Below are 144179 nucleotides of genomic sequence, written 5' to 3' on the forward strand. Positions count from 1 at the left end.
CAGCATAGTACTCAATGCTGAGAGACTGAAAGCCTTCCCTCTAAGATCAGGAACAAAACAAGAATGCCCACTGTCACCACTGTTATTCAACATTGTGCTGGAAGTGCTAGCCAGGGCAATCTGGCAAGACAAAGAAATAAAAGGCATCCAAATTGGAAAAGAAGAAGTAAAACTGTCATTGTTTGCAGATGATATGATCTTATATCTGGAAGACCCTGAGAAATCGACGATACAGCTACTAGAGCTAATAAACAAATTTAGCAAAGTAGCAGGATACAAGATTAATGCACATACGTCAGTAATGTTTCTATATGCTAGAAATGAACAAACTGAAGAGACACTCAAGAAAAAGATACCATTTTCAATAGCAACTAAAAAAATCAAGTACCTAGGAATAAAGTTAACCAAAGATGTAAAAGACCTATATGAAGAAAACTGCATAACTCTACTAAAAGAAATAGAAGGGGACCTTAAAAGATGGAAAAATATTCCATGTTCATGGATAGGAAGGCTAAATGCCATTAAGATGTCAATTCTACCCAAACTCATCTACAGATTCAATGCAATCCCAATCAAAATTCCAACAACCTACTTGGCAGACTTGGAAAAGCTAGTTATCAAATTTATTTGGAAAGGGAAGATGCCTTGAATTGCTAAAGACACTCTAAAAAAGAAAAACGAAGTGGGTGGACTTACACTCCCTGATTTTGAAGCTTATTTTAAAGCCACAGTTGTCAAAACAGCATGGTACTGGCACAAAGATAGACATATAGATCAATGGAATCAAATTGAGAATTCATAGATAGACCCCCAGATCTATGGCCGACTGATCTTTGATAAGGCCCCCAAAGTCACTGAACTGGGTCATAATGGTCTTTCCAACAAATGGGGCTGGGAGAGTTGGATATCCATATCCAAAAGAATGAAAGAGAACCCCTACCTCACACCCTACAGAAAAATTAACTCAAAATGGACCAAAGATCTCAATACAAAAGAAAGTACCATAAAATTCCTAGAAGATAATCTAGGAAAACATCTTCAAGACCTTGTATTAGGTGGACACTTCCTAGACTTTACACCCAAAGCACAAGCAACAAAAGAAAAAGTAGATAAATGGGAACTCCTCAAGCTTAGAAGTTTCTATACCTCAAAGGAATTTCTCAAAAAGGTAAAGAGGCAGCCAACTCAATGGGAAAAAGTTTTTGGAAACCATGTATCTGACAAAAGACTGATATCTTGCATATATAAAGAAATCATACAACTCAATGACAATAGTACAGACAGCCCAATTATAAAATGGGCAAAAGATATGAAAAGACAGTTCTCTGAAGAGGAAATACAAATGGCCAAGAAACACATGAAAAAATGTTCAGCTTCACTAGCTATTAGAGATGCAAATTAAGACCACAATGAGATACCATCTCACACTGATTAGAATGGCTGCCATTAAACAAATAGGAAACTACAAATGCTGGAGGGGATGTAGAGAAATTGGAACTCTTATTCATTGTTGGTGGGACTGTATAATGGTTCAGCCACTCTGGAAGTCAGGCTGGCAGTTCCTTAGAAAACTAGATATAGAGTTACCATTCGACCCAGCGATTGCACTTCTCGGTATATACCCGGAAGATCGGAAAGCAGTGACATGATCAGATATCTGCATGCCAATGTTCATGGCAGCATTATTCACAATTGCCAAGAGATGGAAACAACCCATATGTCCTTCAGCAGATGAGTGGATAAATAAAATGTGGTATATACACACGATGGAATACTACATGGCAGTAAGAAGGAATGACCTCGTGAAACATATGACAACATGGATGAACCTTGAAGACATAATGCTGAGCGAAATAAGCCAGGCACAAAAAGACAAATATTATATGCTACCACTAATGTGAACTTTGAAAAATGCAAAACAAATAGTTTATAATGTAGAATGTAAGGGAACTAGCAATAGAGAGCAATTAAGGAAGGGGGAACAATAATCCAAGAAGAACAGATAAGCTATTTAATGTTCTGGGAATGCCCAGGAATGACTATGGTCTGTTAATTTCTGATGGGTACAGTAGGAACAAGTTCACAGACATGTTGCTATATTAGGTAACTTTCTTGGGGTAGAGTAGGAACATGTTGGAAGTAAAGCAGTTATCTTAGGTTAGTTGTCTTTTTTTTAAACCCTTGTTATGGTCTCCTTGAAATGTTCTTTTATTGTATGTTTTTTTTTATTTTTTTAAATTTTTAAATTTTTAAATTTTTCATACAGTTGATTAAAAAAAAAAAAAGTTAAAAAAAAAACAAGGGAAAAAATATGTAGGTCCCCCTTGAGGAGCCTGTGGAAAATGCAGGGGTATTGGCCTACCCCACCTCGATGGTTGCTAACATGACCACAGACATAGGGGACTGGTGGTTTGATGGGTTGAGCCCTCTACCACAGGATTTACCCTTGGGAAGACTGCTGCTGCAAAGGAGAGGCTAGGCCTCCCTATAATTGTGCCTAAGAGCCTCCTCCTGAATGCCTCTTTGTTGCTCAGATGTGGCCCTCTCTCTCTACCTAAGCCAACTTGAAAGGTGAAATCACTGCCCTCCCCCTACATGGGATCAGACACCCAGGGGAGTGAATCTCCCTGGCAACGTGGAATATGACTCCCAGGGAAGAATGTAGACCCGGCATCATGGGATGGAGAACATCTTCTTGACCAAAAGGGGGATGTGAAAGGAAATGAAATAAGCTTCAGTGGCATAGAGATTCCAAAAGGAGCCAAGAGATCACTCTGGTGTGCACTCTTACGCACAATTTAGACAACCCTTTTTAGGTTCCAAAGAATTGGGGTAGCTGGTGGTAGATACCTAAAACTATCAAACCACAACCCAGAACCCATGAATTTCAAAGACAATTGTATAAAAATGTAGTTTATGAGGGGTGACAATGGGATTGGAAAAGCCATAAGGACCACACTCCCCTTGTGTAGTTTATGGATGGATGAGTAGAAAAATAGGGGAAGGAAACAGACAAAGGTACCCAGTGTTCTTTTTTAGTTCAATTGCTCTTTTTCACTTCAATTATTATTCTTGTTATTTTTTTGTGTGTGCTAATGAAGGTGTCAGGGATTGATTTAGGTGATGAATGTACAATTATGTAATGGTACTGTGAACAATCGAATGTACGATTTGTTTTGTATGACTGCGTGGTATGTGAATATATCTCAATAAAATGAAGATTTTAAAACAAACAAACAAACAAAAAGACATAATGCTGAATGAAATGAGGCAGACATAAAGGGATGGATAGTGTTATGTTACCACTAATGTGAATTCCCTGAGGAATGTAAAATCAGGAGACCTAGAGAAGACAAAAGATTGTGAATGGGGAATCGTAACCTCATATATACAGACATGATAATGATGGTGAACTCAAAGGTATGGGAATGGATAGGGTGACTATGGTTCATTAATGAGATTATAAGTATCATTACCACATTGAAGGCAAACATGATCAAAAGTGGTTGGTAATCCATAGGGTAGCACTACAAATATTAATACAAGTTTGCATGATATACTTCTAAGTTATGACACTGGTACAAAGAGTTAACAACAGAGTGGTACATGGAAAAATTACCTGTTACATATTATAGACTATATTTAATACGAATATTATAATTTAATATATAAATATTATATTATAATATTTAATAGGAATATCTTACCAGCACAACACTAATACTAGGGATGAATAATTAGTGGCTGATAAGAGCTCTGTGTTATAATTTTTTTAAATTGAGAGTGATGATGACTGTACCAAAGTGAAGATAATGTGAGACACATATTGTTTATCTTGAACAGACTATATAATATGTGAAATTAGGAACCCCCAACTTAATAACTCAAGCCCTCAATCTTGTTAAACTTAGGGCTGTAAATGGGAGGCTAAGTTTTCCTATAATTATGCCAAAGAGGTACCTCTAGAGAACCTCTTTTGTTGCTCAGATGTAGCCTTTCTCTCTCTAAGCCCAACACAGCAAATAAATTCTTTAGCTTCCCCTCCTCAACATGAGTCCCAGGGGAGTGAATCTCTGCAGTGATGTGGGACATGACTCCCAGGAATGAGCCTGGCTCTGGCATTGAGGGATTAAAAATGTTTACCTGATTAAAAGGGGGAAAGGAATGGTAACAAAATACAGTTATAGCAGCTAAGAGATCTCAAATAGAGCTGAGAAGCAATCCTGGAGTTATCTCTTATGTGAGCTCTGGTTAGATATCCCAAATGGCCACAGTATGCCATGCTCTTACCAACAGTAGTTCCAAAATACCTACGACCCTAGTTAAGATTCTAAAAGATTCACTCGGTAAAAGTTTTATCTCTCAGGAACTAAATCCACCAGAGCATTCCCATGCCAGACAAGTCCCCAAACCCAGAGGCAACAGCCTCTTTAAGAGCAACAATCAGATGCAGCCCCCTTCTCCATAGTGTCAACATCCCTTTCAATATGAACAAGTTAGAGTGGTCAATACATAGACACCCCTAAAGATCAAGAAACTGATTAAACAAGAGGAAGGGGTAGCAACAGATAAGATAGGATTTAACAAAGGATTTCTACAAATACTGAAACTTTATATAAACATATATGTATTTTTTAGATGCTGGGCTATTAGAATAGCTAAACAGAAATAAATGAATTGGTTGAACTGTAACCTATAATATTCCTTGAAATTTTGCTATACAGCTATTCATTGAATTGCGCTTTGAAAGTTAGCACCTTTCTGTGCGTGTGTGTGTGTGTGTGTGTGTGTGTGTGTATTTCACAATAAGGAAAGAACTGAGACTGTGGAACTGTAATTCATAACATTATTGAAATTACTTATGTAACTTCTTGTTGAGCTGTACTTTGAAAGTTAACACCTTTCTGTATATATGTTATATTTTACAATAATGTATATAACTGAAATTGTGGAACCGTAACCCATAGCATTCTTTGTAATTTCCTCTCTAACCACTTGTTGGACAGTACTTTGAAAGTTATCACTGTTTTGTTGTTGTTGTTTTTTCAGAACAAATTTTTATTTGAGAATTAAGGGAAAACAAAAACATTAAAGCATAGGAATACATTGACTGAATGAATACATGTGTCTCATTTGGTCTGAAATCTTGAAAAAGTTACTCTAACTACTTACCTGAGGTAGAGGTTGGCACTGCTTCAAGAGAACCTCCATCCATCCCAGAAGTTACCTTCTAGTTTTGGTTACAGGCTCCCCAAGTGGTCCTCTCCAACCTCAGGTTTTGCTATGTGAATAATACTAACACCTTTTTTTCTCCATGGTTAAAAGACCTCAGATCTGTTTCATATCCTCAAGGTTTTCTCTTTGAGGGATGGTCCTTCCTTAACTTACTTAGAGACTAGAGATGATTACCACTAAGATTAGCTGAAAGAAGGGGCAAGTCATTGCCCTACTAATGATACCAAGATTTGTCCCCTTCTCCAAGTTCCCTATAATGTCTAACAATTAGCCATATGGACTAATTTCCATCACCACCATGCTAGATCCCCAATACTATTTTAAGTATTACAACTGTCATACATACACAAGTGACAGGCAAGATTTTCACCAAAGAGAGACAAATGTACCTTGTGTGTTTTATCACACTGGGCAATTTTTCATGGTACAAGAACTATTTATGAAAATTACCAAAACACATCAGATCAAATAAACTTCCATGATCTGTTTTCTAAAAGAAAACCAAAACATCTTAGTATCAGATTATCACTATGAGCTATAACCACTGGCTCTAAGATCATGATCATCATGGCTCAAGAGTCACAAAAAGAATTAGAACAACCAATCATTAGGATCAAAGCTTAGAGCCATACACAAAGCAGAGTGTAGCAGCTGGCCAATTCCAAGAATCCAAATGCCAAAGCTCTGGGATCTGCTAAGATAAGTAAATTGAAATCAGAGGACTCAGACTAGCAACAAATACTTATTCATCAGTCTACAGAGTACCCAATCTACAGGAATCTGAAGTATTTGTATTAAATGTCTTTCAATCTGAGGGAAGAAAACAACTGAAATATGTCCATTTATAGATTCTTGAATTAACTACAGTATTTCTGGACAATGTTAAATGCAATCATAGTTATCCTGTTAAGTTGGAGATAGGTACATAACCTTCAACCACCAATTAATCTGCCAACTTCTTTTCCCTTCTAGCATTTAGAATCATGTATTCCAAGCCAAATATATGCCCTACATCACGGTGATGGCAATCCTTTCCCTGGGAATAAAGGATATTCTCTTTCCTTGGAAGAACTGAAATAAATGCAAGGCATATCATTATGGGACTAGAATTGCTATAAACAGGATAATGGAGGGGACAGAATACCAGTTTTAAGAGTCAGTATACTCAAAAATCAAAAAGTCTGGCTCTCCATTAATTTGCATCATTGTGTGGCCTTTACTCTGTGACCACTCAGGCTTATGCTTTACTTTCAGTCTTCATCTAATCATTTTGCAAGAAGCTGACTGAAGGTAACTATAATTAAAGTAGACATGATAAGTGAAGTCATAAAAGTATAGACAGCAGCAAAATCATTATTATACTAGAATTTGCATTTCTCAGTTGAAATGACTCTCTTAAGGCTGAAATGTCAAGCACCAGGGATGGTCTGAAAGAAATTTTAGGGAAAAGGAAAGTTTTTGAGGGAAGGCCTCAACTCACACTATGTAAAAGCTGAGTATTCTGTGTCTTAATGAGGTTGGTCCTGCAAAGGGGAAACTATTGGGAGAGTTCTGATCTAGGATGACTACACCCTAGCTTCTCAGGTCTTGCAGTGCCTGCAAAAAATCCCCAAGCTACTATCAACACACTAGTCTCCATAATAGTCAAGAGTTAAAAAAAAAAACAACAGAAGCAAAGTCAATATACTCCTTTGCCCCAACAGTAACACATGCCACACCTTCTATTACATGGTTACAGTCCTTGCCTTTATTGGATTTCTGAATTAAAAAAAAAAAATGAAAGTAAAGCAATCATTAAGTAGTTCAGATAAAAAAAAAGCATCTTTACCTGAGTTACCCATCAGGCCTACTCTGACCTGCCCTAACAACTCCCAGAATGAGCTTCCAGGTACCTAAAAAAGTGTTTCCATAGTGACTCTACTTAAAGTCGTCTCTACCATATGGGTCAACTATGAGAACAGTTCTTCTCATACAGATTGTATGTACACAGATTCTCACCCACAATTAGATCTCTCTTTAGAGCACAATCCTCTGCAGAGTGAGTTCTTTAGGGCCCAATAAGGTAGAAACTTCTAGCAAAATTTTTTTCAGACTCAAGGTATTTATGTTTATAGGGTTTTTCACTTATTTGAGTTCCCTGGCGTACCACAAGAGCTGATCATTGACAGATGCTTTATCCATTCCAATACTTGTAAGGTTTTTTCCTCCGTCTAGATTCTTTTGTGAGTGTGCAAATGCAAGCAGGCTCTCCAACTGACGCTCTGATGCTTTCGCCACACATAAGACACATATAGAATTTTGAAAGTCTGAGTTCTATTAGGTACTTTTATCACACTTGAGGCTTCTCCCCAGTGTGGGTTTTCTGAAGTCCAATGAGAAATGCACACAGCCTGAAGCACTGCTGACATTGAGGGCATTTACATGGTGGTTTTCCTCTGTGAATTCTCTCGAAATGAGGAGAATTGAGCATTGCTAGAAAGCTCTCACACACTCACTACATTTGTAAGGTTTTCCACCTGTGCAAATCCTCTTGTGTGTGATCAGATTTGAGCTTGGATTAAAGGTTTTCCAAAACTTAGGGAATTTGTAGGGTGTCTCAGTAGAAAAACTGATGAGGTCTTGTCAGAGCAGCTCTCTGGGCAAAATGTTTCTCACACTTCTTAAAAGTGCAGGTTCTCTGGTCCCCAGTGAAGTCTGAGCTATGGGGAAAGTCTGAGATTTTCCTAGGGTTTCTCATCTTAGTAAGTCCTCTGACATGTAAATACATTTTCCATGGTATTATAACTTCTCAACTAGTCAAGACATTTCTGAGGATTCTGATGCATGGGGAGGGCTGAGCTCAAGGCCTTTCTCACCCACATTACAGATATATGGTTTTTCACCAATGTGTATTGTCTGGTGGTAAAGAAAGGCTGAGGTCTGGTGAAAGTTTTTATCACACACACCGTATTTATAACATAGCTCCTCTGCTTGAGTTCTCATTTTCTGCTGTGTAACAAAGTCCATGCCTAGGAGGAAGCCATTCTCACATGTAAACCACTGATGTGGCTTCTCTTCCATATGAATTCTCTGGTGCACAATAAGATCTGAGCTACAGTTGAAACTCTTCGAATCCAAGGCATTTAAAAGTGTGAGTATGAGTTGCTTGGTGCCTGATTAAGTTGGCACTCCAGGTAAAACTTCTCATACATTCTAAGCTTTTATATGGCTTCTCACCTGTGTGGACTCTCTGGTGCATGATAAGGTCTGATTTCTGGCCAAAGCATTTCTCACAGGCACCACACTTACAGGGCTTCTCCCCAGTATGAACTCTTTTATGTACAATGAAGGCTGAACAGTGTCGGTAACTCTTCTCACACTTATTACATTTGTAGGGCCTTTCACCAGCATGAGTTCTCTGGTGGCTAGTAAGGTCTGATTTCCCACTAAAACCTTTTTCACATTCTAGACACTTAAATGGTTTCTCCCCTGTGTGAGTTCTTCAGTGCCTTATGAGGTTTGTACTTCGACTGAAGCATTTATCACATTCACTACATAGATAAGGTTTCTTGCCTGTATGGCTTCTCTGGTGGACAAGCAGATCAGAGCTCTGACCAAAATTCTTGTCACAAATGTCACACATATAAAATTTTTTACCTCATGTGTTCTCTGTCCTGATAGGGCTAAGTGGTGCCAAAAGCTCTTCTCACATTTGCTACATTTGTAAGGTCTCTCATAAGTGTGGATCCTCTGGTGTGATATAAGATCTGAGCTTTGGATGAAGGTTTTCTCACACATATCACATCTATAAGGTTTCTCCCCAGTACAGATTCTCTCACACATAATAAGAGCTAAGTTTTCACAGAAGCTTTGCTCACATTCAAGGCACTGGTAAATTTGATCATCTTTTTGAGTGATCGTATGCACATGAATAAAAATCTTTTTAGCCTTCTGAGGGCATACATGATATATTTTTCTTTTCTGAGTTCTCTGATTACATCTCTTGTCTGAAGTGTACATATTCTATGGCTTTCTCCTAGCGAGTTTTCCCACTGGTCTTCTTGACCCATCATTGTCTTACTAGTCATTGTCTTGATACAAACTTGGAAGATACATCTGTTTCAGGCCTTTCGGTCAGGAGCAGTTCACCTCTACAAGTTTCCAGTATCATATACTCTAATTCCTCACTTAGTATTTCCAATCCAAAAAAAAAAAAAAGACTTAAGACTGTTTTCCTTTTGGCTCCAAAAGGTCTCGAGTCTAGAACCATTCACAACACTCAATTTTTCCCTCTCCTGGCAATGTTTACTACTACTGTCTCCAGCAATGACTCTACTAAGCTTATCTTCTTTCAACTTTTCATTGACATCCTCTCAGGCCTCTGTCCACCATTAGGAAGGCTCAGATCTGCTGGGTCGTGAGGACTGGGGCTGCTCCCACCGCTCAGGCCTGGGGTCTCCAGTCCGCTGTGCCCCCACCCCTCCACTGTTTTTTATATACTTTAAAGTTCACAATAAAAAATGCATAGAAACGTATATGTGGTGCAAGAATGGATATAATAGACCAAAGCGATTGAGTTGAAAGGACAGAAATAAACCCACACATCTATGGCCAATTGATTTTTGACAAGGGAGTCAAGTCCACTCAGTAAGGCAAGAACATTCTCTTCAGCAAATGGTGCTGGGAAAACTGGATATCCACATGCAAAAGAATGAAAGTGAATCTCTACCTCATACTATACAAAAAAATTGTTTCAAAATTGATCAAGAACTTCTCTTTACTTCACACCATACACAACAATTCTCTCAAAATGGATCAAGAACAAAATTGTAACATCAAAAACTGTTAAATCTTTTAGAGGAAATGTGTGATACAAATAGCATCTCTTACCTGACTGAGAATTGACTGTGTTCATGTGCACCTACTCAGATATCCCTTCTGATAACACTCTGGAGCTCCACCAAATTTTGGCTGCTATGACCTTGAGTACAGTCCACCCCAAGCATATCTCATCTTATAAAAAGAGCACTTACTGTTGGATGGATGGGCGGTTACACTATCTTTTCAGCCACACTTCCTAATAAGACCATGCCATCAGCTCTATTACCCACAGCCTTAACAGCCACACTACCAGTTCCTTTTGGATTCTGGAGAAAATGGGTTGTGATATCCATCAGTTCCACTGGGTTATATTCCTGGATGGAATATGTTTCACCAAAACTTGCACACAAGCCATAGGCACTTAGGCAACTTTGTTCCTCAACTATATATAACCTGTAAAATTGTTGCTACAGGTGCAGATATACTTGAGTGAAGTTCTTGCCATCTTGCTGCTCATTGCAATGTAGCTGCAGCTCTCCAGACATAACCCTTAATAAATGCTTTTGGCTTAATCAGCCCGTGTTTAGTGCCTCCTTCTATGGAACCTCAACTGGCCCTGTTGTAGGGCAGTTTGGAGCTGTCTGGAATAGGTTTTCCCTTATTTCTTCTTTCAGGTTGGTTCATGGTCCTGGTTCAGAAGGACACAATTGGCATAGTCAGCAGGATTCTGAAAAATTGGGCTGGGGAAAAGAGGAAACAACACAGGAAACCTTAGCTGGCCCCAAGAGTCTATGTGAGGCTTGTTACACATCTCTTAGGCACCCACAACCTGTCCCAGGAGTACAATGATGCTCCAAAAACCCCAGCAGGCAGTGCCTTCCTGCTGGAAAACCTATACTTGCACTCGGCCGGCAAGGAAGCAAAGTGGTTTTTTGCTGGTGTAGGTTGGTCCCTGTTGTGGGCAGTAAGAGTGGATTCTGAAGTGCAGTTAACTACTGGAGGCCAGAGTATATAAATTGGAGGAAGAGGTAGAGTTGTAGCAAAACATGAGATCAATTGCAACTTGCTGGTAATTGGTCAGTGAGAAAGGTGGAAGGAGAATATGTGGGAAAACTTTCTCTAAAGTGAAGACATTTGTTATAGTGAAGGGTCCAGGTTGGGATGCAAAGACATGGAATCCTTTAGAAAATGAGACTGAGTCCAGTGAGTAGGTTGAGGTAATCAGCTCAGAGGATGAGAGAGAAGCAACTTTACAAGCTCATCCCCTTATATAGAAGAAGGTAAAACAGAATAGACCAGAGGGAGCTCAAGGATCCCTCCACCAGGGAATTAAACATATTCCATCTGGGAATATAACCCAGTGGAACTGATTGATATCACAAGACATTTCATTTAAAATCTAAAAGGAACTGGTAGTGTGGCTTTAAAGGCTGTGGGATAATAGAGCTACTGGGATGGTCTTATCAGGAAGTGAGGCTGAAAAGATACTCTCACTGCCCATCCATCCACCAGACAGTGCTGACAGTAGCGAGGGCCGTGCTGGGTTACCTTCCTCTAATTGTTTGGAACATTAATGCCTGTGGGATGCATGCCTCTCAGAGGGAGAAATGCCAGGAGACACAGACACTCTCTAGAAAAGTAGTAAAGAAACACAAGTGCTGCTAGAGAGCTAGCAATGCAAGCAGCCAGTTATGTCCCAGTCTCCTGCCACTTTTACAGCAGGCATGAGAAATAACTTATTAAAAGTTACACTCCTGGTTGGAAGGGGACACTCCTTCCAATTTTAGTCCCTTTTACCAGTATCCCTGTGGATGATGTAGGACAAGCCTTTGGTGAGGTGGGAGAGGTAAAGATGGATACTAGGATTTCAGGAATCTAGAGTGCCAAATAAGGAGAAATATGGGCAAAAGGAAAACCACCTCCTCCAAAATGTAACACAAGGAGGGTTTCCTGTAGCCAGATTTGGGGGGACCTCTGGAAGCTGAGGTGGCATGGACAAAAAATAAAGAAACACAATCCAATGCTTTTTTGATGAAATAACGGAAAGGGCGAAAGCCAGAACCACAATACACTAAAGGGCCCCAAAGATAATGGTTAGAACCAACTGCCCCCACCCACAGAGGAGGAGCCAGTAAAAATGGCAGTGCACACACCGCTCCCTTGAGGGGAAGACCAAGGTTCCCCAGGATATAAGTCATCCTGGGGGGTCAGAGGAAGGTAGTGGATTAGGAGAGCAGGGCAAAAAAACATCTCCGTGAAAAATACTAGATAAAAGCGATGCACCAGCTGGACAAGGTCTGCTAAATCCACAGGGACTGTGCACTTGGTGGAACCAGAAGTCTGATTCTGAAACAAGTGAGTGAGCCTACTGGAGAACTGGTAGCCACACCACGGTCTGGGGAAACTGGAGGTTAGCGTTTGGAGATGAATTAGTTTTAGAAACCCAAAAGCGGCTGCGGATCTGGCAGCAAGAGCCGCACAGTGAAGTGCAACAGGAACTGCTTCCCCACAACCCGTGGGCATGCCTCAATATCTCTCATGGATGATAGTCTTCCGCACATTCACAGCTGATTGTCTTGGAGCTAGGAAGGTGGAGGTCAAGAAAAAGGGGAAAATAACCACGCCCCATTAAGCCATCTTACCAGTGGGCTGGGAACGCTCCTACCTGGCGCTGCAGCCCAGAGCTGCGCTGCACAAGCCAGCGTGGTGCAAAGTGTTTCCAGCAACACGTGTGCAAGCCTCAGTATCTGCTGTGGATGATAGCCTTCTGCACACCCGCAGCTAACGGTCCTGGAGCTAGGAAGGGTTTTGAGGCATAGTGGTCAGGTATTTTTTAAATGTCCCTCAGTTGAGGTTTGTCTGATGTTTTCCTCATGAGTAGGCTGGGACTTGGGATTAAGGGGAGGAAGACTACAGAGGGAAAGTGCCATTCTTAACACATCATATCTAGGGTACATGCTGTCAACTTCACTTACGACATTAATGTTGACCTTGACTACCTGGCTGAGGTCGTGTTTGCCAGTTTTCTCCACTCTGAAGTTTCACCTTTTGCCCTTTTCCATACTGGATATCATACAGAAGTCACTATGTACTTGTCATATAAGAAGAGGGGAGATACTCTCCACCTGCTTGTTGGTCAGATTTCTTCTTGAATTGATATTTCCTGTGGAATTCATTGTAAAAAATAAAAAGGGGCAAGGAAAGTAAAGATATTGAGTGTCTAGGTGAAGAAGCCCATCATGCCATGGAAGGGAAAACGTTATCTATACCTCTACCTACACATAGATGAAATGATTAAATATGTAAACTTAAATATCTGTTAAATAATGTATGTGATAAGTGTCATTACTGTAGACTAAGGAGTTTAGAATAATCTAAACAGTCAAGTTGTGATGTAAAAAAGATCTAACTTTTGAGAACTAAATCCTTTTATTCCTTCTGAATACCAACTCTTTCTGGAATACTGTGTTGAAAAAATATAATTGTCAACATTTTCCTTGACATATTTGGGGATGAGATGGATTTCTCTAGTGTCTAAATGTACAGTTTGGACTCAGGGTGTGACTTTCCCTAGCAATGAGCAAGAATGGACAATAAAAAGAGTAGCATGTAGAAAGAAAGTCAGAAATATTTGACAACTGATGAATTTTCTTCTTTGTATGAATTAAAGGCTGTAACAGGAGTTGCTCAAATAAAAGACAACAAAGCAAATCATGAGGAGTAAAACAGATCTAATGGCTCTGGTTTCATTGCAGGCTGTAGATGAAACGTTTCTGAGAAGACGTTGACTATTTTCCTGGTGTCTGCAAAGGAAAATCACAATGAAACCACTGGCCCAAGTCATGAGAATGATAACAATTAAGTCCCAGAATGTGATAAGACTCATAATAAAGAATGTAATTGTGTTAGCCATGTGCAGTGTAGCCGAACCCATTTTTTACTGAAAGATTTGGTGACACTGACATACTTGATGGTATCAATGAGTGACAAAAGACTGATATAGATGGGACTGTTGATGACATAGAATGTAAGGAGAAATGTCATGGTGTTCTTGTGCATTCTGTCTTTCAGCCATGTCCACCTGGATTTGCTGTGGCTGGTAGTGACGGCCTGGACCATGCTTAGAAGGAGTGTTGTCCAGAGCAGAAGTCCCAAGAACAAAGTCTATTTAAAAATTCAGGAACACCCAGTATATATAAAAATATTTTGATACCAAAAGTTGCTATTACCAAGAAAATGACTTTGTCAAGAAATGTCTTTATATTTGTAACAGACAGTGAAGGAAAATTAAGGCCATGGACTTCTTTTGTTGGAGACATATAAAAAACATGTAAATATGTATCAGGAGTAGCCACCAATTCCAACAATTCCATTGCTTTTATGAAAGAGAAACGAAATCCCCATAGTCATATCACTGGAAAGTATTGTTGTACAAGGTTCATAGAAAGGTACAAACATAGAGATAGATCATCCTAAAAAGACCAAATAAGTCAAATTAAAGTATAAATTGACAAATAATTTAGAGCATAAAGACAACCAAAAAATCTGCAGCCCAATGAAAAGAAAGATTTCCAGGATTTTGTATCTTATGTAGGCCATTCAAAAATACAGTAATAATGGGAGTAGTAGTACATCACTATGCAAAAGTCTGGTGGTCAGTTATTCCTGTTACAATAGCAATAAAACATTCTTAGGAATAAGTTTAACAGGAAATGTGTGAAACCAATAAGGAAAAGCTGTAAAGCAGTCCTGAAAAACCTAACAGTAGACTTGAGCAAATGGAAAGACATTCTTTGTTCCAGGATAGGATGTACCAATATGATCAAACTCTCAGTTCTCCCTAATTTAGATTATAATATTAATGCAATCTCAATTACAATAGCAATAGGATTTGTTGTCTTGGATCTGGAGAAGCTGATGCTAAAATTCACACGAAAAAAGAAACACATTAGGAAATCACAGATAATGAAGACCTATGAGGGGGTATAAACAGTCATAGATTAAGCTGTATTACAAAGGCTGTATAATTGAAACATTATAGTACTGACTCACAGACAGACAAATAAATGAACATAATAGAAACAAAGCAAAGAGTAGAAATATCACCCAAGAACAAATAGGAACCTAGTAAATGATGAAGTTTGCATCTCAAATCAGTGGGACTTTTTTTTTTTTTCATTTTTATTGAGATTGTTCAGATACCATACAATTATCCAAAGATCCAAAGTGTACAATCACTTGCCCCTCATACAGCTGTGCATCCATCACCACACTTAATTTTTGTTCAATTTTTAGAAACTTTTCATTACTCCACACAAGAAATAAAGTGAGAGATGAAAAAAGAAAAAAAGAAAAGGAAACTCAAATCCTCCCCTATCCCTAACCAACCCCCCTCAATTGTTGACTCAGAGTATTGGTACAGTACATTTGTTACTGTTTATGAGAAAATGTTGAAATACTACTAACTGTAGTAAATAGCTTGCAATAGGTATATATTTCTTCCCTATATGCCCCTGTATTATTAACTTCTAATTGTATTGTCATACATTTGTTCTGGTTCATGGAAGCGATTTCTAGTATTTGTACAGTTGATCATGGACATTGCCCACCACAGGATTCAGTTTTAAACATTCCCATCTTTTGACCTCCGACTTTCCTTCTGGTGACATATATGACTCTGAGCTTCCCCTTTCCACCTCATTCACACACCATTCGGCGCTGTTAGCTATTCTCACATCTTGCTACCAACACCCCTGTTCATTCCCAAACATTTAAGTTCATCCTAGTTGAACATTCTGCTCATACTAAGCAACCGCTACCCATTCTTAAGCCTCGCCCTATAGCCTGGTACCTTATATTTCTCTCTATGAGTTTACATATTATAATTAGTTCCTATCAGTAAGACCCTGCAATAATTGTCCTTATGTGTCTGGCTTATTTCACTCAGTATATTGCCCTTGAGGTTTTGTCATCAACCCATTTTTTTTTTTTTTAATATGCTTTTGTTCACTCACCATACATTCCATCCTAAGTAAATAATCGATGGTTCTCTGTATGGTCATATATTTATGTCTTCACCACCTTCTCCACTATCTATATAAGGGCATCTACATTTCTTCCACAAGGCAGGAGGGAGAGTCAAAGAAGGTAGAGAGGCAAAAGAAAGAGGAAAAAAAAAATGACAGCTAGGAAGCAGCAAAAGGAAAAATAACCTTAAATCAAAGTAGAGTAAAGAATCAGACAATACCACCAATGACAAGTGTCTAACATGCCTCCCCTATCCCCCCCTCTTACCTGCATTTACCTTGGTATATCGCCTTTGTTACATTAAAGGAAGCATGATACAATGATTCTATTAGTTACAGTCTCTAGTTTATGTTGATTGCATCCCTCCCCCAATGCCTCCCCATTTTTAACACCTTGCAAGGTTGACATCTGCTTGTTCTCCCTCGTAAAAGAACATATTTGTACATTTTATCACAATTGTTGAATACTCTAGATTTCACCAAGTTACACAGTCCCAGTCGTTATCTTTCCTCCTTTCTTCTGGTGTCTCACATGCTCCCCACCTTCTTCTCTCAACCGTATTCATAGTTATCTTTGTTCAGTGTACTTACATTGTTGTGCTACCATCTCCCGAAATTGTGTTCCAAATCATGCACTCCTGTCTTCTATCACTCTGTAGAGCTCCCTTTAGTGTTTCCTGTAGGGCAGGAGTCTTGTTCACAAAGTCTCTCATTGTCTGTTTGTCAGAAAATATTTTGAGCTCTCCCTCATATTTGAAGGACAGCTTTGCTGGATATAGGATTCTTGGTTGGTGGTTTTTCTCTTTCAGTATCTTAAATATATCACACCACTTCCTTCTTGCCTCCATGGTTTCTGCTGAGAGATCTGCACACAGACTTATTAAGCTTCCTTTGTAGGTAATGGATCGCTTTTCTCTTGCTGCTTTCAGGATTCTCTCTGTCTTTGACATTTGATAATCTGATTATTAAGTGTCTTGGCGTAGGCCTATTCAGATCTCTTCTGTTTGGCGTAAGCTGCGCTTCTTGGATCTGTAATTTTATGTCTTTCATAAGAGATGGGAAATTTTCATTAATTGTTTCCTCTATTATTGCTTCTGCCCCTTTTCCCTTCTCTTCTCCTTCTGGGACACCAATGATACGTACATTATTGTACTTTGTTTCATCCTTGAGTTCCCGGAGACATTGCTCATATTTTTTCATTCTTTTCTCCATCTGCTCCTTTGCGTGTAGGTTTTCAGGTGTTTTGTTCTCCAGTTCCTGAATGTTTTCTTCTGCCTCTTGAGATCTGCTGTTGTATGTTTCCATTGTGTCTTTCATCTCTTGTGTTGTGTCTTTCATTTCCATAGATTCTACTAGTTGTTTTTTTGAAGTTTCGATTTCTGCCTTATATATGCCCAGTGCTTCCTTTACAGCCTCTATCTCTTTCGCAATATCTTCTCTAAACTTTTTGAATTGATTTAGCATTACTTGTTTAAATTCCTGTATCTCAGTTGAAGTGTACATTTGTTCCTTTGACTGGGCCATAACTTTGTTTTTCTTAGTGTAGGTTGTAATTTTCTGTTGTCTAGGCATGGTTTCCTTGGTTATCCAAATCAGGTTTTCCCAGACCAGAACAGGCTCAGGTCCCAGAGGGAAGAAATATTCAGTATCTGGTTTCCCTGAGGGTGTGTCTTAGAAAACTGCTCCACCCTGTGATGCCTCAGGTCACTGTGCTTTTCTGCCCAGCAGGTGATGCCTGTTAGCCTATAATTCTTGACTGGTGTGAGGAGGTATGGCTGTGTTCTCCCAGGCTGTGGGATCTGGTTCTGAATGGAAAGGGCCCCACCCCTTTCCTCTTAGAGAAGACAGACCCCCTAGGGGGAGGTCATTAGCATTTCAGTGGCCTCTCTCTCTGCTTGTGCTGTCTCCACCCTTCTCTGAGTCACAGTTCTGGAAACTGAAAATGACTGGGGCTTTCTCCACTGAGCCAAAAAAGAAACAGATAGTCCCCTTCAAACCTAGTCCAAGGTGACCTTCCGGCTCTCCCAGGTCAGTTGTCACCCAAAGCCTCTGTCTGTTTTTTGGGGATTTGTACCTGTAGTGAGCAGTTCACACTCACTACTTAAAACCCCAGTTGGATCTCAGCTGAGCTATATTCGCTTGCTGGGAGAGAGCTTCTCTGCGGCACCACGAGGCTTTGCAGCTTGGGCTATGGGGGAGGGGGTCTCGTGACTTGGATCCGCAGGTTTTACTCACAGATTTTATGCTGTGTTCTCGGGCATTCCTCCCAACTCAGGTTGGTGTATGATGAGTGGACCATCTCGTTTGTCCCCCCGCAGTTATTCTGGATTATTTACTAGTTGTTTCTGGTTTTTTGTAGTTGTTCCAGGGGGACTACTTAGCTTCCACTCCTCTCTATGCTGCCATCTTGCCCAACTCCCAGTGGGACATTTTAATGAATGGTGTTGAGATGATAAGACAACCATCTGGAAAAGTTAAATTTAGATCTATTTCTCACACCATACTGAAGAATAAACGCCACAAGAATGGGAAATATAAAGAAAGAACCAATCCATGATCTGTCCACTCTCACTCATCAAACTCTAGCATCTCCAGGAGAATGGCAATCTTGAACACTCCATTCTGCTCATAATCACCATATATCTTCTCCTTGGCCTCTCAGGGTCAAACATTTTGCCTGTCAGCTTAGCGTTCACCCAAAGACTCAAGGTGATCGTTATACAGTTTCCTATACCTCTCATTGCTCCTCCTCTCTATAGATCTGTGTGCCGGTTTGAATGTATTATGTCCCCCAAAATGCCAGTATCTTTGATGTAATCTTGTGTCGGCAGATGTGTCCATGTTGATTAGATTGTAATTCTTTGAGTGTTTCCATGGAGATGTGCCCCACCAAACTGTGAATGATAACTCTAATTGGACAGTTTCTATGGAGGTGTGGCCACGCCCATTCAGCATGGGCCTTGATTAGTTTACCTGCACACTATATAAGCTCAGACAGAAGGAGCAAGCTTGCTACAGCCAGTAGGGACACTTCGAAGAATGCACAGGAGCTGAGAGAGCATCTGCAGATGAGAGACAGTTTGAAGATGGCCGTTGAAAGCAGACTTTTGCTCCATTGAAGCTAAGAGAGGTAAAAAGCCCGAAGAGCAACTAAGAGTGACATTTTTGAGGAACTGCAGTTTAGAGAGGAACATCCTGGGAGAAAGCCATTTTGAAACCAGAACTCTGGAACAGACACCAGCCACGTGCCTTCCCAGCTAACAGAGGTTTTCCAGACACCATTGGTCATCCTCCAGTGAAGGTATCCTATTGTTGATGCCTTACCTTGTACACTTTATGGCCTTAAGACTGTAACTTTGTAACCAAATATACCCCCTTTATAAAAGCCAATCCATTTCTAGTGTTTTGCAATCTGGCAGCATTAGCAAACTAGAAAAACTTGCTACGTAAATTTCAGCCACCTAAAAAGACTGATATATTTCCTAAACTCATCTGGACCTCTGCTCTATGTCTGGGCTCCTTTTGAAGGTTGGAAAGTATTCCCAGGCCAGAAGACTGGGTGAATAAGGGACTCACTGGGCGAATAAGGAGCTCACCATCTTGTGTTTCCTCTCTCTTCAGTATCACAGCCCCGTACTGCCTGCTCTCCAAAACCTGAAAACAATTACTTCATATTTATTTTTTTTTTCTTTTGATAGTTGTTTGCTTTGGAAAAATATGCCTGCTACCTATTACTCTTTGATGGCTCGGACCAACCCTACCCCCTTTTTGTTATACCATTTATGTAATGAGAAAAGCATGCCAATTATTCCTGTAGAATTTCTCCGAATCTGGGTCAAACCATTGTTTCCTCATGGTTCCATTTTTTCTTTCTTGACCTTCTATATTACCCAAGAACTTTTAGTTGTATCTACAGTCTGATTATATTTCATTATTTGTCAAAAATATTTGTAAATATACTACTGCATACTTCCATGTACATCACAAGAGGCATATAACATCTGGTTGTCCAAGTCTTAATGATATTTAAATTGATTATTGAGTTCAAGTGCTATCAGCCTGTTACTCATTGTATATATATAGCAATGTTTTATTGGTTGTTTCCATGTACATTTATTGCCTAGATGTATTATTGCAAAATGGTTGCAAAATGGTGCCTTTCTAATGATACCGTTTCTTCTAAATTTATTATCTAGAATGTTCCCTAATGAAATATCTGACTGGAAATATTTTTCTAAATGAAATAACTACAGTGATTCTAAATGAAATAACTACAGTGATAAACTTCAAAAGATAAATGATTAAAGCCAGGTAGAAAATATGCAACTCATACCAGAAAAAGTGGGATAATATAAATATTATATACAGATCAACATACAAAGATCAACAAACCAACAGAAAAAAATGTGAAAAGAATATGAAGTTACAGTTCATAAGAAAAGAAAATACAAGTGGCTCTTACACATCAAAAATATTTCCATATCTTCTTCTTATAAGACAAATGTAAATCTAAACTATAGTATGAATACTTTTACAAATTATTTTATGGCGTTAGATAAAAAAGATTGATTACTCTTTTATATTGAAGAAGTTGTGGGGTAAAGGATACCTTTATACATTTTTATTGAAATAAATTGACACAAACCATTTCATATTTAGAAACTGATTCAAAAGTATGCTTTTCACATGTGAAATACTGTATTTATAAGTTATTCCTTGTAACCGTCTATAGTATCAAAAGACTTGAAATATCCATTAATTGTAGATTGGGCAAATAAGTTAGGACAGCGCAATAAGAATAATACACAACTAATTAAAAATGAAAAGCTCTTTACGTACTTATAGGGAATTATACAAGAGAAATTTCTAAAAGAATATTTGGAGAATTCCTCTTTATGCTGTGTTTATAGTAATGCTTTCTAAGACAAAAAATTCAGAAAAAAAAAGGGAAAAAGATCACTAAGTTCCTTTAAAAATAAGCTTTTGCTTAATTTTGGAAAGTTAAGACAGAGTGTATATGAGAAATTTTTTTAATATTGGAAATATATATTCAAGATAAATGGTTACTATCCAACATACATACTTAAAACAATTCTACTGAGAAAAAAAAATGTGAAGGAAATCTTGCAGGAAAAAAAGCAAAAGACATGAGCAGACATAAATTGAAGAGGCACGATTAGATGGGACAAAGAAAAAACACATGGCCTGGTGAATCAGGTTTGGCTTTAATCTGGATTGTTAGAATCCTTTATAAGCTGAATGAAAGTCAGACACAGAAAAAAGCCAGAGGGGAGCAGCCAGAATCTGAAGGTCAACAGAATCTAGGAGAGAAGAGAGAAGCCAGGAGAGATGGCCATGTAAACTGCTATGTCACAGAAAGCCCAAGGAATAAGGATTACCAGCAGCCAGACCAAGAACATTGGTCTTTTGGGAGAAACCATCACCTTAATGGCACCTTTATTTTGGACTTCTCCTAGCATCAAAACCATGAGTGAAAGAATTCTCATTGTTTAAGACAACTCATTGCATTGTATTTGCTTTGGTAGCCAGAGGAAACAAAAACATGTAATAATTTTTTGCCAAAATCTGGACCTTTGAATATTTAATGTGTTAACTTGGGATATTAGATTCTCCGCATTTCTCAGCACTTGCTGGTTTCATTTTTTTTTTTTTTAATTTTTGAAGATTAGTTTATATCTTTAGTAAATTTTCAAACTATTTTTGCAAACTGTTATTTTCTAATCTTTTGTCCTAGTCTTTATAGTTTGATTGTTCTCTACAGTGATTTCAGAGTCAGACCTGCTGTTTCTCTGTCATGAATGAGTTCTGCACATTAAATTAGTTCTTTAAAAGCAATACACATTTGCCAAAATGTTATAAAACATTTGTTTTACAATATCTTCAAAAACATATATGAATAAATTTAACAAAAACATGCAAGGCTTATACATTGCAAATTACAAACCAGTTCTCAGATAAATTAAACGCAACATAAATAAACAAAGAGAAATACTATGTTTGAAGATTAGTGTTTCAGTTTGCTCAATCTGCTGGGACGTAATATACCAGAAATGCAGTGGCTTTTACAGTGTGGGTTTATTAGTTCACAAGTTTACAGTTCTAAGGCCATGAAAAGGTCCCAATTAAGGCATCAACGGGACACTACCTTCACTAGAGAAAAGACCAATGGCATCCGGAGTTCCTCTGTCATATGGGAAGGCACGTGGCTGGCTCTGCTGATTCCTCTCTCCCAGATTTACCTTCTGGTTTTAGTGGCTTTCTCCAAAATTTCCCTAGCCTTCTGTCTCAGCTTCTCCGAGCTCTCTACAAAATGTCTCTGCCTTTTATGCTGACAGTTGTCTGTTTATGCAATGCAGAGAAATGTAAACAAGGAACAGAAAATAGAGAATACAAAAATAGACCCATGTATATATATTTGGTTGATTTAACTTTACCAAAAAAATTAAAAAACAAACAATAAAAAACAATATTTCAAACAAAACCAAAACAAAGGAATAAGAAAAAACAACCTAAAATATCTACATTGCTTCTAACATGTACCTACGCTACCCCAAGAAAATAACAGACTATAACCCAACAAAGGAATAAGAAAAACAAACAACATAAAATAAGTACATTTCTGCAAATTTCTTCCAACCATACCATCCAGAAATTAAAAAACCATAGTGGTTCCTGAACACTCCCATAACTTATCTGTTCTTATTAGATTATCATTCATCCTTCACTATTTGCTACTGCTAGGTCCCCTATGTTCTACAATATAAACCATTTATTTTACATTTTTCACAGTGTTCACATTAGTGGTAACATACAATATCTCTTTCTGTGCCTGGCTTATTTCGCTCAGCATTATGTCTTCAAGATTCATCCATGTTGTCATATGTTTCACGACACTGTTCTTTCTTACTGCCGTGTAAGTATTCCTTCATGTGTATATACCACATTTTGTTTATCCACGCATCTGTTGAAAAAAATTTGGTTGTTTCCATCTCTTGGCAATTGTGAATATTGCTGGTATGAATGTTTGCATGCAGATATCTGTCCATGTCACTGCTTTCAGATCTTCCAGTTACATACTGAGAAGCACAATTGCTCGATTGAAGGGTAACTGTGTATCTAGTTTTCTAAGGAACTGCCAGACTCTCTTCCACAGTGGCTGTACCATTATACAGTCCCACCAGCAATGAATAAGAGTTCCAATTTCTCCACATCTTCTCCAGCATTTGTTTCCTGTTTATTTAATGGCAGCCATTCTAATTGGTGTGAGATGATACCTCATTGTGGTCTTAAATTACATCTCCCTAATAGCTAGTGAAGCCGAACATTTTTTCATGTGTTTCTTGGCGATTTGTATTTGCTCTTCAGACAACTGTCTTTTCATATCCTTTGCCCATTTTATAATTGGGCTGTCTATACTACTGTCGTCAAGTTGCAGGATTTCTTTATATATGCAAGATACCAGTCTTTTGTCAAATACATGGTTTCCAAATATTTTTTTTCCCATTGAGTTGCCAGCTTCCTCACCCTTTTGACAAATTCCTTTGAGGTACAGAAACTTCTAAGCTTGAGGATTTCCCATTTATCTATTTTTTCTTTTGTTGCTTGTGATTTGGGTGTAAGGTCTAGGAAGTGACCTCCTAATACAAGATCTTGAAGACGTTTCCCTACATTATCTTCTAGTAGTTTTATGGTACTGTCTCTTATATTGAGATCTTTCATCCATTTAGATTTAATTTTTGTGTAGAGTGTGAGGTAGGGGTTGTCTTTCATTGTTTGGATGTGGATATCCAGCATTCCCAGCCCCATTTGTTGAAGAGACTGTTATGTCCCAGTTCAGTGGTTTTGGGGGCCTTATCAAAGATCAATCGACTGTAGATCTGGGGGTCTATCTCTGAATTCTCAATTTGATTCAACTGACTGATGTGTCTGTATGGCCAGTACCATGCTGTTTTGACTACTGTGGCTTTACAATAAGCTTCAAAGTCAGGGAGTGTAAGTCCTGCCTGCTTCGTTTTTCTTTTTTAGAATGTTTTTGGCAGTTCGAGGCATCTTCCCCTTCCAAATAAATTTGATACGTAGCTTTTCCAAGTCTGCAAAATAGGTTGTTGGAATTTTGATAGGAATTGCATTAAATCTGTCAATGAGTTTGGGTAGAATTGACATCTTAATGACATTTAGCCTTCCTATCCATGAACAAGGAATATTTTTTCCATCTTTTCAAATTCCCTTTTATTTCTTTTAGTAAAGTTATGTAAATTTCTATGTATATGTCTTTACATCCGTGATTAAGTTTATTCCTAGGTATTTGATTTTTTTAGTTGCTATTGAGAATGGGATCTTTGTCTTGAATGTCTCTTCAGTTAGGTCATTTCTAGTGTATAGAAAAATTACTGACCTAAGTCCATTAATCTTGTATTCCACTATTTTGCTAAATTGGTTTGTTAGCTCAAGTAGCTGTTCATCAATTCCTCAGGGGTTCCCAGATATAAGATCATGTCATCTGCTAATAATGACAGTTTTATTTCTTCCTTTCCAATTTGGATGCCTTTTATTTCTATGTCTTGCTGGATTGCTTTGGCTGGCACTTCAGGTCCAATGTTGAATAAGAGCAGTGACAGCGGGCATCTATGTCTCATTCCTGATCTTAGAGGGAAGGCTTTCAGTCTCTCACCATTGAGTAGTATGCTGGCTGTGGGTTTTTCATATACGCCCTTTATCATATTGAGGAAGTTTCCTTGAATTCCTCCCTTTTGAAGTGTTTGTCTCAAAAAAGGATGCTGGATTTTGTTGAATGCTTTTTCAGCATCTATTGATATGATCATTTGGTTTTTCCCTTTTGATTTGTTAATGTGTTATATTACATTGATTGATTTTCTTATGCTGAACCATCCTTACATGCTGGGAATGTACCCTACTTGTTCATGGCATATGATTTTTTAAATATGTCTTTGCATTCAATTTGCAAGTATTTTGTTGAGGATTTTTGCATCTATATTCATGAGGGAGATTGGCCTGTAGTTTTCCTTTCTTGTAGCATCTTTACCTGGTTTTGGTAGTACAGTGATGTTAGCTTCATAAAATGAGTCAGGTAGTGTTCCATTTTCTTTAATGCTTTGAGAGAGTTTAAGTATGATTGGTGTCAGTTCTTTTTGAAAAGTTTGGCAGAATTCCCCTGTGAAGCCATCTGGCCCTGGGCATTTATTTGTGGGAAGCTTCTTGATGATCGGTTGGATCGCTTTGCTTGTGATTGGTTGGTTGAGGTCTTCTATTTCTTCTCTGGTCAGTCTAGGTTGTTCATGTGTTTCCAGGAAATTGTCCATTTCCTCTACATTATCTAGTTTGTTGGCAAACAGTTTTTTAATTTTTTAAATTTCTTCAGGACCTGCAGTAATGTTGCCTCTCTCATTCATTATTCTTTTAATTTTGGTCTTCTATCTTTTTTTATTTTGTCAGTTTAGCTAGGTACTTTTCAATTTTGTTGATCTTCTCAAAGAACCAACTTTTGGATGTATTTATTCTCTCTCTCTCTCTCTCTCTCTCTCTCTCTCTCTCTCTCTCTCTCTTTCTCTATGTCATTTATTTCTGCTTTAATCCTTATTATTTCTTTTCTTCTACTTGGTTTAGGATTAGTTTGTAGTTCATTTTCTAGCTTCTTCAGTTGTTCTATTAGTTGATTTCAGCTCTTTCTTCCTTTTTAATGTATGTATTTAGAGCTATAAATTTCCCCCTCAATGTTTGCTGCATCCTGTAAGTTTTCATATGTTGTCTTCTCATTTTCATTCATCTCTATAGATTTAGCAATTTCTCTTGTTATTTCTTCTTTAACCCACGGATTGTTTAGGAGTGTGTTGTTTAACCTCCAGATATTTGTGAATGTTCTAAATCTCTGATGGTTATTGACTTCTAATTGTATTCCATTGTGATCAGAGAATGTGCTTTGAATAATTTCAATCTTTTCAAATTTCTTGAGGCGTGTTTTATGTCCCAGCATATGATCTATTCTGGAGAAAGTCCCGTGAGCACCAGAGAAGAATGTGTATCTTGGTGATCTGGGTTGTAATGTTCTATATGTGTCTGTTAATTCAAATTCATTTGTCTGATTGTTTAGGTTTCTAATTTCCTTATTGTCCTCTGTCTGGCTGATCTATCTATAGGAAAGAGTGATGTATTGCTGTCTCCCACAATAATTATGGAAACATCTATTGCTTTCTTCAGTTGTGCCAATGTTTGTCTCATCTAGTTTGGGACACCATGAATGGGTGCATAGACATTTATGATTGTTGCTTCTTGTAGTTGAACTGTCCTTTTTATTAGTATATAGTGACCTTCTTTGTCTCTTATAACATCCTTGCATTTATAGTCTATTTTATCTGAGATTAAGATTGCTACTCCTGCTTTCTATTGGCTGTAGCCTGCATGGAATACTTTTTCCTATCTTTTAACTTTCAATTTCTTTGTGTCCCGGTGTCTAAGATGAGTCTCTTGTAAGCAACATATTGATGGTTCATATTTTTTAATCCTTTCTGCCAATCTATATCTTTTAATTGGGGAGTTAAATCCATTCACATTGAAGGTTATTCCTGTGAAGGCAGTTCTTGAATCAGCCATCCTATCCTTTGGTTTGTTGGTTTTGTTTTTTTTTTCCCCAAATATATTTTTCCCTCTATTTCCTTTAACATACATTTACTAAATCTCTTTAGCTCTGAACCCTTATCCTTAACTCTCTCTCCTTTCCTTGTTTCTCTGTTGGTAGGGCTCCCTTTAGTATCTCTTGTAGAGCAGGTCTCTTGTTAGCAAATTCTCTGAGCATTTGTTTGTCTGTGAAGAATTTAAGCTCTCCCTTAAATTGGAAGGAGAGCTTTGCTGGAAAAAGAATTCTTCATTGGCAGTTTTTCTCTTTCAGAATATTAAATATGTCATAACACTACCTTCTCTCCTACATGGTGGCTGCTGGGTAGTCACTAATTTCTCTTATGTTGTTTCTCTTTTATGTGGTGAATTGCTTCTCTCTTGCTGCTTTCAGAACTTGTTCCTTCTCTTCAGCATTTGAAAAATCTGATCAGAATATGTCTTGGAGTGGTGTTAATTGGAATTATTCAGCTTCGAGTTCATTGGGCGTCTATGATTTGTGTATTTACGTTGTTTGGAAGGGCTGGGAAGTTTTCCCCAACAATTTGAGTACTCTTTCTAAACCTTTAGCCTTCTTTTCCCCTTCTGGAATACCAGCGATTCTTATATTTGGGCGCTTTATATTGTCCATCATATCCCTGAGATCCATTTCTAATTTTTTTATTTTTTTCTCCATTCTTTCTTTAGTACTTTCACTTTCAAGCCTGCACTCTTCCAGTTTGCTTATTCTTTCCTCAGCTTCCTCTGATCTAGTACTGTGTGTATCCAGTATCTTTTTAATTTGATCAGCCATTTCTTTTTTTTTTTTCAAGTAGGCTTTTTATTTTATTTTATTTTATTTTTTTATCATCATTTTATTGAGATATATTCACATACCATGCAGTCATACAAAACAAATTGTACTTTCGATTGTTTACAGTACCATTACATAGTGGTACATTCATCACCTAAATCAATCCCTGACACCTTCATTAGCACACACACAAAAATAACAAGAATAATAATTAGAGTGAAAAAGAGCAATTGAAGTAAAAAAGAACACTGGGTACCTTTGTCTGTTTGTTTCCTTCCCCTACTTTTCTACACATCCATCCATAAACTAGACAAAGTGGAGTTTGGTCCTATGGCTTTCCCAATCCCATTGTCACCCCTCATAAGCTACATTTTTATACAACTGTCTTCGAGATTCATGGGTTCTGGGTTGTAGTTTGATAGTTTCAGGTATCCACCACCAGCTACCCCAATTCTTTAGAACCTAAAAAGGGTTGTCTAAAGTGTGTGTAAAGGTGCCCACCAGAGTGATCTCTCGGCTCGTTTTGGAATCTCTCTGCCACTGAAGCTTATTTCATTTCCTTTCACATCCCCCTTTTGGTCAAGAAGATGTTCTCCGTCCCACGATGCCGGGTCTACATTCCTCCCCGGGAGTCATATTCCACGTTGCCAGGGAGATTCACTCCCCTGGGTGTCTGATCCCACGTAGGGGGGAGGGCAGTGATTTCACCTTACAAGTTGGTTTAGCCAGAGAGAGAGGGCCACATCTGAGGAACAAAGAGGCATTCAGGAGGAGACTCTTAGGCACAAATATAGGGAGGCCTAGCCTCTCCTTTGCAGCAACCGTCTTCCCAAGGGTAAAACTTATGATAGAGGGCTCAACCCATCAAACCACCAGTCCCCTATGTCTGTGGTCATGTTAGCAACCATGGAGGTGGGGTAGGCGAATACCCCTGCATTCTCCACAGGCTCCTCAAGGGGGCACTACATCTTTTTTTTTTTTCCCTTGTTTTTCTTTTTTTTTTTTTTTTTTAACTTTCCCTTCTTTTTTAAATCAACTGTATGAAAAAAAAAGTTAAAAAGAAAACAAACATACAATAAAAGAACATTTCAAAGAGACCATAACAAGGGAGTAAGAAAAAGACAACTAACCTAAGATAACTGCTTAACTTCCAACATGTTCCTACTTTACCCCAAGAAAGTTACATAATATAGCAACGTTTCTGTGAACTTGTTCCTACTATATCCATCAGAAATTAACAGACCATAGTCATTTCTGGGCATCCCCAGAACGTTAAATAGCTTATCTGTTCTTCTTGGATTATTGTTCCCCCTTCCTTAATTGCTCTCTACTGCTAGTTCCCCTACATTCTACATTATAAACCATTTGTTTTACATTTTTCAAAGTTCACATTAGTGGTAGCATATAATATTTCTCTTTTTGTGCCTGGCTTATTTCGCTCAGCATTATGTCTTCAAGGTTCATCCATGTTGTCATATGTTTCACGAGATCGTTCCTTCTTACTGCCGCATAGTATTCCATCGTGTGTATATACCACATTTTATTTATCCACTCATCTGCTGAAGGACATTTGGGTTGTTTCCATCTCTTGGCAATTGTGAATAATGCTGCTATGAACATTGGCGTGCAGATATCTGTTCGTGTCACTGCTTTCCGATCTTCCGGGTATATACTGAGAAGTGCAATCGCTGGATCGAATGGTAGCTCAATATCTAGTTTTCTAAGGAACTGCCAGACTGACTTCCAGAGTGGCTGAACCATTATACAGTCCCACCAACAATGAAGAAGAGTTCCAATTTCTCCACATCCCCTCCAGCATTTGTAGTTTCCTGTTTGTTTAATGGCAGCCATTCTAACCGGTGTTAGATGGTATCTCATTGTGGTCTTAATTTGCATCTCTCTAATAGCTAGTGAAGCTGAACATTTTTTCATGTGTTTCTTGGCCATTTGTATTTCCTCTTCAGGGAACTGTCTTTTCATATCTTTTGCCCATTTTATAATTGGGCTGTCTGTACTATTGTCATTGAGTTGTAGGATTTGTTTGTATATGCAAGATATCAGTCTTTTGTCAGATACATGGTTTCCAAAAATTTTTTCCCATTGAGTTGGCTGCCTCTTTACCTTTTTGAGAAATTCCGTTGAGGTGCAGAAACTTCTAAGCTTGAGGAGTTCCCATTTATCTATTTTCTCTTTTGTTGCTTGTGCTTTGGGTGTAAAGTCTAGGAAGTGGCCGCCTAATACAAGGTCTTGAAGATGTTTTCCTACATTATCTTCTAGGAGTTTTATGGTACTTTCTTTTATATTGAGATCTTTGGTCCATTTTGAGTTAATTTTTGTGTAGGGGGTGAGGTAGGGGTCCTCTTTCATTCTTTTGGATATGGATATCCAACTCTCCCAGCCCCATTTGTTGAAAAGATCATTATGGCTCAGTTCAGTGACTTTGGGGGCCTTATCAAAGATGAGTCGGCCATAGATCTGAGGGTCTATCTCTGAATTCTCAATTCGATTCCATTGATCTATATGTCTATCTTTGTGCCAGTACCATGCTGTTTTGCCAACTGTGGCTTTATACTAAGCTTCAAAGTCAGGGAGTGTAAGTCCTCCCACTTCGTTTTTCTTTTTTAGATTGTCTTTACCAATTCAAGGCATCTTCCTTTTCCAAATAAATTTGATAACTAGCTTTTCTAAGTCTGCAAAGTAGGTTGTTGGAATTTTGATTGGGATTGCATTGAATCTGTAGATGAGTTTGGGTAGAATTGACATCTTAATGACATTTAGCCTTCCTATCCATGAACATGGAATATTTTTCCATCTTTTAAGGTCCCCTTCTATTTCTTTTAGTAGAGTTATGTAGTTTTCTTTGTATAGGTCTTTTACATCTTTGGTTAAGTTTATTCCTAGGTACTTGATTTTTTTAGTTGCTATTGAAAATGGTATCTTTTTCTTGAGTGTCTCTTCAGTTTGTTCATTTCTAGCATATAGAAACATTACTGACTTATGTGCATTAACCTTGTATCCCGCTACTTTGCTAAATTTGTTTATTAGCTCTAGTAGCTGTATCGTCGATTTCTCAGGGTTTTCTAGATATAAGATCATATCATCTGCAAACAATGACAGTTTTACTTCTTCTTTTCCAATTTGGATGCCTTTTATTTCTTTGTCTTGCCGGATTGCCCTGGCTAGCACTTCCAGCACAATGTTGAATAACAGTGGTGACAGCGGGCATCCTTGTCTTGTTCCTGATCTTAGAGGGAAGGCTTTCAGTCTCTCACCATTGAGTACTAAGCTGGCTGTGGGTTTTTCATATATGCTCTTTATCATGTTGAGGAAGTTTCCTTCAATTCCTACCTTTTGAAGTGTTTTTATCAAAAAGGGATGTTGGATTTTGTCAAATGCTTTTTCAGCATCTATTGAGATGATCAATTGATTTTTCCCTTTTGACTTGTTCATGTGTTGTAATACATTGATTGTTTTTCTTATGTTGAACCATCCTTGCATGCCTGGAATGAACCCCACTTGGTCATGGTGTATGATTTTTTTAATGTGTCTTTGGATTCGATTTGCAAGTATTTTGTTGAGGATTTTTGCATCTATATTCATTAGGGAGATTGGCCGGTAGTTTTCCTTTTTTGTAACATCGTTGCCTGGTTTTGGTATTAGATTGATGTTAGCTTCATAAAATGAGTTAGGTAGTGTTCCATTTTCTTCAATGTTTTGAAAGAGTTTGAGTAAGATTGGTGTCAGTTCTTTCTGGAAAGTTTGGTAGAATTCCCCTGTGAAGCCATCTGGCCCTGGGCATTTATTTGTGGGAAGATTTTTGATGACTGATTGGATCTCTTTGCTTGTGATGGGTTGGTTGAGGTCTTCTATTTCTTCTCTGGTCAGTCTAGGTTGTTCATATGTTTCCAGGAAATTGTCCATTTCCTTTACATTATCCAGTTTGTTGTCATACAGTTGTTCATAGTATCCTCTTATAATTTTTTTAATTTCTTCAGGATCTGCAGTTATGTCACCTTTTTCATTCATTATTTTGTTTATATGGGTCTTCTCTCTTTTTGATTTTGTCAGTCTAGCTAGGGGCTTGTCAATCTTGTTGATCTTCTCAAAGAACCAACTTTTGGTGATATTTATCCTCTCTATTGTTTTTTTGTTCTCTATGTCATTTATTTCTGCTTTAATCCTTGTTATTTCTTTTCTTGTACTTGGTTTAGGATTGGTTTGCTGTTCATTTTCTAGCTTCTTCAGTTGATCCATTAGTTCTTTGATTTTGGCTCTTTCTTCCTTTTTAATATATGCGTTTAGTGCTATAATTTCCCCCTTAGCACTGCTTTTGCTGCATCCCATAGGTTTTGGTATGTTGTGTTCTCATTTTCATTCGTCTCTATATATTTAGCAATTTCTCTTGCTATTTCTTCTTTAACCCACTGATTGTTTAGGACTGTGTTGTTTAACCTCCAGGTATTTGTGAATTTTCTAAGTCTCTGATGGTTATTGACTTCTAATTGTATTCCATTGTGGTCAGAGAATGTGCTTTGAATAATTTCAATCTTTTTAAATTTATTGAGGCTTGTTTTATGTCCCAGCATATGATCTATTCTGGAGAAAGTTCCATGAGCACTAGAAAAGTATGTGTATCCTGGTGATTTGGGATGTAATGTCCTGTATATGTCTGTTAAATCTAATTCATTTATCAGATTGTTTAGGTTTTCAATTTCCTTATTGGTCTTCTGTCTGGTTGATCTATCTATAGGAGAGAGTGATGTGTTGAAGTCTCCCACAATTATTGTGGAAACATCAATTGCTTCCTTTAGTTTTGCCAGTGTTTCTCTCATGTATTTTGTGGCACCTTGATTGGGTGCATAGACATTTACGATTGTTATTTCTTCTTGCTGAATTGCCCCTTTTATTAGTATGTAGTGGCCTTCTTTGTCTCTCAAAACATCCATGCATTTGAAGTCTATTTAATCTGAGATTAATATTGCTACACCTGCTTTCTTTTGGCTGTAGCTTGCATGAAATATTTTTTTCCATCCTTTCACTTTCAGTTGCGTTGTGTCCCTGTGTCTAAGATGAGCCTCTTGTATGCAACATATTGATGGTTCATTTTTTTTGATCCATTCTGCGAATCTATATCTTTTAATTGGGGAGTTTAATCCATTTACATTCAACGTTAAAACCGTGAAGGCATTTCTTGAATCGGCCATCTTATCCTTTGGTTTATGTTTGCCATATTTTTCCCTCTCTCTATTAATATCCTTTATTGCACCCATACCGAATCTCTTTAGTACTGTACCTTTCTCCAAGTCTCTCTGTCCTTTCTTTGTTTCTCTGTCTGTAGGGCTCCCTTTAGTATCTCCAGTAGGGCAGGTCTCTTGTTAGCAAATTCTCTCAGCATTTGTTTGTCTGTGAAAAATTTAAGCTCTTCCTCAAATTTGAAGGAGAGCTTTGCTGGATAAAGTATTCTTGGCTGGAAATTTATCTCACTCAGAATTTTAAATATATCGTGCCACTGCCTTCTCGCCTCCATGGTGGCTGCTGAGTAGTCACTACTTAGTCTTATGCTGTTTCTTTTGTATGTGGTGAATTGCTTTTCTCTTGCTGCTTTCAGAACTTGCTCCTTCTCTTCTGTGTTTGACAGTGTGATCAGTATATGTCTTGGAGTGGGTTTATTTGGATTTATTCTATTTTGAGTTCGCTGAGCATTTATGATTTGTGTATTTATGTTGTTTTGAAGATTTGGGAAGTTTTCCCCAACAATTTCTTTGAATACTCTTCCTAGACCTTTACCCTTTTCTTCCCCTTCTGGGACACCAATGAGTCTTATATTTGGACGTTTCATATTATCTATCATATCCCTGAGGTCCATTTCGATTTTTTCAATTTTTTCCCCATTCTTTCTTTTATGCTTTCATTTTCCATTCTGTCATCTTCCAGGTCACTGATTCGTTGTTCAACTGCCTCTAGTCTTGTACTATGAGTGTCCAGAATCTTTTTAATTTGGTCAACAGTTTCTTTAATTTCCATAAGATCATCCATTTTTTTATTTAGTCTTGCAATGTCTTCTTTATGCTCTTCTAGAGTCTTCTTGATTTCCTTCATATCCCGTACTATGGTCTCATTGTTCATCTTTAGTTCTTTGAGTAGCTGCTCTAGGTGCTGTGTCTCTTCTGGTCTTTTGATTTGGGTGCTTGGGCTTGGGTTATCCATATCGTCTGGTTTTTTCATATGCTTTATAATTTTCTGTTGTTTTTGGCCTCGTGGCATTTGCTGAACTTGATAGGGTACTTTTAGGGTTTGTAGACCTATTGAAGTCCTTATCTCTAATTTATCAGATCTACAGGTTCGTGGAGTACACTTTCTCTAACTAAACAGCAGGTGGCGTCCACGAGCCACCTGTTCTCCACAAGCCAGTTCTCCCCTGCTTAGCCTTTTTGGTGAGTGGGGGAGTGAGTCTTGTGGGGTCCAATTGGTGTACCAAGCTTGCGTGTGCAGTTGGTGTTTCCTGCCCTGTATGTGGGGCGTGTTTCTGGGCAGTCGGGGAGGGGGGGTGGCCCTAACAATCAAATCTCCCTGATGATCCTAGAGTTTTAAAGCTGCTGCAATAGTCTAATCCTTCAGTTCAGTCCTGCCACAGTTTGTCTCTGTCACTGACCCACAAGTCTTTGGTATTGGCGTATGGCTCCTGAGACTTGCAAGTGGGCCCCTCTTCCAGGCTGTGCACCCCGGGTCCTCTGTTGAGGGATGACTGTGCTATGTCACAGGTGAGTGCCGTCCCCCCAGGGCAGTTCTGGGCTGGTGGGCTGTGTGGGGAGGCTCCCAGTCTACTCAAATGATGGCTGAATGGGGCTTTGCTAATTCACACTGCTCCACCTTCCCAGCTCTGGGACAATCAGCTGAGGTTGCAGGGAAGGCTAATGTCCACGCCCAGTTTTGTGGTGTGTGCCTGTTATTTGAAGCACTTCCGTCACACTGGGTTGTCTGGGGCAGCTCTGGGCTATGGGGCTGGCGATGGGCAGGAGTGTTTCCTGTCCACCAGGATGGTGGCTGTGAGCGGACACCCCCCTTTTCTTGGGAAGTTGTGGTGTTTAGTGAATTTTCTCAGCCACTGGATTATTGCCTTTTGTGTCAGAGCTCTCTTAGTTCTGCTCTTGACTTGACGTGCCCAAATTGCAATTCTTTGAAGCTTTCTGTATTGGGCTTCTTAGAGTAATTGTTTTAGAAAAAGAAAAAAGGATTAAAAAAAAAAAAAAAAAGGGTCCTCCTCAGAGATCTAATGGGTTATTGAAATGCTAATAGACAAAGCAACCAGGGCCGTTAAGGAAAGGTCCACAGGGCAGAGAGATCAGCTTTTCTTCGGGATTTGCATATGCGCCTCAAGGCCTGAGCTCCGCCCTTCCTCTTTCTGTGTTCACCAGAACTCCAAAAATCCTCTGCTTTTATTTTGGAGTTTTTCGTGTTATTTTTTTTTTTTCTATGCCTGTCTCCTCTCTGCTGGGCTGGCAGCTCTCAGATTCTCTGGTGTCTGGTCTCAGTCTATCTATGGTTGGAGTATGGATCAATAGAATGAGTTTCCGAGAAGGGCTACCACTGCAGTTCTCCCTTCTCCTTCCCGGAGCTGGCAGCCCCTCCTCCCACGGGACTGAGCCTGGCAGGGAGGGGCGCGGGTCCCCTGGCCGCAAAAACTTACAGATTTCGCTGATCTCAGCAGTTCGACATTTTCATGAGTGTTGTATGAAGTATGCCCAAAGACAGATTGCTCTGTGGTGTCCAGTCCACGCAGTTCCTGGCTTTTTACCTACTTTCCTGGAGGAGTAACTAAAACTTACAGCTCACCAGTCTGCCATCTTGCCCCGCCGCCATTTCTTTTATTTCCTTAAGATCATCCTTTTTTAAATTTACTCTTGCAAATTCTTCTGTATGCTTTTCTAGGGTCTTCTTCATGTCCTTTGTATCCTGTGCCATGATCTTGTTGTTTGGGATTACTTCTTTGATTAATTGCTCCAAGTACTAAATCTCCTCTGATTTTCTGATCTGGGTGTTTGGAATTGGATTATACACATCTTTAGGTTTATTCATATGCTTTAAAATTTTTGGCTTCTTGGCATTTGCTTATCTTGATAGGGTTCTTTTAGGTTATACAGGCTTATTTGAAAAATTATCTATAATTTTTCACAGCTACAGGTTGGTGGAGTGCACTTTCCCTGACTTACCAGCAGATGGTGCACCTGAACCACCTATTACCCTCAAGAGAGTTCTCCCCAATTCTTTCATTGTGGCGAGTGGGGGTCAAAACCTTGTGGGGGTCCAATTAGTGCACCAAATTTCCATGTGCAGTTAGTGCCGCCAGCCCTGAAGGTAGGGCGTGTGCCCTGTGCAGTTAGGGAGGGAAGACGGCTTTAAGAGTCAGATCTCCCAGCCATTTCTGGAGTCTTAAAGCTGTTGTCCAAGTCCAACCCTTCAGCTCAGATTCCCTACAGTCTCTCTCTGCAGGGGGCCCACAAGTCCCTGGGGTTGGTGTAGGGACCTTGGACTTCCATGCAGGACCCTGCCTCCAAGCCATGCACACTGTGGGTCTCTGCAGAGGAAGACTGTGCAACATCACAGGTGAGCAGAATCCCCAAGGGAAGCTGCTGGCCATGGCACCACACAGGGGTGTTCCCAGCCTGCTGAAGAGATGAGTGTATGGGGTGTGGTAACTTCCCACTTCTGTGGTCCTCTGCCTGCTGCAGGAGACCATTCCTAGCTCTGGACAATTATCTGTGGGGATTCAAAAAGCTACCATCCATGCAGATACTGAGGTGGGTGCCCTGGGCATGGTAGGTAGTCCCCATGGCACTCGACTGTGTGGCTCTTGCTGCCAGATCCTCAGTCACTTGTGGGGTGTTTAAACAAACCCACCTCCAAACGCAGACCCTTTTCATCAATAGTAACAAATGTACTACACTAATACTGTGAGTCAATAATGGAGGGGGATAGGTTAGGGGTGTGGGAGGATTTGAGTTTTCTTTTTTGTTTTTATTTTTCTGGAGTAATGAAAATGTTCTAAAAATTGAAAAAATTTAATTGTGGTGATGGATGCACAGCTGTGTGGTGGTACTGTGGGCAACTGACTGTGCACTTTGGATGATTGTATGGTACATAAACAATCTCAATAAAACTTAATTTTTTTAAAAAGAAAAAGATGAACACACACTAACCCTATGATGCAGCAAATCCACTTTCAGGTATTTCCCTGAGCATAATAAAAATCCATACATAAAATGTGTTGAGCTATAATATATATAGTTTCTAATATATAATAAGACAAAACTAGAAATGACTCCTAAATTCATAAAAGGAAACTGAATAAACAGACTCTGGCATATTCATACAATGAAATGCAATAAAAGAATGAATCATTTATATGTGCATCAACATGGATAAATCTGAGAAGTATTATGTTGAGTGAAAGACGCCAGCCCTAAAAAGTACATACTCTTTGATTTGATTTATATAATAAAAGATATTCAAAGGAATATATGGTAATAGAGAGCAGAAAATTAGTTGCCTTTGCATGGGGATTGACTGGAAGGGGCATTAGGGGAACGTTTTTTGGTGGTGGGAGTTTTCTCAATTGTGAAGGGGATGTAAATATTTGCCAAAACAGATTAAACTGTATAACTAAGACCTGTGCATTTCACAGTATGTAAATTTTACTTAAGCTGCCATTTATAAAGGGATGCCAGAAACTGGGAGAGGATATTTGCAATACATATATTCAACAGATATACCTATCCAGAATATATAAAGAATTCCTAGAAGTCAATAAAAAAGGACAGGCCATCAAATTAAAAGTGTGAAAAATTCCTGAATAGCAATTTAACAAAAGAGGTATCAACATAGTTTCTAAACATATAAAAATGCCCCAAGATCTTTAGGCACCACTAAGTGTCTACCCCAGAGAACCTCTTTTGTTCCTCAGATGTGGCTTCTCTCTCTCTTAGCCAACTCCGCAGGTATTCACTGTTTTCTACCGTACGTGGGACATAACTCCCAGGGGTGTAAATCTCCCTGGCAATGTGGAACATGATTCTCAGGCATGAGCCCGGACCCAGCATTGTGGGATTGAGAAAGTTTTCTTGACCAAAAGGGAGAAGAGAAATGAAACAAAATAGTTTCAGTGGCTGAGAAATTTCAAATGGAGTTGAGAGGTCATTCTGAAGGCTATTTTTATGCATTATATAGACATCTCTTTTTAGTTTTTAGTGTATTGTAATATCTAGAGGGAAATACATGAAACTGTTGAACTGCAACCTAGTAGCCTTGATTCTTGAAGACAATTGTATAACTATGTAGTTTACAAAGTGTGGCTGTGTGATTGTGGAAACCTTGTGTCTCACAGTCCCTCTAACCAATGTATGGACAGATGAGTAGAAAAATGAGAATAAAAATTAAGTGAAAAATAGGGGGAATGGGGGGGGGTATGGGATGTTTTGAGTGTTCTTGTATTGTTACTCTTATTTTTACTATTATTTTAACTTTTTTGGAGTAATGAAACTGTTCGAGTATACTATACTGTGAACAACTGATTGTATATTGTGGATAACTAGGGAATGTGGGTATATCTCAATAAAACTGAATTGGAAAAAAAACGCACTCAAGAAGAGAATGCCATATTTTTAATGGGCAAAAATATAAGCCTTCAATTAATAAAGAAAGAAATTTAAATGACTGCTAAGCATGTGAAAAGATGTTAACATTCACCAGAATGTTTTAAACCGCACCTACAATATAAAATAAAATAATTGTATACCATCGGTCTATTAAAAAAAAAATTAGGCACCAGAGAAGTGCAAATGAAAACCACACTAATCCCATTATACAAGTATGATGTGGGTTAACTTTTAAGACTCAAAACACTAAATTTTGGCTTGAATGTAGATCAGTTGGAACTGTCTTATGATGCTGGTCAGTTCAGCACTTATAAAAAGATCTGGTAGTAACTACTAAAGTTAAACACACATATACACACATATATATACATACACACAAATATCTTATGACTAGAAATAATGCTTAGCTATATATCCTTAAAAGAAGTGTTTATGTCCATGAAAAATATATACGAGAATATTTATAGCCGAGTTACTCATAATAGCCCTGAATCCAAAATAATCAAAGGGCATCTTCTGTAGAATTGGTATATAAATTTTGGGATATTCATACAATAGAATACTACAAAACAATAAAAAGAAAGAAATAAAGCTATACACAACAAATGGATTAATTTCACAGATAATATGAGTAAAATGGCAAACACATATGTTCCATACCATCTGGTTTTATTTATTTTAAGCTCAACATCAGGCAAAACTTTGTTGTAATAAAAATCAGAATATTATTTAACCTATATTCACAGGAAAGAGGCCTAAGGAAATTTCTGGGATGCTATAAATGTTTGATGTCTTGATACAAGTGATGGTTACCCAAGTACATTTATTCATAAAGATTCACTGAGCTGTATACCTATTTGTGCCCTTTACTGTACGTTAAGTCATGCCCCAATAAAGACAATATGCATCTGATCGTGTCATAGCCCTTCTCTTGGGCAATGTTAAAAGCTCACTGAGAAACTATCCTCAGTAGCTTTAATGAGTCTACCCTTGCCTTGTCTTTCATGGTTCTGCCACGTTCTCACTATCCTCTGGCTATATTTCTCTTCTTTCTGACAGAACCTAACCACCATCATGCACACTATTCTTTGAAACTGAAATGATCTTCCCATATTCTGAAATTGTGACTCATAGTCATTAGGTTTCATCCAAAATGTTCCCACTTGTAGTGGGAAACTTGTAGATGTTTGAGATCATGTCTCTTGGTTATATACACATTTATTTGTGAAATAATTTTATGAATATTTCTTTCCACTGCAGTTTATTCTCCATGAAAGCAGGAAACAAATTATCTTATTTATCGGTATACTCAGTGCACATCACATGCCTGACTCATGGTATCTACTTTCTATATTGTCATATCTGGATAAATAAAATAAATGCATTATTTACAATCAGAGTAATGAAACATGAAAAAACAGATAAAAATAATTTACCCATTATTGCTGCAGTTCCAGTAAAGAAATTAATTATTCTCCAGTAAATAAATTTTCTCATACATTAGTTTGTTGATTTATACCACTATTTTGAAACATATAATAATAATTTTAAGTGCTCTTAAGCTTTCATCAGGTATTTTCACTTTTGATGAAACAAAGGCAAATTACACAAGAGTTGTATCTATGAAAATATGATATTGCTCACTTAGCTATAATAGAGCACAATTGAAAATAGTCTAAATTTCAAGAAATAGTAACAATTAACCTCACATCTTTTCTCATATCCTGGTTCTTATTTTGCCATCCACAAAGATTTCTTGCCTCTTCCAAACCATTTATACTACCATATCTGCCTTGAAAACCCTCCGCCTTGCTTGAAGCTCATGCTATAAGCCTCTTATTATGCCTCTTCATTGCTGTCAACTACCAAAATTCCAGAATCTAGGCTCTAGATCTTTCTCTCACAGCTTGTGAAGTCCAGATCCTACGTAATTTGTTTCCTTTTCTTGTCCCCCAAATTTATGTTAATATCCACATGGGGAACATATCTAATCCCATGATTTCTAAGGTCCTTGATATCACCTCTAATAACATAAACCCCTTCTCACAAACCCACTTTTTATAAGATATGAGGCTTTTTCATCACTTTTATCTATAAAACCATGAAACCTCATGTCCTGTATTTGGTTTTCTATTATTACCTCTCTTTTTGAAATTGCTTAAGTAGCCCTTTCTCTGACAACATTGTAGCCCACCAAGTCATTTTATGCACTTATTCCAATCTTTTTCATTAATATTTATCTAATTTCACCTTCTGGCTTTTATTTCCTTCCTCAGTCAGCATGAATATCAATGACCATCAACGTAACCATTCCCCTTCAAACACCTGCTACTTATCACCACTTCTAGTCTCTTCTTTGCATTCATCTTTAAATTCCACAACCTTGGTGAAATTCAAAGCTTCTGATCATTTTAATAGAAAATTAATAAAACATACTGATGAGTCTTCATTAAATTCATGACTACAAACATCAAATGGGTACTGTTCGAGTTTGGATATGTTACGTCCCACCAAAAGGCATATTCCTTATTGCAGTCTTGTGAAGGCAGACATTAATCTTTTGATTGAGTGTTTCCATGGAGATGTGACTCAATAAACTGTGGGCGAGAACTTTAAGTTATCTCCATGGAGATATGGAGCCTGCCCATTCAGGGTGGGTCTTAATTAAATCATGGAAGTCCTACAAGAGAGGAAAAAATGCCCCAGAGTAGCTGCAAGACACTTTTGGAGAAGGCCATTGAAAGCTCATGACTGGACATGCTTTGAAATGCTAGCCCAAAGTTTGCCCCAAAGAAGGTTAGAGAGTAAAAAATGCCCCCAAGAAATGCTTGCTGATGCTTAGAAATTCTTGGAAATGCAGACAGAAGGACGTTTGGAGATGATAAGCTAGGAAAACCACTTTCTGCCCCCTTTTCCCTTCTCTTCTCCTTCTGTGACACCTATAACACATATATTCATGCACTTCATATTGTCATTCAGTTCCCTGAGGCCCAGCTCATATTTTTCCATTCTTTTCTCTATTTGTTCTTTTTTATTTCTAGGTTTTAGATGTCCTGTCTTCTACTTCAGTAATCCTTTCTTCTGCCTCTCCAAGTCTGTTGTTGTATGCCTCCATTGGGTTTTTCTTTTATTCTGTTGTGCCATCTATTACCATAAATTCTGCCATTTGTTTCTCCAAGCTTAGAAATTCTTCCTTATGCTCACACAATGTCTTCTTTTAATTCTTCATCTCGTTTGTCGCATTTTCTTTCAACTTGTTGATTTCATTTAGAAGATTTGTTTGAACTGCTTTAATTAGTTTTTTCAACTCTTGAATCTCAGTTGAGGTATAAGTTTGTTCCATTGACTTAGCCATATTTTTGTGTTTCCTGCTGAGGCTCATGATTTTTTGCTGTCTAGGCATCTGATTTTCTTCATTAGTTTATTCTGGAGGTTTTCTTGTTGGTTTTCTTTGATCTCTATATTTGTTTGTTTCTATCACTGGCCAGTTGTCAAATTGGCTCTGCACTCCACTCCTCACCCCAAATTAGGTGCCCACCATGGTGTGCCATAGCGATAGGAGGTAGTCAGTGGGCACCCCCAGCCAGTTCACTTTTTCTGGTAATATTCATCTGTGAGCCTCCAGTGGTGTTCTGTTTTTCAACAGTCAGCAAGAGTTGGGTTTGTTTTAGAGCCCTGCTTTGAAAGTTGGGTTGTCCGTATTTCTCAGCCCAACCCAGGCTAAGTTTCTGTGCAGGGCATGTAGACCAGCTCCTGTTGTCCTTATAAAGGGTCTGAAGCATCTTTCTTTAATCATATTTTTTATTGTTGAATAGATCATATATACATAGAAGTGATAACTTTCCAAGTGCAATTTAACAAGTAGAGAGCAAATTTCAGAATATTATAGGTTACAGTTCCACAATTTCAGTTATAACCTTATTATGAAATATAACATAAACACAAAAAGGTACTATCTTTGAAAGCATGATTTAACAAGTAGACATACAGTAAATATCCAAGGTTGTTATGAATTATAGTACCATAGTTTCAGTTAGTTCCTCATTGTGAAATATAACATCTATACAAAAAGTATAGCTTTCAAATTACAATTTAACAAATAGCTATAGAATAAATTTCAAAGGATGCTGTGTTAAAGTTCCACCATTTTAATTCTTTCCTTCTAGCTGTTCTAATACCCTAGCAACTAAGAAAAAGAAAAATATATAAAGATTCAGGATTCATAATCCTTTGTTAAAATTCCATCTTGTCTGATGCTACCCCTTCCTGTAGTTTAATCACTTTCCCAATATGAAGAATGTCTAGGCAGTGACTACCCTAAGTTGTTCATGTTTAAAAGGGGTGTCACCTCTAAGAAAAGGGGACACATCTGGTTGATGTTCTTGAAGAGACTTTTGCCTCTGGGTTTGCAGACATAACTGGCATAGAAGCTGCTGCACCCCAAGGGGGCTTTGCCAGTCAAAAGACTAAAGAAGATGCCAGGCATTTTCTGAAACATGAACTTTATTCAGGGCTTTCTCACAAGGATCTGGATTTAGCAGAAATCAAACAGCTTTTCTCTTTGCCAGACAGGTACAGCATTCAACAGGGAAGTTGATCATGTACTCAGGCTAACCAGTCAAGCTAGTTTTAAGGGCTTTCTAGACAAAGACATTCCTAAGGGTATGAGAACATGGGAGCAGGAAGGGGGTCTCCTGACATATGAGTGATTATGTTGTGCAGGAAGGGAGTAGAGAATTATAAGTTGCTTTATGAAGATTACAACAAGATTGATAACATCCAAGGGGGTTCAGGAAGCTATAGATTAACTCGATATATGAAGTCTGGTTTCAGTATGTACATAGTCCAGCTGTGCATTCTTTGCAGGACACAGGGATAGTAGATTAAGTGTTAACTGACCTAGATCATGCAGGCTACTGGACTGCCAAGTCTCATGGGCCCCCAAGTTATGACAGTGGCTCTTACACCCACTCCCCGTGCAGCAAATTGCGTTGACCATAGACAGGCATTGCATCCATAATCCACAATACACTAAGCAACACAACACTAATATTCCAGTACAGAGAGACAACAGGCCTATTAGTAAATGGCACCATGGCCAAGTCAGTGATTTCCACCATCTAGATGAAGGATCAGATAAGTGGTCAATACTTTATATATGATTTTGCATGTGATTTAAGGCTTGTGTCACATTTTTTGAATCATCAGGTATATATACACATCCTTGAATATCAGTTAGAGCATAAGGTCTGCCCTGAGTGGTGGTTAAAATGTCTAAAACCATTCTATTTTGCAAGAATACTTTCCTAAGCTATGAGGTCTCATCATTAAGCAGTGATATAGCTAGCTTGGACTCATTTAGCACCTGTGCAGTTTGACTAGCTAAAACAGCCACATGACTTTCAGTTACTATGGCAGTGCCACCTGGGGCTAAGAAAACTAAGGGATAAAACCACCAGGCATTGGTCGGTATATCTATTCTTATGCCAGTACCATGCTCTTTTGAGCACTGTGGTTTTGTAACATGGTTCAAAGGCAGGTAGTGTGAGACCTCCTGTTTCATTCGTTTTTCTCAAGGTATTTTTGGCTATTCGGGGCACCTTGTCTTTCCAAATAAATTTGGTTATTGGTTTTTCTATTTCTGCAAAGTAAGTTGTTGGGATTTTAATGGGTATTGCACTGAATCTATAAATCAGTTTAGGCAGAACTGACATCTTAATTATATTTAGTCTTTCAGTCCATGAACACGTTATGTTCTTTCATTTTTTAGGTCCTGTTTGATTTCTTTCAGCAGTTTCTTGTAGATTTCTATCAGTCTTTTGTGGCCTTTGTTAAGTTTATTCCTAAATACTTGATTCTTTTGGTTGCTATTGTAAATGGAATTTTTTTCTTGATTTCTTCCTCTTGTTGCACATTACTTGTGTATAAGAAAATACAAATTTTTGCATGTTGATCCTGTACCCTGCCACTCTGCTATATTCATTGATTAGTTCTAATAGATTTGCTGTAGATTTTTCTGCATTTTCTACAGATAGAATCATGTCATCTGCAAAATATTAAAAGTTTTACTTCTTCCTCTCAAATTTGGATGCCTTTTATTTCTTTTTCTTACCTAATTGCTCTAGCTATAATAATGGAATCATACTGAGTGTTCAGAAATAGACTGTTGTTTCTATGGACAATTAATCTTTGATAAGGCAGTCAAGCCAAGGCAACTGGGACAGAGCAGCCTCTTCAATAAATGGTGTTTGGAGAACTGGATATCCATTTCAAACAGAATGAAAGAGGACTCCTATCTCACTCCTTGTACAAAAATTAACTAAAAATGGATCAAAGACCTAAACATTAGCACTAAGATAACAAGACTCTTAGAAGAATATGTAGAGGCAATTTCTTAAAGATCTTGTGATAGGAGGTGGTTTCCTAGACCTAAAACCCAAAGCACAAGCAACCAAAGATCACATAAACAAACTGTATCTTCTCAAAATTAAACACTTCTATACGTCAAAGGACTTTGTCAGAAAGGTAAAAAGGCAGCCTACACAATGGATGACAACATTTGGGAACCCCATATGAGATAAGGGTTTAATATCCCTAACATATAAAGTCATGCTACAACTCAACAACAGAAAAACAAACAACCCAATTAACAAATGGGCAAAAGACATGGACAGACACTTTTCTGAAGAGGAAATACAAATGACTCAGAAACATATGAAAAAATGCTCAACTTCACTGGCTATTAGGGAAATGTAAATCAAAACCACAATGAGATATCTCCACTTACCAGAATACCCAATATCCAAAAAACAGAAAATTACAAGTGATGGAGAGGATGTGTAGAAAGAGGCACACTTATTCACTGTTGGTGGGAATGTAGAATGGTGCAACGACTCTGGAAGACAGTGTGGAGGTTCCTCAGGAAGCTAAGTATAGATTTGCCATATGACCCAGCTATTCCATTACTAGGCATATAGTCAGAGGAACTGAAAGTTAAAACATGCATGGACACTTGTAAACCAATGTTTATTGTGGCATTATTCATGACAGCCAAGAGACCTAAACAGCCCAAATGTCCATCAACGGATGAGTGGATAAACAAACTGTGGTACATACACATGATGGAATATTATGCAGCTGTAAGACAGAACAAAGACATGTAACATATAATAACATAAATGAACCTTGAGGACATTATGTTGAGTGAAGTTAGCCACAAACAAAAAGACAAATATTTTATGGTCTCACTAATATGAACTAACTTTAATGAGCAAACTTTGAGAATTAAAAGCTGACAACACAGGCTACCATGATATAGAAAGAGGGCAGAGATTGGGCATTTAATGCTGAAGGTCTACAGAATGTTCAGCAGGATTGACTGTATAGACCCAGCAATAGATAGGATAATACTGTGTGATGGTAGCACCATATTGTAAGTACACTGAACAAAGATGTCTGTGAGTAAAGCCGAAAGAGGGGTAGGGGCATGAATGATACCTGAGGTAAAGATAGAAGACAAAGACTGGGACTATTTAACTTAGGAAAAACTGGAGTGCTCAATGATTGTGACTGAATGTACAAATATAAAACTGTCCCTGCATGTGGGAGAACAAATAAATGTCAGCCATGCAGAGTGTTGGAAAAGGGATGGTACTGAGGAAAAAATATAATCACAGCAAACTGCAGTCTACGGTGAATAGTAACATTGAAATATGCTTCCGTTAAATATAACAAAGGCAAAATACCGAAGCTAAACGTGTATGAGAGGAGAATATAAGGGAGGGATGTGCGATTCTTGGCAGTGGTGTTGTTGCCTGATCCCACTATTATGTTGTATCATATGATATTTTATTTTTCTTTTTATTATTTTTATTAATCATTAAAAAAACTTTTTTCTGAAGTAATCAATATGTTCAAGTGCTGACTGTAGTGATAAATGCATAACTGTATGATGATACCATGACAACTGCTTATACACTGTGGATAATTATATGGTATGTGAATATAGCTCTATAACATTGTATGGAAAAATATAAACAGGGATAAAAGTGCTTGAGAAAACATGGAGAGAGGGATGTACATACTTACTGTTGGTTAGGAGGCAGAATGGTATAGCCTTTCTGGAGGACAGTGTGGTGGTTCCACAAGAAGCTAAGTATGTGGGTGCCATAATGTCCTGCAACCTCTTTAGAGGGCATATACTTGGAGAATCTGAGAGCAAGGACATGAATGGACATTTGCACACTTGTGTTTATGGAGACAGTATGCATGATTTGCAGTAGGTGGAGGTGGCATAAGGATACATCGACTGCAGAACAGAATGGTGAACTGTTGTGAGTGCATATGATGGAAATTGAGCAACTGTGAGAAGGAGTGAAGCTGTGAGACATGCAAGGAGGTGAATGGCTCCTGCAGACATTTTGAGTAAACTACACCGGAAACAAAGGCCTCACCAATAAGGACTAACTACAATGTGTAAACTCAGAATTGAAACTTAGAGCACAGCTTATCAAGAGAATGTTTATTGCAACAGTCCCTAGATCATAAGCTCTTACAGCAGTCACATCTATTCCTGAATTTTAAAGGCTGTCTCCAGATTCTGAGATGCTGATTCCTTTGTGTATAACCTAATTGATCCCTGGAACTGTGTGACACCTGAAACTCAGAGCTAGAACTTGGCAGATACAAATATCAGTATTAGCACATATAGGAACTGTTAAAAAAAAACTGAAAATGAGTCCAGACTTCAAATAGAGATATGAACGAAGCAGATATGGTTAGGACTAGGGCAAATGGGGCCAAAGGATAAAGGACAATACTGACTGCATTTTAAAACTTCAAATATGAATGAAGCAGATATGGTTAGGACTAGGGCAAATGGGGCCAAAGGATAAAGGACAATACTGACTGCATTTTAAAACTTCAAATTCCATGTGAGACCAAGGGAAGAGATGTTTAGTTGGTGCAAGATCTATATTTCCTAAACAATTTTAACTTGTACAGTTTGTTCAAATACCATGATTACATAGAACTTTTAAAAGGAAGTGAGACCTGGTAGGTTTGCATATGTTAGTGTGAAATAGCAAAACATCCCAAAGTAATTTGGACAGAGAATAAAAATATATATGCAAGGCTCCCCTGAGGAGTTGGAGGAAAATGCAGAGTTCTTGGGCTTCCTCACCTGGATTTTTCCTGATGTTGTCACAAATGTTAAGGACTAGTGGTTTGATGTTCCAAGCCCTCTATCACTGGACTTGCCCTTATGAAGCTCACTACTGCAAAGGAGAGGCTAAACCTGCTTATAATTGTGCCAAAGAGTCTCCCCAAGTACCTCTTTGTTCCTCAGATGTGGGCCTCTCTGTCTAGCTAAGCCAATTCAGCAGGTGAACTCACTGTCCTCCCCGCTACATGGGATCGGACTCCCAAGGGTGTAAATCTCCCTGGCAACTCAGGATATGACTCCCGGGGTTGAATCTGGACCCAACATCATGGGGTTGAGAACATCTTCTTGACCAAAAGGGGGGTGTAAAATAAAACAAAAAAAAGTTTCAGTGACTGAGAGATTCCAAACATAGCCAAGAGGTCACTCTGTTAGGCATTCTTATGCATTATATAGATAACCCTTTTTAGGTTATAATGCATTGGAATAGCTAGAAGTAAATACCTGAAACTATCAAACTGCAACCCAGTAGCCTTGACTCTTGAAGATGACTGTATAGCAATGTAGCTTACAAGAGGTGACAGTGTTATTGTGAAAGCCTGTGGATCACACTCGCTTTATCCAGTGTATGGATGGATGAGTAGAAAAATGAGGACAAAAAAACTAAATTAAAAATAGGGTAGGAGGGATGATTTGGGTGATTTTTACTTTTATTTTTTATTCTTGTTTTTACTTTTTCTAGTAGAAGGAAAATGTTCACAAAATAGATTGGGGTGATGAATGCACAACTATATGATGGTACTGTGAACAACTGATCGTACGCTTTGGATGACTGTATGGTATGTGAATATAGTTCAATAAAATTGAATTAAAAAAACTTAATGAACAGATATTCAAGGAGACAGCAGTTCTTTTTGGTAAGGCTTTTCGATATGTATTGAAATACTGGATTTGTCCACTGATATTTACCTGATTCACAGTGAAGGACAATTCTGGGATGGTATGTAGGATTGTCATCAGGGGTTGTCCTGTGGAATTTTCTGATATACATTGAGATTACAGGTCTCACAGATGTCATATTTTCTTAACCTATGGTGAGTATGTTAGTAGCAAGTACATGTAAACCTGCAGAAGTTCATCAGAAACAAGTTTATTTCCTTATCAGGCTAAGTCCACCTGTGTACATGGAGGAGAAAACTCTGTTCCATAATCACTTTCTGACCACGGCTCCTTCCATTTTGTACTTTCCCTTCATAAGTGCATGAGTCCCATGATTTCCTTCCCATAATCTCTTTTCCATTCTGACAAAGGACAGGAGAACACAATGAAATTTTGAGAGCTATCTTTAATGGGTCTGATCACCAATTCCTATATTCCACTAATTAGAGGTTAGTGACATGATCACACTTCGATGGAGAGGTTGGGAAACTTAGACTTGGCGTGCCACAAGGCAAAAGAGGAAATGGTTACTCGTAGACAAATAATAGTCATTCTATGATATCCCTGGGTAAGTCAAATTGAGCATGGATATACTGAAGGATTTTCAATATGCATTACCTTCATAGCGTCTCCTTGTTGTGATACATGCAGAGGTCCACACTCAATGTATCTTCTGCTGTACTGAGAAAGTTGGCTTTTGGTTTAGGGTTACCATCCACTTATTACATTCCAGGTTTTCTCACTGGATGATTTGACTAATCATGAAGTATTTATGAATCCTGGCACAAAGTGTTCACATTATAATTTTCTCAGAAGTTTTCCAACACGTGAGTTTTCTGAAGGTTGAGTTCACACAGAATGTTCCCCACATTAGTTTTACAGGGTTTCATTTGTGGGTGAATTTTCTGCTATCCAATGAGGACTATACTATCACTAAAAGACATTCTATATAAAACATATTTCAAGAAGTTCTCACCCATGTAAGTTCTCTGATATATAAAGAAGGCTGATATTTTGCAGAGGAACTTCCAATGTTCATTTATTCCAAAGGTTTCACTTTCCTGTGCCTCTTCTCTAGTGTTTCATGATGTATGACTTCCAGCTCAGAGATTTCTCACATTATTAGCATTCATATGTTTAAACCCTGGTGTGGGATTTCTGATGTTCTCTAAGGCTTGATTTCTGGCTGAACGTTTTTCCACATTCATCACATTTGTAGGGTTTCTCCCCAGTGTGATTTCTCTCATGTACTCTGAGGCTTGATGTCTGGGCAAAGGATTCTCCACACTGATTACATGTATAAGGTTTCTCTCCTGTGTGAGTCCTCCGATGTTTTCTTAGAACTGAATTCTCACTGAAAGCTTTTCCACATTCATTACATTCATAGGGTTTCTCACCTGTGTGAGTTCTCCGATGTCCTGTGAGATGTGATTTCTGCCTAAATGATTTTCCACATTCATCACATTTATAGGGTTTCTCCCCAGTGTGAGTTCTCTGGTGTATTCTGAGATATGATTTCTGGCTAAAAGATTCTCCACACTGATTACAATTATAGGGTTTTTCTCCTGTATGCGTTCTATGATGTTTTCTTAGGCATGACTTCTGTGTGAAACCTTTTCCACATTCATTACATTCATACGGTTTCTCCCCTGTGTGAGTTTTATGATGATTTCTTAGGCATGACTTCCGTTTGAAAGCTTTTCCACATTCATTACATTCATAGGGTTTTTCCCCTCTGTGAGTTCTACAATGTTTTCTTAGGCATGACTTCTGTATGAACGGTTTTCCACATTCATCACATTTATATGGTCTCGCCTCTGTGTGAGTTCGCTGATGATTCATTAGATCTGATATATGACTAAAAGATTTCTCACATTCATTACATTCAAAGTGTTTCTCCCCTGTGTGAGCTCTCTGATGATTCCTTAGGTCTGATATATAACTGGAAGAATTCTCACATTCATTACTTTCTAAAGGTTTCTCCCCTCTGTGAGTTCTCTGATGTACTATGAGGACTGACTTATATTTGAAAGATTTCCTGCATTCATTGCATTCAAAGAGTCCCTCCCTTTTGTGAGTTCTCTGATGTTTTCTTAGAACTGAATTCTCACTGAAGGCTTTTCCACATTCATTACATTCATAAGGCTTCTCCCCTGTGTGATTTCTATGATGTTTTCCGAGGCATGAATTTTGCCTGAAAGCTTTTCCACAGTAATCACATTTATATGGTCTTTCCCCTGTGTGAGTTCGCTGATGATTCCTTAGGACTGATACATAACTGAAAGATTTCTCACATTCATTACATTCAAAGGGCTTCTCCCCTGTGTGAGATCTCTGATGTATTATGAGGGTTGACTTATATTTGAAAGATTTCCCACATTCCTTGCATTCAAAGAGTCCCTCCCTTACGTGAATTTTCTGATGTTTTCTTAGAACTGAATTCTCACTGATAGCTTTTCCATCATCATAACATTCATCAGGTTTCTCACCTGTGTGAGTTCTCTGATGTCCTGTGAGATGTGATTTCTGCCTAAATGATTTCCCACATTCATCACATTTATAGGGTTTCTCCCCTGTGTGAGTTCTCTGATGTATTCTGAGATAGGATTTCTGGCTAAAAGATTCTCTACACTGATTACAATTATATGGTTTCTCTCCTGTGTGAGTTCTCTGATGTGCTCTTAGAATCGAATTCTCACTGAAAGCTTTTCCACATTCATTACATTCATACGGTTTCTCCCTTGTGTGAGTTCTATGATGTTTTCTTAGGCCTGAATTCCGTTGGAAGGCTTTTCCACATTCATCACATTTATATGGTCTTTCCCCTGTGTGAGTTCGCTGATGATTCCGTAGGTTTGATAAATGACTGAAAGATTTCACGCATTCATTACATTCAAAGGGTTTCTCCCCTGTGTGAGTTCTATGATGTTTTCTTAGGCATGACTTCCGTTTGAAAGCTTTTCCACATTCATCACATTTATATGGTCTTTCCTCTGTGTGCGTTTGCTGATGATTCCTTAGGATTGATACATGACTAAAAGATTTCTCGCACTGATTACATTCAAAGGGTTTTTCACCTGTGTGAATTCTCTGGTGTATTCTGAGACGAGACTTTGCACTAAAAGTTTTCTCACATCCATCACATTTATAGAGTTTCTCTCCTTTATGAGTTCTCTGATGCTTCCTTAGCTGTGATTTCTCACTGAAAGTTTCCCCACATTCATGACATTCATGGGGTTTCTCCCCTGGGTAACTTGTATGAGGCCTAATTGGGCATAAATTCATAGGACAGGATTTTCCAAATTCCTTACATTCATAGGGGTTTTCCCTTATGTGAGTTCTCTGATATACACTGGGTGCTGTCTGGTGACTGAATGTCTCTCTACATGCGGCATACTCAGACAATTTCTTTGTTGTGTGAGTTCTCTGATGCACCAGAAGGGCTGAATCATGGCAGAAAAATTTTCCATATTGAAATGGTTTCACCGCTATAAGAATTCTGTGATGTTCTCTAAAGTGTGAATTTTGGCTGAAAGTTTTCCCTCCTGAATCAATTTTTCGAAGTTGAGCGATCCTACTGAAATTTATCCAATTGTCATTACATTTATATTCATTAAGTTCATTGTGACACTTATGTTCTTTAGCAATTTTCTGAGAGAAAATAAGAGTAGATTTTTCAAACAGGTTTTCCCAATATTCATTGTATGTATAAGATTCCATTTTTGAGTGGGCATTCTTAGATGCAACAAAGGCAGCTTTCTCTAGGAAAGCTTTCCCACACTGAGTGTATTCAAAAGCTTGCCCCAAATTCTGAACTGTCTGATTCTGAATAACTTGCGCCTTATGACTGAAGGCTTTCACATTTTTATTACAATGAAAATATTTCTCTCCAGTTTTAGTTCTGCCATCATTAATACTGAGGATCCACTTCTCACATACATTAAACTCTTCAGCCCTCTCTTTTGAATACCGACAGTGGGAGGCCAATAAGCTTAGATTAAGGTAAGCAGGTCCTGCAATGTCACATTTAGAAAGCATTATTCCTGAAGGAAACGTGTTTATGCCCAGATTACATGGTGTTCCCAAGATGTTCTCTTGCTCTGTAGTCAACATTTTATTGGTAAATAAAACTTGCCACCATTGTTTGCCTTGGTTTTCTGAATTCTTCTCTATGAGTTTCTCATGCTGGTAGTGTTCTAAAAATCAGAAAATTAAAAATACTTTATGATGCTTAACACAATTCTTATGGAACGGGGTTTATATACATACGTCCAATTATGTATTTGACTCCTTGGTTTCTGGCTCAATCTCCCAACAAAAAAAAAATAACACCAAATGTTTATTCCCTATATTCCAGGTTATTTTTAACAATAAAACACAAGTAGGTAGTAAACCTTTATGTAGTGGAAAAAGGGACAGGAAAATGGAAATGAATGTCATATGTATTTGGCATTTTAAAATATACTTCTTAAAATTTGGCATGTATTTGGCATTTTAAAATAAAATTCTCAAAATTAATATATTGACATTTTAAAATGCAATTCTCTAAATTAATCTACATGCTTTGAGTTCCTTGTGTTACACTGTACACATGAACACCAAAACAAATTTATAATTTATAATGGCACCAGCTTCCTCATGTAGTAGGTAATGCTTTAATTCTTCCTGTACTTTTATTCACAGGAACACAAATGTACAGTGGAAGTGTAAAACTGATGTGTAAGTCATTTTTCCATCTGGACTGGATCACTGCTCTAGCCTGGCTGTATTTTATCAGGTACCTGGGTCTACTATTTCAGAGGCATAGAATGAACTGGTCTTGACCATCAAATCTTAACATTCCTTCTTTCAATTTGCTCATTCATTTCCGCAAAACCAGTTTTGCTCCTGTTCAGTCCTTAGTTCAGCTTTCCATCTACTTTACAACATATCTAGTTTTCATGACTGTGAGAACCTTAAGGATCATATGTTTCAACCTGATCCAAGAAACTTTACAAATATCTTCATATTTATTTATCACACATTTCTTGTATATATTTTACTGCAATTACCCTGCTGCAAGCCATATTCCGTGAGACAAAGTGTCAGGCTTATGTTAGAAACATTTTAAGGCCTTGAGTCCACTCCATAGGTACCAATAGATGAAAGACTGAAAAGACTTATTCTCAAAGAGAAGGTTTTACACTAACTGCATGTTGATTATGTGTTCTAATTAACGTCCCACTAGTCCACAGTATTTTCTGCTCTAGTCTCGACAGGTTATTGGTCCCCACTAAGTAATTCATTTTGAACAATTATCTTAAATTCATATTCTTTCTCTAGGTAGCCTGCATTCCCAGTCTGGGCACTACTTAAATCTAGATGCCCTTCAGAGCAAAGTTATTTCCCAAAGGTTCAACAACAATTTTTTAAAAGACTTCTTTTACGTTCCCACTAACTTAAGCAACATTTGTTTTAAAACATAAAAGTAGATATTGTATGTGTTGTTCATTTCTAACAATGGATACAGAAGAGAACTCATGTGTCTGAGACATAAGATTTTTAAGTAAATTACCATCACTGAAATCAACATGCATCTTTAAGCTGATGGCATGTCCACAGTTAAATGGGACAGCACTTTCCCTTGGTTGCACCTCAAACAATGGTTTACCTTTTAATCAACAGCAACTTACAAAATGTGTTCATGCCACTTTGCTCTCCTTTCCAAAATACAACCCTCATTCTGATTTAATTGAATCCGTGTATAAATTAAACCAGTAATGAATAGAAAGCAATGAACCATATAATTGCCCAGAGAGCTCTTTCACACGTAAGGGCTCAGACCTAGTGCAAACCAACAGCTAATGCTTCAAAAGGTCTAGAAATGTGATTTTTGCATTTGCAGGTAGGCACAGTGTTCCTGAATGAATCAATAGGAAATACCTCTCACCACCTCACTATAGGTTAATCTACTTCAGGAACCACTGAAAGATCAACAAGATTATAATAGAGAAGAAAGCCTTAAAAATTTTAAATTACTTCATGGTTATCCATTACTGGAGGAGAAAGATAGTAGAGGAAAATAATTAAAGGGGGAGTAGGAAGGACAGAGGATTTTGATTCATGAGAGAAAAATTAGTTTTGAATTTTGCCATATTGAGAAAAAGGAATGCTAATACTTCAATAGAGATCCTTAAAGGCACAGGAAATGTTCCATTTGAGCAGAAGTAGAGAAAACTATGTGGAAGTAACAATGTAGTGGTCATCAAGATAAAACAAAAAAGCTTAAATCTGAAGATGGATGAAGCAAAGAGAGACACTGTATAAGAAGAGGTGCAGAGCACAGAGAACAGAGCATTCAGACACAGACACTACACAGGAGGAGAAGAGTCTATGGGTATAAATTCACTCCCTCAAGAGATATTCCGTGGAAGCCCATCATGTATGCTATTGTGTTCCAGGCACTGGAGAAAAAACTTCAAACAAGGCTAGCTAGATACAAAGAATAGCTGATGAATACTTGGGAGAAAGCATACAACAGAGGAAGGGGGATAACTTAACAGTCTGAGATGAGGGATGTCCTTTTAAATGGGGTGGCCATGGGAAGCCAGGCTGAGAAGAGGGCACTTATGACAAGGTCAAATTCATTTTATCCATTATAGGAGTAAAACCTTTATCATGCATATTTGTAGCAAATATCATCTCTCTTATTGGTTTATCTCCTTCCAACTTTTAAAAAACAACTGAAAATATAAATGTGCATAAAACTCTTCAATGCATTTCAACCACTGGCAGAGGGTTAACAACTTGTAACCACCATTCAGGTCAAGAAAAAGAAAATGACTGGCTAGAGAAATCCCTAGTATTCCTTCCTGAGCAAAACTTCCTTCATGCTTACAAGATCTTCTGTCATGAAATTTATAATAAGTGTGTCCTCACTTTTCTTTATATTTTTCATCCTATGTATGCAACTCAAAAATAAGTACAATTTACTTTTACCAGTTGCTTTATATAAATGGCATCATAGAGCTTACTATACTCATTGTTGTCTTGCTTCTGTGCTCAACATTGAGAGATTCATCCAGGTATTTTCTTGTAGGTTTAATTTGGTACATTCCCTTGGTTGTATATTTTTCTTTTCAATAAATGCACTACAATTTATTTCTCCATTCATCTATTAATGGGTATTTGTGCTGTTTTCATTTTGGAACAAAATTCTCACATGCTTCCCATAGCACAACAGCACACCATTCTCAAGAGTATATACCGGGACCAGAACTGCCTAATATGGGGTATGCATATCTTTGCCTTTACTCAATAAGGCCTGCTGACTTCAGAAGTGGTTGCACCAGTTTCAGTTCTACAGCAGTGATGAGAGTCTCTGATGCTCCACATTAGAGGATATTTTTTGTATCAACTCCTGATGCTGTCAGACTCTTCATTTTTGCCAATCTTATGAATAAACAACTGTGCTGTCATATATGCTGCAGTTGTATTTTGCAATTATTTCACAATTAATCAGGTTAAATAGCTTTTCCCATGCTTACTGGACACCTGTATTTCCACTGAAAAAGCTCCATTAAGTTTTTTGCATGCATTTATGCTGGGCTGACAATTTTTTCCTTCATAGATTTCCAGAAGTTCTCAGAAGAGATAAAAATTCTAAATTTTAATATACTCTAATTTATGTCCTTTCTCATATAATAAACGATTTTCTGGTCTTTAATTGTTCCCTATCCAATGTAATAAAAATGTTCTCCTATATTTTCTTCTAAAATATTTACAATTTCACCTTATAAGAACTCAGCCTTTAATAACCCCAAATTGATTTTTGTGGTATGGTGTAAAGCAGGGCACAAAATATCATTTTTTTATATTAATGGCTTTGCAGCACATGGCAGTGTCACCTTTTTCATAAATCAAGTGCCATTAAAGCACATGTTTGTTTCTGTGCTTTCTATTTTGTTTCACTTGTCTATTTAATTGTCTCTACACATTACCATTTTGTGCTGGTTGCAAGTGCTTTACAATATACTTCAGTGTCTGGGTGAGAAAATCCTTATACCTTGTTCTTGTTCTTTTTCGAATGTGCTTTAACAATTGTAGTACCATATAAAATTTAGAATCAGCTTTTCAGGTTTCAAGAAACTGATTGGGATTTTGTTTACTATTATATTGAATATATAAACACATCAGAGAGAATTGTGAGTTTTAAAATACAAAATCTCAATCTATGAATGTGCTGTATTCTTCTCTTTTAGTTTAGTTTAATGCTTCTCAAACACTTTTAGAAAAATTATTTAGATATATTACATGTCTTTCATTATATCTATTTCAAAATATTTTGACCACTCTATTGCTAAGTGTATCTTCAGTTTTTTCTAATGTAGTACTTTCCCTTTTCTAGATGAGGATAGTTATTTTACATAATTATTTTGATTCTGAGAACCACTTTGGGTCTTGCAATTTAATAACATCATAGCTTATTTTGATTACTTCTATTACTTTGCTTAGTCTTCTTTTCAAACTTTCTTGCTTTTAATACAAGTATGTGAGCCAAAAATTTTTTTCAAAATTCTCCTACATTTATTATTCAAGGGTCTAATTACCATGATTTCCATTTTTATAACTGTCTGGATATTGTACAATACTAATTTTTATTTATTCTTTGACCAAATAGGTTTTTAAGAGATATATATTCATTATTAGTTTCAAGATAGACATTTGATTTTTTTCATATATATTTTACTGAACAATAATATCTGTACTTTTGGAAACTACTGAAGTTTGACTAAAATACCTTTACTTTTGTGACCATTGAAATGTCATGTAATAGAAGGTTTATTTCTTGTTTTCATAGTACAGAGCTTTGAAAGAGAGATATCAGATTCATTTTAAGAAATATAGTATTCATGACTTTGAAAGCAATGGTCAGCAAACTTCTGTAAAGGTTCAGAGAGTAACTCTAAGGCTTTGCTGTTCATGTGGCTTTTTTTTGGCAAGTATTTAATTATCCCTTATAGTAAATATATACATGCATGGGCATGGCTGGGTTCCAATAAACCTGAGGGCCGTACTTTGCCAAGCATTATTTTAGAGTCTCAGTTTTTATCTACTAACCCTGGTATGATACTAGTGTATATTAAGGTCCACTTGGTCTAATGTGTTTCTATTTCTCCTTATTTCCTGTAGTTTTTTTTGTTGTGTGAATCTTGAGAATTTGTTTGGTGCACAGTTATTCAAAACATTTATCCTCCTTTCAACTTGCCTTCTTTAACATTATCAAAATGCCCTTTTTCTCATCTGTTTTTTGACCCAAATTGAACCTTAAGTAGAAACTTTCCAAATTATGTTTTAGGTGTATCTCTTATATAATCTCATAGCATTTTCTTTTAATAAGTGCCTTTAATCCATTTACCTTAGCTGACAGAGCACATATGTTTGTCTTACTTTATGTTACACTGTATGTTTGTAGAACTTTTGTGCAGAAAACAGTTAACATCGAAGGTTTGAGACTACTATCCTTAGAAAGGCCTGTTTGAAAGGTAGGCTCCTGGCTGGCATCTGGGAACTTAGATTTCAGGTTTCAACATTCCCAGAGCTGACAATAGTGGCTCACTGTGCGAAAACCGAAGAATGTGATTTATGCTAAAGACCTGATTTCCTTCTGGGAGTCTGGAGCTTTGGTAGATGCTAGACACAGGGTGCCTAAGTAAACAGCCCCCATTAAAAACCCTAAGCATTGAGTCTCTAATGAGCTCCCCTGATGGGCAACATGTCACACATATTGTCACAACTTGTTGCTGAGGTAATTAAGCATGTCCTGTGTGACTCCACTGGGAGAGGACTCTTGGAAGCCTGTGACTAGATTCCTCTGGACTACATCTCATGTGTCTTTCCCTTTTGCTGATTTTGCTTTGTATCCTTTCATTTTACTGTATCTTAGCCATAAATATGACTATTTGTTGAGTCCTTAAGTCTCCCTTGTGAATCATAATACCTGGGGGTGGTGCTGGGAACCCTGATACAGCTTTCTAAAAAAATATCTTTAGTAACTTTGCTCTGTATTTCTCTTCTAATAACTAAGAAGGCTGGATTTGGCTCCATTACTTATCTATCCTTATAATTACAATATTTAGCAATTCCTCAACTGCCTATTCATTTAGATGGTATCTAATAATCCCTATTATATAATGATAAGATTGTTTCCTCTCTCTTTCTGATTAACTCCCAATTTAGTTGGTTTAATAACATTATTTTTTATATTTTTTAAAATATACACCCATCACTTACTTTTTTAGCTTTAAATAATAAACTTAATGCCTATATTTTCAAGATTGGAAATTGACATGCTTAAATCCATCCTTTTTGTAAGATTTTCCTTCCACATTTTATTGGATACTTTATTTCTAAAATTCCAATAAAGGCTTCTACAAGAAAAGTACTGAAAAATATTTCAAACTGCCCACCTCTAATTGATCACTTTTGGTCTAATTTCCTTGGATACTTTCTGTCAGTACTAAATAACTCACCTGTATAGCTCCTGTTTAGGAATCCTTCCTCTGATAACCATGAGTCTTCTTCTTTTTCCAATGTGAAGATCAATGCTGGTTTTGTAAAGCAGTACCCTGTAAATTGGAAATGATTTAGAATTTGACTGAGTTGCAAGGGCTTTGAATGTGAAGGAAGGCACAGATCAGAAGTAGCATGCTGAACAGGCTCATTTCACTCATTATGGGGGAAGCGGCAACAGAAAATATTTTCTTCTGCTCAAAAGGACCTATCTCCTTACATCCCTGAATCACAAACCCAAATAATACTAAATTTTAATAAAGGACAACCTGTGGTGTTTCATAAAAGGGATTTCCAGGGAATGTCTATTTCTGGCCATGGTGAAGGACAAGGAACTGATTTAATCCTTTATAACAGACATTTAGAAAACTATGCCAAATATATGCAAGAATAGCTTTTAGACATTGGACAACAGGCAATGCAAAACAGGGATCTTGAAAATAGGGAAACAAATAACATGAGGCCTATGATTATCACAGATAATTGCTAAATTTTCAACACATAGCACATAAAAGGCTACCAAAATAGAGCCTGGCAGACAGTAAGTAAGGAGACAGAATTAGAGGTTTAGGGAATTTGTCAGGTATAATACCAGAGATGAAGAGTTGTACTGAGAGATTGAATCTTAGAGATCTGCTGAAGGTTCTCTTTGAGTCTTTGTGTACTGACTTGTGCAATCTGCCAGCTTGGATATATTATTTTCCCCCAAAAGTCATGTTTTAATCCAATCTTGTGGGATATTTGGATTATGTTGTTTCAGTGGAGATATGACTCACCCAACTGTAGGTGATACTTTTCGCCAGTTTATTTCCATGGAAGTGTGGCCCCACCCATTGTGGGTGGGTCTTGATTAGTTTACTGGAGTCCTTTAAAAAGAGCAGCTGACAGGGACATTTTACAGAGAAGCTAAGAGCTCACGCTGATGCTTAGAGATGCTTGGAGACATTTGCAGATGCTAGACCAGAGTTTGCTCTGGAGAAGCTAAGAGAGACAAGCCCAGAGACATTTTCAAAAAAGCCATTTTGATACCAGACCCTGAAGCAAAGGATCATTAGATGCTAGCCATGTACGTTCCCAGCTAAAAGAGGTTTTCAGGATGCTATCAGCCATTCTTCAATGAAGGGATTCTCTTGCTAATGCCTTAATTTGGACATTTTCATGGCCTTTGGACTGTAAAGTATAACCTAATAAACTCCTTTATAAAAGACAATCCATTTCTGGTATTTTGCATAACAGCAGCATTAGCAAACCAGAACATGTATGCATGTAAGGAAACTACCCAAGGTTGGGGGAAAAATGCTGGAAATGAATAGGCTGAAAAATCACTAAAGCACACACAGAGATGGGATATTTCTCTTCTTGACAGCCAAGGTTGAAAGGCCTCCTAATACCAGAAGGGAACTGCATAATTAGTACTAGACTAAAGTGAACTGTGAATCCAGGAAAGCTTAAAAGCAAACCTTGAAAAGATCAAAGTAATTCCAAGTATTTTAACTACATTGCAGAAATGGCCCCCAAATATTTGAAAGAATACCACATATCCCAGCACTTAACAATAGTAAAAAATGACATCAAGCACAGAATCAAAAACTACCAGGTAGGAATAGAAGCAGGATATATGACTCTTCAAGGAGAAAAATCAACCAATTGCAACAGAATAAGAACTTACATAGCATAAAATCAGCAGTCAGGGTCATTAAAACAGCTATTATACTCCATATATTCAAGAAGATGGAGAAGACCATGAACATGATGAGAAGAGGGAAAAAAAAGTTATATAAAGCTTCAAACTGAAATTCTAGTTATAAAAATAAAATATCTGAAATGAGAAAGCAAACCAACCAACCAACAAACAAACAAGAAAACAGTGGATAGGATTAGGAACAGTAGACACAACAAAAGGAAAGATCAATGGCATCGACAGACTGGTGAATTTATGAACACAGCATGTATGACCTGTGGGATAATATAAGCAGTCCAACATGTGTATGACTGGGTTTCCAGACGAAAAAGAGAAGTGGATAGAAGAAAACCATGTCAGAAATAATAGCCAAAATGTTCCAATTTCAACGATGCATATAAATCCACAGATCTAAGAAGCCAAATGAATGCCCAGCTGAAGAAACATGAAGAAAATCACACTAAAGTATATTACAATCAAATTGCTAAAAAGAGAAAATCTTAAGCACACTGAAAAAAGACATAATATGTACACAGGAATAAAGATAAAGTGAAAGCCAACTACTTCTCAGAAATTAAGCAACTCAAGTGACACTTTTAAAAACTAAAAAAGTCAACCTATTATTTTTCAGAAACTTAAATCTGCCAAAGTGATCCTATGGCACATAAGTCCCAAAATCTAGACACAACAACCTCTTCAAGAACATCAACCAGATGTAGCCCTCTTACACATATTGTCAACACCCTTTTTCAATAAGAGTAAGTTAGGGTTATCATTGCCTAGACATCCCTGAAGATCAAGAAAGTGATTAAATCAGAGGAAGGGGTAGCTACAGACAAGACAGGATTTAACAAAGGATTATGAATACTGAATCTTTATATAAATTTTTTTAAGATGCTAGGGTATTAAAATACCTAGAAGGAAATAACTGAAATGGTGAAACTGTAATCCATAATAGTCTTTGGAATTTGCTCTGTAACTACTTGGTAAATTGTACTTTGAAACTTGTCACCTTTCTGTATATATGTTGTGTCTCACAGTAAGGAAATAGCTGAAACTGTAGAACAGTAATCCATAACATTCTTTGAAATTTGCTAACTACCCGTTAAACCGTACTTTGAAAGCTACCACCATTCTATATAAATGTTATATTTCTCAATAAAAAAATGTAAAAACAAAAAAGAAAGTCAACATAGCAAATATGTTTTCAATCTGAAAAAAGCTGAAAGTATTTCACACCACTTTATGTGTATTACCAAAAAAGTTTAAAGAAATTCTTCACAGAGAAGAAAAATAATAAGAGATGGAAATTTAGATCTACAAAAAGAAAGAACACCATATAATCTAGAAACACGAGAATAATTTTAGAACACTTTTAAAAAGACAATTTAGGAATAAACTTAACCAAGGACATAAAAGACCTCTAAACAGGAAATCACAAAAATTTACAAAAAGACATAAACAGGACCTACATAGGTGGAAAAATATTCCATGCTGATGGATAGAATGACTAAACTTCAATGAAGGGTATGTCTTCTGCAATGAGAGACTTAAATCAGCTGGATATAATCCAATCAGATGAAGACTTTTAAGGGAGAAGAGGGATAACCTTCATTTCTTCTTCAGCTAGCCAGCGTCTCCTCAGGAGTTCATCGAACACCTTCACCGGAGATGGCAGTTTGCTGCCTGCCCTACAGAATTTGGACTCGTACATCCCCACAGTCTGTGAGACACTTTTATAAAATCTTATATTTACAGATGTCTCTTCTTGGTTCTGTTTTCCAAGAGAACCCTAACTAATACAGCTTGGTACCAGGAGTGGGTCATGAGAAACAGAACTTTAAAATGGGCTTTTACAATCGGTTTTGAACTCTGATTACATTCAAAGGCATTAATGACTCCATTTCCAATAATCAAGATGGCACTAGCAGTCCATGGCATGAGGTGGCAATGGAGATACACAAAATACCACCTTTTGATTCTCCTAATCATACTCTTGAACGAGGCAAGACTCTAAGTGACAGTGTTTTTGACACCTTAACAGAGTTTTGTGGAATTAAGAGGTATAATGATATTGGCTGGTTGTTCTGAGGTATGCTGGATAAAGTTATAAGAGAAGGGGACAAGCTGAAGGCCTCAAATTTGAAACTTAAATGCCATATGACAGATGTAAAGGTTTCTATGTGTGCCCTGAAAGAAAATCATATTTCCTGTGGTCACAGACTTGAGGTCTCTGAAAACCAGACTGAGAGTCTCACTGTGGTAGTAGCAGATTTACAACCTAAATGAAAAGCTCAACTTTGCAGGTGTCTGCTGTTAAAATTAGGGCATTGACTGGAAAAGAATGGGATCCTGAAAATTCGGACATCTGGGTTGATAATGGCAGTGGGGACACTGGGACCCTGCATTCTACTGAGTCTTTGCTAGATGTACCTGTGGTGGTTTGCCCCGAGGAAACAGCCTCCCAACCACCTCCAGCCAGCCCTGGGCAGACAACTACCCAACCTCCAGCCTGCCTTGAGGAAAGAGCTTCCCAACCTCCAGTTGTCCCTGAGGAGCCTGCCATCCAACCTCCACCTAAAGAGATTAACCCTTCGGTGCCTGCTAAACCTGTAATCACCTCCCCTGAGGAAACAGCTCTCACTCCTCTGTCTGGAGGGATGAATCCTATCTCACCAGATGAATCTACAATGGAAGGTCCTGAGGTAACTGGCCTGAAGGATTCTTCTAACTCTTTTCACGACCCTCTCCCACAACCACTCTTTTCTTCAAGACCTATAACTAAACTAAAGTCCCCACAAGCCCCAAAGGGTGAGGTACAAAGTGTGACCCATGAGGAAGTATACTATACTCCAAAAGAACTGCACGAGTTTTCCAATTAATATAGACAGAAATCAGAATAATATGTATGAGAATTGTTATTTAGGGTGTGGGATAATGCTGGAAGGAATATAAAGTTAGATGAGGCTGAATTTATTAATATGGGCCCACTAAGCAGAGATTCTGCTCGGGGGACAGAAAGGGCATTAACAATTTGTTTGGGTGGCTGGATGAAACATGGATCAAAAGGTAGCCAACATTACCTGACATCAAAATGGCAGAATTGACTGAGGAAGAGAAAACTTGGGCCTGGTTTACAGACGGTTCAGCATGATATGCATGTAACACCCAAAAGTGCAGCCCCTTTCTGAGATGTCCCTGAAGGACAGTGGTGAGGCGAAATCCTCCTAGTAGGCGGGACTTCGAGCAGTACATATGGTTGTTCATTTTGCTTGGAAGGGGAACTGGCCAGCAGCTGTTGCTAATGGTTTGGCTGGATGGTTCAGGACTTGGAAGGAACATGATTGAAAATTGGTGAAAAAGAAATCTGGGGAAAAGGTATGTAGATAGACCTTTCTGAGTGGGCAAAAAACATGATGATATTTGTGTCCCATGTGAATGCTCACCAGATGATGACTTCAGGAGAGGAAAATTTTAATAACCAAGTGGATAAGATGACCCATTCGGTGGATAACAGTCAGCCTCTTTCCCCAGTCACTCCTGTCATTGCTCAATGGGCTCATGAACAAAGTGGTAATGATGGTAGAGATGGAGGTTATGCATGGGCTCAGCAACATGGACTTCTACTCACCAAGGCTGACCTGGCAATAGCCACTGCTGAGTGTCCAATCTGCCAGCAGTAGAGACCCACCCTCAGTCCCCGATATGGCACCATTCCCCAAGGTGATCAGTCTGCTACCTGGTGGCAGGTTGATTACACTGGACCACTTCCATCATGGAAGGGGCAGCAATTTGTTCTCAGTGGAATAGACACATATTCTAGATATGGGTTTGCCTTCTCTGCACACTATGCTTCTGCAAAAACTACCATCCATGGACTAATGGAATGCCTTATCCACTGTCATGGTATTCCACACAACACTGCCTCTGACCACAGAACCCACTTCACAGCAAATGAAGAGAAGGAATGGGCACATGTTTATGGAATTCTCTGGTCTTACCATGTTCCCCATCATCCACAGACAGCTGGGTTGATGGAAGGGTGGAACAGCCTGTTGGGGATTCAATTATGGCACCAACTAGGTGGCAATACCTTGCAGGGCTGAGGCAGTGTTTTCCAGAAGGCTGCATATGCTCTGAATTGGCATCCACTATATGGTGCTGTTTTTCCCATAGCCAGGATTCATGGGTCCAAGAATCAAGGGGTGGAAACAGGAGTGGCACTCCTAGTGACCCACTGGGAATATTTTTGCTTCTTATCCCTGCAACCTTAAGCTCTGTTGGCCTACAAGTCTTAGTTCAAAAGGAGTTGTGCTTCCACCAGGAGACACAACAATTCCACTGAACTGGAAGTTAAGATTGCCACCTAGCAACTTTGGACTTCTCATACCTCTGAATCAACAGGTAAGGAAGGGGATTACTGTACTTGCTGGAGTGATTGATCCTGACTATCAAGGGGAAATAGCACTGCAACTAAACATGGAGGCAAAGAAAAGTTTTCCTGGAATACAGGAGATCCCCTAGGGTGTCTGTTAGCACTACCATGCCCTGTGATTAAAGTCAATAGAAAACTGCAACAGCCCAATCCAGGCAGGACTACCGATGACCCAGAAATTTCAGGAATAAAAGTTTGGGTCACCCCACCAGGCAAGGAACCACAGTCAGCTAAAGTGCTTGCTGTGGGTAAGGGGAACATGGAATGGGTAATGGAAGAAGGTAGTGATAAATATGAACTACAACCATGCAACCAGTTACAGAAACGAGGACTATGATGGCATGAATACTTCCTCCTTGTTTGTTATTTTCATTTCATACTATTCAAGTTATAGGAAATCAAGTTTAAGAGTCAATGTCCCTAGAGAACCCTAACTAATACACCATATATCTGATAAGAGACTGATATATTGCAAATATAAAGAAATGCTACAACTCAACAACAGTACAAAAAGTCCAATTATAAAATGGGTAAAATACATGAAAAAGTATTTTTCCAAAGAGGAAATACAAATGGCTAAAACACAAACTAAAAATCAGTCATCTTCCCTAGCTATTAGGGAAATTCAAATCAAAACCACAGTGAGACACCATTTCACACCAATTAGAATGGCTACCATTAAACAAACAGGAAAAAATAAATGCTGGAGACGAGGTGGAGAAATTGGAACTCTTATTCATTGCTGGTGGAATGTATAATGGTACAGTCGCTGTGGAAGACAGTTTGGCAGTTCCTCACAAAATTAGATATCAAATTACCCTATGTTCCAGCAATTCCACTTCCTAGTATATACCCAGATTTGAAAGCAGTGACACAAACAGACATTTGTACACCAATGTTAATACCAGCAGTGTTCACAACTGTCAAGAGATGGAAACACTTCAAGTGTCTTACAACAGATGAGTGGATAAACCATAAAATGTGGTATGTATGTACGATGGAATACTATGCAGCAGTAAGAAGGAACAAGGTCCTGAACTGTGGCAACATGGATGGACCTGGAAGATGTAATGCTGAGTAAAATAAGTCAGACATACAAGGAGAGATACTATATGTTAACATTTCTATTAATTCCCTGAACAATGTAAAATCAATGTCTTACCATGTAGAATACTGTGGACCTAGTGACAGACAGAAGCTAGTGGATGGGGAATGATAATCCAATATGTTCAGATATGCTAATGGTGGTGAATTCAAAGGTATGAGAATGGATACAGGTGACAATTGTTTGTTAATGGGATTATAAGTATCAGAGCTTATACTGAAGGCAATAGGATTGAAAGGGGTTATTTAAAGGTGTGTATCCCACAGATCAGCACTACATATATAGATAGGTGCTTGCATGATACAATTCTAAGGTATGACACTAGCACAGAGAGTTGACAACAGAAGGGTATATGGGAAAAATGTATCTATTGCATACTAGGGACTATAATTAATAGGAATACCATACTAGTACCACACAAATACTAGAGATAAATAATTAAGGGCTGAAAAGAGCTACAAAGTTTTTGAGGTCATGAGAAGGGTTTAAAATACAGAGTGATGAGGATTGTACAATTAAATGATAATAATGTGAGATACAGATGGATTATTGTGGACATAACATATGCTATGTGACCTGAGGAACCCCCTACTTTGTAAGTCAAGCCCTCAATATTGAGACTTGCCCTTGTGGAACTTTTGGTTGTAAAGGGGAGGCTAAGCCCACCTATAATTATGCCTAGGAGTCACCTCCAGAGAACCTCTTTTGGTGCTCAAATATGGACTTTCTCTCTAAGCAAAAAAAAAAAAAAAAAAGAAAAAGAAAAAAGAAAAGAAAAAAAGACAATTGAAAATTAAAAACAGTAACAATGTGTTTGGGGTTTATAACATACATAAGTAAAAATATACTATAAAACAGCAGAAAAGATAAAAGACAGAAAATGGAAGAAAAGCATTCTAAGTCTTTGTAACATTTGTGAAGTGATAAAATATTACTTGATGGTATACTATAGTAAGTTAGAAATCAAAAGAAGAAAAAAGGAAGAAACAGTCTGGAAAAATAGTTAGTAAATGCTTATAATTGTGTAAAATAAATTATATTTGGTGCCTCATCATCTTGCCTGGGCTAGTTATAAGTTCCCCATTTGAGCGACCACCCCAATTAATCCCTGCCTTGGGTGTAACAGCAACTAGCAAGGCGAGTGCCTCTGTATGGCTTGAATGATAAAACTGTCCTCAGTGTCCCCAAAAGGCCCTCACCACTTCTGCCCTATGTCCTTCAAAGTTTAAAGCTGCCAATCCTCAGCAGCCAGGGGAAAACCCCTCTACCCCTCCATGGGCCATAATAAAGACAAGGGCTGAGGACACAGAAGCATTCCCCCTCCATCCTCTATTGACCTCGGTGTGAACCTAGGTTGGATAAGCCCCGGCCCCCTACTACCCTCATTCTTCCCTCTCCCTCTCCTGGTCATCTGATCTAATAAAGCCGTCTTTGCTTGCATTCCTGGCTGTCTGACTATCTGTGCTTGAGTCTCTTCACCCAAAGAACTTCCAAATAACATCCAAAAAATTGATGCAGCGAGCAGAATGACTTGGCACTGACTGATAGCAGCCAGGTGGGAATGCATTTAGTCTGCTCTTGGCTTTAAGTGTTTAGCACCATTTAGGAAGGCTTCACCATTTGTTGGTGTTCATTGGCACCACTTTGTGTGGCTCTGTTCTGTGTCTGTCGGTGTTACCCAGGTTACCTGTAGCAAATTGTGGATCTATCAAAGGTCTGCAGAGAGGCATGGGCTGGCTCCCTGGAGACTGCTTAATTCAGCTGCCTGCCTTAGTACGGTAATAAGGAGGACAAGGATCTCTATCACTCCCTGTAAAGGAGCACAGGACTAGGTGAGACCAGTCAAAATTTGGTATAAATTGATTGGCTGTTGTCCTGTGAAGACACAAAGACCCACACAAGATACAGAAAAGGCTGTTACCAGGTCTATGTGCCATAGACCACCCATGGGGTAAGGACTCATGGGCCTCATGTCTGCTGTGTCTGCCAAATCACACAGAGGCCCAAGGATGGCATTATATTGAGATGGGACACTCCATTGGTTAGTCTTCTCTGAACTGTCCCTGACAAACCTTGTCCAAGGGTAGTATAACATTCTCTGGGTTTAGGGAATATTTCCCCTGCCAGAGCACATGGGGAGAGGGTGTACTCTTGACTAGGACAACACTGCACCCCTCTGACCAAGAGGGCAAAAGGGTTTGCAATCCTTATGTTGCTGCTGTTGCTTTTCATCACCAGACCCATGAGTTATATAGAGTCTAATCCTTGGGATGCAATAGGCCAAGAATCTCATGGGCAAATGCAAGGAGCCCATGCACATTGCGATGGCTCCACCTAAGAACCCTGTTTTGATTTGCTAAAGTTGTGGAATGCAATATGCCAGAAATGGGTTGGCTTTTAAAATGGGGATTTATTAACATGAAATTGACAGTTTAGGCATGAAAATGTCCAAATTAAGGCATCAACAGGATGATACTTTGACTCTGAAGACAGGCTGCTAGTATCTGGGACACCTCTGTCACATGGGAAGATGCATGGCTAGTATCTGCTGGTCCTTCGCTCCCAGCTTTTTCACTGCTTTCAGCTTCTGGTTCCAGTGACCTCCTCTCTGAGTTCTCTGTGGGTCCTTTCTCAGCTTCTCTGGGGCTTTTTCTTTCTCTGTGCTTCTCTTGGTTTCATCTCTCTTATCCTCTCATAAAGAACTCCAGTAAAAGGATTAAGACCCACCTTGAATGGGCTGGATCACATCTCAATTGAAATAACCTAACCAAAAGGACCACCTACTAGGTTTGAACACACAGGAATGGATTAAAAGAACATGGCCTTTTCCGGAGTATATAACAGCTCCATACTATGACAGGCCCCAATGAGGTTTACTCCCTACTAAAGAAATGAAAGACAAGCCCAATGTGCTTGGGCTTTGCTGAGCACTGTATCATACCAGCATGCTAAAATGCTAGACTTAGGAGCCCTGGATCTTGGAACCTTGCCCAATGATCTGACCATCCTAGTGTTAATAGCTGCGGCCCCAACCCCTCTGAAATCCATTGGGACACCCTGGAAAGAGAAGCAGCAGTACATGAGACAGAGTAGAGGAACTCCCAGATTTTTCTGGTAACAACCTACAAGGTGAAATGAACCTTGGACGGAGAGGATACTGGAAGTGAAACTAGAAAAACTACCAGACTAGAAATTCAAACCATTCTTAAGGATTTTGTTTAGCAGAAGGGAAAATGGAAGCTGAACGGTTGTAAGAGAATTTCAGTATGGGTCCAAATTATTAGTTAACCCCCCAGGAAATAAGGCAATTGGCTAATGTCACTGAAGACTCTGAGCCCCTCCCCTATTGATTTAAAGAAAAGACACAGCCATCCATAGTGAGTATTACTGCTACAACAGATGCCCATTGGCAAACAATTAATGAGTCCCCATTGTTACTTAAAAAGACTGAGGAGATGCAATGGGCATAACTTTTCTTTGAGAATTCAGACAAAAGAGACCCCAGTTCATCTCCAACCCTGAGAGACCCCAGTTCATCTCCAACCCTGAGGCAAACCCCACTTTGATACCAAGTAGTAGAAAATTTTTGAGATTCCTCCTCTCCCCAAATTACTGGGGAGCATTGCTCAACCTTATCAACCTGGACCATACTGCCTGTGAGGCTGTGGGCAGGGTGGAGTTACTGGCAAAATATGAGGGGGACTCACATCAGAGTCACAGATCCTGGCTTCTCAGGCTCAGGAGACCACCCAACAGGCCACCACCTCTTCCTCCTGCATATCCAAGACCCAGGCTCCTCCCCCCACCCTCAGAGTTGTGACTGTTAGAACAATTCTTATTAAACAGCTACCCCTAGTGGTGGTGCTTCTTGGCTTTTACTTTCCCCACTAGAGGTACTGATGCTTTCATGTGTTGCCTGGAATAAGATCAAAGCTTTGGCTGCCTTGAGGGGCCATACCCAATGGAACCCCAGTGGAACTTCCCCCACAACATATAAACACCACAGTATCGCCTGAAACAAGGTACTGTGGGGCTCTGGCCTATAATCCAAGATCTCCTCAAAGAGAGAGTAATTATACCTACCATCTCCCCATACAATTGCCCTATTCAGCTAGTTCTTAAAGCTTCCACCAATGAAGAGTAACCATCAGTTATACCAACCTTAATGCTCAAATCCTGCCCATTAAATCTCCTATTCCTAATATCATCTAAAAAAATAAAAAAAAAACAACAAAAAAGATATACACAGGAGCATGGGCAGTTGATTCTTGACAACATGTTTTACTCAGTGCCAATAATTAAAAAAACCCTAACTCCTGCTGCCACGACCATCACAAATAGTCTTTTACAAAACCCATAATGGCTGACTTTTGGAAAGATGGCAGATTAGGAGAGGCAGAGCAAAATTTTCCTTCATGGAAAACACTAGATAACGGAAAGAAAGCGCTGCAGAACAGCAGTTTCAAGCTGCCACTGGTCAGGCAGGGACTTCTACACCACATAGAGAGGACCTAGCTAGACAGGTTGAGAGACTGCATTTAGAACAAGTGAGTGTTCGGCCCAGAATGCCACTGGGGATGGATGCAAAATGGGGCAGCTTTCTACGCCCCGCATACCCATCTCAGCAGTTGGCTGGAAGGAAAACTCTTCCAGAGCTCCTATGATGGAACTTGGGATTTGACAGGCTTGTGACCACAATCACTCTTCCTCCACAGAAGCCTCTTGGTGTGCACAGCCAAAAGGCAAGAGCACCACAAAGAAGTGCCAGGAGCTGCAGCCTAACCCCAGGGACTCAGGGGCTCACAGCAGACAAGGACTGTGGTGTATTTAGGCTTGAAGATGAGACATGCAACTCCACAGCCCCAGAGAAGTCTGCCCAGAGCCCTGGGAATTGCTGGAACCACCGTGCCCTGGCGTGGACTACCTGCCAAACTTCACAGGACCCACCCCTCTCCACAGGGTAGGCAGTTCCCAGTGCACACGGAAAATTGGTGCCCTGATTGCATTTCCACCCAGTCTTTGACCCCACTCAGTGCATAGAAGTTGGGGGAGAACTGGCTTGAGGGAAAGAGATGGCTCAAGAGTGATACCTGCTGGTAGGACAGGGAAAATTCACTCCACCAAGCTACAGCTCTACCAAATTGTAGAAAAATGTTCAAATACTCCTGCATATCCTAACATATAATAGCAAATGCCACAAGGGCAACAACAGAAAATTATAAAGCATATGAAGAAGCCAGAAGTAATGAACAACACAAATGACCAAATTAAAAAGCCAGAGGAGACACAGAACATGGAACAATTAATGAAAGAAGTATACAAAAATCTCCCAAACAACTTCAAAGAGATGAATAAGGACATAAAGGACATCAAGAAGACCCTAGAAGAGGTTAAAAAATAATTTGAAAGAGTAAATTAAAAGAATAGCAGATCTTATGGAAATGAAAGACACTATACCAAATTAAAAATACTTTTGACATACACCAGCAGATCTGAAGAGGCAAAGGAAAGAATTAGTGAATTTCAGGACAGGGCAATGGACTGTGAAAGCACAAGAGAACAAATGGTGAAAAAAAATCAAAAAATTTGAAGTGGATCTCAGGGAAATGATGGACAACGTGAAGCACACAAATATAAGAATCATTGGTGTATTAGAAGATGAAGAGAAGAGTAAAGGGCTAGGAAGAGTATTCAAAGACATTGTTGGGGAAAACATCCCAACCCAAATAAATGACATAAATACACAAATCAGACATGACCAATGAACTCCAAATAGGATAAATACAAATAAAACCACTCTGAGACATATTTTGATCAAAATCTCAAATGCTAAAAAAGAGAAAGTTCTTAAAGCAGCAAGAGAGAGAGGGGATTCACCACACACAAGGGAAACAACATAAGACTAAGCACTGACTACTCAGCAGGCACCATGGAGTTGAGAAAGCAGTGGTTTAACATAGTCAAAATTCTGAAAGAGAAAAACTGCCAGCCAAGAAGTCTTTATCCAACAAATCTCTACTTCAAAATTGAGGAAGAGTTTGAAATTTTCACAGACAAACACATGCTGAGAGAATTTGTTAACAAGAATCCTACTCTGCAAGAAATACTACAGGGAGCTCTACCAGATGAGAAATAAAAGAAAGGAGAGGCCTACATAAGGGCACAGAACTTAAAAAAGAGTATTAGTTAGGTTAACTTAAAGGAAATAAAGATAGAGGGGGAAAAATAGATCTGACAACTAAAAACCAAAGGATAAGATGGCTGACTCAAGAACTGCCTTCAGAGTAATAACATTGAGTGTGAATGGATTAAACTCCCCAATTAAAAGATACAGATTGGCAGAATGGATAGTAACAGTATGAATCATCAATATGTCATATCAGGAACAAGAAGATATGGCCCAGTCAAAGTAAGAAACTAACATTTCAACTGAGATTCAGGCATTGAAACAACTAATTATAGATGTTCAAACAAATCTTTTAAATCAAATCAATGAGGTAAGAGAAAATATGACAAAAGAGGTGAAGGATATAAAGACGACAATGGGGGATCATAAGGAAGAATTCGTAAGCTTGAAAAAACAAATGGCAGAACCTCTGGGAATGAAAGGCACAATAGAAGAGATGAAAAACACAATGGAGACATACAACAGCAGACTTGGAGAGGCAGAAGAATGGATTAGTGAGATGGAGAACAGCACATCTGAAATCCTGCACACAAAGCAACAGAGAGGGAAAAGAATGGAAAAATATGAGCAGTCTCAGGGAAATGAACGACAACATAAAGCACACAAAGATACATGTTTTAGCTGTTCCAAAAGGAGAAGAGAAGGGGAAAGCCACAGAAGGAATAATAGATGAAATAATCAATGAAAATTTCTCAACTCTTATGAAAGACATAAAATTACAGATCTAAGAAGTACAGCATATCCCACACAGAATTGATCCAAATAGACCTACTCCAAGACACTTACTAATCAGATTTTCCAATGTCAAAGACAAAGAGAGAATTCTGAAAGCAGCAAGAGAGAAGCAATGCATCACATACAAGGGAAGCTCAATAAGACTAAGTGTGGATCTCTCAGTAGAAACTATGGAGGCAAGAAGGCAGTGGTATGACATATTCAAGATACTGAAAGAGAAAAATGGCCAATCAAGAATCCTACATCTGGCAAAACTGTCCTTCAAAAATCAGGGAGACTTTAAAATATTTACAGATAAAAAGAAACTAAGAGAGTTTGTGAACAGGAGACCTCCTCAACAGGAAATACTAAAGGGAGTGCTACAGACAGATGGGAAAAGACAGGAGAGAGGTTTGGAGAAGAGTGTAGAAATGAAGATATCAGGAGATAGAAAAAGGGTAGAGATTGGGCATTTGATGTTGAAGGAGTATAGAATGTTCTAGACTGTGTAGATCTGAAAAAGGATAGCACAATACTGAGTGATGGCAGCAAAATATTTTAAGTACACTTGAAAAAGATGACTGTAAATGCAGTTGAAAGAGGAAGGTTAGGGGTTTGTATGACACCAGAAGGAAAGGTAGAAGATAAAGACTAGAACTGTATAACTTAGTGAAACCTAGAATGGTCAATGATTGTGATTAAATGCACAAATATAAGAATGTTTTTGCATGAGGGTGCAGCAAGACGGAATGAAGTTGTGAGGTATGCAACATAGTGAATGGACTGTGAGGACAGTAGGTTGAATGAAATAAGCCAGAAACGAAAAGACAAATATTATAATGCCTAACTAACATGGACTAATAATAATGTGTAAACTCTGAGAATTGCATCTGGAAGCATGGGTTATATGGGAAAGGCTTATGTAAATGTTCCTAGATTGTATGCTCCTCTAGCAGTCATATTTATTCATCAGTTTTAACAGTTATTTCCAAATTTTGAGATTCTGAGCTGTTTGTGTGTGATATGGTTGGTACCTGGAGCTTCAGGTGTCTGTGTGGCACCTGGGACTTGGAGCCAGAGTTTGGCAGCTGTAAGTGTCGGCACTGCCCCATGAATCAACTGCTAAAGAGGCTGAAAATGAGATCAGGTTTCGATTAGAGATATGAACAAAATGGACTTGGTTGAGATTCTGGTAGATCAGACTATAAGGTAGAAGATGATATTAACCGTGTTTTAAAATTTTGGCTTCTGTGTGGGACCAAAGGAAGAGATAGTTATATGGTGCAAAATCTTTATTTTCTGTAGCACACTATATAATTTAAACTGTATGGTCAGTTTACTCAAATGCCATGATTATTACATGGAATCTTGACTAGGAGTGAGAACTTGTTGGTTTGTACAAGTCAGCATGAAGCCCTGATACAACCCAGAGTAATCTGGGCAGAGAATAAAAAGTATTTGCAAAGTCCCCTTGAGGGACTGTGGAAAAATGTGGAAATATTAAACTCCAGCTGGGAATTCCCGATATTCTCGCAAGCACTGGGGACCACCAGCTTAGTAGTCTGAGAATTCAATCTTGGCACTTGCCCTTACTGAGCCTGTTACTGCAAAGGAGAGGATATGTGTACTCGTAGTTGTGCCTAAGGGTCACTCCCAGAGGGCCTCTTTTACTCAGAAGTGTCCTATTTCTGTAAGCCAACTCAGCAGGTAAATTCACTGCCCTCATCCCTACATGGGACATGACTCCCTGGGGTATAAATCTCCCTGGATATGTGAACCGTGACTCTCAGGGATGAGGCTGGACCCTGCATCATGTTATTGAGAAAGACTTCTGGACCAAAAGGGGGAAAAGAATTGAAACAAAAGAAAGTTTCAGTGGCTGAGAGATTCCAAATGGAGTCAAGAGGTCATTATGGAGGTAACTCTTATGAGTTATATAATATCCCTTTTTAGTTTTTATTTTAAGATAGTTAGAAGGAAATATCTGAAACTGTTGAATTGTAATCCAGTATCCTTGATTCTTGAAGGCGATCGCATAACTATATAGCTTATATGGAGTGATCGTGTGAATATGAAAACCTTAGGGCTTACACTCCCTTTACCAATCATGTGGACAAATGAGTAGAAAAATGGGGACAAAAAGTAAATGAATATGGAGGAGGGGTGTATGGGGTGTTTTGGGTGTTCTTTTAATTTTTATTTTTGTTCTTATTTTTATTTTTTTGAGTAACGAAAAAGTTCAAAAATTGATTGTGGTAATGAATGCACAACTATATGATGATACTGTGAACAACTGTTTTACACTCTGGATGACTGTATGTACATGAATATATTTCAATTTTTAAAATTTAAAAAAAAGTAAATGAGGTGGGTTGCCAGTTTGTATATATTACGTCCCTCAGAAAAAGCCATATTCTTTGATACAATCTTTTGTGGGCAGACATGTTGGTGTTGATTAGATTGTAATTATTTGATTGAGTCTTTCCATGGAGATGCGACACACCAAAGTGTAGGTGATAACTCTGGCTGGATAATTTCCACAGAGGTGTGGCTCTGCCCATTCAGCGTGGGCCTTGACAAGTTTACTAGAGCACTACATAAGCTCAGACAGGAGTGAGCTTGCTACAGCTAAGAGGGTCACTTTGAAGAACGCACAGGAGCCGAGACAGACATTATAAAGATGGCCGTTGGAAGCTGATGCAGACATTTTGGAGAATGCCATTTTGGAACACAACCTGGGAGCAAGCAGACACCAGCCACATGCCTTCCCAACTAACAGGGGTTTTCCAGACACCATTGGCCATCTTCCACTGAGGGTACCCAATTGTCGATGCATTACCTTGGATACTTTATGGCCTTAAGACTATAACTGCTTAACCAAATAAAAAGCCAATGTATTTCTGGTGTTTTGCATTCTGGCAGCATTAGCAAACCGGAACAGGTGGGTATAAGGGATATGGGATGTTTTGAGTGTTCTCTTTGACTTTTATTTTTATTCTCATTTTCACTTTTATTTTTTGGAGTAATGAAAATGTTCAAAAATGATTGTGGTATTCAATGTACAACTATAAGATGAAACTGTGAACAACTGTTGTACACTTTGGATGACTGTATGGTATGTGAATATATTTCATTAAAATTACATTTTAAAAAAAAGGTGAACAGGCAGCCAGCACAATGAGACAAAATATTTGGAAACCATGTATCTGATAAGACATTGATATCTTGCATGTATCAAGAAATCCTACAACTCAACGACAATAGTACAAACAGCCCAATTATAAAATGGCCAAAAGATATAAAAAACATTTCTCCTAACAGGAAATATAAATGGCTACAAAACACATGAAAAAGTGTTCATCTTCACTATCTGTTAGGGAAATGCAAATCAGGACCACAACGAGATATCACTTCACACCAGTAAGAATGTCTGCCATTAAACAAAGAGGAAACTACAAATGCTGGTGAGGAGATAGAGAAATTGAAATGCTTATTCATTGCTGGTGGGACTGTATAATGGTACAGCTGCTGTGGAAGACACTTTGGAGTGTTTCAGAAAACTAAATATTGATTTACATTGTGAACCAGCAATTTCACTTCTCAATAAATACCCAGAAGATCTGAAAGCAATCACATGAACAGACCTTTGCACACCAATATTCATAGTGGTACTGTTCACAGTTGCCAAGAGTTGTAAACAATCCAAGTGTCCTTCAACAGATGAGTGGGTAAACAAAATGTGATATATACATATGATGGAATACCATGCAGCAGTAAGAAGGAATGAGGTCCTGAAACATATGACAACATGGATGAACCCTGAATACATAATGCTGAGTGAAATAAGCCAGACACAAAAGGAGAGATAGTGCATGTTACCATTAATTTGAACTCCAGGAATAATGCAAAATAAGTGTCTTATAATGTGGAATATAGAGGACCTAGAGATAAACAGAAGCTAGTGAACAGGGAATGATAATCTAATGTGTACAGACATGATAATGAGAATGAACTTAACGGTATGGGAATGGATAGGTGTGACTATGCTTCCTTAATGGGATTAGAAGTATCAGTGCTGCATTGAAAGGGAACAGGTTTGAAAGTGGTTGTTTAAAGGCATGTAACCCACAAAGTAGCACTACAAACATAAATAAGTATTGGCATGATATAATTATATAAGGTATGACACTGGTACAAAGAGGTAACAATAGAGTTGTATCTGGAAAAACTACCCATTACATATTAAAGACTGTATTTACTAGGAATATCTTACTAGCACTACACTAATACTAGGGATGAATAATTAGCAGCTGAAAAGAGCTCTGGAGTGTTTTATGATATGATAATTATATAAAATTGAGAGTGATGATGATTGTACAATTAAGTGAAGATAAAGTGAAAAACTTTATCTTGGGACAGAATATATGTTATGTGAAATTAGGAACCCACTACTTAAAAAATCAGGTCCTCAACTTGAGGCTTGCTCTTGTGACTCTTAGGGCCATAAATGGGAGACTAAGCCTTCATATAGTTATGCCGAAGAGGCACCTAGAGAGAACCTCTTGTGTTGCTCAAATGCGGCCTTTTTCTCTCTAAGCCCAACTTGGCAAATAAATTCATTAACCTCCCCCAGTGTGGGTTATGACTCCCAGGGGAATGAATTTCCCTGGTGATGTGGGATATGAATCCCAGGAATGAACCTGGCCCTGGCATGAAGGGATTTAAAATGACTACTTGACTAAAAGGGGGAAAAGAATGGTAACAGAGAACTCAAATACAGTCAAGAGGCAATTCCTGGAGGTTTCTTTTATGCAAGCTTCAGCTAGATATCCCAAATGGCCACATTATGCCATGCCCTTACCAACAACAGTTCCAAAAATACCTAGTTCCCTATTGGAGATTATATAAAAGATTCTCTCACTAAGTTTTTTTTCTCAGAGACTTAAATCCACCACAGCTTTTCTATGCCAGACAGCTCCTAAAATACAGAGGCAAAAGTCTCTTTAAGAACAGCAATCAGATGCAGCCCCCTTCCCCATGATGTCGACATCCCCTTTCAATGTGAAACAGTTGGGGTGGTCACTGCTTAGACACCCCTGAAAATTGAGAAAGTGACTGGACGAGAGGAAGGGGTAGCAAGAGATAGGATTTAACAGGATTACGAATACTGAAAATTTATATAAACATATATATATATACACACACATCAGATGCTAGGGTACTGGAATAGCTAGAAGGAAATAACTCAAACTGTAGAATAGTAACCTATAACATTCTTTGAAATTTGCTCTATACCTATTCATTGAACTGTGCTTTGAAAGTTGGCATCTTTGTGTACGTGTCCTATATTTCACAATAAGGAAAGAACTGAAACTGTGGGATTGTAACCCATAACATTTTTTGAAATTACCTATATAACTGCTTATTGAGATGTACTTTTGAAAGTTAACACCTTTGTATATATGTGTTATACTTTACAACAATGGAAATAACTAAAATTGTGGAAATGTAATCCATAACATTCTTTGAAATTTGCTCTCTAAATAGTTTAAATCATACTTTGAATGTTATCACTGTTACATATAAGTTAAAGTTCACAATTTTTAAAAATGCATTTTAAAAAACCACTTAATAATGGCACTACATAGCTAAGATCTGATAATGGGGAGACTCTAAAGAGAGCCTCCTGGAGGACCTAGCCAAACTCACATATCATTTACAAAAGGGAGACTGAGCAACAGCATCCCATAAAATATAAGGACCATCATACTCTGTCAAACTCCTGGATATCAACTAGCCCCCTAAGGCCAGCAAGATTCCTACCACCATCAAATACAAGTCCAATTTAAGGCATGCACAACACCTAGGAGGCTTAATCTGGAGGTAACAAGTCCACATATCTCACTCTTACTACAGCCCACATACAAAATCACATGTACATCTGCAGCTTTCTACTGGGGAGAGTCCCAAAAATTCACCTTAGTATTGGCACAACAGGCCATTTCCCACGCCATGTCCCTCATCCCACTGGGAACGCATTTTAGATTAGAGGTCGTTGCTATCTCCAAATATGCCTCTTGAAGTCTGTATTAGTCAGGGTTCTCTAGGGAAATAGAACCAACAGGAGATATCTGTAAATACGAGATTCTGCAAAATTGTCTCATGCATCTGTGAGGATGCATGAGTCCAAATTCCACAGAGAAGGAGCAAGCTGGCAACTCCGATGAAGGTCCTTGATGAACTCCCCAGGAGAGGCTGGCTAGCCAAAGAAGAAAGTTCACTCTCTTCTCCCCTAAAAAGTCTTCAACTGATTGGATTAAATCCAACTTTCGGGAATTCTCTAATGGCAAAGACACTCTCTTCAGTGATATAATCAGCCCAGATGCAATCAATTGTCTAAAGATTTAATAAACCAGCCCTCTGGTTTATTAGCCAGCCACAAATGTCCTTGCAGTAATGGTTAGGACAGTGCTTGCCTGACCAGACAACTGAGCACCATCACCTAGCCAAATTGATACATGAACCAAAACATCACAGAGTCCTTGGTCTATGCATGACAAATCCTGGCTGCTTATTGCCCTCTTTTAAAAAACAAAAGTGCTTACAGGGCCATGACTGTTCGGCCTGTAGATACAGACTCCCATAATTCCATGGGAGAGAGAGAGTTCCCAGCAGAAACTCACTATGGCCACAGAAGCCTCACTGGTGATATGGAAATAGAACAAACAGGGTTAAACCTAACAAACAGGGCTTTTCCAAACTGCAAGAGGATGTGGTTTCTCCAATGCTTAGTCCCTTGCCACAGATCTTGAGATGCTGGCAATAGTGCCCCATTGCCCCTCATCTAGCCAAGTGGGGAGCCACTCGGGACCAACTGTCTATCTTGGAAAGGGAGTTGGTATATCTCACTCCTGGCAACATTATCATCATAAGCAATGCAGCACACTAGAGGGCCACAGCCTATCTCCAGGCCTCAAACACTATACTTATCAAAGATGACTGTTCGAGGTCTACACAGTTCGCAAAGCTGAAAATGGTTCAGTTATACCTCCAGGATGCACTCAGCTGTCAGCTACTCAATCTCAGAATCTTTACTGATTCTTGGGCTGTAGCCAAGGGCTGGCAGGAGGGTCAGGCAATGGAAACAAAATAATTTTCTCATACAACAAAGGCCCTCATGGGGGTTTCCAATTTGGAAACAGCAAGCAGCCTCACCCATTTCCACACATGCTCAACTCACCACACTGGAGTCACTACTCAATGACACTACTGATCATCTACATAAAATTCCTTCTTACACAGCATATCTGGCATGTCCCTCAGAGACTGCCCACTCAGGTCCCTAAATCTTCCCCTACCAGCAGTCTGGGTCCATAGCACTGTAGGACTCAGGGGCTTCTCTGGCCTGGTGGAGGGGACACATAAAAAGGAATTGCTTAGGAGGCGGGGCAAGATGGCAGACTGGTGAGCTGTATGTTTTAGTTACTCCTCCAGGAAAGTAGGTAAAAAGCCAGGAACTGCGTGGACTGGACACCACAGAGCAATCTGTCTTTGGGCATACTTCATACAACACTCATGAAAACGTGGAACTGCTGAGATCAGCGAAATCTGTAAGTTTTTGCGGCCAGGGGACCCGCGCCCCTCCCTGCCAGGCTCAGTCCCGGGGGAGGAGGGGCTGTCAGCTCCAGGAAGGAGAAGGGAGAATTGCAGTGGCTGCTCTCATCGGAAACTCATTCTACTGATTCAAACTCCAACCATAGATAGACTGAGGCCAGACACCAGAGACTCTGAGAGCAGCCAGCCCAGCAGAGAGGAGACGGGCATAGAAGGAAAACAACACGAGAAGCTCCAAAGTAAAAGCAGAGGATTTTTGGAGTTCTGGGGAACACAGAAAGGGGAAGGGCGGAGATCAGGCCTTGAGGCGCATATGCAAATCCCGAAGCAAGGCTGATCTCTCTGCCCAGGGCACCTTTCCTTAATGGCCCTGGTTGCTTTGTCTATTAGCATTTCAATAACCCATTAGATCTCTGAGGAGGGCCGTTTTTTTTCTTTTTTTTTAAATCCTTTTTGCTTTTTCTAAAACAATTACTCTAAGAAGCTCAATACAGAAAGCTTCAAAGAATTGAAATTTGGGCACGTCAAGTCAAGAGCAGAACTAAGAGAGCTCTGAGACAAAAGGCAATAATCCAGTGGCTGAGAAAATTCACTAAACAACACAACTTCCCAAAAAATGGGGGGTGTCCGCTCACAGCCACCATCCTGGTGGACAGGAAACACTCCTGCCCATCGCCAGCCCCATAGCCCAGAGCTGCCCCAGACAACCCAGTGTGACGGAAGTGCTTCAAATAACAGGCACACACCACAAAACTGGGCGTGGACATTAGCCTTCCCTGCAATCTCAGCTGAATGTCCCAGAGCTGGGAAGGGGGAGCAGTGTGAATTAACAGAGCCCCATTCAGCCATCATTTGAGCAGACTGGGAGCCTCCCAACACAGCCCAGCAGCCCAGAACTGCCCTGGGGGGACGGCACTCACCTGTGACATAGCACAGTCATCCCTCAACAGAGGACCCGGGGTGCACAGCCTGGAAGAGGGGCCCACTTGCAAGTCTCAGGAGCCATACGCCAATACCAAAGACTTGTGGGTCAGTGGCAGAGACAAACTGTGGCAGGACTGAACTGAAGGATTAGACTATTGCAGTAGCTTTAAAACTCTAGGATCATCAGGGAGATTTGATTGTTAGGGCCACCCCCCCTCCCCGACTGCCCAGAAACACGCCCCACATACAGGGCAGGCAACACCAACTACACACGCAAGCTTGGGACACCAATTGGGCCCCACAAGACTCACTCCCCCACTCACCAAAAAGGCTAAGCAGGGGAGATCTGGCTTGTGGAGAACAGGTGGCTCGTGGACGCCACCTGCTGGTTAGTTAGAGAAAGTGTACTCCACGAAGCTGTAGATCTGATAAATTAGAGATAAGGACTTCAACTGGTCTACAAACCCTAAAAGAACCCTATCAAGGACAGCAAATGCCACGAGGCCAAAAACAACAGAAAATTATAAAGCATATGAAAAAACCAGACGATATGGATAACCCAAGCCCAAGCACCCAAATCAAAAGACCAGAAGAGACACACCTAGAGCAGCTACTCAAAGAACTAAAGATGAACAATGAGACCCTAGTACGGGATATGAAGGAAATCAAGAAGACCCTAGAAGAGCATAAAGAAGACATTGCAAGACTAAATAAAAAAATGGATGATCTTATGGAAATTAAAGAAACTGTTGACCAAATTAAAAAGATTCTGGACACTCATAGTACAAGACTAGAGGAAGTTGAACAACGAATCAGTGACCTGGAAGATGACAGAATGGAAAATGAAAGCATAAAAGAAAGAATGGGGAAAAAAATTGAAAAACTCGAAATGGACCTCAGGGATATGATAGATAATATGAAACGTCCGAATATAAGACTCATTGGTGTCCCAGAAGGGGAAGAAAAGGGTAAAGGTCTAGGAAGAGTATTCAAAGAAATTGTTGGGGAAAACTTCCCAAATCTTCTAAACAACATAAATACACAAATCATAAATGCTCAGCGAACTCCAAATAGAATAAATCCAAAAAAACCCACTCCGAGACATATACTGATCACACTGTCAAACATAGAAGAGAAGGAGCAAGTTCTGAAAGCAGCAAGAGAAAAGCAATTCACCACATACAAAGGAAACAGCATAAGACTAAGTAGTGACTACTCAGCAGCCACCATGGAGGCGAGAAGGCAATGGCACGATATATTTAAAATTCTGAGAGAGAGGAATTTCCAGCCAAGAATACTTTATCCAGCAAAGCTCTCCTTCAAATTTGAGGGAGAGCTTAAATTTTTCACAGACAAAGAAATGCTGAGAGAATTTGCTAACAAGAGACCTGCCCTACTGGAGATACTAAAGGGAGCCCTACAGACAGAGAAACAAAGACAGGACAGAGAGACTTGGAGAAAGGTTCAGTACTAAAGAGATTCGGTATGGGTACAATAAAGGATATTAATAGAGAGAGGGAAAAATATGGCAAACATAATCCAAAGGATAAGATGGCCGATTCAAGAAATGCCTTCACGGTTTTAACGTTGAATGTAAATGGATTAAACTCCCCAATTAAAAGATATAGATTCGCAGAATGGATCAAAAAAAATGAACCATCAATATGTTGCATACAAGAGACTCATCTTAGACACAGGGACACAAAGAAATTGAAAGTGAAAGGATGGAAAAAAATATTTCATGCAAGCTACAGCCAAAAGAAAGCAGGTGTAGCAATATTAATCTCAGATAAAATAGACTTCAAATGCAGGGATGTTTTGAGAGACAAAGGCGGCCACTACATACTAATAAAAGGGGCAATTCAGCAAGAAGAAATAACAATCGTAAATGTCTATGCACCCAATCAAGGTGCCACAAAATACATGAGAGAAACATTGGCAAAACTAAAGGAAGCAATTGATGTTTCCACAATAATTGTGGGAGACTTCAACACATCACTCTCTCCTATAGATAGATCAACCAGACAGAAGACCAATAAGGAAATTGAAAACCTAAACAATCTGATAAATGAATTAGATTTAACAGACATCTACAGGACATTACATCCCAAATCACCAGGATACACATACTTTTCTAGTGCTCACGGAACTTTCTCCAGAATAGATCATATGCTGGGACATAAAACAAGCCTCAATAAATTTAAAAAGATTGAAATTATTCAAAGCACATTCTCTGACCACAATGGAATACATTTAGAAGTCAATAACCATCAGAGACTTAGAAAATTCACAAATACCTGGAGGTTAAACAACACACTCCTAAACAATCAGTGGGTTAAAGAAGAAATAGCAAGAGAAATTGCTAAATATATAGAGACGAATGAAAATGAGAACACAACATACCAAAACCTATGGGATGCAGCAAAAGCAGTGCTAAGGGGGAAATTTATAGCACTAAACGCATATATTAAAAAGGAAGAAAGAGCCAAAATCAAAGAACTAATGGATCAACTGAAGAAGCTAGAAAATGAACAGCAAACCAATCCTAAACCAAGTAGAAGAAAAGAAATAACAAGGATTAAAGCAGAAATAAATGACATAGAGAACAAAAAAACAATAGAAAGGATAAATATCACCAAAAGTTGGTTCTTTGAGAAGATCAACAAGATTGACAAGCCCCTAGCTAGACTGACAAAATCAAAAAGAGAGAAGACCCATATAAACAAAATAATGAATGAAAAAGGTGACATAACTGCAGATCCTGAAGAAATTAAAAAAATTATAAGAGGATATTATGAACAACTGTATGGCAACAAACTGGATAATGTAGAAGAAATGGACAATTTCCTGGAAACATATGAACAACCTAGACTGACCAGAGAAGAAATAGAAGACCTCAACCAACCCATCACAAGCAAAGAGATCCAATCAGTCATCAAAAATCTTCCCACAAATAAATGCCCAGGGCCAGATGGCTTCACAGGGGAATTCTACCAAACTTTCCAGAAAGAACTGACACCAATCTTACTCAAACTCTTTCAAAACATTGAAAAAAATGGAACACTACCTAACTCATTTTATGAAGCTAACATCAATCTAATACCAAAACCAGGCAAAGATGCTACAAAAAAGGAAAACTACCGGCCAATCTCCCTAATGAATATAGATGCAAAAATCCTCAACAAAATACTTGCAAATCGAATCCAAAGACACATTAAAAAAATCATACACCATGACCAAGTGGGGTTCATTCCAGGCATGCAAGGATGGTTCAACATCAGAAAAACAATCAATGTATTACAACACATTAAAAACTCAAAAGGGAAAAATCAATTGATCATCTCAATAGATGCTGAAAAAGCATTTGACAAAATCCAACATCCCTTTTTGATAAAAACACTTCAAAAGGTAGGAATTGAAGGAAACTTCCTCAACATGATAAAGAGCATATATGAAAAACCCACAGCCAGCATAGTACTCAATGGTGAGAGACTGAAAGCCTTCCCTCTAAGATCAGGAACAAGACAAGGATGCCCGCTGTCACCACTGTTATTCAACATTGTGCTGGAAGTGCTAGCCAGGGCAATCCGGCAAGACAAAGAAATAAAAGGCATCCAAATTGGAAAAGAAGAAGTAAAACTGTCATTGTTCGCAGATGATATGATCTTATATCTAGAAAACCCTGAGAAATCAACGATACACCTACTAGAGCTAATAAACAAATTTAGCAAAGTAGCGGGATACAAGATTAATGCACATAAGTCAGTAATGTTTCTATATGCTAGAAATGAACAAACTGAAGAGACACTCAAGAAAAAGATACCATTTTCAATAGCAACTAAAAAAATCAAGTACCTAGGAATCAACTTAACCAAAGATGTAAAAGACCTATACAAAGAAAACTACATAACTCTACTAAAAGAAATAGAAGGGGACCTTAAAAGATGGAAAAATATTCCATGTTCATGGATAGGAAGGCTAAATGTCATTAAGATGTCAATTCTACCCAAACTCATCTACAGATTCAATGCAATCCCAATCAAAATTCCAACAACCTACTTTGCAGACTTGGAAAAGCTAGTTATCAAATTTATTTGGAAAGGGAAGATGCCTCGAATTGCTAAAGACACTCTAAAAAAGAAAAACGAAGTGGGAGGACTTACACTCCCTGACTTTGAAGCTTATTATAAAGCCACAGTTGCCAAGACAGCATGGTACTGGCACAAAGACAGACATATAGATCAATGGAATCGAATTGAGAATTCAGAGATAGACCCTCAGATCTATGGCCGACTGATCTTTGATAAGGCCCCCAAAGTCACCGAACTGAGCCATAATGGTCTTTTCAACAAATGGGGCTGGGAGAGTTGGATATCCATATCCAAAAGAATGAAAGAGGACCCCTACCTCACCCCCTACACAAAAATTAACTCAAAATGGACCAAAGATCTCAATATAAAAGAAAGTACCATAAAACTCCTAGAAGATAATGTAGGAAAACATCTTCAAGACCTTGTATTAGGAGGCCACTTCCTAGACTTTACACCCAAAGCACAAGCAACAAAAGAGAAAATAGATAAATGGGAACTCCTCAAGCTTAGAAGTTTCTGCACCTCAAAGGAATTTCTCAAAAAGGTAAAGAGGCAGCCAACTCAATGGGAAAAAATTTTTGGAAACCATGTATCTGACAAAAGACTGATATCGTGCATATACAAAGAAATCCTACAACTCAATGACAATAGTACAGACAGCCCAATTATAAAATGGGCAAAAGATATGAAAAGACAGTTCTCTGAAGAGGAAATACAAATGACCAAGAAACACATGAAAAAATGTTCAGCTTCACTAGCTATTAGAGAGATGCAAATTAAGACCACAATGAGATACCATCTAACACCGGTTAGAATGGCTGCCATTAAACAAACAGGAAACTACAAATGCTGGAGGGGATGTGGAGAAATTGGAACTCTTATTCATTGTTGGTGGGACTGTATAATGGTTCAGCCACTCTGGAAGTCAGTCTGGCAGTTCCTTAGAAAACTAGATATAGAGCTACCATTCGATCCAGCGATTGCACTCCTCGGTATATACCCGGAAGATCGGAAAGCAGTGACACGAACAGATATCTGCACGCCAATGTTCATAGCAGCATTATTCACAATTGCCAAGAGATGGAAACAACCCAAATGTCCTTCAACAGATGAGTGGATAAATAAAATGTGGTATATACACACGATGGAATACTACGCGGCAGTAAGAAGGAACGATCTGGTGAAACATACGACAACATGGATGAACCTTGAAGACATAATGCTGAGCGAAATAAGCCAGGCACAAAAAGAGAAATATTATATGCTACCACTAATGTGAACTTTGAAAAATGTAAAACAAATGGTTTATAATGTAGAATGTAGGGGAACTAGCAGTAGAGAGCAATTAAGGAAGGGGGAACAATAATCCAGGAAGAACAGATAAGCTATTTAACGTTCTGGGGATGCCCAGAAATGACTATGGTCTGTTAATTTCTGATGGTTGTAGTAGGAACAAGTTCACTGAAATGTTGCTATATTATGTAACTTTCTTGGGGTAAAGTAGGAACATGTTGGAAGTTAAGCAGTTATCTTAGGTTAGTTGTCTTTTTCTTACTCCCTTGATATGGTCTCTTTGAAATGCTCTTTTATTGTATGTTTGTTTTCTTTTTAACTATTTTTTTCATACAGGTGATTTGAAAAAAGAAGGGAAAGTTAAAAAAAAAAAAAAAAAATAAAAAAAAAAAAAAAACAAAAAAAAAAAAAAAAAAAAAAAAAAAAAAAAGATGTAGTGCCCCCTTGAGGAGCCTGTGGAGAATGCAGGGGTATTCGCCTACCCCACCTCCATGGTTGCTAACATGACCACAGACATAGGGGACTGATGGTTTGATGGGTTGAGCCCTCTACCATAAGTTTTACCCTTGGGAAGACGGTTGCTGCAAAGGAGAGGCTAGGCCTCCCTGTATTTGTGCCTAAGAGTCTCCTCCTGAATGCCTCTTTGTTGCTCAGATGTGGCCCTCTCTCTCTGGCTAAGCCAACTTGAAAGGTGAAATCACTGCCCTCCCCCCTACGTGGGATCAGACACCCAGGGAAGTGAATCTCCCTGGCAACGTGGAATATGACTCCCAGGGAGGAATGTAGACCTGGCACCGTGGGACGGAGAACATCTTCTTGACCAAAAGGGGGATGTGAAAGGAAATGAAATAAGCTTCAGTGGCAGAGAGATTCCAAAAGGAGCCGAGAGGTCACTCTGGTGGGCACTCTTATACACACTTTAGACAACCCTTTTTAGGTTCTAAAGAATTGGGGTAGCTGGTGGTGGATACCTGAAACTATCAAACTACAACCCAGAACCCATGAATCTCGAAGACAGTTGTATAAAAATGTAGCTTATGAGGGGTGACAATGGGATTGGGAAAGCCATAAGGACCAAACACCACTTTGTCTAGTTTATGGATGGATGTGTAGAAAAGTAGGGGAAGGAAACAAACAGACAAAGGTACCCAGTGTTCTTTTTTACTTCAATTGCTCTTTTTCACTCTAATTATTATTCTTGTTATTTTTGTGTGTGTGCTAATGAAGGTGTCAGGGATTGATTTAGGTGATGAATGTACAACTATGTAATGATACTGTAAACAATCGAAAGTACAATTTGTTTTGTATGACTGCGTGGTATGTGAATATATCTCAATAAAATGACGATTAAAAAAAAAAAAAAAAAAAAGGAATTGCTTCTAGGCCCATCACTGACCACATAGTTACTAAAGGCTGAGACTTGTGCTCCAAAATCAAATATTGGTGTCCCATAGATGGGGTCATGTTCTACATGGTGGGGATAAATCATTCTCCCACTGCCACATTAATTCCATAGGACCAATTCCCTTCATTGTCAGAGCCACCAGGAATTAGACGTTATAGATCCTAAACCGGGAATGATCAGGGTCATCTTTAGAAGTGAAGAAAAACTATGTGTGGTGGATGCCAGTCACAACACAAAATCATCTTTTACCCTGCTATGAGTGCCCATTGCCCACACAACATACAACACCCAGCTAGCAAACACCAGATCAAGCCCCAAGAGCAAGCATTTTACAATCTCTCAGTGAGGGAGAAACAACACCAGGTCCCGCTGTCATGACACAATTAGCACTCCTAGAAACTGGTCCATGCCCACTGGCACAATGTCAATGTGCACCCTGGCTCTGGGTTTAAGTATTTTTGATGGCTACATGGGTCATAGGCTTACTTACTGACCTACAGGGCCTCATCATCCAGGCCCAGGAATGCTCAAACAATACTTAACTAATCCCAAAACTGTACACAGGGATGGGACAGCGGAGATTGCTGTCTGTTACTCCTCAACCACCTACACCCAGCATGCCATCGAGCGTGGCTAATGACACAAAGCTATCCACCCTATATATCAAAAGGGTCTACTGGCATAAATGGGTCCAATGCATAAATGATTCTCGACCCAGTATACCCTAAATAAGATTCTCATACAGCAGCAATGGCCTCATAAGTATAATCAAATCAAATCTACATGGCTCATTCTCTTCTACCCCAGCCTGCTGGACAAATTATTCTAAGACAAGAGCTTAGATTGCAAAGAGGTACAACAAAAAATAAACACCCAGTTGTCATATAGGTGTGGACAAAACATTCTCCCTGTGGAAGGAAGGGTAGGTGACTGTGGGGGAACATGCAGCCAAAGCCTTTACTAGGCCAGATGACTTCCTAAAAGTCACACAGCTCTGTGACGACAACCATTTCACAAAACCTAAAGAGACATCATGACTGGAGCTGCACAATGGTATTTAAAAGCCCATGAGAGAGAACCCAAGATGGCAGCTAGGTAAGACAGGGCAAAAAAACACCTCCATGAAAAATACTAGATAAAAGCCAGAAAGTGACCCAGAACACCAGTTCCAGCGATGCACCAGCCACTAAATCCACAGGGACCGTGCATTTGGTGAAACCAGGAGTCTGCATTCTGAAACAAGTGAGTGAGCTGGCTGAAAGTCCAGTGGCTGCACTGCAGTGTGGGGAAACCGTGGGTTGGCATTTGGAGACAGACTAGTTCTTCCAAAAAAAAAAAAAAAAACCTGGGACTGACTGCGGATACAACGGTGAGAACCGCGCAGTGAAGCACAGCAGGAGCAGACTGTCCCAACACCTCAGTGTCTGGTGTGGAGGATAGCCCTTCCCACACCTGCTGCTGATTGTCTCGGGGCCAGGGGGGCAGAGGGGAACCAAAAGGAGAAAGAAACAGCGCCCCTTGCAACCATCTCCCCCGTGGGCTGGGGATGCTCCTGCCCAGGACCGAACCCATAGCCCAGAGCCATGCCAAGGGTCCCAGTGTGACAGGGAGTGTTTCCTGCAGCACCATGCACATGCCACAATATTGGCCGTGGACCGTGGCCTTTAGTGCACCCACAGCTAATTGTCCCGCAGCTGGGAAGGTGGAGCTGTGCGGAGAGGGGGAAATTAACATGCCCCATTCAACCATCTTTACAGCAGGCTGGGAACGCCCCTGCATGGGCCTAGCGGCCCAGGGCTTCCCTGGAGGGCCGGTGCGCACTTGAGACGTGGCGCAGTCTTCCCTTGGCAGGGGTCCTGGAAGAGCATGGCTGAGAAGGGGGACCCACTCGGAAATCCCAGGGACCCTATGCCAGTGCCAGGGACTTCTGGGTCAGCGGCAGAGACAATCTGTGGTGGGACTGAGGTGAAGGCTTGGACTCTTGCAACAGCATTAAATCTTCAGGAACACCTAGGAGGTTTGATTATTAAAGCTGCCCTGCCTCCCTAACCACTCAGATACACGGCCCACATTCAGGGCGGACAGCACCAACAACACACCCAAACTTAGTGCACCAATTGAACCCCACAAGAATCAGATCCCCGACCACAAAGTTGGGGAGAACTGACGAGGGGAGTAGGTGACTCGCAGATACCATCTGCTGGTTAGTTAGAGAAAGTGTACGTCACCAAGTTGTAGATCTGACAGAAGCCCATGAGAAAATTCCTCATCCTTTGTGGATTGCTACTTGGGAAGAAGCCATATGCCAGGGTTGGCCTCTGGTGATTATTACCTCACCTCAGATGACAACACCCCAGACCATGATCTCATCCCTAAGACGTCTTCACCTCCACTAGAATTCACCACAGTAGTTGGAGAACAGGACTTACAACACTGCTTGTAGCCCTGGGACTCATATGTGGAATTATACCCTTCAGAGATTGCCAAGTGCCTGCCCAGCAGGCCCATGTGGCACCTTAAAGCCTGCAAAACAGCAAGCCACTCTCCCCCCACCACTGTCAACTTGCCCTGAGATGAACAAATCCCCACTGGTTAGTTAACAACGTCTTCGTAACCATTTAGATGATGACTCCTGCCTACCTGGAGAGCACTTCTCTGACCACCTCTTCCTGTGTGTACTAATGCAGAGAAATTCTTGCCCCATAATACCAACAGAAGGTTTTCCTATACTCAGTATCATGGTTACCCCCTATCCTATACCCACATCTCCACCTTCCTCACCTTCTCCCTACAATACCTGACTCACCCTCTTGGGAATATTTACCCACTGACGATATTTTCATGTATGTAACCAAAATAGCAGCCCATAAGCTAGAAGAATAGAACTGCTGGGTATTCCATCACCATGCCCAGGCCTATTCCCCAAAGTTTGTACTCTACCCTGCTGATCTGGTCCCAGACGAGCCCCTGTCTTGGACAAAGATCAATCACTCTTAGGCTCCCCTAAAGCTATGAGATTACCCCAAGGTAGGTACTATCTGCCCTTCCACTAATCTGCCTAATAAAAGATGAGGGTCACACTAACCCAGACTGTGACAGCCACACTAAATTCATATACCACTTATTTACTTTCTGTAACTGCCCCCACCCCCAGGCCCCTTGGCCCAATGTCACTAAATGGCCATACAACCGATACTGTCACCACATATCCCTTCAAGAGATCTACACCCTGAGGGATGTATCAATTGTCTTCTACTGTAGCCTTGACCTAGATGGTCAATACTTCCTGTTGTTCTTGCTCCCTCTGCCGGATGGAGACTGGCCCACTCTTTGTACATCCATGGCCTTGATCCACATATGACAATATAGCCAGCACCCTCAGAGGGAGCCCCTTGCCCAAAAGGGTCATCTTGGGCCCATATTATTAGGACTGGGAGTCCTTGCTGGTGTAGATGGAAACACTCTGGAAGCCATATTCCTAAAATGAAAAAAACAGATATCCCCCAGACCAGTCATCAATTGTCAGCCATGATAGCCTAGCATATGTAACTGGTACACCAGATACTGGGCCACAAGCAACAACAACATAGCTCCCTAGCTCAAATGGTCTTTGACAACAGACCAGCACTGGAATACCTGCTGGCTAAGGATTGGGGAGTCTATGCTATTACCAGAATGGCCTATTGCAAGTATATCAACAACTCAAGGCAAGTCAAATATAATTTACAAAAGATGCAACACAGATGCACATTATTAATACCTACAACATCATTGTTTAAAAGGTATAATTCCTCCCAAACCTTCACTATCTTCAAGCCCACCCAGGAACTTTTCTCATGACTAAGTCCCACTACCAGTAAAGACTGGTTTAGCTAGGTCTCCCAATTACTAGTCATAGGACTATTTTAATTATGATTACAGTACCCTTATTTAGACTGATCATTTGAACCAGAATGAACAGCTTCAATATGTCTTTAAATAACTTGACTACTCTTAAAAAACGATGCTGATACAGTTGGAGAGGTGGGGCAAGATGGTGGATTGGTGAGCTGTATGTTTTAGTTACTCCTCCAGGAAAGTAGGTAGAAAGCCAGGAACTGCGTGGACTGGACACCACAGAGCAATCTGACTTTGGGCATACTTCATACAACACTCATGAAAATGTGGAACTGCTGAGATCAGCGAAATCTGTAAGTTTTTGTGGCCAGGGGACCCGCGCTCCTCCCTGCCAGGCTCAGTCCTGTGGGAGGAGGTGCCATCAGCGCCAGGAAGGAGAAGGGAGAACTGCAGTGGCAGCTCTTATCGGAAACTCATTCTACTGATCCAAACTCCAACCACAGATAGACTGAGACCAGACACCAGAGAATCTGAGAGCAGCCAGCCCAGCAGAGAGGAGATAGGCATAGCAAAAAAACAGCAAGACAAACTCCAAAATAAAAGCGGATGCTTTTTGGAGTTCTGGTGAACATAGAAAGGGGAAGGGCAGAGCTCTGGCCTGCAGGCTCATTTGCAAAACCCAAAGAAAAACTGATCTCTCTGCCCCCTGGATCTTTCCTTAATAGCCCTAATTGCTTTGTCTCTTAGCATTTCAATAACGCATTAGATCTGCTGGGAGAGCCCTTTTTATTTCTTTTTTTTTTTTAATCTTTTTTTCATTTTCTAAAACAATTACTCTAAGAAGCCCAATACAGAAAGCCTCAAAGACTTGAAATTTGGGCAGGTCAAGACCAGAGCAGAAATGAGAGCTCTGAGACAAAAGGCAATAATCCAGTGGCTGAGAAAATTCAATAAACACCACAACTTCCCAAGAAAAGGGGGGTGTCCACTCACAGACATCATCCTGGTGGACAGGAAACACTCCTGCCCGTCACCGGCCCCATAGCCCAGAGCTGCCCCAGACAACCGAATGTGACGGAAGTGCTTACAATAACACGCATACACCACAAAACTGGGCGTGGACATTAGCCTTCCCTGCACCCTTAGCTGGTTGTCCCAGACTTGGGAAGGTGGAGCAGTGGGAATTAACAAGCCCCATTCAGACATCATTTCAGCAGACTGGGAGCCTCCCTACACAGACCGGCAGCCCACAACTACCCTGGGAGGACGGCATTCACCTGTGACACAGCATAGTCATCCCTCAACAGAGGACCTGGGGGTGCAAGGCTGGAAGAGGGACCCACTCACAAGTCTCAGGGGCCACATGCCAATACCAAGGACTTGTGGGTCAGTGGCAGAGACAAACTGTGGCAGGACTGAACTGAAGGATTAGACTATTGCAACAGCTTTAAAACTCCAGGAACACCAGGGAGATTTGGTTGTTAGAGCCACCCCCCTCCCTGACCGCCCAGACACATGCCCCTTATACAGGGCGGGCAACACCAACTAAACACGCAAGCTTGGTACACCAAATGGACCCCACAAGACTTACTCCCCCACTCACCACAGAGGCAAAGCGGGGAAGAACTGGCATGAGGAGAACAGGTGGCTCGCAGACACCTACCTGCTGGTTAGTCACAGAAAGTGTACTCCACGAAGCTGTAGACCTGACAAATTAGAGATAAGGATTTCAACTGGTCTACAAATCCTAAAAGAACCCTACCAAGTTAAGCAAATGCCAAGAGGCCAAAATCAACAGAAAATTTTAAAGCACATGAAAAAACCAGACAATATGGATAACCCAAGCCCAAGCACCCAAATCAAAAGATCAGAAGAAATACAGTACTTAAAGCAACTAATTAAAAAACTAAAGATGAACGAAGAGACCATGGCACGAGATATAAAGGACATCAAGAAGAGCATGGACCAGGATATAAAGGACATCAAGAAGACCCTAGAGAGCATAACGAAGACATTGCAAGACTAAATACAAAAATAGATGATCTTATGAAAATTAAAGAAACTGTTGACCAAATTAAAAAGATTCTGGATACTCATAGTACAAGACTAGAGGAAGTTGAACAAGGAATAAGTGATCTGGAAGATGACAGAATGGAAAATGAAAGCACAAAAGAAAGAATAGGGAAAAAAATCGAAAAAATCGAAACGGACCTCAGGGATATGATAGATAATATAAAACGTCCAAATATACGACTCATTGGTGTTCCAAAACGAGAGGAAAAGGGTAAAGGTCTAGGAAGAGTATTCAAAGAAATTGTTGGGGAAAACTTCCCAAATCTTCTAAACAACATAAATACACAAATCATAAATGCCCAGTGAACTCCAAATAGAATAAATCCAAATAAACTCACTAAAAGACATATTCTGATCACACTGTCAAATACGGAAGAGAAGGAGCAAGTTCTGAAAGCAGCAAGAGAAAAGCAATTCACCACATACAAAGGAAACAGCATAAGACTAAGTAGTGACTACTCAGCAGCCACCATGGAGACGAGAAGGCAGGGGCACTACATATTTAAAATTCTGAGTGAGAAAAATTTCCAACCAAGAATACTTTATCCAGCAAAGCTCTCCTTCAAATTTGAGGGAGAGCTTAAATTTTTCACAGACAAACAAATGCTGAGAGAATTTGCTAACAAGAGACCTGCCCTACTGGAGATACTAAAGGAGCCCTACAGACAGAGAAACAAAGAAAGGAGAGAAAGACATGGAGAAAGGTTCAGTACTAAAGAGATTCGGTATGGGTACATTAAAGGATATTAATAGAGAGAGGGAAAAATATATACGACAAACATAGGATAAGATGGCTGATTCAAGAAATGCCTTCACGGTTATAACGCTGAATGTAAATGGACTAAACTCACCAATTAAAAGGTATAGATTTGCAGAATGGATAAAAAAAAATTGAACCATCAATATGCTGCATACAAGAGACTCATCTTAGACACAGGGACACAAAGAAATTGAAAGTGAAAGGATGGAAAAAAATATTTCATGTCAGCTACTGCCAAAAGAAAGCAGGTGTAGCAATATTAATCTCTGATAAAATAGACTTTAAATGCAGGGATGTTTTGAGAGACAAAGAAGGTCACTACATACTAATAAAAGGGAAAATTCAACAAGAAGAAATAACAGTCATAAATGTTTATGCACCCAATGAAGATGCCACAAAATACACGAGACAAACACTGGCAAAACTAAAGGAAGCAATTGATGTTTCCACAATAATCGTGGGAGACTTCAACACATCACTCTCTCCTATAGATAGATCAACCAGACAGAAGATCAATAAGGATATTGAAAACCTAAACAATCTGATGAATGAATTGGATTTAACAGACATATATAGAACATTACATCCCAAATCACCAGGATACACATACTTCTTTAGTGCTCACGGGACTTTCTCCAGAATAGATCATATCCTGGGACATAAAACAAGCCTCAATAAATTTAAAAAGATTGAAATTATTCAAAGCACATTCTCTGACCACAATGGAATACAATTAGAAGTCAATAACCATCAGAGACTTAGGAAATTCACAAATACCTGGAGGTTAAACAACACACTCCTAAACAATCAGTGGGTTGAAGAAGAAATAGCAAGAGAAACTGCTAAATATATAGAGATGAATGAAAATGAGAACACAACATACCAAAACCTATGGGATGCAGCAAAAGCGGTACTGAGGGGGAAATTTATAGCCCTAAACGCATATATTAAAAAGGAAGAAAGAGCCAAAATCAAAGAACTAATGGATCAACTGAAGAAGCTAGAAAATGAACAGCAAACCAATCCTAAACCAAGTAGAAGAAAAGAAATAACAAGGATTAAAGCAGAAATAAATGACATAGAGAACAAAAAAACAATAGAAAGGATAAATAACACCAAAAGTTGGTTCTTTGAGAAGATCAACAAGACTAACAAGCCCCTAGCTAGACTGACAAAATCAAAAAGAGAGAAGACCCATATAAACAAAATAATGAATGAGAAAGGTGACATTACTGCAGATCCCGAGGAAATTAAAAAAAATTATAAGAGGGTACTATGAACAACCATATGGCAACAAACTGGATAATGTACAAGAAATGGACTATTTCCTGGAAACATATGAACAACCTAGACTGACCAGAAAAGAAACAGAAGACCTCAACCAACCAATCACAATCAAAGAGATCCAATCAGTCATCAAAAAGCTTCCCACAAATAAATGCCCAGGGCCAGATGGCTTCACAGGAGCATTCTACCAAACTTTCCAAAAAGAATTGACACCAATCTTACTTAAACTCTTTCAAAACATTGAAGAAAATGGAACACTACCTAACTCATTTTATGAAGCTAACATCAATCTAATACAAAAACCAGGCAAAGATGCTACAAAAAACGAAAACTACCGGCCAATCTCCCTAATGAATATAGATGCAAAAATCCTCAACAAAATACTTGCAAATCGAATCCAAAGACACATTAAAAAAATCATACACCATGACTAAGTGAGGTTCATTCTAAGCATGCAAGGATGGTTCAACATAAGAAAATCAATCAATGTATTACAACACATTAACAAATCAAAAGGGAAAAATCAAATGATCATCTCAATAGACGCTGAAAAAGCATTCGACAAAATCCAACATCCCATTTTGATAAAAACACTTCAAAAGGTAGGAATTGAAGGAAACTTCCTCAATATGATAAAGAGCATATATGAAAAACCCACAGCCAGCACAGTACTCAATGGTGACAGACTGAAAGCCTTCCCCCTAAGATCAGGAATAAGACAAGGATGCCCGCTATCACCACTGTTATTCAACATTGTGCTAGAAGTGCTAGCCAGGGCAATCTGGCAAGACAAAGAAATAAAAGGCATCCAAATTGGAAAGGAAGCAGTAAAACCGTCATTGTTTGCAGATGATATGATCTTATATCTGGAAAACCCCAAGAAATCGACGATACAGCTACTAGAGCTAATAAACAAATTTAGCAAAGTAGCAGGATACAGGATTAATGCACATAAGTCAGTAATGTTTCCATATGCTAGAAATGAACAAACTGAAGAGACACTCAAGAAAAAGATACCATTTTCAAAGCAACTAAAAAAATCAAGTATCTAGGAATAAACTTATCCAAAGATGTAAAAGACCTATACAAAGAAAACTACATAACTCTACTAAAAGAAATAGAAGGGGACCTTAAAAAATGGAAAAATATTCCATGTTCATGGATAGGAAGGCTAAATGCCATTAAGATGTCAATTCTACCCAAACTCATCTACAGATTCAATGCAATCCCAATCAAAATTCCATCAACCTACTTTGCAGACTTGCAAAAGCTAGTTATCAAATTTATTTGGAAAGAGAAGATGCCTCGAATTGCTAAAGACACTCTAAAAAAGAAAAACGAAGTGGGAGGACTTACACTCCCTGACTTTGAAGCTTATTATAAAGCCACAGTTGTCAAAACAGCATGGTACTGGCACAAAGATAGACATATAGAGCAATGGAATCGAATTGAGAATTCGGAGATAGACCCCCAGATCTATGGCCGACTGATCTTTGATAAGGCCCCCAAAGTCACTGAACTGGGTCATAATGGTCTTTTCAACAAATGGGGCTGGGAGAGTTGGATATCCATATCCAAAAGAATGAAAGAGGACCCCTACCTCACACCCTACACAAAAATTAACTCAAAATGGACCAAAGATCTCAATATAAAAGAAAGCACCATAAAACTCCTAGACGATAATGTAGGAAAACATCTTCAAGACCTTGTATTAGGCGGCCACTTCCTAGACTTTACACCCAAAGCACAAGCAACAAAAGAAAAAATAGATAAATGGGAACTCCTCAAGCTTAGAAGTTTCTGCACCTCAAAGGAATTTCTCAAAAAGGTAAAGAGGCAGCCAACTCAATGGGAAAAAATTTTTGGAAACCATGTATCTGACAAAAGACTGATATCTTGCATATATAAAGAAATCCTACAACTCAATGACAATAGTACAGACAGCCCAATTATAAAATGGGCAAAAGATATGAAAAGACAGTTCTCTGAAGAGGAAATACAAATGGCCAAGAAACACATGAAAAAATGTTCAGCTTCACTAGCTATTAGAGAGATGCAAATTAAGGCCACAATGAGATACCATCTCACACCGATTAGAATGGCTGCCATTAAACAAACAGGAAACTACAAATGCTGAAGGGGATGTGGAGAAATTGGAAGTCTTATTCATTGTTGGTGGTACTGTATAATGGTTCAGCCACTCTGGAAGTCAGGCTGGCAGTTCCTTAGAAAACTAAATATAGACATACCCTTACATCCAGCGATTGCACTTCTCGGTATATCCCCAGAAGATCGGAGAGCAGTGACACGAACAGATATCTGCATGCCAATGTTCATAGCAGCATTATTCACAATTGCCAAGAGATGGAAACAACCCAAATGTCCTTCAACAGATGAGTGGATAAATAAAACGTGGTATATACACACGATGGAATACTACACGGCAGTAAGAAGGAACGATGTGAAACATATGACAACATGGATGAACCTTGAAGACATAATGCTGAGCGAAATAAGCCAGGCACAAAAAGAGAAATATTATATGCTACCACTAATGTGAACTTTGAAAAACGTAAAACAAATGGTTTATAATGTAGAATGTAGGGGAACTAGCAATAGAGAGCAATTAAGGAAGGGGGAACAATAATCCAAGAACAACAGATAAACTATCGTGGGTAAATTTAATGTTCTGGGAATGCCCAGGAATGACTATAGTCTGCTAATTTCTGATGGGTATAGTAGGACCAAGTTCACAGAAATGTTGCTATATTAGGTTACTTTCTCGGGGTAGAGTAACAACACGTTGGAAGTTAAGTAGTTATCTTAGGTTAGTTGTCTTTTTCTTACTCCCTTGTTACGGTCTCTTTGAAATGCTCTTTTATTGTATGTTTTTTTTTTATTTTTTTTTTATTTTTCATACAGTTGATTTAGAAAAGAAAAAAAAGTTTAAAAAAAAAAAAGGAAAAAATATTTTTTAAAAAATGATGCTGAGGCACCACAGGGTAGATTGTAATAGTATAAAATAAATTATTTTTGGTTCCTCATCACATTGCCTAGCCTAGTCATAAGTTATCCTTTTGAGCAACCACTCCAGTTAACTCTGCTCTGGACATAATTACAGCCACTCTGGATAACTGTTGTCAATTTCATTAAAAACTAAATATTCACTTACCATACAATTTATCAATTATACTCCTGGGTATTCATTCTGCAGAAATGAAAACCTTAACATAAATGTTCCCAGCAGTATTATTTGTAATAGCCAAAAACTATATGCAGAAAACCCAAGAAACCCTGAAAATGTTTTCTTCTTCAAAAAAACACTCTTTAAGAAAATAAAAAGGCAAGCCAAAAATGGAGAGAAAAAGTTTGTAAAACATATATATGATAAGGGTCTGACTCTTTCAACTCAAAATTAAGACAACAGAAAAAAACAAACTAAACAAAGAAATGGACTGAAGAGATGACTGATTTCACTAAAGATTTATGAATGGCCAAAAGCACATGAAAATAAGTTCAACAGTGTTAAGCATCAGGGAATGCAAATTAAAACTCAATAAGATACATATAGAATAGTTAAAAATAATAAGATGTACCAAACCAAACCTTGGTAACCAAAGAGCAGTGAGAATTCTCAGGCATTGCTAAAGGGCATAAAACCAGCACTGCCAGTTTGAAAACATTTTGCAGTTTTTTGTAAAGATACATATACAAAGAGCCAGCAAGCTACTCCAAGGTATATACACAAAATAAATGAAAAAAGATGTTCACACAAAGACTTATATGCAAATGTTCATAGCAACGTTATTCATAAATAGCCATAAACTGGGAATATGGTATATCTGTACAAAGGAATGCTTCTTGGGATAAAAGGATAAACTACCGATATACACAAACACATGTATGAATCTCAAAACATTACAATAAGCTAAAACAATTCAGATAAAAGAGACTATGTACTTTATGATTCCACTTATATAAATTCAAGAAAAGGCAAAATCATTGCAATAGAAAGCAAATCAGTGGCTGCTGGGGCCAGAGGGGTAGGAATGGAATAAGAGGGCTTGCTGCAAAAAGTTACGAGGAAACTTTCTGAGGTGAAAGAAATATTCCAAATCATGATTTAGTGGTAGTAATCAGCTGTATACAATTCTCAAAACTCATCAGAGTAGTACTGAATTTTATTTTCTGTTAAATACACCTCAACAGACATGATTAAAATTAAAAAAAAAGAAAAAGAAAAAATGTACTCAACAGGGAGTTACATGTTAGGCTCTGCTCACCCACTGAGACGAGGTGGCTGTAGTTCTCCAGCATCACATCTCTGTACAGGGTCCTCTGAGCAGGGCCCAGGTGCTGCCACTCCTCCTGGGTGAACTCCACAGCCACGTCCTTGAATGACACTGATGCCTGTAACAGCACATTCCTGGTCAATCCGAAGGGACTAGAAACAGGTGACTTGGAAAACACCTTAGGAAATCAACTCTTACCATGTTTACTGTTGAGAGTTTCAAACAAAATGTTATAAGGATTCCTAGGATGGTCCTAACTGTAGGAAATCTTGAGGAGGAGCGCTCTCCACACAAGGTCAGGGGAAATGCTTCAGGGGCTATGGGTATGGATAAGGCAGACAAGGAGAGACGCAAAGAGCAATTCTCATGTTTAATATTTGATGTTGCTTCTGTAGATGTGACAGAATAAACTTTTGTTTTCTAATTGTTTGTGGCTGGGATATATATAATGATTTTGATGTTTTTTTAAACACTGACCTTGTATCTAGCTACTTTCTAACTTGACTTATTAATTCTAATAGTTAATGTGTAAATTCTTCTGGGTTTTCTACCTAAACAATCATTTCATGTCTAAAAAATGGGGGTTTTATTTCTTCATTTCTAATCCTCGTACCTTTTATACTTTTTCTTTCTTTATATCCCTGGTTAAAGTTTCCAATACTACATTTTCAATCTCAGGAAACAAGTCTTCTGTATTGTTATAACATATAATTTTACCAAAGTAGGTTATTTTTATATATCAGATGAAGAAAGATCTCTTTTATTTCTAATATGTTAATAACTTACCATGAGTTGATAGTAAATATTCTCAAATTCATTTACTACATATAATCATGAGTATATGACTTTTCTCTTTTACTCTGTTACCATCATGAATTACACTGAGAGTTCATTAACTCAAAATTAAATTTCTATAATATCAGTAACCTAAACATTATATATCATCCTTCCAAAATACGTATTGATTTGTTTTCCTTACATTGGCTCAAAAACTGGATATGGAAAACTAAATAGACATATATAGCCAGAAAGAACTGAAAAACATCAAATATGATAAACCTGTCCTACTGGATATAGACATATTTTTTAAAGGCTCAATAATTGAAACAGTATGGTCTTTATACATGATGCAATGGACTGACCTAGGGAACAGAAGACAAAGTCAGAAATAAACACTAATACACACTATTTCCTAACTGTAATACAGGTGACATCTTAAATGGGTGGAGAAAGGTGGATGTGAATGTTATATGGATAACTAGATCACCTTCTGGGACACAAAAGTCCCAGACCCACAGAGCAAGGCAAAATTCAGATGTTTAAAAGCTCTCAATCTGAAACAAAATCAATCACATTCTAGAAGACTGCAAAGGATGATTCTTTACAATGTTACAATGGAAAATGCCCAACCATGACTCAAAATCCAAGAACCATAAAAGAAAAAACTGCTATATTTGACAATATAAAAACCAAATGACTTCATGGCCAAAAAACAAATCATGAGCAGGGAAAAAGTACAAATGGAAAACTGTAGGAAAATTGTGTAATTTATATCACAGGATACAGCTATAAAAACGTACTGGATACAATAATTAAAAGATCAGCCCACCAAAAACGAGTAAGGGACAATTTAATAAAAAAGGAATCACAAACAAAAAAAGCTGTTCCACCTCACTCATGGGAAGACAAAAACTTATAGAATTCATCAGACATACCATGTTTTTATCACATTGGTAAAAACTCAAAAAGCTTCATAGCATACACTCTAATTGCCAGGCTTTGGGGAAACTGACACTCTGATACTGTTGGCTCTACCTTCAAGCACATCCAGAATCTGACCACTTCTAAGTATCACAACTGCTAACACCCCTAAGAGCATCACTTCTTGCTAGAATTACCTAAATATACCGAAATAGCCTCCCACATTGTTCATGCTTCCATTACTACCACCAGTGCCCGACTACCCCTCTTTTAGTCTCCTTCAGAGTAATTCTTTTAATTACTTTGACACATCAAAGCTGTCCTTTCTCAGCTGAAAATCCCGTTATCACTAAAATAAATAGAGAGACTCAATATGATCAAGATGTCATGCAATAAAATCAAAATCAAAATTCCAGCAGGCTTTTATGAGCTAGACAAGCTTATTTTTAAAACTCTATATATAAAGAAGCAAAGGACCTGGAATATTCAAAACAATTTTGAAAAAGAAGAACAAAGTTGGAAGACATATTATTTCAAAACTTACTGTAAAGAGACACTAACCAAGACAGTGCAGTGATAACAAAAGGACAAACCCAGATCAGACAAATGGACAGAATCCAGAAATAGACCATTTATATATAACACCTCTAAAATAGGTGCCAAGGCAATTCAATGGAGAAAGTATATTCCTCTCAACAAATGGTGCTGACAGGCAGGTGTGCAGAGGTGTAGAGCACAAATATGCTGAGGGTATGTTTCCTCTACTCAAATATTCAGAGAACACAGCCAGCACACAAAAATGTTAAGACCCAGAACCATGAAATTGTAGGTTCCAGATTGGGCTGATAGAACATATTTTCTCTTTTCTGATCAGCAGCTGCAAAACTAAAATAAAATTTAAAAACAGATTAAAAAAAGGTATTACTGATACATCAGATAAAGACTCTAAAATCCTAAGAGAAAATTATAAACAAGCCCATGAAAATACGTTTTAAAAAATAAAAAAAAAAACTACACAATTCTCTATGAAACTGTAATGGCAAGAATGAAATCAAGAAAAACAGAAATCCAGGAAAGATTCATGAGTATTTCATAAATCAGCTCAATCAAAATCTTCAGGCAAAAAGTCCCCATTTTATAGGCGAGTTTCACAAAAATCTACAAATAACAGTTTTCTCATCTAGATTACTAGAAAGGAAAATGAGAGCAGAAGGACCCATTTTCTTTTAAAATTTGATACCAAAAGTGAGACAGGTACACAAGAAAATTATAATCTAATCTAATTTGGTAACGCAGAAATAAAATTCCTGAATATAGTATTCAAAAAAACAAACAAACAAAAAAACCACATAAAAACAAACCAAAATAACACCCTTAGGAACAAAGGTAAGAAAAACTCAACACAGTTATTAGCAAGCAGGGGCTACTCAGGAATTTAAGAATACATCAACATTAGAAAATAGATTATGGTAGTCACAATTTTTATAGATTAAAGAAATTATGCTTTTTCTAAATAGATACACAAAAAGTACTTAATATAATTTTCAATGCACATTCATGACTAACATGCAATCTTGGTAAACTGGTAACTGCAGGGAAGCTACCTGTGCTGACATAAGTTACCTACCAAAAGCTGACAGCAAACATCCGAGTTAATGAGGCAATCCTCTCTCAACTTTGACATGATTTATTTCTAGTTCTTCTTTTCCAATTAATGCACGGAGCCTTATAAAACTCATAAATCTGTTACAATGCAAAGTGGGAAATGAATAAAGAGCTCACCTGAGATTTTTTCATTTTCTACAGCTCCTGGGAGAATGTAGAGACCTGTGACAGTTTAGCTGTGGGGACAGAAAAAGGTCATGAGATCTGGCCTGCCCTTCAGCTCCTGGATTTACCTCCCACAGATCTTAGCACTTCAGCTGGGGAACAGCCTCCCTACGGGAAGAGGACCCATAGGGCCTTGAAAAGGCATGAGAAGGACAATATTGAGATGACAGTATCTGTCCAGGTGTAACTCTGAAATGAATATGGGGGCTTAAACCTACAGTTCTTCACTGGATGAATATAAACGTTTCTCAATTTGATAGTAATACTTGTGTCTTTCTGACAAAAAACTAAGAAATAAAGACAAAAGAGTATTCGTTCAACTACAGTACACCAAAGGATAAGACATCATTCTTTCATTAAAAGTAACTTAGCAGAAATACACACACAAGCGCACACACACACACACACACAAAGTACATGTATAACTAGTGAAACTGGACTAAGATGCATTGATTGAACCAATGTCACTTTCCTGATTTTGACATTGTACTATAGTTGTGCAAGACGTTAACATAAGATTAGGTGCGATGAAGGGTGCACAGACCTCCCTGTACATTTCTTAGCACCTTCCAGTGAATCTATAATTATTTCAAAATAAAAATGTTTTTTAAAACCTAGATAGTGACATTTTTGTAAGCTAAATATTTTGTTTTATATGTCGAGCATAATAAATTTATTTTGTGTATTAAAAAAAATAACTTAGCAGAAAAATACTCTGCAATGGTGTATGATAAATGGTGCCTTATTTATCTATTTTCCCAGTAATACTGTTTATCCCTGGACACTGAAGTCCACATAAAGCAGACTAAAAGAAATGGGGATTTATGGTAAGGATTTTTAATTACTTGTTTTAATCATGATGCAGTTTTTCAAAAGGCTCTTCTGATAAGATGCTTGTGGTGCCTTATCTGTGAGAGCAAACTGTACTGTGTTTTCCTCCTGGCTCTGCCACTAACAAACTGGATGTCCCTGGACAAGTTACTGAAGCCACCAGGCCTGAGATCTTTAAAACTTTCAAGAGCCCTAAAGTGATATACATGGAAACCCTTTGTGAAGCATCGTTCTAGGATTCTACAACTTAGAAAAGTGTCAGTAGTGTCACATGTATTGGTAATGGACACGAGTCACAGCGTGCATAATTTTAATAGAGTGGCGAATGAAAGCACAGAAACCTTTTAGGGATGGGTGGAGACAGAATACCCTCACTTCTACAGGTTATCCCCTATCTCCAGACCACTCCCATGCAGGCTCTCCTGTGAAGTGGCCCTTGCGGAGCATCCTGCCTCTGGGCCTCCTCAGCTCACCTCGCCCTTCTCAAAGCTGGTCCAAACCCTCCACTGCCTGACAGTCTGTGGTGGCTTCTGGTGGTGGTGACATCACGGAGTTTGCTTCATTCTGGGCAGGTGGATCAAGAACTGCTTTTGACTGAGCAAATCAGGACCTGCTTATTTCTGGGCAATTCAGCCTCTCCTCTGAAGCTCTGGTGAGAGGTGAAAAGTCAGAGAAGCATTCTCTTCCAGGTAAGACTCCAGTTCCCAGAGGTCTCCTGCTTCCTACCTCACTAGTGCTGCTTTTTCCCAAGAGACTGGGGCCCAGCAGCTGGGAAGCAAATTCATTTGAGGGCAAAAAATATGACTCTTGGAACTCACTGTAATATCAGACTTAAACACGGATAGCTTGCAAGTCCAGGAAGGGCCAGGAACGTTGTCTTACCCAAGGGATCTGAAGACACTAGAAACCCCAGAATGCATTTGCAACTTGGTAGGATGCCCTTCACATTCACTTCACACAATATACCAGAGACTTCTGGACAGGCCACTCTGTTAAGTGCTGTGATGGCTACAGTTCTGTGTTTCAGGCAGATGTGATACCAGAGAATGAGGGTAAAACACACCTGCCTTTACATCCAAGCTTCCCCACGTGCTAGCTTGTGACCTGACACATCACTCCACCAACTTGAATCTCATTTTTTAATTTTTGGTGCACATGGTTATACCGACATCATAAAGTGGCTTTGAGGTTTACCCAAGCCACTAAATGAAAAGAACAAAGTGTCTTCTAAATATAGAAACAGTTGTCACTTATTCAGTGCTCAGTATCTGGCATTTGTATAATTACAGTGAAACTTAACTAACTTTCTAAACAGTGTCCTGAAGCAGTCATTATTACTAACCTCATTGTCATATGACTGAACTGACCCTTCCCCAAGTTCCCTATCTCGCCCCTGGTTTCCGGTGACAGCCGAATTTACCCAGGCCTTTCTCTCTCCCGAGTCCGCAGACCCACAGCCGGCTCTTCCTGCCATGCTCACAGTCAACGCAACAACATTATAAACACACACTGACCTCCCGCCTTCAGCGTCGACTTTTCCCGGTCAAGCTGCACCTGGGACGGGCAGAAGGTCCCCGCAACTTGATACCAAGCACCTTCCCCTCAGGAGGCCTCAGGACCCCCTGCGTCCCGGCAGCGCGCGGAGCTGCGGATTCGCCCACAGTGTTTTTTCCGAGGCGCACGGGCTCCAGGCGGCGGGGTCGCGCCCATGGACTCCCTTTCCTGCTCCCTGGGCCCAAACCCGCCGTTCCTGACTGCTCCCCGCGGCTCTCACCCCGGATACTTACCCTCTAAACCGCAGAAACCGGCTGCCTGAAGAACTCTTCTTTAGGAGGCGGGGATCCAGGTGCGCATGCGCAGAGGAAGGACCGCGTTTTGTCTCTGGAATGCTGTACTGGGAGCGACAAACTGATAACTGTCAGAAAACAGGGGTCTAAATAGTCAGGTCCGCCTGATCCCGCATCAGAGAAACAAGTGTCTTTACTTTGGTGAGAAGGTGTGTTTATTGAAGATGCATCAACAAGGAACTGGAAGAAAAAAAAACTTTCCAAGACCAGTTCAGTGAGAAGACGTGTTTGGGCTTTCATAACGCAAAACAAGACAAATGGCCAGAATCCAGAAGAAAGCAGAAGGGGGAAAAAAAATAGAAGAAAGAAAGCATCTACTGTTATCTTGAAGTCCTCCTCCCCTCATTCAGGCTTGTTTTTCAAGAAAGTACTGATTATGAGACCATATGGTTACATTCCTTGTTTCCTCCTGCAGGCAATGCTGGGAAAGTTCCTGGGAACAGAGAGTAAGTTTTGGGGTTTTTTTTGGTTGTTGAGATTGGAGCAACAGCAAATTATTTTAACAAGGGCTTTTTACACTTAGAATAACTCAAGGCTGCTTGAGTGAAGAGATCTAAATGAACAGTTTTTTTTTTCTGTATTGACTATTGAAGACTATACTAAGCATTTTCCAGCTAAAGAATTATATTGAGTATTTTCTACTTACCCAGCTATCAAATCCCTCCTTTTTATGTGACATTTTCTTATTCTTAAGAAACGGTATCTTGTGAGCATGTCTTACAAAAGGAAAAGTGGGCAGAGGCGTTCTTCTTGTAACTGCTTCCTGCTGAGCCAGGGCCAAAAGGTTCTCATATTAATCTGGAAGATGCTCTGGACATAAACCCACAGATACAATACAGTTAACAATAAAACAAACATATGGTAAGTACAATAAAAACCATGCTAATAAGGGCTATTTTTCATTTTATAGTAAATTCATTAGCCACTCAGAAAATGAGTCCAGTGTACTATAATCTTTAACATGATCAGTATCATCCTGCATATGATTTAATATTGAAGAGATATTACTATACTCATCCGGTATATATGTGCAGCACTTAATGGTAATGAATGCACAAGGTTTTTCCTGAGCTGCATTGGGTGTTAAGCTTACAGTATTATACAAGCTGTTCCCCCATAGGAGCAGGCCTTAGTGTTAATTATGTTTTTTAGGATTTAGTCACATCACTCCGGCAATAATAACTCTGGGAGGTATCTTCTTTGTACAGTTGTAGCATGTAGCATCGTTGGTTGTCTGGAAAACAGGATGGTGGGCTCCAGGGCTCCACTGGATTGTCTCAGAGTGCCCTCTGGCACCATGCAACAGAGCCAGTCTGGAGGCAGTATCCACTGAAGAGCCAAAGCAACTAAGTTTTTGTGGCAGGCAGAGCCAAAAGTGTCCATAGCAAAAGGTGTTTTCAAAAACAGCATGTTTCCATCTACTTCTGGAGCATGTCCATGTGATGTGGTTGATAACTTTATTGTTCTAGGGACCACAGAAATGGGTCTAGCCAATAACTCAGATGGGGAGACACCATGCACAGTATGAGGAGCCTAATTTAAACATGTAAGCACTTTAATTCAAACAGAAGTCTAATTTTTTCTTTACATTTTTACTAGGGTTATGTTAGTTAATAGGTAGACCACAATTTATATACTTCCCTTGCCTCTTTTTAAAAGTTTTTTGTTGTTGTTGAAGGGGAAGCTCTGACTTGTAGCTAACTGCAAGCACTTTCAGAGAGTACATTTGTTTTAGACTAAAACAATGTAACTGACAAGGAAATTTCTGTGACATATAACATTTTTTAAAATAATTAAAACCATAACTAACAATACTATATTGCTTAATATTATGTAGATAAGTAAACAAAAGAAAGTTAAAATTTTTTAATTTTTTTAACATTGTCTAAACATTTCTTATGCAACTTAAATGAACTTAATCATTTTTAGCACTTCATTTTTTTCAAGGTGAAAGAACAAATTCTTTGCAACTGTTGGGAATAAACAGTTTTTTTTTAGGGCTTGACCTTGAGAAAGCAAAATGTTAAATTTGTCAGGTTCACAGTATTTGTTTTCTTTTTAATTTAACTAAAGTTAAGGAAAAAGACTTAGCTCTTTTAAAAGTGAGAAGACAGTATTCTTAAACAACCAAGGACATGATAAAGTTAACATAAAGTACAAGAAGTTATTCTGATAAAACACAGAGTTTCTGCTTTTTACACTGATTATTTAGGAAAAAAAAATTTATAGCCTCTTACTAAAAAACAGCTTAATAATCCAAGGAAACTTTTTTTTTTACTTTTAAAGAAAGAAAACTAAATTTTGCTTTGACTAAGGCTTAAAAATTTTTAAAAAACAGATCTATCAAATCTTTTCTGGAAAAAATTACTTTCTTTTATTTTTCCTTTTAATATAAAATAAATTTTTTATTTTATATTAAAAGTTACCAACATTATTTGGGAAATTTTTTTTAAGCAAACATTTTACAACATACAATTACCATTAGAATTAAACTTGTTAGAATAATGCTAAATATTTTAAACGCTTTAGTTAATGCATCTTGAAACAGTAATAAACAATCTTTTGACAAGGATTAATGGAATGTATAGGTGTTACATTGTTCCCCAATTAAAAAAAAAAACAAAAAAACAATGATTTAATTTTGCATGAATTTTGAAATTCATGAAAGCATTTTGTTTTCTCAATTTTGTTAAATGTTTCACAGACACATTGGCTTTGTGTATGTCTATTACTATAGGGTACTGAACAAGGGCGAAGCCAGGAATAAGCTTCACAATCTTGTATGACAATTATTAAATGAGAGTATTTGAGAGGGATTCTTAGGTTTTTGCTATTTACTATCCCATGGCTGCTCCTCTATGCCCACCTTTTTGTGTATCATAAGGTAGCATTCTCAGCAGGTGTGGGACATATTAGGAGGATATGGGCTAAAGCATTTGCTTTGTGGTTACTAGGAGTGAAGTTTTCCCAATTTCATTAGTTACACAGAAAAGTATTTTGTTATTTTTTTTTAATAATAGTGTGCCAACTTAATACTGTTAAACATTTGAGGTTTGATGACAAGTTGAAGTGAAGACACTAAGTTTTTTCCATATACTCTAAGTTTACCACAGTGATTACCAAGTAATTGATGGATAATCTATTTGAGGCATGGATAGCTTAGAAAACAAATAATACCTTTATACATTCACAAAGTTTTATCTAACATAAAATGAGTAATCATAGTTTCATTTACTGGCCAACCAGGGCTGTTAAAGGGACTTAGTGCTAGTGTCATGGGTTTGTTTCTTTACACCTCAAACCTATGGTTTCTGTTAGAAAAGGCCTGAGCCTTATCCGGTCATGGTTCAGCCAGTTTGAGCTTCATTAAGTAACCTCCCACTCAAATAAGAGTATAGGGACAGACAATAGTTTAAAAGTAAAGAGTGCTTAATACAAGAATTCAAATTTAATGCATATTACTGAAGGATCATTTAAGGTAAAAGGAATAAATTTACAATGAAAAATTAAATTGACACATTACCAAGCCTGGGGACTTCCGTACCTTCAGGATGTAGTTGGATATGAGATCAGAAGATCATCCTGTTTAAGTTACAGAGTATTTATAGAGCCTTGATTTAGGGTACATTTAATTAAGTCATATTTTATATGTTTGAGCCACGGGTAATGAACTACAGGTGGTGAACCATGGGTGAGTCAAAAATAAAGGAGGGTATTAACAGCCTTATCAGAGATTCAAACAACCTTGAATGTCTGCAAAATTTTACTGAAAATATTTCTACTAATTAAGATATGATTTCTGTAAGAGCAATATAACACACTTTTTACTTATATAAAAACTAAAATTTAGAAGAGAAATTACTATTGCTTATATCTAACTTAGTACAGTATTTTAAATTTTATAATTAGTTTAACCATTGAATTATGTTGATTTGATTAAAACCATATTCAGACTTGTTACATTACTTATGATTTATTTATGATTGAAGTAACAGCTACAGCCCTATTCTGTTTTCTTTTTTACATGGAGGATAAGATGGTTACATGTTATCTTTACTTAAGAAGGCTGAGAGAGGCTTTCGGCATTTCTGAAAATATTCACAACTTTTAACTGTTTAGCTTCCCCTGTAGTACTATCTTCTAATATATGACTTGAAGGATAAGAATCCTCTGTCCCAGTTATTATAGTAAGAATTTTCACTTTGTATTATTTGGAAATTGTAGTTCACTGTTTGGGGGTAAAATTCTGTTAAATATACTTCCATATCAGAAGGAATATCTGGTTCTTCACCATCAGAACAGAAAGCATCAGGTGGTATATGAGAGTGCAAGGATCCTCAGCTGTCTGATCCCTATAGAGAGAAGGCGTCAGACTTCTCATTATCAGACTCCTCAGTAGAGATATTATCCCCTGATACTGGTTTGACAATTTGCACTTTCACTAACTTTTAAATTGTATCAGTTACTTTTGATGTCCTCCCAGTGATTTTGGGTTTTTGGAGGGACCCTTTTGGCAAGATCCTTTTTCTGACTTCTTAATTTTAAAAACTGACAGGTCACACTTCTATATCACTATTTCTCTTATCTAATTGCTCTGGAAGTCCTCATATTAAAGCAGAGGTGGAAGTGTGCATATTTTTTTTAACTGAAACTTTTCCTTTAACTTGCAGATTTCTCTTTCTTGAGACAGTCTGCTATAGCTAGCCACACCACATATAATGGCCAGCTGACTGCGGCTGCATCTCATCTGTTATGTTTATTAAATTTCATAATCTTATGTTCTTGTAATACATTTTTTTTAAATTTTATTTTGAAATAAATTCAAAGTTATAGGAATAGTTGCAAAAACAATACAAACCCCATACACAGAACTCCAGCATTCCCTGACCCCCCTCCCCTGATACTCCGATCCACTAACTTTAACATGTTGTCACACTGCTATTTCTTTCCCTCCCTCTCTCCCTATCATCCATCATCTATTGCTCTGTCTTCTGAACATATGACAGCTAGCTGCACACATCCTTGAACAAACACTATAATTCACATATACAATTCCCATGAATAAGAACATTCTTTTATGCAATCCCGTTAAGCGAAGTTAAGAAGTACAAGAGATTCAACAATGACACAAAGCTTCCACTCTATATTTCCTTTTCCTTATGTATCAACTATGTCCCTTTGAGCCTTCTGTCCTCCATCCTCAGTTCCCATCCAGGGTCATCCTTGGCATTCAATTGTCATTTATTTAGACTGTCTTTTTTTTCTCTCTCTCTCAATTGTGGAAACATATATGCAGCTTAAATCTTCCCATTCCACCCCTTCCCTAGCCTTCCATTAGTGGGATTAATCACATTTAGAATGTTGTAATGCTATCATCTTCCCACCATCCTTTACTAGAAATTTCCCTTCACCTCAAACAGCAACCCTACACTCATTTCTTAACTCCCCATTGCCCCTTCCCCCATTTCCCTTACCCCATACTCTACTTTTCATCTCTATGGTCATATTCTCTGATAATTTGTGTTTACTGTGGGGCTTAAACTTAAAATTTAAATCCGTAACAATCTTGTTTTTCTTTGATACCAACTTAATTTCAATAGGACACATAAACTATGTACCTATACTCCTCCATTCCCCCACCTTTATAGATGTCTAAAATTACGTATTTTACATTGAATTCAAAACCACTGATGTGTCATTAGAGTTTGTGTATTTCATATCATGTAGTAAGTAAATAGTGGAGTTACAATTCAAAAGTTATTGACTTCTATTTCTATTCCATTGTGGTCAGAGATTGTGCTTTGAATATGTTCAATTGTTTTGTTTTGTTTTCTTTTTTTAATTTATTGAGGCTTATTTTATGTCCCAGCATATGGTCCATTCTGGAGAAAGATACATGATCACTAGACAAAAATGAGTGTCCTGGTGATTTGGGATGTAAGGTTCTATATATGTCTGTTAAAATTCTCTATATCTCTTTCTCCTTTCTTTGTTTCTCTGTTGGTAGGGCTCCCTTTAGTATCTGAAGAAGGGCACATCTTTAATTGACAAACTCTCTCAGCATTTGTCTGTCTGTGAAAAATTTAAGCTCTCCCTCAGATTTGAAGGAGAGTTTTGCTGGATAAAGTATTCTTGGTCAGAAATTTTTCTCTCAGAATTTTAAATATGTCATGCCACTGCTTTCTCACCTCCATGGTGGCCGCTGAGTAGTCACAACTTAGTCTTATGTTGTTTCCTTTGTATGTGGTGAATTGCTTTTCTCTTGCTGCTTTCAGAACTTGCTCCTTCTCTTCAGTATTTGAGAGTCTGATCAGAATATGTCTTGGAGTGGGTTTATATGGATTTATTCTATTTGGAGTTCGCTGGACATTTATGCTTTGTGTATTTAAATTGTGTAGGAGGTTTGGGAAGTTTTCCCCAACAATTTCTTTGAATAGGCTTTCTAGACCTTTACCCTTCTATGCCAGTTTGAATGCATTGTGTCCCCCAAACGCCATTATCTTTGATGTAGTCTTGTGGGGCAGGCGTTTTGGTGCTGATTTGCTTGGAATGTGCCCCACCCAGCTGTGGGTGATGACTCTGATGAGATATTCCCATGGAGGCATGGCCCCACCCATTCAGGGTGGGCCTTCATCAGTGGAGCCATATAAATGAGCTGACTCAAAGAGAAGGAACTCAGTGCAGCTGTGAGTGATGTTTTGAAGAGGAGCAAGCTTGGTAGAGAGGAATGTCCTGGGAGAAAGCCATTTTGAAACCAGAACTTTGGAGCAGATGCCAGCCACGTGACTTCCCAGTTAACAGAAGTTTTCCGGATGCCATTTGCCATCCTCCAGTGAAGGTACCCGATTACTGATGTGTTACCTTGGACACTTTATGGCCTTAAGACTGTGACTGTGTAGCCAAATAAACCCCCTTTTTATAAAAGCCAATCCTTCTCTGGTGTTTTGCTTTCTGCAGCATTAGCAAACTAGAACAGATTTTGGTAGCAGGAGTGGGGTGCTTTTGCTGCTGAGTCTGCAAATACCAAACATGTTGGAACGGCTTTTCAAAAGGATAAGGGGAAGATTCTGGAAGAATTGTGAGGAGCTTGATAGAAAAGGCCAAAACTGCTTTAAAGAGACTGTTTATGGAAATATGGACTCTAAAGATACTTCTGATGAGGACCTGAGCACAAATGATGAACGTGTTGTTGCAAACTGGAAGAAAGGCGATCCTTGTTTTAAAGTGGCAGAGAATTTGGCAAAATTGAGTCCTGGTGTCAAATGGAAGGAAGAATTTGAAAGTGACAACCTGGAATACTCAGCTGAAGAGATCTCCAGACTACATGTGGAGGTTGTACCCTGGCTGCTTCTTGCAGCTTATAGTAAAATGCGAGCGGAGAGAGATTAACTTAGAACTGAACTCTTGGGTTCAAAGAAACCAGAAGCTGATGCCCTGGAAAATTACAAGATTCCAGGGGGGTGGAATCCCAGAAGCTACAGCCCAACGTGAGCATGTAACCAAACATGGGACCCAGCCACCATTTCAGTACAAGCCAAGATTGGAGATGGAATTATCCAGAAAGGATCTGTGGAAAGTCCTATTGTCTGATGGCTTTGACCCCTGCGTGCTTCATGCGAAGCCAACAGAATTTTTGCAAGATCTTTAAGGACAGAGCCATTGCCAGTCTGGACTGGAGAAGACAGACAAGGAACAAACTGAAGGAAAAATTTATTCAAAGACAGAGCCATGGAGGTTGAGGTCTGGAGTCAAGAGGCCTTGGGCTGGGAGAGCAGAGTGGCCCACATGCATGGAAAGGATGAATTTACCCTGGAGGTCGAGGGTGGGCCTTCTGCCTTGATGCTCAGGAAATGTCTTGCCATCCCAAGCCCCAAAGAGGGTGGAGCACATTCCCAGGGAATTGGGGAGAACCCGGCTGCCACCACACTGTTCTGAAGGGGTTGAGCATGTGCCCTGGAGATGGAAGGGAATTCAGGAGCTGCCCCAACGTCTGAGGAGGGTGAGGCCGAGAAGGTGGTCTCCCCAATGTGTGGATATGTTGGAGCACTCACCCAAGTGTTTGAAGAGGAATGGGCTGTCACAAAGGCCCTTAGGAAGGGTTACACTCCCGGTCTCTCAAGCCCCAAGGATGCAACGTTGTTCTGTAAATGACTCTCAGACTTTGAAATCTAATGGAGTTTGTCCTGCGGGTTTTAGGGACTGTTTTGGTCCTGTTAACCCTGTTTTCCTTACTGTTTCTCCTTATGGCAATGGGAATGTTTATTCTATGACTGTCCCTCCTTTGTATATTGGAAGCATATAACTTGTTCTAAGTCCAAAGATCCAAAGCTAAAGGAGAATTATGCCTTAGGACCCACCACACCTGTAACAGATTTTGATAGGACCTTGTACTTAACTGTTGTTACTGAAATGATTTAAGTTTTTGTGATATTGTGATGGAATGAATGTATTTTGTATTTGGAAAGATAATGTCATTTTGGGGTCCAGGGGGTGGAATGTGCCAGTTTGAATGTATTGTGTCCCCCAAACACCATTATCTTTGATGTAGTCTTGTGGGGCAGACATTTTGATGCTGATTAGATTTGCTTGGAATGTGCCCCACCCAGCTGTGGGTGATGACTCTGATGAGATATTCCCATGGAGGCATGGCCCCACCCATTCAGGGTGGGAGTTGATCAGTGGAGCCATATAAATGAGCTGACTCAAAGAGAAGGAACTCAGTGTAGCTGTGAGTGACGTTTTGAAGAGGAGCAAGCTTGGTAGAGAGGAATGTCCTGGGAGAAAGCCATTTTGAAACCAGAACTTTGGAGCAGACGCCAGCCACGTGCCTTCCCAGCTAACAGAAGTTTTCCGGATGCCACTGGCCATCCTCCAGTGAAGGTACCTGATTACTGATGTATTACCTTGGATACTTTATGGCCTTAAGACTGTAACTGTGTAGCCAAATAAACCCCCTTTTTATAAAAGCCAATCCATCTCTGGTGTTTTGCATTCCGCAGCATTAGCAAACTAGAACACCTTCTCTTCCCCTTCTGGGACACCAATGAGTCTTACATTTGGATGTTTTATTTTATCTATTGTATCCCTGAGATCCTTTTCAATTTTTTCAATTTGTTTCTCCATTCTTTCTTTTGTTCATTCATTTTCTGTTGTGTGGACCTCTAGGACACAGAGTCATTATTCAACTTCCTCTAATCTTGTATTATAAGAGTCCAGAGTCTTTTTAATTTGGCCAACAATTTCTTTTATTTCCATAAGATCTTCTATTTTTTTATTTAATCTTGCAATTTCTTCTTTATGCTCTTCTAGGGTCTTCTTTATGTCCCTTTTATCCTGTTCCATGGTCTTCTTCATGTCTTTTATATCCTGTGCCATGTTTTCATTCCTCGATTGTAATTGTTTCATTAATTGTGCCAAGTACTGTGTCTCTTCTGATATTTTGATTTGGGTGTTTGGGATTGGGTTCTCCATATTGTCTGGTTTTATCATATGCATTAAGATTTTCTGTTGTTTTTGGCCTTCTGGCATTTGCTTTGCTTGATAGGGTTCTTTCAAGTTGTAAAAAAAATACCAATCTAATTTTTCAGAAATACACGTTGGTGGCGTACACTTTCTCCAACTAACCAGCAGATGGTGTCTGTGAGTCACCTATACCCCTCAAGTCAGTCCTCCCCAACTCTGTCTCTGTGGTGTGTGGGGAAATGATTTTTGTGGGGTTCAGTTGGTGAACTCAGTTTGGGTTTGTGTCTGGGTAGGGTGTGTGTCTGGGTGGTCAGGGAAGCACGGCAGCTTTTATATTCAAACCTCCCAAGTATTCCCAGAGATTCCAGGCTGTTGCAAGAGTCTAAGCCTTCATTTCAGTTTTGCCCCAGATTTTCTTTGTCGCTGACCCACAAACCACCAGCATTGATGTAGCGTCCCTGGGTTTTCTGAGTGGGCCCCCCTTCTCAGCTGTGATCTTCCAGGACTAGTGCTACATCACTAGTGCGCGTCGTCCCTCAAGGGAAGCCCGGGACACTGGGCCGTCCAGGGGTGCTCTCAGCCTGATGCAAAGATTAGCCTATAATTCTTGACTGTTGTAAGTTCTGAATGAAAGGCAGGTAGTACACCTGGGCCCCACCCCTTTCCTCTTAGAGAAGACAGACACCTTAGGGGGGGTCATTAGCATTTCAGTGGTCTCTCTCTGCCTGTGCTATACCCTTGTCTGGTCACAGAACTGGGAACTGAAAATGGCTGAGGCTTTCTCCACTGAGTCGAAAAAAGAACAGAGCTAGTCCGAGGCGACCCTCTGGCTCTCCAAGGTCAGTGATCACCCAAAGCCTCTGTCTGTTTGTTGGGGATTCGTACCTCATAGTGAGCAGTTCACACTTGCTAATTAAAACCCCAGTTGGAGTTCAGCTGAGCTATATCTGCTTTCTGGGAGAAAGCTCCTCTCTGGCTTTGTAGCTTGGGCTGTGGGGGAGGAGTCTCTTGATTTGGATCCGCAGTTTTTACTTACAGATTTTATGCTGTGATCTCGGGCAATCCTCCCAATTCAGGTTAGTGTATGATGAGTGGATGGTAACGTTTGTCCCCCTGCAGTTATTCTGGATTATTTACTAGTTGTTTCTGGTTTTTTTTAGTTGTTCCAGGGGGACTACTTAGCTTCCACTCCTCTCTATGCCGCCATCTTAGATCCTCCGATGTAATACATTCTTAATTGAATAATTACCTGAAGGTCAGAATTGCATCTTCTGGCCACTCTGCCCCTTTATTTAATTTATATTGTGGCCACACAGAGTTGCAAATGATGTACTATCTTTCTTAAATTACACTCTTCAAATTTAGACCAGCTATTAAGAATAGTTTCCAAGGGAGATGTAGCTGGCACACTTTGAGAGTTTCCCATGGCTGGGCAATACCAAATTCAACTGGCTCCTCAAATTCAACTGGTTCCCCACACAAATGCAAACTGTGCCAACTGCATAAAATTCAAAAGGAAAACCACAAATCCAGGGTCACAGACAAGGGGGCTGAAACCCACCAAGTCCAAGTCCATATGCATGACCCCTAGATCAACTCAATTAGCCTTTTCATACCATAGGCCAATTAAAACAAAAGCAAAGTGAACACAACAAATAAAAGATGACACATTTACCCAGCACTGGAAAAGTCTTGATTGCAAAGTCATCTTCACCCAGATGCACCTGGTGTCTGTCTATAGCAGGCATCTCCACCTGGACCTTCCAGTCCTGGTCCTCCAGGAAAAATCCCAGGCAGCTGCTAGGCACAGAGCTGAGGGGTCCAGGGGAGTCCTGCAGCTGAAGAGACATGGATCAGGGCTGCAATAAAGGCAGCAGGAGTCCCATCTGAGTTGCCAAATTGATACCATGAGAAAACATGGTTCTAAATTGTCAAGCCCGCCTGATCCTGCATCAGGCAGAGAAACAAGTCTCTGTGCTTTTGTGAGAAGGTGAGTTTATTGAAGATGCAGCAACAAGGAACTGGAGGGAAAAAAGAAACTTTCCAAGACCAGTTCAGAGTGAGAAGAGTCGTTTGGGCTTTTATAACCCCAAGCACACAAAGAAATGGCTGGGATCCAGAAGAAAGCACAAGGGGAAAAAAAACAGAAGAGAGAAAGCTTTGGGGCAGCATCTTCTCCTGTTATCTTGAAGTCCTCCCCTCATTCAGGCTTGTTTTTCAAGAAGGTACTTGTGATGGTTAGGTTTATGTGTCAACTTGACAAGGTGATGATGTCCAGGTATCTGATCAAGCAAGCACTGGCCTGTTACTGGAAGGACATTTGTGGCTGCATCTGTGACTAATTGCATCAATGAGTTGGCTATCCAGCTATCAATGAGGAGTTCATCGAACATTTTCATCGGAGTTGTCAGTTAGTACATTATTGCAACTCTGTGTGGCCACAATATAAATTAAGTAAAGGGGGGAGTGGCCAGAGAATGGGATGCCTGACCTACAGGTGATTATCCAATTAGAGACATATTGCAAGAAAACAAGAGATTAGAGGAAGTGCCTTATACTCAACCATCTGTGGGGTTGTGTAAAGATAAAGACATTGTAAAGAGATTTAATTTACTGTACCTTGAGGATTCAGAGGGAGCTATATAGTTGGAGCCTGTTGTAACAGAGAAGGAACCTATAGAGGAGGCCTTAAAACATCATGAGATATTTAAAAAGAAGCCCCTTTATGAAGTGCAAGGGGAAAAGAAATGGGAAAAGCCTTGCATGAAATCCTCTCTTGTGAGCAGGACCCATTGGATGACTTCTTTCCTCCTCATTCCCTCCACCTCCTCCACCTGTTGCTGCAGAAAGAATATCACACTCACTGTCTCCAACATCTGGGGGAGGAGCGACATCTCCCAGTGCAGTTCTGGCAGCAGTGCCATCCCTGCCTGCAAGCTTGGCCGATGTGGGTTGAGCCACCTGTGAGCCTGGCTGAGTTCCCTAGCACTCCTCCAGCACCCCCATATGTTCCTATTGGAGGAACAACCTCCCTTTCTCAAGCCCGTAGTGATTTGCAATCTGGGGTAGGGCAATTTCAATGTGTCAGGTCCCTTTAGGGGTTGATGAGGAAGGACACTCTTGGGGAACTATGTTGGTCCACATGCCATTTTCAACATCTGACTTAAACTGAAGAAATAGCACGCCTGGGTACAGGGCTGATCTAAACTGTTTGTGTCCATTTTTGCCACACACACACACAAAATTGATGAATGTGTTGCTAGCCTCATAAGAAAGACAAATGGTGTTAGATAAAGTGAGGCAGGAGGCAGAATGCTTAGGAGAGGTGTCTCCCCAGGTCTCCATTTATGCTGTCCCAAGTGTAACTGTCCCTGAGGCAGATTCCCACTGGGATCCTTATGATCCTAGGGAGCGAGCTCATTTAGAGCACTATAGAACTTGCATTTTAGCTGGCCTTAAGAATGGGACCCCAAAACAGAAATCTCTGAACAAAATACTGGAGGTGTAGCACGATCCTAATGAGACTCCCTCTTAGAATCTTTGAAGCATACCACAGGTATTCTGATATAGATCCAGAAAGTCCAGAAAACACCAGAATAATTAACATAACCTGTATTAGTCAGAGTGCTCCAGACATTTGGCATAAATTACAAAAGCTAGAGGGTGGACTTGGAATGCCCATGGCAATGCTCATAGATGTTGATTTTAAGGTATTCAAAAATCAGGAACAAGCTCAGCAAAAACAGCAGATGAAGCAACAGACTGCCATTCTGGCAGCTGTTCTAAGTGGGAACTGGGCACAAGAGAGCACAATGGAGAAAAAAAGGAGAAACCTAGTAAAGGTCAGTGTGCTTACTGCAGGGAGGAAGGACAATGGAAGAAAAACTGCCCCGAACTGACACATGAAAAAAAAGAAAAAAATGAAATGGCATTAATGGTCCATGGATCTGGATTAGAAATTCCAGTTCCAGGTGCCCGAGGCATTGGCAGCATTCTTTTCTGCCATACCTATTTCCCACCAAGAACCTGGGGTAAAGATAAAGATGGGAAGCAGATTAGTGGACTTTCTCATTCATGCAGGAGCAACTTATTCTGTGATAAACCTGCAACTGGCTGCTGAGACAAATGAGCAAATTATGATGGTTGCAGTGAATGGTCAAAATACACCTAAGGTGTTCCTACAGCATTTAGTTTGTAAAATTGGGAAAGAGTATTTGCAGCATCAATTTCTGTATGTGCCTGAATGCCCTATACCCTTGCTGGGAAGGGATTTGCTAACTAAACTAAATGCTCAAGTTGTGTTTTCAAAGGGAGAAATAATGGTCCAAGTGCCTCCAGACAAAGGACTGCATCTGTAGGCTGCCTGTTCACAAGCTGAAGAACCTGAAAAAGAACTGGCACTGGCTCACATAGTAGAACATGTCACCTCTGAGTATGGTCATCTGGCACTCCAGGAAGAGCTGTAACTGCCTATCCAGTAAAAATTGAGCTCAAGGCAGGATCAAATCAACCCAAGGAACATCAATATCCTTTGTCATTACAAGCAAGGAAAGGCATTAAAGGAGTAATAGAAACTTTAAAAGAAAGTGGCCTCAGTTGGCCTTGCCAGTCTCCATAGAACATGCCTATATCCCAGTCTTGAAACTTGATGCTAATGGAGAATATGTTTGCCCAAGATTTAACGACTATAAACAAAATTGTGAAAGACATTTATTCAGTTGTGCCTAATCCTTACACTCTATTGACAACTCTGACTGGGAACTTCAAATGGTTCTCTGTATTAAACTTAAAGGATGCTTTCTTTTGCATACCCATCGCTCTTGAATCCCAAGAACAATATATTTGCTTTTGAATGGGAAGACCCAGACACTAAAGTTAAAGAGCAACTTACATGGACTGTTTTACCACCAGGATTTAAGAATTCTCCCACACTCTTTGGAGAATTCTTAGCAAAAGATTTGCACAATTTGCAACTGCATCAGATGTCCTTTTACATTGTAGATGATATTTTAATAGCAAGTGGGACTGCAGAAGATTCAGATGCAAATAACATTAAGACTCTGAACTTTCTAAATGCTAGGGGATATAAAGTGTGTCAGTAAAAAAAAAAAAAGCTCAAATCACTAAGCCCTGTGTAAAATATTTAGACTATTTTCTCTCCCAAGGTCAGAGAGCCCTTCTGCCTGATAGGCGCCAAGCCCTGATGAATATTTCAGCCCCTAAGACAAAGAGGCAGTTACAGGGATTTCTAGGAATGGCTGGTTTCTGCCACATCTGGATCCCCAATTTGGGGCTTATTGCCAGTTGCATGTGGCTATGCAGGACTCAGACAGAGAAGCCCTGGAGTGGATTGCAGAATGTAATCAGGACTTTGATCAAATTAAAGAAAAGCTGAGCAACACTCAGCCTCAGGACTGCCTGATGTGTGCAAGCCTTTTGATCTGTCTGTACATGAAAGGCAGGGATTAGGGCTTGGTTTCTCATTCAAAACTTTGGGGGGCATCGATGACCTGTAGCATACTTTTCAAAGAAACTGGACTGTGTCACAGAGATGGACACTTTGCCTTTGGGCTGTGGCTGCCACTTGTGATATTTTACAAGAAGCTACAAAATTTACCTCGGGCCAGGAGGTTATAGTACCCACTCCACACAGTGTGCTTTTTCTGCTTGAGCAGAAAGGAGGTTACTGGCTAACTGCTGGCAAGCTGGGATAATATCAAGCCATATTATTTGATAACCCTAAGGTGTGCCTCCTGAGTTCTGTAGTTTTAAATCCAGTTACATTGTTACCTGGATCCTAGGGACTTGCTTTGCATGACTTCCTTCAGGTGATTGAGGAAGTGTTCTCTAGTTGACCAGATTTGGGAGACACCCCTTTAAAGAACCTGAACTGGAAATATTCTCAGATGGGAGTTTTATGGGCCACAGACATTGACAATTGGGATACCCCATAGTAACCCTGACAGCAGTGCTAGAAGACAAAACCCTGTTGTCAGCTACATCAGCCCAGAAATCTGAACTCTTGCCCTGACCCAAGCCTTGATCATAAGACAAGGTAAGAAAATAAATATTTATACAGATTCTCACTATGCCTTTTCTGTACTGCATGCTCATGGTGCAATTTGGAAGGAAAAGGAGATTTTCACTACAAATATTAAAGAAATTAAGCACCCATTGACCACATCAGCTTTATTAGAAGCTGTACTGCTACCATCAGAAGTTGCCATGATGCGCTGCTTAAGGCATCAGAAGTCAAACAGCTACCTAGCAAAAGGGAATCATAAAGCAGATTTGGCAGCAAAGGCAGCTGCTAGGGTACTTTTTGAACCCCAAAGAACCAAGGAATAAGCTCTTATCCCCACTGCAGACCTCTCATCTTTCACCCCACTTTATGAATCAAAAGACTTAGACAAAGCTAAAGAATGCGGGTTTAATATCAAGACAGAAATAGGATGGTTGCTCTTGAAGTTAGGCCAAGTTTGGCTAGTAGAAAAACTAGTAGAACCTGTGCTGTCATATTTGCAGCAGGGGACTCACTATGGAAAAGAAGCTTTTGCAACCTGGGTCAGAGGGCACATTGCAGGACCAAAAATCCAAGCAACCCTCCATAAAGTGATGAGCAAATGTGTCCCATGTCATCTAAATAAACCAAAAACTAACAGACCACACCCCTTGACAGTAGAGGTGCAGTCTCATGGGTTCTCACCTAGAGAAGATTGGCAAATAGACTTTACAGTGATGCCCCAAGCAGCTAGAAATTTCTGCTATCTCCTAGTGTTAGTTGACACATTCTCAGGGTGGGTAGAAGTCTTCCCCACCTGCACCGAAAGAGCAACTAAAGTCACAAAAGTATTGTTAAAAGAAATAATAACTAGATTTGGAGTGAAAGAAATAATACCTAGATTTGGGGTGCCATTCATTGTTCACAGTGACAATGGCAGTGCCTCGTTTCAAAAATAGCTCAAGAAGTTTCACAGGCACTTGGGATAAAGTGGAAATTACATGTGTCTTGGAGACCTCAATCAACTGGAAAAACTGAGAAAATGAATCATACTCTGAAAAAGACTATTGCTAAGATACACCAAGAAACTAACCTCACCTGGGACAAGTTATTGCCTATTGCCTTCCTCACAATCTGGGTTGCCCCTAGAAGAGGACTAGCTTTAAGTCCTTTTGAAATGATCTATGGGAGTCCCCTCTTCAAAAATGCAGCTGAGAATATGTCTATGCAAACCCTGCATGATAAATTGCAAAGGGATGCAGTCATCTCCCTGGGGGGTACTATAGAATGAGTTCTGAGTTTGCTGATAATCAACTTTCTTTCCCTACAGACATAGCCTTACACACTTAGAAGCCAGGAGACCCAGTGTTATTGAAAACCTGGAAGAACAAACACCCTGAAGATCAACTTAACCCCAAGTGGGAGGGACCTTACATTGTGTTGTTATTCACTCACTCTTCTCTAAAACTGCAGGGTAGTAAGCATTGGATCCACCATTTGCAAGTTAAGCCAGCCACAGGGGAGAAAGAAGTAGAAGATATCTCCTACTCATGTACCCCCACTGATGATTTAAAATTACTCTTCCATAAATTGCCTAAAACAGTATAATGATTAGGATTAAGTTGTACACCTTTTGCCTTTTTCGCCTATCCATTTTGTGCAAGATAATGACTTCCTAAAATGGACTGCAAAAGTAGCAATTATCCATCTAAAGGAATGATTGCTGGGTTTGTAAATACATGCCTACTGCTGGAAGCACAAGTTTGTCCTGGGCCATCTTACCTTTCACACCACAAAATTGGTCTGATTGGTTATTGCTAATTTATCCTACTAAACACTCTTCCACATGTGGTTGGACTTTCCAACACACAGCCTGGGCCCTAACATAAACCCCTGGGAAAGTCCTCATTTTAACTTCATAGTGGCCCAGGAAAAGTACATCCAGTCTAAATTAGAAAACTATTTCTCATCACCACCCCCCAACTTGTATACCTCAGCCCAGGATGGGAAAGGGTGGCTAATAGCAGAAAATGGGGTGCTACATGGTAATGCCCCTCTTTGGGTATTACAATGGAACACCTCTTCCCAACCTAGCCTAGGAAATATACCCCACTCTAAGTGCGATAAAATCTCCCCTTGGAAAGATAAATGGCCCAGTGTGAAACCATTAAATCTATGGAATCTAATCCCAGAGCTAGCTTCTGTAGGAAGAGAATTACCACCCATTTGCCTCCAGCTGGAGCTGGGTGGCTCTGTGGGTCTAACTTCTGGCCATATTTGCCATATAATTGCATAGGAAGGTGCACTACTGGATACCATTTTGTGCCTGGGCAAATACTTAAAAGTCTACCTGAAACACCAACGAATGTAAAGGCCTTAGAGGCACATTTAAATTTGCGTAATAAAACATTATACTCAGGCAGGACCAAGAGAGCCTTCATGTGGTGGGAATGGCCTTTAGCTATCTTCCTCCCAGGAGGGGGTGCATTAGACAAGTTACTGCCCTAGCTAATGTCACAGCTCAGTTTATGCAAAACACCAAGCAAGGGCTCAGTCTGTTAAATAAAGAAGTTGCTCAAATAAGAAAAGTTGTTCTTCAAAATATAATGGCTTTTGATCTACTAACAGCCTCTCAAGGAGGAAACTATGGTCTCATTGGCATTAAGTGCTGCACCTATATTCCAGATGAATATGACAATATTGCTTCAATATTAAATCATATGCAGGATGATACTGATCATGTTAAATATTATAATAAACTGGCCTCATTTTCTGAGTGGTTAATAAACTTACCTATGAAATGGAGAATTGCTCTATTAGTATGACTTTCATTTTGCTTGTCATGTTTGTCTTGTTGTTGCCTGTATTGTATCTGTGGGTTTATGTCCAGAGCATCTTCCAGATTAATATAAGAACCTCTCATCCTTGATCAGCAGGAAGCAGTTACAGAAGGGAGACATCTGCACACTTTCCCTTCTATAAGAAATGTTCACAAGATGCGGCTTCTTAAGATAAGAAAATGTCACATAAAAAGGGGGGATTTGCTAAGTGGATAAGTAGAAAATACTCAATATAATTATTTAGCTGGAAAGTGCTTAGTGTAGTCTTCAATAGCCAAAAGAAAAAGAAACACTACCCCACATTTATTAAGATCACTGCACTCAATCAGCCATGAATTATTCTGAGCATAAAAAGCCCTTGTTAAAATAACTTGCTGTTGCTCTAATCTCAAGAACACAACAAAAAATTTATTCTCTGTTCCCAGGACTTTCCCAGCATTGCCTGCATGAGGTGGCAAGAGACACCACCATATGGCCTGATAATCAATGCTGACTTCTTGAAAAACAAACCTGAATGAGGAGAGGACTTCAAGATAACAGCTTTTTCTCTTCTATATATTTTTTCCTTCTGCTTTCTTCTAGATCCTGGCCATTTCTTTGTCTACTTGGGGTTATAAAAGCCCAAACCACTCTTCTCACTCTGAATTGGTCTTGGAAAATACCTTTTTTCCTCCAGTTCCTTGTTGATACATCTTCAATAAACTCACCTTCTCATGAAAACAAAGAGACTTGTTTCTCTCTTTGATGTGGGATCAGGTGGGCCTGTTTAGGAACATATTTCACTGACTGTAACATATATGAGAAAAGAGTTGGTTTTTATACAATAAAGTTGTTTCTTGCTGAATTCTTTTATTGTTTCAACAAACTTTTATGTTAATTATCTTGGCTTCTCATGCACATAATGACAAGTTTGCCTTCTTTTCCCCACTGTTCATAATTCTCAACCAATTACAAATAATAAATGCAAAAATTCTGGTGAAGTTTTATTGCATCAATTATAATAATCCTTAACATTAAGATCTCTAATACAGAAAAAAATGGTCAATTCATTCAACAAATATTTTTTTTTTCTTCTCACAATGTTTTTTAATTTGGAAAATATAGTTATATTTCATAAAATGTTAATTATGCAACATTTTATGGGGCTTTTTATTGTTATTTTAAATAAATTAATACAAGTAGTTTTAGAGTTTCCAGGTTTTAAATTTAATATGGCAAATATTGATAGGCATAATCCATATAATCCAAAGCTCTCTGGGGTCTTTAATAATTTCTAAGGGCATAAATGGGTCCTAAAGCAACAAATTCAAGAATTGCTCACTTAGATTTAAAACTTGGCTCAGCTGCTTAATTGCTGTGTAACTTTTGCATGAGTTGTTGAACCAGTTTCCTACTCTATAAAATAGCCATGACAATAATAAATTTTTTGTTTTATGAAATAAAACCACTTGCAGCTACAGGAATGGCAAAAGAGATCCAGAGGAGGGTTTTGATAAAAGAGGGGCTAAGAAGATAAAATCTAGAGAAATTCCTGGTTGACTTTAAAAAAGTATGGGAAGGGGGGTGGGCTGTGGGTGAACACCCATTTTTAAAAAAATCTTATGACTATAAAAATAGTGCTGCTATCTTATCATTATAAAGAATATAAGGAAGAACAGATTTGGGACGTGTGGGAGGGGAAGTGCTGATTTCTGTTATGGATGTGTTGATTTAGAACTTATAGAGAGCATACATTTAGTGTTTTTGATCTGGATGCTGGAAATATGAGCATCTGCTCAATGCAGTGGATTGAGCAAGGGATATGAGTTTTGTAGGTGTTAGCAGCTCCATGTATAAATTAATGGGACATGTGAAATTTACCAGGGACAACATACATAAAGATAAAAGAGGAAAACTGAGGACCAATCTATCCTTCTTGGGACAAGATGACTATGAGAAAAATACTAAGAATGAATTAGTAGAGGGAGAGAAAGGGAAGAGAATGCCTTGGAAGTTAAGCAATGAGAATTTCAGAGTCAGATTTAAATGATGCAGAAATAAAGTTAGATAAAGACTGAAAGTGTCCATTAGTTTAGGCTAGTGTTTCTTTATATTAATTCAATGATTCTCAGGTTTTAGTATGCATCAGAATTACTTGAAAGGATTGTTAAAACTCAGATTGTTGGATCCCAATCACAGAATTTGAGTAGGTCTATGGCAAAATGCAAAAATTTGCATTTCTCACGAGTTCCCATGTAATTCTGATGCTGTCAGTTAAGGCACTACATTTTGAGAACCTTTGTCTAGGTGGTTAGCAGATAACTGCCAGTGTTTAGCAGAGAAGAATGTAGGGGTAGGGACTGGAGAGTCAAGAGGTTATTAAGAGGTCAGAAAGTAGACCCAGATCTTCATATTTTCTTTACGAAACTGTGCTATGAAGATAGACAGAAATTGGAGAATATGGAAAGGAATAATTGAAAATAAAGCAGATAGATACATAGATAGATAGATAGATAGATAGATAGAGATAGAATGGTAGGGACTCGAAATGGTCTATAACTAGTGTTGAAGTAGGCAGACAAGGGGTTGACAATGCAGGAACTTGTGTAATTGGGATCTACAGTAGAGGTGGAGGGCAAGAAATAATGGTGATAATAAATATGATCCAGTAAGGGCTGCTCTATATCACAGACACTGTAGCAGATGCTAGATATTCCTTATCATGGTTAATATTTTCAATAATCCTATAAGGTGAGTAGAAGAGATATTTCTCTAAGCTCTAAGGGAAAGAGGGAAAAAACGGCTTATTTAAATCATTTAAGGTATCGGGTTTGAACTTAAAAGAAAATGAAATTCAGAGAAGAGTAACACACTGGAAGGAATCAATGGAGAAGGGGATGACTACAGCTTAAGGAACTTAAGGAGCTACATTACGCAGCCTCTAGCTCACTCCCTCATGTAATTCCCTTCTCTGTGCGTGGGCTGGACTTAGTGACATGTTTTTTTTTTTTTTTTTTTTTTTTTTTTAATCTTCATTTTATTGAGATATATTCACATACCATGCAGTCATACAAAACAAATCGTACTTTCGATTGTTCACAGTACCATTACATAGTTGTACATTCATCACCTAAATCAATCCCTGACACCTTCATTAGCACACACACAAAAATAACAAGAATAATAATTAGAGTGAAAAACAGCAATTGAAGTAAAAAAGAACACTGGGTACCTTTGTCTGTTTGTTTCCTTCCCCTACTTTTCTACACATCCATCCATAAACTAGACAAAGTGGAGTTTGGTCCTTATGGCTTTCCCAATCCCATTGTCACCCCTCATAAGCTACATTTTTATACAACTGTCTTCGAGATTCATGGGTTCTGGGTTGTAGTTTGATAGTTTCAGGTATCCACCACCAGCTACCCCAATTCTTTAGAACCTAAAAAGGGTTGTCTAAAGTGTGCGTAAGAGTGCCCTCCAGAGTGACCTCTCGGCTCGTTTTGGAATCTCTCTGCCACTGAAGCTTATTTCATTTCCTTTCACATCCCCCTTTTGGTCAAGATGTTCTCCGTCCCACGATGCCGGGTCTACATTCCTCCCCGGGAGTCATATTCTACATTGCCAGGGAGATTCACTCCCCTGGGTGTCTGATTCCACGTAGAGGGGAGGGCAGTGATTTCACCTTTCAAGTTGGCTTAGCCAGAGAGAGAGGGCCACATCTGAGCAACAAAGAGGCATTCAGGAGGAGACTCTTAGGCACAAATATAGGGAGGCCTAGCCTCTCCTTTGCAGCAACCATCTTCCCAAGGGTAAAACTTATGGTAGAGGGCTCAACCCATCAAACCACCAGTCCCCTATGTATGTGGTCATGTTAGCAACCATGGAGGTGGGTTAGGTGAATACCCCTGCACTCTCCACAGGCTCCTCAAGGGGGCACTATTTCTTTTTTTTTTTTTTTTAACTTTCCCTTCTTTTTTAAATCAACTGTATGAAAAAATAGTTAAAAAGAAAACAAACATACAATAAAAGAACATTTCAAAGAGACCATAACAAGGAAGTAAGAAAAAGACAACTAACCTAAGATAACTGCTTAACTTCCAACATGTTCCTACTTTACACCAAGAAAGTTACCTAATATAGCAACATTTCTGTGAACTTGTTCCTACTAGATCCATCAGAAATTAACAGACCATAGTCATTCCTGGGCATCCCCAGAACGTTAAATAGCTTATCTGTTCTTCTTGGATTATTGTTCCCCCTTCCTTAATTGCTCTCTACTGCTAGTTCCCCTACATTCTACATTATAAACCATTTGTTTTACATTTTTCAAAGTTCACATTAGTGGTAGCATATAATATTTCTCTTTATGTGCCTGGCTTATTTCGCTCAGCATTATGTCTTCAAGGTTCATCCATGTTGTCATATGTTTCATGACATCGTTCCTTCTTACTGCCGCGTAGTATTCCATCGTGTGTATATACCACATTTTATTTATCCACTCATCTGCTGAAGGACATTTGGGTGGTTTCCATCTCTTGGCAATTGTGAATAATGCTGCTATGAACATTGGCGTGCAGATATCTGTTTGTGTCACTGCTTTCCGATCTTCCGGGTATATACCAAGAAGTGCAATCGCTGGATCGAATGGTAACTCTATATCTAGTTTTCTAAGGAACTGCCAGACTGACTTCCAGAGTGGCTGAACCGTTATACAGTCCCACCAACAATGAATAAGACTTCCAATTTCTCCACATCCCCTCCAGCATTTGTAGTTTCCTGTTTTTTTAATGACAGCCATTCTAATCGGTGTTAGATGGTATCTCATTGTGGTCTTAATTTGCATCTCTCTAATAGCTAGTGAAGCTGAACATTTTTTCATGTGTTTCTTGGCCATTTGTATTTCCTCTTCAGAGAAGTGTCTTTTCACATCTTTTGCCCATTTTATAATTGGGCTGTCTGTACTATTGTCATTGAGTTGTAGGATTTCTTTATATATGCAAGATATCAGTCTTTTGTCAGATACATGGTTTCCAAAAATTTTTTCCCATTGAGTTGGCTGCCTCTTTACCTTTTTGAGAAATTCCTTTGAGGTGCAGAAACTTCTAAGCTTGAGGAGTTCCCATTTATCTATTTTTTCTTTTGTTGCTTGTGCTTTGGGTGTAAAGTCTAGGAAGTGGCCGCCTAATACAAGGTCTTGAAGATGTTTTCCTACATTATCTTCTAGGAGTTTTATGGTACTTTCTTTTATATTGAGATCTTTGGTCCATTTTGAGTTAATTTTTGTGTAGGGTGTGAGGTAGGGGTCCTCTTTCATTCTTTTGGATATGGATATCCAACTCTCCCAGCCCCATTTGTTGAAAAGACCATTATGACTCAGTTCAGTGACTTTGGGGGCCTTATCAAAGATCAGTCGGCCATAGATCTGAGGTCTATCTCTGAATTCTCAATTCGATTCCATTGATCTATATGTCTATCTTTGTGCCAGTACCATGCTGTTTTGGCAACTGTGGCTTTATAATAAGCTTCAAAGTCAGGGAGTGTTAAGTCCTCCCACTTCGTTTTTCTTTTTTAGAGTGTCTTTAGCAATTTGAGGCATCTTCCCTTTCCAAATAAATTTGATAACTAGCTTTTCCAAGTCTGCAAAGTAGGTTGTTGGAATTTTGATTGGGATTGCATTGAATCTGTAGATGAGTTTGGGTAGAATTGACATCTTAATGACATTTAGTCTTCCTATCCATGAACATGGAATATTTTTCCATCTTTTAAGGTCCCCTTCTGTTTCTTTTAGTAGTTATGTAGTTTTCTTTGTATAAGTCTTTTACATCTTTGGTTAAGTTGATTCCTAGGTACTTGATTTTTTTAGTTGCTATTGAAAATGGTATCTTTTTCTTGAGTGTCTCTTCAGTTTGTTCATTTCTAGCATATGGAAACATTACTGACTTATGTGCATTAATCTTGTATCCCACTACTTTGCTAAATTTGTTTATTAGCTCTAGTAGCTGTATCGTCGATTTCTCAGGGTTTTCCAGATATAAGATCATATCATCTGCAAACAATGACAGTTTTACTTCTTCTTTTCCAATTTGGATGCCTTTTATTTCTTTGTCTTGCCGGATTGCCCTGGCTAGCACTTCCAGCACAATGTTGAATAACAGTGGTGACAGTGGGCATCCTTGTCTTGTTCCTGATCTTAGAGGGAAGGCTTTCAGTCTCTCACCATTGAGTACTATGCTGGCTGTGGGTTTTTCATATATGCTCTTTATCATGTTGAGGAAGTTTCCTTCAATTCCTACCTTTTGAAGTGTTTTTATCAAAAACGGATGTTGGATTTTGTCAAATGCTTTTTCAGCATCTATTGAGATGATCAATTGATTTTTCCCTTTTGACTTGTTAATGTGTTGTAATACATTGATTGATTTTCTTATGTTGAACCATCCTTGCATGCCTGGAATGAACCCCACTTGGTCATGGTGTATGATTTTTTTAATGTGTCTTTGGATTCGAATTGCAAGTATTTTGTTGAGGATTTTTGCATCTATATTCATTAGGGAGATTGGCCGGTAGTTTTCCTTTTTTGTAGCATCTTTGCCTGGTTTTGGTATTAGATTGATGTTAGCTTCATACAATGAGTTAGGTAGTGTTCCATTTTCTTCAATGTTTTGAAAGAGTTTGAGTAAGATTGGTGTCAGTTCTTTCTCGAAAGTTTGGTAGAATTCCCCTGTGAAGCCATCTGGCCCTGGGCATTTATTTGTGGGAAGATTTTTGATGACTGATTGGATCTCTTTGCTTGTGATGGGTTGGTTGAGGTCTTCTATTTCTTCTCTGGTCAGTCTAGGTTGTTCATATGTTTCCAGGAAATTGTCCATTTCCTCTACATTATCCAGTTTGTTGCCATACAGTTGTTCATAGTATCCTCTCATAATTTTTTTAATTTCTTCAGGATCTGCAGTTATGTCACCTTTTTCATTCATTATTTTGTTTATATGGGTCTTCTCTCTTTTTGATTTTGTCAGTCTAGCTAGGGGCTTGTCAATCTTGTTGATCTTCTCAAAGAACCAACTTTTGGTGATATTTATCCTCTCTATTGTTTTTTTGTTCTCCATGTCATTTATTTTTGCTTTAATCCTTGTTATTTCTTTTCTTCTACTTGGTTTAGGATTGGTTTGCTGTTCATTTTCTAGCTTCTTCAGTTGATCCATTAGTTCTTTGATTTTGGCTCTTTCTTCCTTTTTAATATATGCGTTTAGTGCTATAAATTTCCCCCTCAGTACTGCTTTTGCTGCATCCCATAGGTTTTGGTACGTTGTGTTCTCATTTTCATTCGTCTCTATATATTTAGCAATTTCTCTTGCTATTTCTTCTTTAACCCACTGATTGTTTAGGAGTGTGTTGTTTAACCTCCAGGTATTTGTGAATTTTCTAAGTCTCTGATGGTTATTGACTTCTAATTGTATTCCATTGTGGTCAGAGAATGTGCTTTGAATAATTTCAATCTTTCTAAATTTATTGAGGCTTGTTTTATGTCCCAGCATATGATCTATTCTGGAGAAAGTCCCGTGAGCACTAGAAAAGTATGTGTATCCTGGTGATTTGGGATGTAATGTTCTGTACATGTCTGTTAAATCTAATTCATTTATCAGATTGTTTAGGTTTTCAATTTCCTTATTGCTCTTCTGTCTGGTTGATCTATCTATAGGAGAGAGTGATGTGTTGAAGTCTCCCACGATTATTGTGGTAACATCAATTGCTTCCTTTAGTTTTGCCAGTGTTTCTCTCATGTATTTTGTGGCACCTTGATTGGGTGCATAGACATTTACGATTGTTATTTCTTCTTGTTGAATTGCCCCTTTTATTAGTATGTAGTGGCCTTCTTTGTCTCTCAAAACATCCCTGCATTTGAAGTCTATTTTATCTGAGATTAATATTGCTACACCTGCTTTCTTTTGGCTGTAGCTTGCATGAAATATTTTTTTCCATCCTTTCACTTTCAGTTTCTTTGTGTCCCTGTGTCTAAGATGAGTCTCTTGTATGCAACATATTGATGGTTCATTTTTTTTGATCCATTCTGCGAATCTGTATCTTTTAATTGGGGAGTTAATCCATTTACATTCAACGTTATAACCGTGAAGGCATTTCTTGAGTCAGCCATCTTATCCTTTGGTTTATGTTTGTCATATATATTTTTCCCCTCTATTAATATCCTTTATTGTACCCATACCGAATCTCTTTAGTACTGAACCTTTCTCCAAGTCTCTCTGTCCTGTCTTTGTTTCTCTGTCTGTAGGGCTCCCTTGAGTATCTCCAGTAGGGCAGGTCTCTTGTTAGCAAATTCTCTCAGCATTTGTTTGTCTGTGAAAAATTTAAGCTCTCCCTCAAATTTGAAGGAGAGCTTTGCTGGATAAAGTATTCTTGGCTGGAAATTTTTCTCACTCAGAATTTTAAATATATCGTGCCACTGCCTTCTCGCCTCCATGGTGGCTGCTGAGTAGTCACTACTTAGTCTTATGCTGTTTCCTTTGTATGTGTTGAACTGCTTTTCTCTTGCTGCTTTCAGAACTTGCTCCTTCTCTTCTGTGTTTCACAGTGTGATCAGAATATGTCTCAGAGTGGGTTTATTTGGATTTATTCTATTTGGAGTTCGCTGAGCATTTATGATTTGTGTATTTATGTTGTTCAGAAGATTTAGGAAGTTTTCCCCAACAATTTCTTTGAATACTCTTCCTAGACCTTTACCCTTTTCTTCCCCTTCTGGAACACCAATGAGTCTTATATTCGGATGTTTCATATTATCTATCATATCCCTGAGGTCCATTTCGATTTTTTCAATTTTTTTCCCCATTCTTTCTTTTATGCTTTCATTTTCCATTCTGTCATCTTCCAGGTCACTGATTCGTTGTTCAACTTCCTCTAGTCTTGTACTATGAGTGTCAAGAATCTTTTTAATTTGGTCAACAGTTTCTTTAATTTCCATAAGATCATCCATTTTTTTATTTAGTCTTGCAATGTCTTCTTTATGCTCTTCTAGGGTCTTCTTGATATCCTTTGTATCCCGTACCATGGTCTCATTGTTCATCTTTAGTTCTTTGAGTAGCTGCTCTAGGTGCTGTGTCTCTTCTGAGCTTTTGATTTGGGTGCTTGGGCTTGGGTTATCCATATCGTCTGGTTTTTTCATATGCTTTATAATTTTCTGTTGTTTTTGGCCTCTTGGCATTTGCTGAACTTGATAGGGTTCTTTTAGGATTTGTAGACCAATTGAAGTCCTTATCTCTAATTTATCAGATCTACAGCTTTGTGGAGTACACTTTCTCTAACTAACCAGCAGGTGGCGTCCACGAGCCACCTGTTCTCCACAAGCCAGTTCTCCCCTGCTTAGCCTTTGTGGTGAGTGGGGGAGTGAGTCTTGTGGGGTCCAATTGGTGTACCAAGCTTGCGTGTGTAGTTGGTGTTGCCTGCCCTGTATGTGGGGCGTGTTTCTGGGCAGTTGGGGAGGGGGGGTGGCCCTAACAATCAAATCTCCCTGGTGATCCTAGAGTTTTAAAGCTGCTGCAATAGTCTAATCCTTCAGTTCAGTCCTGCCACAGATTGTCTCTGCCACTGTCCCACAAGTTCTTGGTATTGGCGTATGGCTCCTGAGACTTGCAAGTGGGCCCCTCTTCCAGGCTGTGCACCCCGGGTCCTCTGTTGAGGGATGACTGTGCTATGTCAGATGTGAGTGCTGTCCCCCCAGGGCAGTTCTGGGCTGCTGGGCTGTGTAGGGAGGCTTCCAGTCTGCTGAAATGATGGCTGAATGGGGCTTTGTTAATTCACACTGCTCCACCTTCCCAACTCTGGGACAATCAGCTGAGGTTGCAGGGAAGGCTAATGTCCACGCCCAGTTTTGTGGTGTGTGCCTGTTATTTGAAGCCCTTCTGTCACACTGGGTTGTCTGGGGCAGCTCTGGGCTATGGGGCTGGCAATGGGCAGGAGTGTTTCCTGTCCACCAGGATGATGGCTGTGAGCGGACACCACCCTTTTCTTGGGAAGTTGTGGTGTTTAGTGAATTTTCTCAGCCACTGGATTATTGCCTTTTGTCTCAGAGCTCTCTTAGTTCTGCTCTTGTCTTGACCTGCCCAAATTGCAAGTCGTTGAAGCTTTCTGTATTGGGCTTAGATTTCACTGATCTCAGCAGTTCCTCGTTTTCATGAGTGTTGTATGAAGTATGCCCAAAGTCAGATTGCTCTGTGGTGTCCAGTCCACGCAGTTCCTGGCTTTCTACCTACTTTCCTGGAGGAGTAACTAAAACATACAGCTCACTAGTCCACCACTTGCCCCGCCTCTCCTCTCAACAAATATTTATTGATAACATAGGAGATATCATTCCAGATGTTGGAATTACAACATGGAATAACAGAGAAAATTCCTCCCTTTAATCACAGTCCCCGTGAGAAACAGGTATCATCCTCAATTGGAACAATTGAGAAGAGTCTTTTAAAGGGGCTGTTGACAAACTATGGGCGGGGTGGTGAACTACCCTGTGAAGAGTGAGAGTAAGGAGCCATATCACCACCAGTTGTGATGTGGGAATATGAGACTTCCTGGAATTTAGCAGAAAATGCCACCCTAGTAGGAGCAATGGACTCAGGAAGGGGAATATTGTAATGGTCAACTCATGGCTCAGCAGAGAGAGTCATTAAGAATATACATACCATGTGCACTTGTTTTCCACCCTCTAATGTCCTATATTTGGTAAGCATTCATAAACCCCACTCTGTTTTTCCCAAGAAGTCCATCCACATGTATCTCCTCCAAACCCTTTTTGTTACCAGTTTTTCACTCTTATTCTTTTCTAGCCCCTAACTGCCTATCAACTCATTGAGCCATTGAACATGAGTTAGTATGAATCTAAACTCACATCATGTCTCTTCATGGCAAAGTAGACAAACAAATAAATTTTGCTAAACTGTGCAAACTGAGAATTTATTTCTCCAAAAACTTTCAAAACCACCCGAGTGGGACTTTCTTTGCAGCAGCCATCACTTCTACATTATTCCACCATGCACAGTATGTCATGTGTGGAATTCAACCTGCCTATGGCTACAAATATTCCTTGGGAATGCTTGGGAATGATTCATGGCGATACTTGTGACTAAATAACTAGGAATTTACTCAAAGGACCCAGTCTCCTCTCATTTGAAGACTACTGTCTATAAACTAGGATATAAAAAGGAATGGAAAAGAGGATTTGAATTCCTATTATGGAGACTTATGTTTGTTTTCTGCCCAAACGACTGGGATTTCATATATGTGTACACACACACACACACACACACACACACACACACACACACATATATATACACAAATCCCTACAGGTACCTGGTTCTCAGACAAGGCTGTACCTTGGAAATGCCCAGAGAGCTTTTATAAAATAAATAAATTTGTCAGGATTTCACTGGATAAATATGTATTTAATAGGTATGAAATGCAGCATAAGCTGCTCCTGAATCCATGGGGAGTATTCTCATATTGATAACTTTGACCCTATCCAAACATATTTCAATGTTTGTGGACTAATATCCTAAGAATTCACCTTCACAAAGGTTACCCAGTTCAGCTTGTACTATTGAACAAGATCTTGAGCTCCTTTGGTGTTTTGTTTATTTATATCTGGATTAGACACTGCAATTTCCCATCTGGGAATAGCTGGGTTTTTACTCCAACTATGGAATTGGAGTCAATAAGAGGTTGTAGGGACAGGTTCTGAAGACAGTATGCATCTCCTTTCCGGGATGAGTTATACTAGGGGTGCCCCCTTAGGATTTGGAGAGAGAAGTGAGAGAGCTACTGTTTCAATTTGCTAATACTGCCATTTTGCAAAACACCAGAAATGGATTGGCTTTTATAAAGTGGGTTTATTTGGTTACAAAGTTACAGTCTTATGGCCATAAATTGTCCAATGTAAGGCATCAACAATAGAGTACCTTCACTGAAGGATGGCCATTGGCATCCAGAAAACCTCTGTTAGCTCAGAAGGCATGTGGCTAGTAACTGCTTGCTCCCAGTTTGCATTTCAAAATGGCATTCTCCAAAATGTTGCTCTTGGGGTGTTTTGTCCTCTCTTAGTGATAGCTGGATAAGTAGAAAATATTCAATATACTTCTTTACCTGGAAAATGTTTATTAAGATCACTTCACACAACCAGCCTTCAGTTATTCTAAGTGTAAAAAGCCCTGGTTAAAATAACTTGCTGCTGATGTTGTCACAAACATTAGGAATGGTGGCTTGATGTGCTGAGCTCTCTATCATGGGACTTGCCCCTATGAAGATCATTACTGCAAAGGAGAGGCTAAATTTGCATACAATTGTGCCTAAGAGTCTCCCCGAGTACCTCTTTGTTGCTCAGATGTGGCACCCCCCCTCTCTCTCTCTAACTGAGCTACCTCAACAGGTGAACTCACTGCCCTCCCCCCGTGTGGGACCCAACTCCCAGGGGTGTAAATCTCCCTGGCAATGCAGGATATGACTCCTGGGGATGAATCTGGACCTGGCATTGTGGGATTGAGAATATATTCTTGACCAAAAGGGGGATGCAAAACGAAATGAAATAAAGTTTCAGTGGCTGAGAGATTTCAAATGGAGTTGAGAGGTCATTCTGGTGGACATTCTTATGTACTATATAGATAACATCTCTTATTGGAATAGCTAGAGGTAAATACCTGAAACTACCTAACTCCAACCCAGTAGTCTGAACTCCTGAAGAAGACTGTATAATGATGTAGATTACAAGAAGTGACAGTGTGATTGTGAAAACCTTGTGGATCACACTCCCTTTATCTAGTGTATGGATGAATAAGTAGAAAAATGGGGACAAAAACTAAATGAAAAATAGGATGGGATGGGGGATGATTTGGGTGTTTTTTACTTTTATTTTTTTATTCTTATTCTGATCCTTTCTGATGTAAGGAAAATGTTCAGAAGTAGATTGTGGTGATGAATGCATAGCTATATGATGGTACTATGAACAGTTGATTGTAAACCATGGATGATTGTATGGTATGTGAAAGTATTTCAATAAAACTGAATTTAATTAAAAAAATAACTTGCCGTTGCTCTAATCTCAAAAACAAAAAAGTTACTCTTTGTTCCCAGGAACTTTCCTAGCATTGCCTGCAGGAAAATGCAAGGGATATCACCAGATGGTCTCAAGGCCACTGCCTTTTTCTTGAAAAAAACAAGCCTGAATGAGAGGAGGACTTCAAGATAACAGAAGATGCTAACCAAAAGCTTTCTCTCTTCTATTTTTTTTCTCCCTTTTGCTTTCTTCTTGATTCTGGCCCTTTCTTTGAGGTTATAAAAGCCCAAAGAACTCTTCTCATTCTGAACTGGTCTTGGAAACTTTTCCCTCCAATTCCTTGTTGATGTATCTTCAATAAACTCACCTTCTCACCAAAGCAAAGAGACTTGTTTCTCTGTTTGATGTGGGATCAGGCGGGCCTGACTATTTAGAACCATGTTTTCTGATGGTATCAATTTGGTGACCATGCAGGGACCCCTGCTGCCTTTAGTGCAGCCCCGATCCTTGTGTTGTCAGCTGTGGGGCTCCCCCTGGACCCCTCATCTCTGTGCCTAGCAGCTGCCTGGGAATTTTTCCTGGAGGACCAGGACTGGAGGGTTCAGGTGGAGGTGCCTGCTATGGACAGACACCAGGTGCATCTGGGTGAAGAGGACTTTGCAGTAGAGACTTTCCCTGTGCTGGGTAAGTGTGTGATCTTTCATTTGTTGTTCTCACTTTGTTTTCCTATGCTTAAAGTGGCCTATGGTGTGAAAAGGCTAATTGAGTTGATCCAAGGGTCATGCACGTGGACTTGGTGGGTTTGAGCCCCACTATCCATGATCCCAGATTTGTGGTTCTCTTTTTGAATTTTGTGCAGTTTGCACAGTTTGCATTTGTGTGGGGAACCAGCTGAATTTGAGGAGCTCCTACTCTAATGTTCTGTCTTTGTAATTTATGGTGGTATTGCTCAGCCATGGGAAACTCTCAAAGTGTGCTGGATACATCTCTCTTGGGAACTATTCTTAGTAATTGGTCTAAATTTGGAAAGTGTCATTAAAAAAAGTGTTAGTACATTATTGCAACTGTGTGTGGCCACAATATAAATTAACTAAAAGGGCAGAGTGTCCAGAAGATGGGATTCTGACCTTCAGGTAATTATTCAGTTAAAAATGTATTATAAGAACAAAAGATTATGAAATTTAGTAAAAATAACAGATGAGTTACAGCTACAGTCAGGTGGCCATTATGTGTGGTGTGGCTAGCTGTAGCAAACTGTCTAAAGAGAAACCTGCAAGCTAAAGGAAAAGGTACAGTTAAAAAAATATGGAGACTTCCACCTCTGCTTTAATATCAGGCCTTCCATAGCAATTAGAGAAATAATGATATAGAAGTACTGACCTGTCAGTTTTTAAAATTACGAAGTCAGAAAAAGAACCTGGCCAAAGGGGTCAATGCAAAAACCTGAAATTGCTGGGAGGACATCAAAAGTAATAGATACAATTAAAAATCAGCAAAAGTGCAAATTGTCAAACCAGTGTCTTAATATCTCTACTGAGGAGTCTGATAATGAGAACTCTGAGTCCTTCTCTCTGTACGGATCAGACAGCTGAGGAGCCTTGCACTCTCATATATCACCTGATGCTTTCTGTTCTGATGGTGAAGAACCAGATATTCCTTCTGATATAGAAGTATATTTAACAGAATTTTACCCCCAAACACTCAACTACAATTTCCAAATAATAGAAAGTGAAAAGCCTTACTATAATAACTAGGACAGAGGATTCATATCCTTCAAGTACTATATTAGAAGTTTGTACTACAGGAGAAGCTAAACAGGTAAAACTGTGAATATTTTCAGAAAAGCCAAAAACCCCTCTCAACCTTCTTAAATAAAGATAACATGTAAGCATCTTGTCCTCTGTGTAAAAAAGATAATGGAATAGGGTTGTAGCTTTTACTTCAATCATAAATAAATCATAAGTAATGTAACAAGTCTGAATATGGTTTTAATCAAATCAACATGATGCAATAAACTAATTATAAAATAAAAAACTATACTAAGTTAGATGTAAGTAACAGTAATTTCTCTTCTAAATTTTAGTTTTTCTATAAGTGAAAAGTGTGTTTATATTGCTCTTACAGAAATCATATCTTAATTAGTAGAAATATTTTCAGTAAAATTTTGCAGACATTCAAGGTTAAATTTGAATCTCTGATAACACTGTGAATACCCTCCTTTATTTTTGTCACCTGTGGCTCAAACATATAGAATATGACTTAATTAATGTAACCTAAATCAAGGCTCTATAAATGCTCTATAACTTAAACAAGAGGGGTCTTCTGATCTCATATCCAACTACATCCTGAAGGGACAGATGTCCCCAGGCTTGGTAATGTATCAATTTATTTTTGCATTGTAAAGTTGTTCCTTTTACCTTAAGTGCTCCTGCAGTAATGTGCATTAAATTTGAATTCTTGTATTAAGTGCTCTTTACTTTTAAAATACTGTCTGCCCCTATACTCTTATTTGAGTGGGAGGTTATTTAATGAAGCTCAAACTAGCTGAACCACGACCTGATAAGGCTCAGGCCTTTTCTAACAGAAACCATAGTTTTAAGATGTAAAGAAACAAACCCATGACTAGCACAAAGTCCCTTTAACAGCCGTGTTTGGCCAGTAAATGAAACTATAGTTACTCATTTTATATTAAATAAAATTTTATGAATGTATAAAGATTTTTTTTTTTTTTTTCTAAGTGATCCATGCCTTAAATAGATGTATCCATCAATTATTTGGTAATCACTGTGGTAAATCTAGAGTATATGGGGGAAAAAAAACAAACTAAATGTCTTCATCTTGTCATCAAACCTCAAATGTTTAACAGTATTAAGTTGGCACACTACATTGAAAAAAAAATGAAAATACTTTGCAGGTAGCTAATTAAATTGAGAAAACTGCTATTAACCACAAAGCAAATGCTTTAGCACATGTCCTCCTAATATGTCCCACACCTGCTGAGGAAGCTACCTTATCATACCTAAAAAGTGGGCACAGGGGAGCAGCCATGGGAGGGCAAGTAGCAAAAACATTGAGAATCCCTCTCAAATTCTCTGATTTAATCATTGTCATACAAGATTGTAAAGCTTATTCTTGGCTTCACTCTCATTCAGTAATATAGTAATAGACATATATAGAGAGCCAATACGCCTGTAAAGAATGTAACAAAACTGAGAAAACAAAATGCTTTCATGAATTCCAAAATTCATACAAAACTAAATCATTGTGTTTTTTTGGTGGGAAATCCTTGTCAAAAGATTGTTTACTACTGTTTCAAAATGCATTGACTAAAGTGTTTTAAATATTTAGTATTATTCTAACAAGTTTAATTCTAATGGTAATTGTATGTTGTTAGAGGTTTGCTTAAAAAAATCCAAAATCATTTTGGTAACTTTTAATCTGAAACTTAAAAAATCTGTTTTTATTAAAAAGAAAAAAACAATAAATAAAGAAAGCAATTTTGTCCAGGAAAGATTTGATGGGTCTATCTTAAAATTTTTATTAAGCCTTAGTCAAACAAAAAAATTAATTTTCTCTCTTTTGAAGTAAAAAAGTGTCCTCAGATTATTAATGTTTCTAGTAAGACACTGTAAATTTTTTCCTGAATAATCAGTGTAAAAAGCAGAAAATCTGTGTTTTATCAAAATAAATTCTTGTACTTTATGTTAACTTTATCATGTCCTTGGTTGTTTAAAAATATTTTCTTCTCATTTTTTAAAAAGTTAAGTCTTTTCCTTAACTGTACTTAAATAAAAAACCAAATACTATTTCAAACCTAACAACTTTTAACATTTTGCTTTCTCAAGGTCAAGCCCTAAAGAATATCTTTTCTTCCCAACAGTTGCAAAGAATTTGTTCTTCCACTTTGAAAAAAGAAAAAGTAGTGCTAAAAAAGGTTAAGTTCATGTAGTATGTTACAAGTCACAGAAGAAATGTTTAAACAATATTACAAAAATTAAAAATTTCTAACCTTCTTTGGGTTACTAATCTGCATAGTACTAAACAACAATATAGTACTTCTAGTTATGGTTTTATTTATTTTTCAAAATGTTTTATGTCACAGAAACAGCCAAATTTCCTTGTCAGTTCACTGTTTTACTCTGATGCTTCTCTGAAAGTGCTTGCAATTAGCTACAAGTCAGAGCTTCATCAACAACAAAAAAAGGAGTTTTTTAAAAAGACATGACAAGTATATAAATTATGTTCTACCCATTATCTAACATAACCCCAGTAAAAATGTAAATAAAAAATAGACCTCTGTTTGAACTAAAGTGCTTACAGGTTTAAACTAGGCTCCTAGTACTGTGAATGATGTCTCCCATTGGAGTTACTGGCTATACCCATTTCTATGGTCCCTTGAACTATAAAGGTATCAACCACATCACATGGACATGCTCCAGAAGTATGAGAACCTACTTTTACTGAAAACACCTCTTACTATGAATATCTTTGGCTCTGTCTGCCAGAAAAGACTCAGTCACTTGAGCTCTACAGTGGACTACCTTCAGACTGACTCTGTTGCATAGCGCCAGAGGGCACTGTAAGAGTCCAGTGGAACCCTGGAGCCCACCATCCTGTTTCCCAAAGGACTAAAAATGCTGCACTACAACAACTGTACAAAAAACATACTTCCTAGAGCTATAATTGCCAGAGTGATGTGGTTGAAACCTAAAAACATAATTAACACTATGGCCTGCTCCTATGGGGGAACAGCATGTATAGCACTGTAAGCTTAATACCTAATGCAGCTCAGGAAAAAAACTTGTGCATTCATTATTAGTATTAAGTGCTGCACAAATAGACCAGATAAATATAACAGTATCTCTTCAATATTAAATCATATGCAGGATGATATTGATCATGTTAAAGATTATAGTAAACTGGACTCATATTCTAAGCGGTTAATGAATTTACTATAAAATGGAGAATAGCCCTTATTACAATGGTTTTTATTCTGCTTGCCATACGTTTGTCTTATCGTTCGTTGCCTGTATTGTATCCGTAGGTGTGTGTCCAGAGCATCTTGCAGATTAATATAAGAACCTCTTTGCCTTTGCTCAGCAGGAAGCAGTTACAAGAAGAAAGACCTCTGACCACTTTCCCTTTTATAAGAAATGCTCACAAGATACCACTGCTTAAGAATATGTCTCATAAAAAGGGGGGATTTGATAAGTGGATAAGTAGAAAATATTCAATATAATTCTTTAGCTGGAAAATGTTTATTAAGATCACTTCACACAAGCAGCCTTGAGTTATTCTAAGCATAAAAAACCCTTGTTAAAATAACTTACTGTTGCTCTAATCTCAACAACAAAAAAGTTACTCTTTGTTCCCAGGAACTTCCTAGCATTGCCTGCAGGAAAATGCAAGGGATATCACCAGATGGTCTCAAGGCCACTGCCTTTTTCTTGAAAAACAAGCCTGAATGAGGGGAGGACTTCAAGATAACAGAAGAAGCTAACCAAAAGCTTTCTCTCTTCTATTTTTTTTTCTCCCTTCTGCTTTCTTCTGGATTCTGGTCATTTCTTTGTCTGTTTGAGGTTATACAAGCCCAAAGAACTCTTCTCACTCTGAACTGGTCTTGGAAAGATTTTTTTCCCTTCAGTTCTTTGTTAATGCATCTTCAATAAACTCACCTTCTCACCAAAGTGAAGAGACTTGTTTCTCTGTTTGATGCGGGATCAGATGGGCTTGACTATTTAGAACCATGTTTTCTGACGGTATCATTAGCTGCAGCTCCTCTTCAAAATGTCACTCTAAGTTGCTCTCCAAAATGTCAAAGTTGCTCTGAGCTCCTTCAGTCTGTGAACTCTTTATATGACTCCACTGATTTAATTCAGAGCCAAGTTGAATAGATGGGGTAATACTTCCATGGAAATTATCCAATCAAAGATTTTGCCCAGAGTTGATTCAGTCACATCTACAGGGAAACACTCTATCAATAGGTTCCAACCTAATCAACACTAATATATCTGCCACCACAAGATTGCATTAAGGAATATGGCTTTTTCTGGGAGACATAATATATACAAACCAGCACAGCTACTCTCAGAAGCCAGTTTATCCTCACTCTTTTTCTCAGCTTATCAGAAAT

The 144179-nt window shown here is 38.9% G+C and overlaps 1 protein-coding gene across 4 annotated transcripts; it reads right to left on the bottom strand.

Annotated features, from left to right (window-relative positions):
• Positions 1-48076: 48076 nt before the first annotated feature.
• LOC119505037 (zinc finger protein 782-like) lies at positions 48077-107242 on the bottom strand. Of its 4 annotated transcripts, XM_037797724.1 has the most exons (6): positions 105749-106357; positions 105340-105515; positions 103988-104046; positions 100496-100622; positions 58767-58862; positions 48077-52451 (listed from the first exon to the last, which is right to left on the bottom strand). In XM_037797724.1, the coding sequence occupies exons 3-6, from the start codon at positions 104000-104002 to the stop codon at positions 49393-49395; spliced, it is 3297 nt and encodes a 1098-aa protein (XP_037653652.1). In that variant the 5' UTR covers positions 104003-104046; positions 105340-105515; positions 105749-106357; the 3' UTR covers positions 48077-49392. The 4 variants fall into 4 exon arrangements, with proteins under 4 accessions (XP_037653652.1, XP_037653653.1, XP_037653654.1 ...); XM_037797725.1 differs by lacking the exons at positions 105340-105515; positions 105749-106357 and adding an exon at positions 106654-107242; XM_037797726.1 differs by lacking the exons at positions 105340-105515; positions 105749-106357 and adding an exon at positions 106381-106639.
• Between the last annotated feature and the right edge of the window lie 36937 nt (positions 107243-144179).

This window comes from Choloepus didactylus, chromosome 10 (genome assembly GCF_015220235.1).
Source record: "Choloepus didactylus isolate mChoDid1 chromosome 10, mChoDid1.pri, whole genome shotgun sequence".
NCBI classification, from domain to species: Eukaryota; Metazoa; Chordata; class Mammalia; order Pilosa; family Megalonychidae; genus Choloepus; species Choloepus didactylus.

What these genes read in the sequence shown, in the direction of transcription:
- LOC119505037 (XM_037797725.1), bottom strand. An exon ending in CAGCCACCTCGTCTCAGTGG is followed by an intron (nt 58,863 to 100,495) that starts GTGAGCAGAGCC and finishes TCCAATTTACAG; the next exon opens with GGTACTGCTTTACAAAACCA. An exon ending in CCTAAACAGGAGCTATACAG is followed by an intron (nt 52,452 to 58,766) that starts GTGAGTTATTTA and finishes TCTGATTTTTAG; the next exon opens with AACACTACCAGCATGAGAAA.